The following is a 131,755-nucleotide window of genomic DNA, read 5'->3' as shown; positions in this document are numbered from 1 at the left end:
CGGCTCTTCAAAACATAGCCCCCAACGGTGGAGTCCTTCTCATGGACTCAAAGAGAATAATGCCCCCAACGTTGGAGTCCCTACGGACTCTGAATCAAGCAGTGTCTCAAGCTGGAGCGCCTCGCGCTCTAAACACTCATGCCAGCAATGTTCCAAGTTGGAGCGCCTCGCGCTCTCAAAGAAGAATGTCCCCAAACGCTGGAGAGCTGAGCGAGGCTCTCTGTAAGGCAGGGGCCGCTTGAAGAGTCAGTCGGTCTGGGACCGGCACCCACAGTACCCGTACGGAGTCCCTCAGCCCTTCCTACTTACCGGGCTATCCTCGGGGGGACTCCCGCGTCGTCTCCGCTTCTGGGGCAGTGGCCGTCCGCCCTCCTGCCGGGCAGCAGCGACGCTGCTGCGTAGGGACGTGCTGGATCTTCCTTCCTCCGGGGAAGCGCGGGGTGGCCTCCCGTCCGCTTCCCTTCCTTACGACGGCTCCTTCCTGGAGGCCCTGATCACGTGGGCCACACCCCCTCCCGCTGGACCAATCCCAGCGCGGCAGGGGGATGATGCGGCCGGGACTCCGGGCTGCGGCGGTGATTTGCGATGCCGGCTTCCTCCGAAGCGCGGGGTGGGCTCCCGCCTTTGGATTTCAGTACTAGGTGGCAGAAACGAGTGGGAACGTCCCTGGCGGGGTGGGCACCCGCTAGGGATATTGATTTTCTAATAAAGCGGCGTAGGCTCCCGCTAACACGCTCCGCAATGTCCCTGGCAGGGTGGGCACCTGCCAGTGGACGTCGGAATCGGCAGAGACAGGGCAAATGCCGGGTGGGCACCGGCTTCCAAAAATAAAGCGCTCCGAGCGCTAGAGGCAAATAAAAGCGCTTCCAGGCGCTTTAGGGGCAAAATGAGGCGCTCCCAGCGCTTACAGGCCAGGTCCCTGGGAATAAAGGCGTCCAGGAGGCAGAGGAAAAGCTCTCCTCCAGCAATGCAAAGTCCAGGGAAAGTCTTCAGATGTGGGGGGTCAAGGCTGGACCCAGAGCCAGCTCACTGGGCCTCCAGGCAGGGAGGTAGTCCAAGTGGCGGTCCTCTGGTCCAACAGCAGCAGCAGCCCCCCTCAGGTAAGATCCTGGCAGAGAACAGTTTCTGTGGGGACACAGCCCCATTTTTATACAGTAAAACCCTTTGTTCTGGTTTCAGGGTGAGGGGGAAAACCAGTCGCAGCTGGTTGGGGAGCACCCTTGATGTGCTCAGCCCCTCACTCTATTCACTGGCAGGGCTAGGGTCGTCAGTCGCACCACAGGGGGCGGAGCCAGCATTGTGTGGGGAAAACCCTGCCCTATTCAGGACCCAGGTGTACTCCTCCCACCCATCTAGCTGCTGATCTCCCCATTCACCACTGGGCGACTCCTCCTGACTCTGGGGATTCCCTAGCCCGTCACATGACCTCAGGCAGCCAATCGCCAGACAAGGCACTCATCTCACACTGCACACAGAAATGCCCACTTCTAGAAGTGGCACTTCCACACTAGGTACATGCACGCCGCACACATCATCGCGCAGCATTCAATCACACGAGTCCGCACATACCAAACTCGGGCCTGCACACCCCACGCATCAGGAACTACTAGGGACACATACATTCCCCATGCATTCCTATGGGAGGGCAGGCCTATCTCACCACATGCACTCAGAGCGCGCACGCACTTTACCCTGGGACACAGGGAAAGTGCGCAGAAACCAAAAATCACCACACCAAGTCACCAATAAAAAGCAAAAAAGTTCAGGGGTGAACCTGCCAGAAGGGCCAAGTCCAACAAACACCCACACATAACCAGACAACATCAGTATGTCACATCCCACATTATCATCTGCTTCATGTGAGCCCTGCATCAACATTGGACTCCCTTACTTCACACAACTACACACTACCACATAAATGCCATTGATCAACAGATTGATCAACAGGATGTGGGACAAAAATGTGACATAGCCCCAACAGTAGCCGATTACTAAAGGGAAAGGACACTGTTACAACGTTAGGAACTCTAACTCACACATGACACACTGGGGGCGCACAACATCACACATACACACAAGAAAATAGCATTGCCCTTCACTCATATGCCAACACATGCCTAGCCCACCCACTCTCGCCCACAAACGTGTACAGGTGAATAAAATGGGACATGTCTGTGGGCAGAAGAAGGCATAGATTCCCTTACAGCTACACATCATCGTGTGAACAACAATACACAGGGCACTAGTATAAATTCATACATCACAATGTCCCACATACCCAGCATTACAAGGCAAAAGTAGGATATGTGGGATATGTGCCTGCGCCCACTGCCCATGTCTACCATGACACATGTGAGCACTTCCACTGCCAAACAACACATCTTTGGTGGAGTCTTTGGAATCTGGAACTCCAAACAAACCCGATGCTAAAATTACAGACAACCATCTCACAAGTTTCCCATGGTATAACACTCACATCACTTGTGTATAAATACCGGCCTGGAAAGGGAGGAAAAAGTCAGAGCACAATGGTAGACTCTGCACAACACTCACCTCCTTCTAGCTGCTGTTGGGATCTCAGTAGCTCATCAAGCTCCGGATAGGCCACCACAAGGGCATGAACCATCAGGGGAGTCAAGGGTTTGCACACACCCCTAAGACGTGGGGAGGACCTTCCCAGCTGGTACTCGGTGATGTTTCGGATTCTACGTCTGAAGTCCTCCCACGTCCTGAGACAATGGATGCTGTGCCGCTTATAGACTCCCAGTTCCCACACTTTCCGGGTGATGGCTTTCCACAATGCTTGCTGGGCGTTGATCTACACAGAAAAAACACATCAACCAAGACAATGTTGCTAATTGCTGACAGGAACAATGCTACAATCACACACAACTATTGCTGACACCTATCACAATGATGTGGCATCTCAAGACATTGTACATGAGTAGGCCTTTCATCAGTATCACCACCGTATGAGGCATACAGACTCTAGTACTGATCTGCAGCATCTAAAACTCTTGCCTGTGCACAACCGTCAGGTACACATACTTCCCAAACCATATAGGCCATGGACTCACACATTGCAGTCAGCTTTGTGTAACTGGGGCACACCAATACCATACAAATCACATGATGGGCTAGCCACTTGAGTAGATCTGCACACACCCTGTACCCCTCTGGCACATTCACAACCAGCATTTGCCTCATGCAGCCTGACAGTCAATAAAATGTACATGACCAAAGAAAAGGGCACAAGGTGTGTACCTGAATGTGTCACATTGTCAGTTTAGAAACTGACAAGCAATGGTCATGTGGATAACCTAAAGGTGAAGCAAGAAATATGTTTCAGCATCTAAAATCACGTCAATTCTTGCACAGGACATACCCCCTGCTGCCACTGTCACAGGAAAGACACCTCCGTACAGTACTAAATCCACCTGCAATGCACAAGTCTGAATGAGCTGGAGAACCACACAAGTTGTGGAGGGCACACATGGCCGAGTATAAGTCCTGCCACACATGAACATGAGCAATAGACCAGTACTCACTCTGCCTTAAGATTTGTTAGAACAGACCAGATGACCATTCTGCCCTGATTCACTTCTAACACATATCTCCACAGTATAGGACAAAAGGGAACAGTCCATGTTCAGGGGCTGCCATTATTCTACACAACCATAGTACAACATGTTAACATGGAATGGAGAGAGCCCTGTGGGTAGGGAGTCTGAATGAGGACATGCACACCAAAGTCATCACTCCAGGCTGTTTCAATGGACTCACATGACCAGGCCCTATTGATGGTGTAACCCTGCCTTTGTCATGTGAAAGGATATGCCTAAACTTCCACCCTCCCTTGGCAGCTGCACCCAGTGTTCTCACCAAAAACTGCATGTATCCAATAATAAGTAAGTACGCAGGCTGCTTATAGATACATGTGCCCCCTAATATGTAATTTCAGCCTAGTGATTGCACTGAGGTGACCATTGCCATATATGTTGTCATTGACATGGTGTAACAAGCACTGATCTCAAATGCTTCAGCAGTGCATCTGCACAGGTGCGTGACGTCATCACCACCTTCACATCACAGGACACATACATAAAACAGACAGTGAACAAAAGACCCATTAATGACCTGCAACACGGCCACAAAGGAAAATCCTTCTGTTCAGCAACAATCATACCCAGGCAAGCCCTTGTGCATGCTAACCAGGACTGACCAATTCATAGATAAATGGCACTTACGTTTCTTCCTTGTAACAGTGTAGACCATCTTGCTCTAAATCACATATATATGTCGCATGTATGCACACCATTACACATATCACATGGCGCACTGCACACATGTTCGACGACTCATACCGTAACACAGGAAGGTTTTCATTTCAACACAATTTAATAGCTGAGCTGATGTACAAACCTTCTCCTCTGCTGAGCCATAGAGTTGTTCATACATGGGGAGGACCTCTTCGGCCAGTTTCTCTAGCTTTTCCAGATAGAATGCCAGGGCCCACAACCCTTTCGAACGGGGCATGATGGCTCACAGAGAAGGCAAACAGCAGCAACAGTTGAGGAGGTCTGTATCGCAGCAGGCTTAGTAGGCAAGTGAAGAGGTCAGGGCACTGTCACCTACATATACGCCACATACCCAACCTACGTCATGCACGCACCCCACCATTGGGCCGCGATATTCAATTCCACCAATCCCATTCAAAAGAAGTTCAATTCGCAGTGAAGACTGCTTACCGCGCTGTAAACACCCTTTTGAGTGACTTGAAATAAAATTTAACCCTAAGCGAGAGTACATATGCGCCATCTTGGCGGTCGTTCACGGAGTGAACATCATAAGACCCACTGCAACACACTGCCCTCAGCCATGTCCCTACATGTCCAATGATGTCTTCGAATAAATCCCTGGGTAAAACACCTCCACACACTGATGTTCACTCAATTGCCTCTGATGTCCTCATCAACTCCACCATAAGTAGAAGCACCTTGCTACGGCAGGTATGGTGTGCAAACCTACATACCTGAGACAGGTATGTGTTGCTCTATGAATCGTCAGATCTACAATACATACCACACTGAGATGCACACAAGCGGAGGTCAGTCAAAGTAGACATCCACTGTAATGGTGGCAGCCATGAGCATTCTGGATTTATGTGTTGAACAGAAATGTGCAGGGGTTTCTGTGCACAATACTGTTATATTGCTTGTTCAGAATTGATGTCACAACTTACCCTCGCATCCATTACATGACATATGTAAAGAATATATATGTTGAGCCTTGCTCATTGACTATACTGTATGTCACACCCTCTATTTCAACTCCTGACCTATTACTCATGTAACTCATTTCACAATGCATGACACAAATGACAGTTAAACCTATGACATGATGCCACTCACTGAAACATGTGGTTCATGAACAGCTTTGAGGGCTAGGTACACAGTCAATGCAGCCTTTTGCAATCAGACAGCATGTGCCCTGTAGAAGTGTGTTTCACATACAGAGGGTACACATATGAACATCATCTACACACATGCACAAAAATGAAGTGTGCAACTGTACATAACCACAGCAAACACAGCGGGTAGTGTCTTCATGCAATATGTAGTTTGGTTCATTGAAAGGGTAATACATATATGTGGACACAAGTACATGTGCCCCCTATCACTCACGGCCCTACGTACATCCAGCCAAGTGAAGGGTTAAACGTTTGCAGCAGCACATATCTGCAACATGCCCACTACACAAATTTTGTAGCATGAATTGGTCAACATTGCTAATGAACTGCATTGATTGACACCTTGTGACCTTCGAGTCAATTTCATGTTTAGCGACAGCTACAATTTGGGAACTGTTGTCCTGCTCCAGTGGCATCCAACATCGGGTCACAACATCTTTAAAATGACCACCTCAGCTAAAGCAACATCACTCCAGATATTCTGACAGAACATGTCACCAGATATCCCAAATCAAAAAACATCTATACACTGAATACATCAATGGTGGCAGGAGTCATGTTTTTTAAAAACTGTAATCATTATGATGAAATTCAGTGAACTATGTACAGGTTTAAATGCCTTAGGTCAGTCCATACAGCAACTACTTGCATTGATGAGCAGGTCTGCCTACACATTTGCCTAATGTACACCACAAATAATCACCATTGCAGGAGTGGCAACAGACGGGCAATCCAGGCACCTCAGGGGCCACATTTGGAAGGGTCAGACTAGTGTATGGAAGAGGGGGACTGAGGTGTGGGAGTCAGTGGTTTGGGTTTGGGGGGTGTGACCTTGCCTTGGAAGGGGCCTTCTTTTTCCTGGGGCGGGTTTTCCTGCTCCTCTTTCGGGGAACCGATTTGGTTGGGTAGGGTCTGGTCATGGTGGCAGAATGAATTGGGATGGTAAAGGTGGGCCTGGGTGGGGGCTTAGAAGGGAGGTTACCTACAGGTCAAAGTCTAACAAACATGAGGAATAGGTTTTGGGCAGGGGGTTCAGGAAAGGAAAGCTCGGAATCAGGTTGGGAGGTAGAGGGTGTGTAATGACCTGCAATGTTGTAATGTGATGTGTGTGCAGGTGTGGTGGGTTGACTGACGGTGGGTGTGGATGGCTGGCTGGGTGCAGGTGTGTTGGGTTGACTGATGGTGGGTGGTGAGTCCGGTCTGGGTATAGGGGTGGTGGGTTGACTGACGGGTGGGGTTGGCTGTCTGAGTGCTGGTGTGGTGGGTTGACTGACGGTGGGTGGTGAAGGCTGTCTGGGTGCAGGTGTGTTATGTTGATTGACAGTGGGTTGGTATGGCAGTGGTGTGCCGCATGTGTGTGTCTAGGTGCATGCATGGATGTGTATATGTGCTCAGGACAGGTACAGGCAGATGGATTTGGACTGGGGACGTGGAAGAGGAATGATGTGGGGGAAAGGCTGGGGTGGGTGTAATGCTGCCATTTTTGAGGAGCCCAGAGCCTGAAAAGATCCCTGTAGGGCACACATACCACTATGAATGCAACCCAGGTAGGCAGACATCTGAGCACATTGGCTACCAACACCACAGATGGCATTCAAAAGTGCAGTCTGTCCGACAGAGATCTGTTTTAGAAGGTCAATGGCCTCCTCACCAAGCGCAGCTGGGGGCCCAGGGGCAGAGGTTCCTAGAGGTGAGGAGACAGCTCCCCTCTTAAGGGAGCGGGTCAGGGCAACTGGTTGTGGAGCAGTAGGGAGGGCAGAGATGGAATGCGGGTGGCGAACAAGGATGTTTCTGCACGAGGGTTGGTGGGGTACGCCATCACCCAGGAGGGGCCATTTTAGTCCAACTCGACTGATGTTCATGTGTCGCCTGTGTCCTCTGAGGCACTCTTCTCACCCTCCTGGCCACTGGATCCATGTGTGTTAGAGTCCCCAATGGTCACACTTGGGCCAGCAGCTTCCCCAGGATCCTGGGTCCTGTCTTCTCTGCTTGTCTGGATGGATGCTGAAATGACAAGTAATCTTGGTTATATGCAACCATCATGACACACAGGTGGACAGACATTGAAGACATTGTACATAACTGTTAATATTCATCCCTGAGACTACTTGAACAGAGTAATTGACAAGATCCTTATCTGAAGTACTTGTAGGTAGGCCCCTTGAGTCAGAATCAGATGCACACTATGCCCTATGGACCACATTCTGCCACAATAGGAACATTTCACCTGTAGTCGAACAAATTCTATTCACGTTTGTGACTTTAGCTCAGGAAGTTCACATGCAACCACCATTAAATTCCAAATACACCATCTGACTTCAACTGGCATGGCCACGTTGTATGGCAATTACATATATTACACAAGAGGACGTGCCAATACAATACTGCTGGATTGTGCAGATTGTTCATAAGCATTAATGTGAGCTTGCAACATGCAACACAAAACCAGATGGCTAGTTAAGAGGAATCAGATCATGTGAAAATGTCAAATAATACTGTAGTCTCAAATGTATGCAAACTTCATCAGATATGCATAGGCACATGGCATCTATGTTCTGATGACCAAAGATAGGTCAGCTATCTCACATGTGTCAAACAGCAGTTGGCCCTATGGCTAATGTTGCCCTAATATTTGGGCAAGTCGGACACTTACATCCAAATGCTCTGAGCCAACATGACCCTAGATGGCTATATGCAGCAGTTACTTGTACCTACTACATCCAATTGGATGTGAAATGCACCGTTTCAATAAATAATTATTGGCAGTGCTGAGACTAGGGCAATCACCGCTCCAGGTGTAGGATAAAACACCTCTTGACACGGTGTAACTGACACACATGTATCATGGTCATGTACCCCTCACAAATGTTCCAAGACGTTGTTCACATGTACACACTCATATGATGAGACATGAGGCAGCCAGTAACCAATACTCCGACTTTCACACATGTGTATGTTTCATACATAAGTACTAGGACCTCACCAGCATGGAACTTCACAATGTGGGACAGTACTTCAATTTCAATTTAAAATAATCTTTATTCGGTTATTAAAAAATAGCCATAAAAGATACATGTTATACAATCGGGCCTTCTAAAACACAGTATTCCATACATTAATAAATAATTCATATTAAAACAAGCGGCTTTAAAAGCTAACAATCCATGTCGTCCTTGAGCGGGAGAGCTATACACTTATACTCTACTCCTTTCTTAATTTTAGTTCCTTTGTTACTGCTCATTTTTGATACCGTCGACCCTATTACTCCTCTCCCCTAGTTTTTCTCAGCTTAACTGCCAGACGCAAAAAATGTACCATGCTAAACAGTGTAAAAGGATCAGCAGCAAGCTTAAGAAATAAGAAGGCCACTTTGGCCCGTTCAATATTTGCACGTTTAAGTAATGTTTTTAAAAACAATGAACGTGGATAAGAAAAGTAGGGGCACAATAAAACAAAATGCAGGGTGTCTTGCGGAGATCTAAGATCGCAGCCGCAGCACCCTTTTAAACTTACGTCATGTACAAAACCTGCTGGGACGGCCAAAATATGGTGTAGCAAGTCTAATCTAAATCCAGACATTAAATATCTATCATGTCTACTGTACATGTTGGCCAAATAGAATTCCATGCCCGGCTGAGTTTTGATGAGCTGGTGTGATCTCACTGTACTTTTAGACCCCTCTGTTGCTTCTCTAGTCCTAGCCAAGTACTGCCTACAGGCTTTCTTTATGCTGCCCTTATCTCTATTGGCCAGCGTGCTTGGATCGTTGAAGAACTTTTCGTGACCCAGCCTGGTCAGAGCATCCCTTACATATCTTAGCCATGGTATTCTGGTCCACTTATCCCCTTTCATGCAATCCTGTATAATTTGTCTACTCAGGGTGGCCTCTGGATTAGTCCATATTTTTACCCAACAAGAAATTGGGTTAGAGGCAGCTTGATCAGTAAGATAGTCCATGCCCAATTCCTCGTGGGCAACATACGAAGAGACGCTTATAGGGACCTGCAGAAGCCTTTTTAGAAATTTGTCTTCTTCTTTTTGAATGTTCCCCATATCACGAAAGCCCCATACCTCGCTTCCATAGAGGGTCTTTGAGCAGCAAACTGAACTATATAACTGGGTAATTTTGTGCGGGGACCAGCGACCCAATCTTGTTGCGAAATTCATAATGGATCCCACAGCACTCGGAAATTGACTACATTTCAGGCTAACTAGGGGTTTGAAGTTAAGATCTTGGTCAAAAACAATCCCCAAGTAATTAAAAGTTTTTACTTTTTCCAATGTATGGGTGCTTATTGAGAAGCTATAGTTCTTTGCCGGTTTTTTGCCTACTTCCATAACATACGACTTGGATAAATTAGGCACTAGATCTAGGTCCGCCATGAACCTGACGAACCCATTAATAAGCAACTGCAGGCTCCTTCCTGTGCGGGCCAAAAGTACTACATCATCTGCATATAGGAGGACTGGTATGCTTCTCTTTCCTATACAAGGGCAGTCTGCATCCAGCCCTCCCAGTGCTTTATCTAGCCCATTTACATATAGCGTAAATAAAAAGGGGGCCAGGATGCAGCCTTGCCGCACCCCTCCCCGGCAGTGGAACTCCTCAGTCAGGTCGCCATCATCTGTAAATCTCACCTGTGCCGTAGTTTCGAAATGGAGTGACTGAAGTACTTGTAACAAACCCAGATCTATGCCCATCTCAGCCAACATCTCCCACAGCTTCCTTCTGCTAACGCAGTCAAAAGCTGCTGAGAGGTCCATGAATGCTAAGTACACAGTGCCTTCCCTGGCCAGAGTGTATTTGGCCACTAGGTGGTAGAGGTTAAGGCACTGGTCTGATGTTGAACGCCCACTCCTAAACCCATACTGGAGATCGGTAATGATGTTATATTCTTTAGCCCATTCCAAAAGGCGATTGAGAATGACTCTCCCCATGATTTTCGCCGTGACATCTATGAGGGATATTGGGCGATAACATTGGGGGTCATTTCTATTGCCCTTTTTAAATATTGGAACGATGACTGCCGTGGACCATGATCTCGGCATACCCTCCTGACAGGCAGCATTTAATACCCTAACCAATATTGGTGCCCAAAGTTCCACCTGGCTTTTAAACAGGTCTGGTGGGATCCCATCGGGTCCAGGCGCTTTTCTTAAAGTCAGGCCTTCTATTCCAAGTTTAACTTCTTCCACCGTAAATGGTATACACTCACCCTCGGGTAGTTCCAGAGTTTGGGATTGCAACGTCTCTGGGTTACCCCGATTGTATAATTTAGAGAAGTGTACTACCCACTCTACCGGTAGGATATGGGATACAACCTGAGGCTTATTTGGATCTTGGAAACAAGGGTCATTTATTGTTTTCCAAAAGCTTGTCATGTCACGATGCTCCGCTGCTTCTTTTAGTGACTCCCAAGCTTGAGATTGAAGGCAATGCTTCCTTCTACTAATGGCCTTTTTATATTGATTCCTGCATCCCATGATCGTGCCTCTGTCCCTTGGGACTATTTTAAGCGCCTGCTTCAGGTTCCTGTGTGCCTTCGAGCATTCTTTATCGAACCATCTCGGACAAGGGTCTGTCTGCTTATTCATCTTACGCCTTAAGAGGCTATCAATATGTTGGGCGGTGCCCTCAAATGCTGTAATCAGATCGCTCCCCTCAATATTACTATCTAGGCATTTCCACATATAACTATCATTCTCTACCAGGAGCGCTCTGTGTAATGCCAATCCATCAATCTTACACCATTTAATTCTCCTGCCCTGATCCATTGCCTTGTATTGTCCCCCGGGAAACCTTTTGTCTATTTTGGCACACCGATCTAAGGTCTCTATTGTTAATTCCAGAGGATTATGGTCACTAAAAATGCTAGGGACTATCGCAAAGTGACTGACCCTGCCAGCTAAAGCGTGGCAAACAAAAATATAGTCGATGATGGAATCGCAGCCCCGCCCCTTGAACGATGGCGTCATTGAAACTGATGATCCATCCATGACTAGGTCCATTGTGTGAGTTAATGCAAATTTGCCTAAAATTATGCCTAGTGCCATGCCTTCTCTAGAATGCTCTACATGCCAGCCTTTTGTAGAAGGACAGGCGTCCCATGAACCTCCTTCCCATTTCAAGTATGGGCATGGGTGAGTGTTAAAATCCCCCAGTAAAAGTATCCTGACGCTGGGATCCCCCACATCATTTAGTCCAGAAATTCTCTGATCTAATTCCGCCAAGTTAGACATTGATTGACCTGCATTATAAAAATTTATAAAAATAACCTTAAGGCCCTTTGCAATGTATCTTATGCCCTGGAGGCATTCAGAATCCCACCCTAGGTCTTGCCAGCTCCCTTGCAGCGTCAATGCCGCATACAAAATTAAACCTCCCTTGGCTCGACCCATAGGTGATTTACGTGCCGGGGTAAAAAACAGTTTATAACCCTCCAGGAACAGGCCACTGCAATCCGTTTCCCAAGTTTCCTGTAGGGAAATAATATTATATTCCTTGATAAAACTTTGCCATTCCTGGTTTGCGACTTTAGATGCAAGACCCGCAATATTCCAGGACAGCAACCTAAGCTCAGAGGTTGTACGAGCCCTACCATCTGTGCCGTCTCTGGGCATCCTTTGTGTTGTATTTATCTCCAAACTAATTTCTTGTGGGGCTGTATCTCCCACCACCCTACCCAGTCCAGAAAGTATATCAATGCTAACATCCTGATTATTAGGTCCTATTTTACTTATAGTTCCCTGGTTTCTTACAGCATCATGTGCTCTCTCCACCACTGTATTCCCTACACTCCCCAGTCAATCCTGTTCGTCCAGGGCAGAATAATCAGTGAGGGTGGCAAATCTATTTGGGGCTAAGCATATGATGTCCCATCTACTTTTCATAGGTATTCTTAGCCCTTGCCGGATCTGCCCGGGATCACGGGCACTATCCCTATAGAAATAATGCAAAGGGAGCATCCTTACACACGACCCTCTCTTACTCTCCCCGTACCGATTATCTAGGAGTTCTCTTACTAATCCCAGGAATCTTAAATTTACAATGATACAGTCGCCAGGGAACTTTTTCTCTCCGCCACCAATCCAAGCTATCCTCCTTGCCATGAGGATATGGTCATGTTGGAAACTATTAACTGGTATGTTATTATTGATCCAGTGCGCTGCTTTATTAATCAAGGTGCTAGTCGATTCCTCGGCTCCCTTACTCAGTCCCGGGACTCCTACAAGCACCACTGAGTATGGACTAGAGGCTGGGGGTAGGTCTAATATTGGAAACCCTGGGGTGGCCTGAATGCAATCTGTGCGGTCTATCCCGCTGTGCTTCGTGTGTTCCCTATGTGTCAGGCCAATATCTCTAGTCTCGAGTCGAGTACCTGAGTGATCCCGGGTTTCCCCATTCAAAATCTTGTTCCCCGTGTTACCCATATTGGCTCCATGTGATGATTTACTACACTCCGCTTGTTCGCCTCCTCTTTTATTTGGCTCCTTGTTGTTACAATTCAACACTGTGCTGCCATCCTCCCTCTCCTGCCCGGGGTCTCTAGCATGTTGTGGCTGGATTCGGGACACAAATTTATTTATAGTCCCTTCCATATTCGTTATTTTCGCCATTACTGGCCCTAGCAAACGCTGTATGAGTTGTTCCATTTTATTTTCTAACTCTATTATGATTTGTTGGGTCCCACATGGCCCATTTTCATGGCAGCATCTAGGGCACCCTATTTTCTCTACGTTTTTAGTGCTGCCTTTGGTAGGTTTGGCAGCTCCCTTCCGGCTAGCTATATTGGCGCGCATGCAACATTGTAAGCCACCCGCCGCTGAGGGCCCCGCTCCTATTTTTTGAGTTTTAGTGCGTGTAATTACCTCTTCCCCCACGCTCCGTTCCAGATCAGTCTCACCTTCTACTTGGTGATTAATGGACTCCTCCCTTGTGGCTCCCCCGTTCATTGCTCCCTGTGATGTAATTAGCTGTGAGCCTTCTCTACCCTGTGGGCTAAGTACGGCGCCTTGATTGTCATTCAATGGCCCTATCCTGCCTAGACTTGTTATGTCACCCTGCGTGTTATGGACTGTGGTCAATGGTATATTGGTAGTGTCAGCTTGAATATACTGCTCCACGGTAGACTCATTTGAATCTGCCGGAGCACCAGGCGTTACACAAGATGCTATATTGCCCAACGAGGATCTTTTTGTTGCTAATTGGGGGTCCAGGGACAATCTGCGCTCAGCCAATTGAATTTTGTGTATTAGTACTGATTCTGCTCTAGTTATAAAGGCATCCAGTGTCCCTTTAACTCCTCCCCCTGCCCTCGTTTTAGCAATCTTATTTTTGACCATGATATCACAGTCTTCTGCCTTATATACTTTCTTCAGCCCCCCTGGTTTAGGGTTAAACTATTGATCAGGCAAATATTGTGGCCATAGAACACCGGAACCGTCTACACTGGTGTCAACCGTTAGCGTGTAGTCCGCCCGGGTGCTTAGTAAGCTACAGGCCACCAATTCAATATATATACCAAAGTTTCTCCCCAGAACCAATGTCCACTGTCAGTTAGCAAGATACAAATGTCACAATACACAGGTGGTACAAAATACCACTGAAGCCAGCGCAGCCGCCGGCGCTTACTACGAGATGTATGGGACGTGGCCCAGCCCGGCCTCCATCGGCCCCGGACGGCCACAGACGGTCCCGCCCTTGTCCCGGGCGTAGCCCGGCGCCGCCCGCGCGCGTCCCGCGACACGGAGGGAGCCGCGGGCTTTTAGTGCGCCTCCGGGCGCGTGAGTGGCGTCAAACGGGCGCTAGGGCGCCTGGGAGGTGTAATCTCCCCGCTCTCCGGCCGCAGGGTAAAGTAGCGGCAGCGGGGGAGACCCGGTGTGTAGAGAACCCAGGAGCGGCAACAGCAGGGCAGGTAAGTGAGTGCGCCAGCAAAGACCCAGCAAGCAGAGTTACAGGACTCCAATTCAAAACTTCCCGCTCCCCCGAGGGAGCCGCGGGCTTTTAGTGCGCCTCCGGGCGCGTGAGTGGCGTCAAACGGGCGCTAGGGCGCCTGGGAGGTGTAGTCTCCCCGCTCTCCGGCCGCAGGGTAAAGTAGCGGCAGCGGGGGAGACCCGGTGTGTAGAGAACCCAGGAGCGGCAACAGCAGGGCAGGTAAGTGAGTGCACCAGCAAAGACCCAGCAAGCAGAGTTACAGGACTCCAATTCAAAACTTCCCGCTCCCCCGAGGGAGCCGCGGGCTTTTAGTGCGCCTCCGGGCGCGTGAGTGGCGTCAAACGGGCGCTAGGGCGCCTGGGAGGTGTAGTCTCCCCGCTCTCCGGCCGCAGGGTAAAGTAGCGGCAGCGGGGGAGACCCGGTGTGTAGAGAACCCAGGAGCGGCAACAGCAGGGCAGGTAAGTGAGTGCGCCAGCAAAGACCCAGCAAGCAGAGTTACAGGACTCCAATTCAAAACTTCAGTACTGTCAGTCCTCTGACCATGTGTGTACTCAGCTCTCCATCTGCATCATTTGTCTAGCATGGACTGCAGTGATCATGTGTGTGTGAGCTACACATCCATGTCATTACAACCCTGTCGCTGATGAGGCCTGACATGTATTTTCATCACCCGGGACATTTGTCATTTCGCTATGACTATCATCTCAAATCGTGAGGTTTCCAGATGGGGCACTATATGTAAGCAGGGAACTGGTCGGATACACTTGTGCCAATGCTGGCAGCCAAATGACATGATGCAAAAGCCAAGCAGACCTGACCATGAAGACTGCTCATGCTTCAGCTAGTTGTGATAGACGTTTCCTGTAACACTTAAAAGGTTTTCAGGCATTAAGTGGCATGTGCAGCACATTACTCACCCCCTTCAAGCTGCTGTTGGGCTCTCAACAGCCCATCTAGCTCTGGGTAGGCTGCTGCCAGGATACAGACCATCATGTGAGTCAGGATCCGGCATATGCCCCTACCACATGGGGAGGACTTCCTAAGCTTGAACTGTGCAATGTTGTGGCAACTCCTTCGTTGATCCTCCCACCTCTTACTGCAATGGACGCTGCAGCGGGGATAGAATCCCAAGGACCTCTCATTCTGGGCGATGGTTTTCCAATAGCGACACTTAATGTCGGCGTTGACCTGGATATATACACCAGAGGGACCGAATGAGTGGACAGGCCCCACTGTGGTCACATATGTAACATACATGTTTAGACAGTGAACTGACATGTCCCAGTGGCCCTGGGAATTTGTAAAGATCAGGCGATTTCATTGATGAACATACACATGGACATGGATAACTGTCTAACCTTTGACATAACGAAATGATGAATATCTTGCAGTTTGGCACACGTCAGCCTTCGTAGCGTCCTCTTAATCTAAATTGCCACATGCATGCAGTCGATTATGCATGGGACTGACTTGGGAGATGGTGGAAGTCTGGACTAATGGTGTTTATAGTGTGCAGCCGTTGAACAGTGATACATCATCCAACACAGTCATGTAATTGATGTTGATGACAGGACTTTATGTCTGTGTCTGTGCCTTCCACTAGACATTGATGGATAGTTAGTCTGCCTCGGACATGTACAGTAACAGACACCACTGAGCTGCAAGCATCATTCACATCTTACCTGCTCCTCTGGTGAGCCATATAGCTGACCATACAGGGGAAGGATCTCTCCAACTAGGATTTACGGTTCCTCCGTAGTAAAGGCAGGGGTCCTTACACCTGTTTGGCCTGGTATTGTTGCTCCCAGAGGTGACACCCTGCAGCTGAGGGCAAGGAGGTGTGGATGGCAGCAGTGTCAGTAGGCAAGTGAGTTTGAATTCGGACTGCAGCCTACTTGTACACTGCAGACACAGCCATACACATATATGCGCACAGCCATTGGCCCGCCGGGGTCACATTTCCCAATGTTAGCCTATGGGATAGACCACCATGGAAGCAAGCACCAGACTCGCGGACATCACCTGCTGGGGGTTGACGCCTCTAGTAGATATCATCGCTATGTAAGCCAGCCGGCATCCTAGCAGTCATGTGCACTTCTGTAGGAGCTGCAGATTTTGTGATTTTGGGACTGTGTAACGCTAAATGTACAGCACCATCATATCAACATCATGGTCACATAGACCTACACATTGCACAGGCAGTACATACATGTAATTGCCTCTCCTAGACAATTTCTGTGTCCAGCTGTAGTGTGCACATCTGTCATATATGGTCTGCTGTTCGTACCGGAACTGGAGCTCTGACACAAGTAAGTAACGGCACATTATGGTACAGTGTACGTACTTGAAAATGAAGGTGCACAGAATCCTGTGGTATCCATGGTAAAATGTCAGCTTGACAATCACTGGCTGTTCAGCTAAGTTGAACTGACATGTTGTCACATGTGCTGTCCTTCATGTTGTTTAGAATGTGCTGTCAAAATACATTTCCCATACAGATGACACATATGTTACTCATCTGACTCCTTCCAATTTACATGTGGCTTATGTCTCTCTCCTAGGTACCCTAAGAGGAGAAGACGTGTGCTTTCGCTTTATCGCCCATTCCCAGACCTGCAGACCATGCAGGCCCGACAATGTCATCCAAGGATACTGTTTGGATCTCCAGACAATGTTGGACCTGACTCATCACCTTAAGCCAGACATATAACCTGAACTTGAAAAACCCACCCAATATTACCCCACTTGTGAAGGTGTTGACCGTCACAAGTACTTTCCAATTCACAATTGAAACATCTAGAGGGATGTCACAAGCGAAGTTCTGTATGGTGCTCACAGATGTGCTTTTAGCTTTGCTGAAACACGTTGACACCTACATCCAGTTTCCACAACGTGAGGAATTGGCTACTATGAAGGCAGTTTTTTTTGACCTTGGTCACATCCCACATGTCATTGGATCCATAGATGGCACACATATTGGCTTGGTACCACCGCACACCCATGATCAGGTGTACCAAAACAGGAAGCACTTTCATTCCATTAACATGCAAGTTGTCTGCCAGGTGGATTTGTACATCACCAATGTCTGTGCCAAGTTCCCAGGATCAAGAAGTGTCCTAGCCATCACCTTTTAAATGCTGCTACATTAATTTAACAGACTATGAACCAACAAATCAAATGATATTGACTTGAGGGATTTATTTGCTGCTCATTTCTATGTACTTTACTCCCCATTTGAATCATGGTTCAGAGAAGTTAGATACGTTTTAGTCTAGAACAAATTACACTTATTTATGCCACAGATCAAACAAAAACATACAAACTTTGTGGTGAAGTAGTGTGATGTAAAAAACAATGCATGAACAAGTTATACAAAACAACAAATTATACAAACATTATGTCACCAGTCTTAATTCACAAACAAAGCAGCTGCTTGGATATCCTTTAACATCCACATTGTATAACTAAGTTAAGTAGCTGCTATCACGGGGAACAAAACAATCAAATGACACAACACGGGGACTGTTGTATTTGATTACATTTTTCCACCCAGTGGAAATGCTTTTTGAATTGTCTCACTACTGGGTTTGATTGTTTTGTGACTGACTGAGAGACTAAGATACTGACTGACTGAGAGAGAGAGACTGACTGCCTGACAGAGAGAGAGTGAGAGAGAGAGAGAGAGAGAGAGAGAGACTGACAGAAAGAGAGAGACTGACTGACTGACAGAGAGAGACTGACTGACTGACCGAGAGAGAGACTGACTGACTGAGAGCAACTGACTGACTGACTGACTGAGAGAGAGAGACTGACTGACTGAAAAAGAGACTGACTGAGAGAGAGAGACTGACTGACAGAGAGAGACTGACTGAGAGAGACTAACTTACAGAGAGAGAGACTGACTGACAGAGAGTGACAGACTGGCAGAGAGAGAGAGAGACTGACTGACTTAGAGAGAGAGAGTGACTGACAGAGAGAAAGAGAGAGAGAGAGACTGACTGACTGACAGAGAGAGAGAGAGAGGGAGAGAGAGAGAGAGAGAGAGAGAGAGAGAGAGAGAGATAGAGACTGTCTGACTGAGAGAGACTGCCTGACAGAGAGAGAGAGAGAGAGAGAGAGAGAGAGAGAGAGAGAGAGAGAGAGAGACTGTGATGGAATTGGGGTCAAAGTGTGTATGAAGCTATGCAATGCCTCTTAAGATTGCTATTGTCTGCTAATAAAAATGTATTATCAAAATGTGCTCTTTGTAGTTACATCTGCTTTTGAAATACAGTATTGTCACATTGTCTAATGTTTTGAAACAGGTTTGATTTTTTTTACTCTAGCCCCGCCCTCCCACTGACCCCACCCCCCCACTGACTCCACCCTTACCGTGCAGCCCTCGGCCACAAGCCACACTGTAAATTTGGCCCCGACAGAAAATTTGTACCCATGCACTAGATTGAGTTGACCCTATGGATAAATAGTGTGGTCCTGCCATGTGACTCTGTGTGGGTATTCGTTGTATTGCATGGCAATTGTGGTGTCAACTACAGGAGCCTAGCGGATGTCAATGACATGTTGTGTAGTGGGGCACAGCGTGGATGACTGAAAGATGTCCCTCTCCAAACATGTTTCATGTTTCTGCATGTACTGATGTGTGAAATTACCTGCATATCTGAGTAAAGGATATCTGTTTCAAATATCTGACACCATCTCTGACTGTGCTTTCACTGTGAGACTGAAGTTTAAATGAATCCAGACACCAGTATTTACATCCTGTGATGACATCAGAGTACCCAAACTTCAGACAAATCTTTACTCCAAACAACATAATCCTGCTTCCAGTACCCCTAACTCCTGACCTGGAGATGTTTACATGATACCACAACAAGATGCTCAATTGTAAAAAGAGGACAACAGACATTATCAGGTGACTGCTGTTTATTTTGGGACGTACAGTGCCATAAACAGTGCATTACAGAAACATTCTGTGTGATTGAAAGAAATGTTGTTGGTGAGATATCCAATCATGGTGGTTGAAATCAGTAGAATAAAGTCCATCCTTTTTCAGAAACAAAGTACTACTAACTCCTCACATTGGTGTTTGTACTAGTGGTCAGAAGCAGTCTAAAAAGTGAAGGTGTTTTGCACACACAGGAAGAGATTAGGTGGGACGTGGATCTCTGGCTGGCCTTGAGGTCTTGGCACACTTCCCACCTAGAATCTTACGTGGATGTCCCCTCTTCCTGATCTGGGGAGGGTCAGGAGTGGCTGATCCATGTGTGCCTGCAGGACTATCCTCCTCTGATGGAACCTCACTACCTGTGGCCACTGCTGATGTAGAAGGTTGCGATGTACTTGGACCACAGGAAGTGTCAGATATTGGTGGGAAAGCCCTGCAGAGGGTGGTGTGGATGTCTCGCATGACACCTAAGAGGTATGCCACCTCTGTTTGCAGGCCAGCCACCTCTTGCTGGTTAGCCTCAAGCCTCTGGTCGGTGGACTGGTGCTGCTCCGTCATTTCCCTCATCACGGACACGACCTGGCACAACCCACCATGATAGTCATGGTAGAGTTCCATGACCTGTGTCAATCAGCCTGGGCGTTAGGATCCACAGTGGGCTAAATTTCTTCTCCCACCACTTCTAGCCCCACTGGCCAGGGCCCGTGCAACGGACTGCCTAATGCCACTGAGTCGTGCTTCCACAGTGACTGCGATGGTGGTTGTCACCTGAGGAACCTGTACTTGGGTGCACAGGATAGGACCGCCTGTGCTATGGCCAGTGGTTGTAGGGCGAGATGTACACGTTGAGGTGATGGGTGGTATGGGCCCAGCAAGGTCAACTGAGTCCATCTGCCCAGGCTGCCCAGAAGGGCCAGGTGTGTCTTGGACGCCCACAGCTCTAAGGTCAGGGTCTTCACTGACGGCTTTGCGAGCTTTTTCCTGGGTTGATGGGGGAGTCTGCTCCCTGGCCTGGCTCTGCCGTGCAGTAGGGGTGGGATCATCTGTAAAATGTAGAAAACATGTTAGGAGTCATACCATTGTTATGTCCAATTATTTAAATATCATCAGGTTTGGATTGGCGGTACGATGTTGGAAGAGAATTTGGAGTAAGCAATTTAGCGTAGGTATGGGGGTTTATAAACATGCAATGTTTCTGATTTCAAGAGTTCAATAGCTGGATGTCCCTGTTAATTTGTGTTCAGAATGGGTAGGTCATCTACTACACTGATGGGACATAGACATTGGAGTGATCTCTTGAGTGACTATCCACTTTTGATCTTACTGACATGCATTTCTTTAGGTCAAACAGTTGTTTTGTGTGCATGTCATTGTTGCTGCAGTTATAGAGCTTTCTTTGAGAAGTCACTTGCCATAGGTCCGGAACTGTGTCTATTTTATTGCAAACAGTTGTTATGGGCGGTCAGCAGTCATTACATGACTCTTGCCATCAATGTTGACAATTGATGTGTGCTGTTCACCATCAAGACAATTGTTCAGATGTATAAATGCCTCTTAATGTTTATACGCTACACATTTGAATACTGATATTGTTCAGTGGTCAGATTAGCAACAGGTGTGAGTGCTAGTTTGTAGTGTAGGCCCTTCTTTGTATTTCGAGTGACAAGGCCTCCTGGTAGTCCTTGTGAATTCCATGAAGGGTTTGTGGGAACTGGTTGATTGCTGCACATATTGTGTAGTGTAGGTAAATGGTCCATATGTATGTCCTGAGCTGACATGTCTGTATCCAACCTTCAGACATTTCAGTTTCCAGTAAGGATATCCATGCCTCCAGTGCACCCAATTTGAGACATGGATGTGTTAACATGTATCTATTCTCACATAATCAAATGTATTTATGGGAACATGACACATTGCTTAGCTGACTAGTGTTCATTATTGGCAATCCTGTGCTCAAATGAGTGCCTGATATGAATGTGCATAGTGACAAATGGAAGAGTTCAACAAGAGGAAACACATTATGGTGGATGACATACCTTAAGTACAGTTATTAATTTCGGTTAATTAACTTGTTTCTCAGGTTGTTTTCTGCAGGCCACTTGTGCTGTAGTTCTCCCATCTCATTTAACCTGTAAACAGTGTTTGCCCACATCTTACCCTTCCCATTTTCTATAGCTGTTTTACACAGCACTGTGAAATGACTCACATTTTATATATTGGTATGATATTTTTAATGTCACAAATTATGTATTGTTGTGTGTTTCTATGTGCTTTTATGATTGTCTTATGTAGCAATCGAATAAAGCTTATTGATTGATTGACTCATCTTATAGAGAAGTCACAAGACTTACTGACAGGCTGTTCCCTAAGAGCTGCAGCATGGGCATAGGAGGTCACATATCATACAAAGCCTAAACTGCACTGACTACTTCTGTCATGGAACGTCTCACCTATTGTTAACTATGCAAGAATATTTCGCATAGTTAGGATAGTAAACTTAGTGGGGTTTGTGTAGTGCACTCAATGTTTTCTAATCTGTATGAAACCTTTAATAAATTAAATCATTCAACCTGTGCATGCTACATTGAAAAGCATATTGTCCTTTATGCTTCACAGACTTCCACCTCTTGAAAAACAAGTAACGATACTTAAAACAATGTGCACATTTGCGACTGACAATTGTCACTTCAACTTTTTTTACTGAAATTACTTAATTTCTTCAATTTCACATTTGTTGTAATTGTTTGACATTTCACAATGAATTACGTGTTGTATTGCATGTGACTGTTCCACAATACATCTAATAAAAAAATACCTCAATCAAACAATATTCAAATTAGATATCACAAGTGTCTTCCAGCAACATCTTTCACATTCTTCTTGCCCACCTAATGCATTTCAGGGCGATGTGTCCCTTCGTCAGGGGATAATCTGTTTAAGCGAACAATAACAACATACAGGGCATTAGGTTGGACCGTATTCATCTACCAACATCATGTAGCCAAGAGATATCTGTCATAGTGACCCCATGAGTGCTCATGCTCATTCCCTGAAACAAGTGTGTTGTGATCCATTCTAACTCTGCTTCACCTTGAGTGTTACTACAAAGCGTGGCTCGTGGCCATACACCTATCCAAGCATGCCGGTGGTGCTATCATGCAGTCCACTACCAAAATATCTCCCCCTCTTGAGTCATGTGTTTATTAAAAACTCGCTTACGTGATCACTGCCTTCCTTAATCGTCCAGATTCCACTGGATCACGTTGGAAGTGAGTCGTCTGTTTTAACAAAATGCGATACTTAATGAACCTCCAAAATGCTAATGCACAATCCAACACCCTGCAAGAAGCTACTCAAAACCCAACCTGCTCCCTCCTTGCGTAGACCAACTCCTCCCCGCACTTTAAATAATCCCTGTACTGTTGCTCACTGTGTGTGGAAAAAACACAATGAGACGCCTTCTCCACAACTCGCGAGTCGAGGTATCAAATGACTATTTCCACAAAATGCTAAATTAGCATTTTGTAGAAATAGTCATTTGATACCTCAATAAGTTAGCATATTGTGGAATGTTAACTCAAATCTTTCCTAAAACCCTGCATGAAAAGTTGACCTTGACTTAAAACGTCAGATTGTCATCTCTCCTATTGTTTTGAATGACCCTACTCTTACTTTCCATCCTCTGCATGCCTCCTCATTCTGAGCACAGCCTATTCAGAGTCATGTGCATGCTTGTCTTGTCTATCATTGTATTTCTGCAAATTGACCCACCTCATATCAAAGATCACAGTCTTTGAAAGTCATTCCGTGCAACCTAGCAACGTAATCTCCTCAAAGTCATCTACTAATACCCCTAACCATCTGCATGAACTCAAATACCCCACCCCCACTAACGATCACACCTGTCTTTTACTAATTTAATCTACCACAAAGACACTGGAGTAAATGCACTGAATGATTTTCTTGTAGGCACAAGATGAATCCTAATCACTAACAATAACCACTGGCATACAGGTGATCTTGGGTTCCGGAGCAGCATGCTGCCCAGCTTAAAGTGCTTCAATGCCTCTTTAGGTGTAGTAAGCGCTATATAAATGCAATTACAGTACAACAAATCTCTTGGAGCCACATATTTGTGTCTTGCAGGCATGCAATGTCCAAAGCTATCTCAAGATAATTAACCTATGTACAAGAGAAAGACAGCCATAGGAGATGCTCTTTAGTGACTACCCAGCAATGACAGAGGAGTGATCTACAGGCTTCCAGCGATTACAGGCAGCCATCATAAATACCCTATGTCGTTGCACAGGTGCAACAGGGGTGTGGTGCATGGTGTGCACCAGTTATGTTATGTTATATTCAATTAATTTGTATAGCGCAACGTCTACCCGAGGGAACCAAAATAAATACCCTACAGTGTCCACCCATGAGAAAGGTGAGCAACCTATAGTATGCAGTGGTGACAGCCAGCCGGGGTAGGTGCTCTATGGAGTCAGTCATAGAATAAGCTGGTGGCTCGTGAATTACTGTAGCAAAATATTCACTTTTTCACAACACCTCAAGGGTGTTGGAAACCATTTAGACATGGGAAGGGGTCCCCTGGGGACCCTGCCCTCTTATGAATGTTGAAGCAAATATTTTTTAATGACCCCTGATGCATTGATGTCAATTCTGCAAAATGCTAGGGGTATCCAAAGAGTCATCACATGCATGTGGTCTACCCAGTTATATAACCGTTGACCCTGGTGATATCAAAGGAAGTCACATTAAGTGATCATTGAACCTGTAGGCATTACTAGAAGTGATATCACTGAAGTTGAAAAAAACCCTGCAATAAGTGATAATGGAAAAATATACTAAAGTATCTAAAAGTGCATTTTAGATCCCATCGATATACTGTCTAGACTGCTGTTGTGACATGACATTGATGTGCCCACAAAAAGCCAGCACAACCATCATAGACAAGGAGAGGATACATTATAGTCCAGCTTCAATCATTTAACCTTAAACATAGCTTCAGATACTGTGGCAAAGCATTGAGTGCTCAGACACTACCATCATTTGGTATCCACAACCATCAGATTCCTAGTTACAACTATAACATACTTAGAAAAAAACTCACATATAATGTCAAAAGCCCTGGCAGAATGTCTTACTGCCCAGACAAATCCAATATATGCTCAGAAATAACCTCATATGCACAGTGATGTCTTAGAAGAAAATAATCATTAAAAAAGGACAGCCCTTGGAAGAACACAACTACAGTATCGCAACAAGTCTATACACAGACTCCACAGACCCAGTCCCAGGCAATCATGGCTCATCAAATATGCACATACTCATTTCACACCCAATTGCCAGTTCTTTGCCATTCCTCCGCCAAAACTTCCTGCATGCACTGTAAATGTGGATGCCTATTCTGAGAGGAGAATATTTAGTTTATTAACTGATTTGTGTGGCCAACATAGGTCCAGGAATTTTACATCTCTGCCAGATTTTCAGAATAAACTCAGTCGCATTAAGATACATTTCATGTAAATATATTTTGTGTGGCTGTCATAAAAATCTGGTATGGATCTGGTATGGGTCAAGCATGCCTGGATCTTGGTTGATCACTGTATCCTAATTACACAAACATCCAAACTGTGTATATTGGATTGGAATAGAGTAGGTAATGGGATGGATTTGGCCCAAACGATTGTAAGTATGTTATAAGTTTCAGGATGTTCAAGATGGAACTCAGAGAAATGGCAAAGAGAATGATATGTTTGAGATGGAACCCCTTTGGTTATGACTATGAAATGAAGTAATTTGGTATGCATAGGACCGTATGTTGAGGAGGTTGTTTGTTGTTTCCATCTGTTCCTCTCCTTTTCTCTTTTTATAATTTTTAATCAAATCTAATACATTATTTATCGAAAAATATATTAAATTACCCCTTTATTCCCATTGGGGTGGGGGCACAATTAGATTAATTGTTGTGATTTCTGTGCAAAAGCTATCTACTAATGTTATGTTTATACCTTGTAATATGTGCGTAATTGATGTTGTGTGACAAGTTTTTGGCTGTTTTGATCCAGGCAGATTTGTGTAAGTAAAATTTGACGGTATATTTAATAAAGAATTATAATTTGTCCTAAAGATGGTGGTTTTTATAATCTTATCCACAGAAATGTGGCGATGAGCAAAATACGCATGTTTACTGCCACACTGAATTTTAATAATTTTAATAAACATATATGGATCGACTATACGATGATGTCTGATAGAAAATACATATGATTTAAGAATGTATTTATATTTTAATTTGATGTATTGACTTGGAGTTTGTGTGTTTTGTTCATGTTGTGCATCATGATTTGTATATAATACTTGTCCAAATTTAATATATAATATATTTTGGAATATCCGTTTGTTTTTGCACAGTTTGCACTTCAAGTGATTTTACCCAGGGGAATTTTACAGTTTGTTTGTCCCTGTGACCCTGTCCATTCGGTTCCCAAGGTGCCTCTTTCTCTCATGTTTCGGATCTTGCACGATAAAAGCTCCATAGCACCCTCTGTATATAGACTGGTCAGATGAGGAAATGATAGATGTAACCTTCAAGTTAAAGGCTTCAATCTGAATATGATGGCTCAAAGTGTTGAGTAGCTAATCTGTGTTAGAATAGAAATATTCGTATTTGTGCATTGCCTATGTAAAGTTAGCATTTGCTGCACAATTTTTTGTTCAGGCGCCATTTTGAATCATGATCGAAACTAATCCTTTGCTATTTCCGAGAAAAAGCCTCTGTTATGTTTCGTTTCTACAACGTTAGGTTTTGCTTCACTAATGAATAGATTGTTCATATTAGCGCATACCTTTCTCTCTAGATAGAGGCCCTCTCCCACTTGCCTGGTGACGGGCCTGACTGGAATAACCTTGGACTTTGCAACTTTGTGTAAGATACGAGTGCTGAGACCTTTTATTCTTGTCTTCGATTGCTTAGCAGCACCTGCCAGATAAATTCCACTATGGGCGTGTTTTAGCCCTGTTACGAACGTACATAATGTATCTTTATGCTTGTCGATTTCAGTCCCTCTGCAGCACTCCTTGCGACTGGGCAGACTGGGTTCCGGTCTGAGTGTATATGAATAAACAGTTATTGGTTTGTATTCTCTACTGTCTGACTGACTCTTCATTTGGTATGGAAGGCTGGGAGGTGGTCATTAGTGACCCGGGTGACCCTAATCGGGCCACTTCCTTCAGTTGATTGATCCATTCCCTTTCCACAGACCGAGAGAAGGCTGAGGACATCGTCGGGTCAGACTGACGGCTCAGGGATCTCTGAACGAAGAGTATTATTTGCTCACAGCTGTCCCTTCTGTCCTGCTGGACGGTGCCTCACCCAGTGGTCATCCCGACTGGAGTCCTGAACGGCGAAACCCTTGGATCTGACCGTTTGGTCTGAAGAGTTGGCAGTGGAGAATTGGTCAATTTGTGCTACTCATATCAGGTGAGTTTAATTTGGTTCTTTGTGGATATGGTACCATTATAGTTTGAGTTTGGTACGGTTTAAGGACCGTTTTTGATAAAAGTATTTGCATTTACTTTGCTAGGTAAAAATAACTAACTTGTTTTCCTTTCAATATGCCTAGTCTTGGTAAAAATTTATATTTGTGTTGTTGTTGTTATTGTTCTGCAGATGCTCGATTGGAAGAAGCTCAGCCGGCGCCTCCTGAAGGCAGCCCTAATTTTGATATGTATGTAAAGCATGGTCTTGGCCCTATTATGTTTAGTACATTATGGCACAAATATATGAGGGACAATGCAGAGTTGCAGTGGCTGTTGACTGACACTTTTGATGAACAAAAAATTGGGCTTTTATATGAGCAATTATTTGAGAAAAGAAGTAGACAGTCTATGTTTGATTCTCTCAGAAGTTGGCAGAAGGAGGCTAGACAGAAACGGTTAAAGATGGAGAGAGATGAACAGAAGGGAAAAATGCAAACATTGACATAGAAAGCTGTGGCATATGATAGAGAAAAACAAGAGTCTGGAATTGAGTGTGAAGATAGGAGATTTTGGTTGCATATAGATAAATCTTATTTGACCAAAGAAGAAGAGGATACTTTTGTAGAGGAGTTGTTGGACACTAGACCCCGCCCCCTTTTGCCACGCAGAGGATATACCCCGCCATTTCCTTACAGTCACAGCAGCCTGTTACATCTGTATCCTGTATCCACGGCAGTTGTTTCAGCGGCTATGGCTACGGCACATCCAGCTTCTTCTTTACCCTCACCATCTTTGCAATTGTGACCCTCAGCACATCTACTGTTTCGACTCCTGTATCCTCTGTTCTTTCTCCTCTGGTGCAAGCGCAAGTGACGATTGTACCTGTTACTTCTGTTGTCTCTCCTTCCATGGTTTTCATCCTCCGACATCTTTGAATGTTGAGACGTCAGTACGTGGATTTGAGGCTAGAGATTGGATGAAATTCAAGGAGCTAATAGGCCCGTTAGTGCGATCTGGGGTGGGGGATGAAGAGAAACAAGTAATAGCTGACTAGGTTGCGCGGTGAGCTCGTAATGTGATTTATAGTGTGGAGGATGTTTGGGAAGTCAAGTGAGATTTTGAACCCTTTATACAGCAGCATGCCCTTGAGCATATGTCTGCTACATTGATTAGTCTTTGGCAACTACACATTGGGGACGAAGCGCCTCAGATTTTATTTGATATTAGAGATCGTGTGTATGCTGCTGATTTGGAACCAGGCCAAGTATTTGGGAATGTTACAACTTAAGTTATGTATTATAGGGGTAGGTTACATGAGAGGAGCCCTACTCAGGTATCTCAGTTTCTGATGCTGGAGGTCCATCCTATATATCACCCAGAAATCCCTGCGATAGTGGACCAGCGCGGAAATGTTACTAGACCGGCTGTGGTGGTGCATTTTCAGGAACAATGGGATTATACTTCATGGAAAAGAAGTGAGGTTCTGGCCCATAAGGCTCATTTGCCTGATCCTAGGAAGAACTGTGGTGAGAATCTGATGGGTTTGAATCTGTTGAAAAAGTTGTATGCTACAACAGGTGTCTATATCACGATGGGTCCGGATGCGAGTACTAAACAATGTTTGTCCCAGGAAGCACCCCTTTCGGCTGAATTTGCTGATATCCCACTCACTTTATGGGCCACAGGTGGCATGGACGTGACATGGACGTTGGACTGTTGCATATACAACCAGTTTCTATATAAGTCAAGGAGGATGCTGTTTTGGCTCATATTCCTCAGCATAAGATACCGCAGGCAGGAGAATGGGCTCTTCTTTAGATTATTCAGGATTTGATACAAAAGGGAGTAGTTGAGGAAACATTTGGCAATATTTGCATTAGTCCTAGTCTTCCGATACTTAAAATGGCACCCTCAGGATCCTCTGAGGACACTGATGATGTTTATCGCTTTGTGATTGATCTGCGCTAATTTAACAAAATAGTGGTTCCACAGTTCTCTGTGGTTCCTGATATCACTATGCTCTTGATGATGATTCATTCTACTGCTAAATATTTCTCTGTTATTGACTTGAAAAATGCTTTCTTTAGTATTCCTATCCATCCAGACAGTAGATATTTATTTGGGTCCACACTGGCTGGTAGAAGCTTTAGATTCTGTGGCGCTCCTCAGGGCTATACATAGAGTCCTAGTATCTACAGTCAAGCATTAAGAGGTCAGTTGGATTCCTTGTCGTTTCCCTCAGGTAATGTATTGGTGCAGTATGTTGATGATCTCCTCATAGCTTCTGATACAAAACAGGGTTGTAGAGATAGTACTATTAAATTATTGTTGCATTTGGCCCATCATGGACATAAGGTTTCCCTTTCTAAATTTCAGTATTGTTGACAGGAGGTCACCTACTTAGGTCACCTACTGTCGAAGGAGGGTAGGAGGTTGACCCCTGAGCACATCAGCACCATTGTTAAAATGCCCATTCCACAAACTCATAAAGATGTACGCGCTTTTACAGGTATTACTTCCTACTGTTGCCAGTGGATCCCAAACTACTCGTTACTAATCAAACCTTTGCCTGCATTAACAACGAAAGAAGTGCATGAGCATTTGCCTTGGACGTTCAAATGTCAGCAGGCTTTTGAGCAACTGAAAACTGCGCTTTGTTCGGCTCAAGTGCTTGGTACACCTAACTATGGCAAGCCGTTTGTGCTTTGTGTCCACAAGATGGCTGGTTTGCTCACTTTCCACTCTAACACAAAAATTTGGGGATAAGCAACGGCTGTGTGCCTATTTCTCTGCTGTGCTTGATCCCATCGTGAGGGCCCTCCCAAGTTGTCTAAGGACGGTCGGGGCTGTGGCCACCTTAATCAGACAATCGGCTGGACTCGTGCTTAATACCGACCTCACAATTATGGTACCCCATGCTGTGGATACACTTTTAAATAAGACAAAGACACAGCACCTCACCAGTGCACGTCTTACCGGCTAGGAATTGACACTGTTTGCTAAACACATTACAATTAAAAGATGTGCTACTTTGAATCCACTACATCAATAGAAGAAGGGGGGACCGAGGAGCACATTGCGGTCCAGTGTCCATGCTCCTCTAGTATAATGCTTAAACCAAAAAGAGGACACTGTTCCAAAGTAAGGGTGCCAAAGGTCGCCCACAAGCCTTATAGCAGAAAACAGGAGAAAAGGGCAAGAGAATCCAGCCACGTTACTACCCCTCCCTTCTAAGAATGATGCAGTTGACAAACATGATTGTATCTTCTAGACAGAAGAAGAGGCAAAAGGACGGATAGACTTGACTGATGTTTCCTTATCTGACTCCCAAGGAGAACTATATGTCGATGGCTCTTGCCTTAAGTTACCAGATGGCACTACGACTGCAGCTTACGCTATCACTACGTTGCCCACGGTGGTAGAGTCATCACGGGTCCCCTATCAGTCGGCTCAAGCTGCTGAGCTCGCTGCTCTTAATCGAGCTTGCAAATTGAGCGAGGGACTGGTTGTCAATATCTATACTGACAGCCAGTATGCCTTCGGGTTCGTGCATATCTTTGGGCGACTCTGGGCAGAGAGAGGGTTCCTTACTTCTCATGGCACCAAAATTCAGCGTGGGCACCTCATATTGACGCTTTTGTCCACTTTAACGCTCCCCTACAAAGTGCTCATAATCAAGTGTAGTGCCCACATGAAGGTTACTGATGATGTGGGTAGAGGAAATGCTTTTGCAGATCAGCCAGCTAAGGAAACAGCCCAAGCAAAGATGAAACGCATGTTTGTAGCAGGTCCAGCTAGGTGGGTCCCTGAAGTTGTCATGTTTGAAAATACCCTTGAGAGTGTAAAGGAGGTACAAAGTGAAACCGCCATGGAAGAATTAGCAGAATGGCAGGAAAGTACAGCACAGTTACATAAGGAAGGATGTTGGATTGATAAATCAGAACAACAGAGATGGATGTTACCAGATGCATATGTTCTTCCTGTGGTTACCATGGCACATGGTCCAGCTCATTTTAGTGCAAAAGGCATTTGTAAATTGTTAGACCCTGTATGGCAGAATGACAATATCTCTAAGACAGCTACACATTTGGTGAAATATTGCATGGTCTGCATGATGCATTATCCAGGGAACTGTACCCCCACACCACCCGGTAATTTTGCACCACCCACTTTTCCTTTTGAAGTCCTCCAAATGGACTATATTGAATTAGAGAGGTGCAATAATCTGAAGTATGTTCTGGTGGTTGTATGTTCATTCAGTAAATGGGTTGAGGCTTATCCCACTAAAGATAATACAGCCATTACGACTGCAAAGGTACTCCTGAAGGAGTCTTTTCCTCGTTTTGGCTTGCCCCGAGTGATCTGGAGTGACAACGGAAGTCATTTAATGCAAAAGCGATTCAATTAATTTGTGAGGGTCTCCATGTCAAACAAAAATTTCATGCTGCTAATCATCCACAGTCAGTGGGTTTGGTTGAGAAGTACAATGGTACTCTCAAACTGAAATTGGCAAAAATTCAGGAGACAACAGGGTTAAAGTGGCCAGATGCTTTACCGTTAGCTCTTTTGTCGACAAGAACAACTGCACATTCTAGGACAGGATTGTCACTTTAAGAGGTTGTGTTTGGACGCCCAGCAAATGTCTGGGGCATCCCGCGTCCTCGTCGGTTTTCTGATATTGAGTACCTAATATTGCTTGATTATCTTTCCAAGTTAATAAAAAGTTTGTGTTCTATTCACCAAGAGGTGCAGGACTCCCTACCGCCTATACCAGAGGGGCCCGGCCATGACATTCAGCCTGGAGACTACATCTTGATAAAGAATTTTCAGAGGAAGAAAAGTTTGGAGCCGCATTGGAAGGGACCTGAACATGTTCTATTGGTGATGCGTACTGCTGTGAAGGTTGCTGGCCGTAAGAACTGAGTTCTTGCAACCCACTGTCTGAGTGTTCCTTTACCTCTACCCTATGATCAGTGAGTTAAGGACAGTATTGGGGACTCAGAGTTTGAGCAGGTGCCTCGGTTTGTCCAATGCAGCCATGTCCAGCTAACATGGACGCAGACGGATAAGGAAAATCCCGATGTGTTGAACGAGGCTGTTCGTCTGGAAATACGAGCTATCCAAGAGCCTTTGTTCACAGATCAAACGGTGCCTGGGGCTACCAGGTACAATTTGCGCCCTCGTCTGAGGGAAACTATGTCTAAGTACAAAAGAGATTAGGGGCGCACTGAATTTTTCATCATCATGTAGTTATTGACCCAGCTGTACCCTGTCACTGGCAATCTATTCTCTTTCCCCCCTTTCTCCGCCTGTTGCATGAGTGATGCCCTACCTATATGCCTTGCTACTTATATTCTTCGCATATTACCCAATGCCGTACCTTGTCAACGCCACTCCCCCTTTCTTGGGACATTGCCATAAGCTTGGATATAATTAATGCGCCCTGAACTTTCATTGCCATGTTGTAATCAGTCAAAGTGTACCTAGCCGCTGGCAATTAATTTTCTCCCTCCCCCCCTCCTTTTTAGCTTCTCATCTGTTGCATGAGTATTATTCTCACTGTATGTTTTATTGACCAATGTGCAAAAACAAACAAAAAAGTTAATGAAAATGATTTAAACAAAAAATAAAAAAGAGATTAGGGATGCACTGCGTAAGATAGGTTGTACCGAAGCCTAGTACCAATGGCATTAGTTGAGATTAGTGAGGGATTTCTACGTACTTAATTTTAGTTGTCTGAACATTAGATAGAGAAGACCGAAGTATACCCTGAAGGTATACCATCTTGATCAACGTGGGATACGAGCTTAGGACAGAGCAAGCTCCACCGCCGGTGCTCAAGAGCGCCAACGTATTGATGGACACTAGGAGCCTTTACCAGTGAGGCTCTGACGGACACTGGGAACTTGTATATTTCTTTCACATTTTGCCCCCTTTTCATCATTCGTTATGCATCCCTTTCGGTAGAATGGTTGCTGAGGAAGAGCAGCCAGTGATTCTTGTTGCCCAGCAAAATATGGTGTGGACCAGCAAACAGAAAATAACATGTGTTGGTCTTGTGGTTTTACTGCTAATAATATTGTGTGGCGTGTCATGGGTTTTGGAAAATGATCAGGATGTGCTTTTACTTACCAAGGTTAAAGTTATTTCCCCACCAAGGAAGAAGAGGACACCCCGAATAATGGGTTTCTAGATACACACAAGAGATTCTTTTGCGAAGGTACTGCTTGTTACCCCACTGAGTCCGTTGCTAGTTTATGGACTGCATACCCATTATTTCATGTGAATTATACTTATACTCGTCCACCACAATTTACAGAAGTAAAGGGAGTGTTTGGTTTTGGCTTTGGCTATCCAGGTCCCTGAATATATTATAGAAAGCCACTGGGGATGGGTTATCCAGGGTGTGATAACAACATATATTGCGACAACTTCTACATGGAAGAACAGAATGTCACACTGGTGGGTTGGCATTATAAGGAATTGATAGTAACACATGAGGTTGGTTATTACGCTGCTTGTTGCCCTATCGTGAATAGTATGGACACTTCTTTGTATATCAATTGTTCTGGAATAGTGCTGTACAAAAATATAATGCCCCTGGTGAATGATAAAGATCAGAGTACGTTTGGAATGAAAACCAGATATGCTGCAGTTGATTACGAAGGACTGATTTATGCACACCCGGGGTTTTACTTTTTGTCTAACGGTACTTATTCTAACGTTCATAATGGTACCAATGATGTCGCTCTTGGGATGGTTTGCTTTTAGGTGTACCCTGTAAATACGCTAAGCCTAATGACCGTTGGGTTAAGAGTACTCTGACCAAAGAATTCTGTGAGGGAGTGACCGATATTGAGGTCAATACCTATAGTAATGGGATCACCTTTGGATACATTCTTTCTTCTACTTTTACTTTGGGTGGAACATCTATGGCCCGGGGTGAGAAAGCCAGAGAATATCTTGGGTGCAAGTTACAAATATTATCTAAAAGTACCGTGGCAGCTTTACGCGACATCACCACTCAGTTGGAAAGCATGCGGATATATTCCTAACAGACTAGATACGCAGTTGATTTCATATTAGCCAAGTGTGGTGGTGTATGCACTGTAGTGGGAGAACAGTGTGTAGTCAGGATAAACAATATGGAAAAGAATATTACCAAACACATATTAGACATCCTCGAGAATATTAAGGGAATGGAAAGTGGGAATTGGAGTTGGTCTCTTTTTGGTGGCTGGGGCTGGATTCTTGAAAAAGTGATTTATCTGATTATGATATTGGTGCTTTGCTGTGCTCTTATTCAGTGCCTTCCCTTCTGTTGCTCCTATTGCACCACTATTCTCACCCCTAAAAGGAAATTATCGATTCATGATACCATTGCTGCAATTATGGTACAGAAAGACATAGACAACCTCATGCAGATAGAGGGGGGCATTTTCCAGAATTCTTCCCTCCTTACAGTCTCCTTTCCCAATATTGAGAATATGGAATGCTTATAAGCAGTTTTACTCATGGTCTCCTGTTTTCCTGGTTTTATATTTTCCTTGTTGCTGTTAGAAAATGTTTTAGCTCATGCTAAAAGGAGGGTCTGTTAGAATAGAAATATTCTTATTTGTGCATTGCCTATGTAAATTTAGCATTCGCGGCACCATTTTTGTTCAGGTTCCCTTTTGAATCATGATCAAAACGAATCCTTTGCTATTTCTGAGAAAAGGCCTCTGTTATGTTTCATTTCTGCAATGTTAGGTTTTGCTTCAATATGAATAAATTGTTCCTATTAGCGCATACCTTTCTCTCTAGATAGCGGCCCTCTCCCACTTGTCTGGTGACGGGCCCGCCAGGAATAACCTTGGACTTGGCAACTTTGTGTAAGATACGCGTGCTGAGACTGTTTTTTCTTGTCTTCCATTGCTTAGCAGCACCTGCATGGAAAATTCCACTATGGGCGTGTTTTAGCCCAGTTACGAAATGTACATAATGTATCATTATGCTTGTCGATTTCAGTCCCTCTGTAGCACTCCTAGCGACTGGGCAGATTGGTCTCCGCTCTGAGTGTATACGAATAAACAGTTATTGGCTTGTATTCCCTATTATCTGATCGACTCTTCATTTGGTATGGAAGGCTGTGAGGTGGTCATTAGTGACCTGGGTGACCCTAACTGAGCCACTTCCTTTATCTACATGTAACTTACCATTCCAGGCTCCAAAGTGGGTAAAATCGCTTGATGGGTATATATGTGCTGAACAAATGTGTGTGCGTGTGCCGGTGTAATCACATAGTTATTTTCATTTTTGGTTTGGTATTTGATATACTTAAACCTACCTTTAAAGAGGAGCAGAGTACATTATCAGAGAGTCCTGCCCAGGTCAAAGGTGGGTCTCTCGCAACGCTCCCGCGCTTGCTACCCTTCTCCTGCAATTGTTTGTACTACTGCTACTTTGCACATTGTTCAACTTAATTTTAAAGAAACAGAATCTTTTTAATCAGTTCTTTTTATCTGTGCCATTTACCTGATTGCATCTTGCACTTTGCTCGCTCCTCAGCGCGTCCCTACTTCCGGCCCAAGCACTTCCGGTCGGTTCCCGCTCTAGTGCATTGATTAGACAGCCGCTACACAGCAGGGCTGAGTGGTGGGTGGGCGGAGCCTCAAGGTATTTTTATCGAGCTGGAGCAAGCGCGCTGATCAGAGAGTCCTGCCCAGGTCAAAGGTGGGTCTCTCGCAAAGCTGCAGCGCTTGCTACCCTTCTCCTGCAATTGTTTGTACTACTGCTACTTTGCACATTGTTCAACTTAATTTTGAAGAAACAGAATCTTTTTAATCAGTTCTTTTTATCTGTGCCATTTACCTGATTGCATCTTGCACTTTGCTCGCTCCTCAGCACGTCCCCACTGCCGGCCCAAGCACTTCCGGTCGGTTCCCGGTCTAGTGCATTGATTAGACAGCCGCTGCACAGCAGGGCTGAGTGGTGGGTGGGCGGAGCCTCAGGGTATTTATATCGAGCTGGAGCAAGCGCGCTGATCAGAGAGTCCTGCCCAGGTCAAAGGCGGGTCTCTCATAACACTGCCGCGCTTGCTACCCTTCTCCTGCAATTGTTTGTACTAATGCTATTTTGCACATTGTTCAACTCAATTTTCAAGAAACAGAATCTTTTTTTTTTTTTTTTTTCCAAAAATGTTTATTGAAACAATAGATCAGTTACAAGCATGGGCCTACAACCACCAGGGCCGGCCGCTAGAGTCAGAAAGGATCGTACATTAGTTAAGGCAGTAGGCGACACCTGGGGCCCAGCCCCGTAGATGGCTCAGGATAGCTCGAAAGAAGCAGGAGACATACATTTAACATAAATAACAACAAAAAACAAAAGGCGAGGCATAAGGGCAAAAAGCGTGGGTCAGGCTACATCCGGGGGACTTTACTCCAAACCTTCAATTAGCTATCAACAGGAGGGAGTACTGAAAGATCGGGGGGGGGTAACGGGAAAGGAACATCTATATTCGATTATTACAATCAGTTGCAAGGAACCATCAAGGGTCAGGGGGACAAGGCAATATCGGTGTCCACTAGGGGGGGCGTACAGATACCCCCACGATACACGTTCCATTGCACCCAAATTCTACCCCATGCCCCGGGTTTACCGCGGGCCACATATACAGTCTTCTCCCTGAACATACACCAGTCCATGTTCTCCTTCCATACTGACACGGTGGGTGGCCGCTGGGAGCCCCAAAGCTGCGCTATATCCCTCTTGGCAATCATGTAGCCCAGGGCCGCCCACCGAGTCTGCGCCGCGTTATAATCATTGGGCTCCCACACATTCAAGACACAGCGACGCACCTCCGGCAGCAGCGCCACCCCGGTGACTTGTCCCATGACCCAATGAACCCGACGCCAGTATTCCGCCACCTCCCGGCACTCCCAAAGGATGTGGAGAAAGGTGGCACTGAGCCCACACCCCCGCTTGCAGAGCCCATCTTCCGAGAATCCCATCGAGACCAGACGGGGGCCCGTCACATACACCCGGTGGAGAATCTTTAGCTGGACCAGGCGGAGACGGGCTGGAATGGCAACTTCCTTGGGGGACGATAGTGCGGACTGCCAGTCCTCGTCGTCTAATTCCACCCCGTCCCCCGTCCACATCTCCCGAAGGCGCACCAATAGGTCAGCCCGATTATTAATGAGTTTTTTATAGATTAAGGAGATAGTACTGTCGGGGACATGACCATCAAGTATGCGGTCCTCGAGGGGCGAAGAGGCAGGGATCTTGGTCCCCTCCCCAAAGACAGAGAGCAGGGCGTGCCGAACCTGGGCGTATCGGAAGAACTCCTTTTCCGTGAGTTCGTATTCGCTCTGGAGCGCCGCGAAGGTCTTAACCGCGCCCTTCATCCATAAGTCTCCCACTCTACTGATGCCAATCGTGTCCCAACGGTCAAACCCCTTCGTTGTCCAGAGGCTTCCCAGTCGGTCGGAGGCAAATAAAGGAGTAGCGCATGTTAGTCGCTCACTCCAGCCCATGGCTACATTGGCCGCCTTCCAAATCCGTACCGCGATCTTAGTGGGGCCCGTCAGGGTCCGTCCAGCCGAGCGGGAGTAAAGCGCCCTGTTATAGTTACCGCCGGGAAGCAGGAATTTATCCATCTCATACGCCGGGTTCAAGCCAGGCGCATACGTGGCATGGTTAATGGCTGATAGCTGTGAGGCCCAATAGTACCTGCGAATGTCGGGAAGCGCGATGCCCCCGTCGTACCAGGGGAGAGTAAGTTTGGCCAGGGCGATACGCGCCCGTCCGTCCCACACCAGTCTCCTCTGCAGGCTCTCTACTTCCCGAAAGTAGGCCACTGGAATGATGTCGAAGGAGTTCTGAAGTGCATAGAGGAACCTGGGAAGGGACATCATTTTAAACAATGCGGCCCGACCCAGTGGGGACAGGGGCAGCCTACACCACCGAGCCGTGTCTTCCCTCAAACGCCGAAGTGGAAGCAGGAGATTGTGCTCATAGCGAGCCACCGGGTCCAACGAGATGTGTATCCCCAGGTATTTAAAGCCGGACAGAGATATTTGGATCGGAAGCCGAGGCGGCAGGAGAGGGGGGCCACCGGAGATAGGATACACACAGGATTTAGACCAGTTAATCGTGAGACCCGAATTTCTCCCGTAGGAAGTCAGAACATCGAAGAGAACGTTAAGCGACTGCCGCGGCGAGGTAAGATACAGGAGGATATCGTCAGCATATAACGAGACCCGATCCTCAAAGCCCGGGGCCCACCGGATCCCCCTGATCGAGGGCTCCCAGCGGAGCCAAGCGGCGAGTGGCTCCAGGGCGAGAGCAAAGAGCAGAGGGGACAACGGGCACCCCTGCCTCGTACCCCTACCGAGAGCGAAGGGCCGAGAGACCCGCCCATTAACCACCACCTGAGCCATGGGTCCCGTGTAGAGAAGCTTCACCCAGCCAAGAAATCCCTCCCCAAAGCCGAATTTGGTCAAGACAGCCCAGAGGAATGGCCACTCGATGGTGTCAAAGGCCATCGTGGCATCTAAAGAAACCAGCACGGCCGGTTCGGAGAGGTACTCTGCCCTGGCGAGGGTGCCATGGAGACGCCGCAAGTTGAGGGCGGTGTTGCGATGTGGGATGAAGCCGCATTGATCAGGATGAATCAGATCGCAGATGACGCTCAACAAACGATTGGCAAGGACTTTAGCCAGGATTTTAGGCTCTGCATTTAGCAGTGAGATAGGCCTGTAGGAGGCACAGCGGTCCCGTGGCTTACCTTCCTTGGGGATCACAACTATCGTGGCCAGTCGCTGGTCGACCGGAAGGGAACCGGCCTCAAGGGACTCCTGAAACATACGACGGAGGAAGGGCGCTAGTTTATCCGGGCGCAACTTATATAGTTCGATAGGTAGACCGTTGGGACCCATGGCCTTGCCCGAGCGAAGGGACCGAATCGCAGTCGCGATTTCATCTACCGACAAGGGAGCGTCCAGCTGCTCACGGTCCTCGGCAGAAAGGCCAGGCAAAGCAATGTCCCTCAGTAGAAGGCGAGAATCTTCCTCATCCCTATCAGTCACCGGGGAGTACACGGTCCGGAGGTGGTCGGCAAAACATTCCACAATCTCACCAGGCTCAGTCACACACACTCCATCCGAGACACGCAACTCCGGGACCACACGATTCACTCTCTCCTTCTTGTCCAGCCACGCAATCAGCTTTCCCGCCTTGTCCCCGGCATCATACAACCAACCCTGCTGCTCCCTATACATAGTTTTGGCAGCGTCAGTGACAAGAGATCTGTATTCAAACTGTTTCAGGCTGAGGGCATGGAGCCCGTCCGGAGTGACACCCGCCTCCAAGGCCGACTCCAGCCCCGAGATGTCAGTCTCCAGCTTCACCACCGCCTCACTCCTGAGCTTCTTAGCCACCACTATCTGGGAGAGGGCATGTCCGCGGATTACGGTTTTAAAGGCTTCCCACAGGGACATTGCAGACAACACCGACCCCTCGTTTTCAAGAAAGTATTGGTCCATAGCCTTAACCAGACTCTCGCGAGTCGTAGGGTCTCGCAGGTACCACGGGTTAATGGGAGCGATCCGCCCTGCAGACCGCGACTCGGTGTCAAAGAGAAGCCACAGCGGGGAATGATCGGAGATACCCCTCGCCAGGTGCCTGACCTCTCGAATTCGACCCGTCTGCGCCGCGGGCATAAGGAAATAATCTAACCTAGAAAGACTCCCATGTGCCCCAGAGTGAAAGGTGTATTGACATTGGGCCGGATGCATTAATCGCCAACTATCCACCAGGCCGAAGGTCTCCAACAGACCACCTAGCCAAGCCTGGGCAGCGGGGAGGGCCCTGGGTGGGTGACGATCCAGGTCACCCGAAACCACCGAATTAAAATCCCCGCCCAAAAGCAAAAGGCCATCCGGAAGTTCAAGCAGCATTCGACCCAAGTCCGCGAAGGTGGAGTTCTGGAGGCCCGGGGGGACGTAAATTGAGACCAGGGCAAGGGGATGCCCCTCCCACCTCCCAGTCAGACAAACATAACGCCCTCTGTCATCTGAGACTACCCTCGTGATCTCCAACGGAAGTGAGGATCGCAGGAGAATGCCCACCCCCCTGGAGCCAGTTGTGAAACCAGAGTGAGCCACGAGGCGGTATCCCCCCCTGTTCATTGCATGGCAGACATTACCAACCAGATGCGTCTCCTGGATAAACACCACATCAGGAGTCAGACGACGCAAATACTGCAGAACTACACCCCGTTTGATACGGTCCCCCAACCCATTGACGTTCCATGACATCAGCTTCAACCCGTCCCCCCCCATCCCCTCCAATAGATCAAAGGTCCCCCCGCAAGTAGCACAAGTCCCAAAGGTGGAAGAAAATCAATACCTCGCCCTGCAAACAAAAACCACACTACAAAACAACCCCTCCTTCCCCCCCACCCCCCCCAACACCCAACTCCCCCCACCCTGCACCCCTGCGGGCCAAAAAACCCCCCCAAATTGCAGTGTGCCTGTCGCCCAACTAACCCCAGTCTACAAAAAGACCCCGGAGGAGGAAAGGGACCCGTCCCCGCCCGCCCCCCATACAGGTCCTAGCAAAACACACTGAACCAAAGAAGTACAACCCAGCTGAGCAGTGCAAATTGGCAAAATCAAGGACCAAGAGTCACTCCAAAGGGGACCCGTCACCGTTGGCACCTGCAGAGGGCCCGGGACGGCCACCTCTGTCCGGCAGCGAGTCCAACCAGTCACTCACGGCCACAGGAGAGTCAAAGAAGGCAGTCCGATCCTCATGTTCCACTCGGAGTTTGGCAGGGTAGAGCATAGAGTACTTTAGGCCCAGCTCACGAAGACGACGTTTCACCCCCTGGAATCCCATCCGCTGTTTCTGGACAAGTTGAGTAAAGTCCGGATAAAAGTTAATGGATGAGTTCTCATGTCGAACCGGGCCATGGACCCGTGAGGCCTGCAGAATCGCATCCCGGTCTCTGTAGTAAAACAGTTTGGCCACAATAGGCCTCGGGGGGGCCCCCGGCCGTGGCCGCCCGCCCGGAACTCGATGAGCCCGTTCAACGGCAAAAAATTTACTCAAGCCCGCAGGGGTCAGCTGTTGGAGGATGAGTTCCTCGACCAGGAGGTCAACCGGGCGGTCGTCGGAGGACTCCGGTACGCCGATGACACGGATGTTGTTGCGTCGGGCCCGTCCCTCGAAGTCCTCCAGCCGCCGGGCCATCTGATCATTGACCACCTTGATGTCACCAAGCACGGCCTGCAGGTCAGACACATCCGCACCCAGGGTGGAGGTCCGCGCATCGAGAGTTTGAACCCTCTCGTTTGTTTTGGAGAGGTCCGCCCGTATTAAGGTGACATCAATCGCCACCGTATCGATCTTGCGGGCCAGGGCCTCGTATTGCGTGGCGATGGTCTCCCTGATGCCATCAATGGCGCCCATGATGTCCTGTAGGGAAAGTTCCGAAGAGACAGATGTGCCACCACCGGCGGCGTCTGAGGGGGGACCGGCCGTTCCAGGAGAGCCTCTGCCCTGAGTGTAGCGGTCCATGTTGTTGGTCTGGACCGATCCTCCACAGAGGGAGGCCTTAGTCTTACGCCCCTCGGGGCCCCCCTTGTCCCCCATGCGGCCACGGACTCCGAGGGGGACCGCCGATCAAAAGTAGCTGGGATACCGGCCCTGGAAACCAGCGCCTCACCCGAGGCCACAGTATGGCGGTGCGGGGGGACCCAAGGCGATAGGCACTCTAGTGGCAGGTGGAGACAAAGCTTTGTGCAGAGGTCAAGGAAACACCCCGCCACCTCAATCGCTCCACCGGCCAGCCCCCCGAGGTCTGAAAGTGAAACCGAAAGTGGCCGAGCGGCCCCTGGCACCGCGCCGCAGCCGTTGTTGTTCAACTGCGACACGGCCCCACGGCTCACCTTCGCCCCGGGCACCTCCGTCGGGTGGGTCCCAAAAGTTCAAACAACGATAACTCAGGATTCCCGGGTCCGATTAAATTTCTGAAAAGAGATACGTGCTCAGCCGGTCGTCATCTCCCAGATTCCATAAACCAAATCAGGATATTGTCAGGATAAATTCCGAGGAGCAGCGAGGGTCCGGGGAGCCCTGTGCTCACGCGACCATCTTGGATGCGCGCTAGGCTCCTCCTCAAAAAACAGAATCTTTTTAATCAGTTCTTTATATCTGTGCCATTTACCTGATTGCATCTTGCACTTTGCTCGCTCCTCAACGCGTCCCCACTTCCGGCCCAAGCACTTCCGGTCGGTTCCCGGTCTAGTGCATTGATTAGACAGCCGCTGCACAGCAGGGCTGAGTGGTGTGTGGGCGGAACCTCAGGGTATTTTTATCGAGCTGGAGCAAGTGTGCAGCGGGCGCGCCGCAGGTGCGCCTCAGGCAAGCCCGTCTGCGCCCGTCCACGCCCGCCCGGGTCCAGGGGCCAGGACCCCTGGCCCGGGCCATGTTTACTCTCTGGCAGAACTCCACCACCTAAATCATAACATAGCACCGCCGGACAACTCAATAACAACCATACTCCATTCAGAGGGGCTACTAAGGCCATGTAAATCTGCGCTCAACCACAAGCACGCAGAGCTCTCTCCAAGTCCACTTGGGCACACCAACCCTCCGGGACTCAGTTTTGCAATCTTGAACACCCGGTCCTTGCAAAAACACAACCTAGAGATTTTTTCCCTACTGCAAGACGATACCACAGATATTTTTGGTGTCACCGAGACCTGGCTTGAGGAATCCTCTACCCCAGACCTGGAAGCCACCATCCCCCCTAACTACGCAGCCCTCTATCATAATAGACCAGGTAGCTGCAGAGGGGGTGGGGTCGCCCTCTTTTACAAGCATCCTCTCAAAGCTGAGATGCTCTTTTCAGAAAGCATTGAAGGGGCGGATGTACTTGGGGCAAAATTCTATCTCCTGACCTCTTGCGTTGTCGCCCTGATTGTATACCGCCCCCCGAGAACGACGCCCAGGTTCATCGAATACCTGATGGAACTGACCCAAGATATGCGCTCACGGTATCAACATATTGTAATAATGGGAGACTTCAACTTCCACTGGGAGCAATCTCCCAAAGAGAGCCAAGCTACATTAATGGATGAGGCTCTGACCGCATTGGAATTCCACCAAATTGTGACAGGTCCCACCCATGAGAAAGGCCACACACTTGACTTGGCTTGGACCTCCCAGCCACATACTGACCCTCCGGTCATTAGGCCCTGCTCCTGGTCCGACCACTATATCATTAGTGGCCGTCTACCACCTCTGGAGCATAAAACCCTTCCAACTCCGGAATGGAAAGTCCTTAGGAGCTGGAATAAGATCAGAGCAGAGGACCTGGTCTCGACCCTCAAAAAACCTGCCCCAGAAGTCCCACTCCAGGTGACCCCGACGCACAAAGTACCACCCTGTTACAAAGGCTGAACAGTGCTATTTACACTCTCGCACCTGCACGTAGGGACAAAATAAGGGACAAAGGGAAAGGGGCTCCCTGGTTCAATGATACCCTTCGAAGTTTGAAACAAGAAAGAGCCTGGCGGAAAGTTTACGATCTCGAAGCTCGATTAAAATATCATGCAAAATTCTATGCCTACAAAAAAGCTATTCTAACAAGAAAATCAGATTTCTATGAACTCAAGATCACGTCCGCTAGCAATGTACAAAAAGAGACTTTCAAGATCCTGAAAGAACTTAGACAAGTGAAAGAACAGAAGCCTTCCTTTTGTAGGGAAGACAGCAATTTATTTCAAACCTTCTTCACCTCTAAAGTAGAGGATCTTCTGACTGAAATCCTGCTTACCCCTATGCTCCCCTGTCTTTTAGAACCTACACCCCAGGCCCCCGTCTTTGATAAGCCCCTCACCTCCTTTCCTGTGTTAACGCCTGATTCTCTGGCTCTACTTTTAGGGCGTGTGAAATCAGGTTCACCTGCGGACCCATGCCCCCTAGGATTTTTAGGATGGCCTTTCCTGGGATCGAGGCCGAGATCCTTTCTCTTCTCAACACATCCCTGGAGACAGGACAAGTCCCCAAGTACTTCAAGGAGGCACGGGTGATTCCGCTCTTAAAAAAAGTGGGGGCCGACACTAAGAACCTTAAGAATTTCCGGCCAATCTCCCAACTCCCATTCCTTTCAAAAGTTCTAGAACAGCATGTACTTCTCGCACTGTCACATCACCTGGAAGTCAATTGTCTCTTGCAAACTAACCAGGCAGGCTTCCGGGCTCACCCCAGCACGGAACTGGTTATGCTCTCAGTATTGGATGGATTAAGACTGAGGGCGGATACCAAAAAACCATGTGCCCTGATTCTGCTAGAGCTATCCGCGGCATTTGATACAGTCAGTCATGACGTACTCCTGTCGCGGATATCTGATCTAGGAGTTCAGGGCAAGGCACTGACATGGCTCACGTCCTTTCTGGATGGTCGTTCCCAGAGAATACAACTGACTGACGCAGTATCCAACGTAGGCACACTTCCCTGCGGGGTTCCACAGGCGTCGGCACTGTCACCCCTGCTGTTCAATGCATATCTCCAACCTTTGATAGCCGCACTGAATCAGATGGAGTGCCAGATCTACAACTACGCCGCCGACACCCAAATCATCATTCAGATTGATAATTCTCCAATCGCCCAGGCCAGAGTTCAGAACATCCTCAAATTCACTGTCAACTGGATGACGGCCAACTCTCTAAAGATCAATCCAGATAAAAACAGAGGTGCTGGCCATCACCACTGATGCCAACCCCTGGAGCAATCTCTTCTGGCCTCAAGAACTAGGCAAATACCCAGAGCCGGCACAGGCTGTAAAAAGCCTGGGCCTGAACATCGATGCCATGCTATCCATGACCCAACAGGTATCGGCAATAGTAGGCACTTGCACAGGCTTGCTGAGACAGCTACGCAAATTGCCCCCCCTTCTTACCTTTGACACCCTGAGACTAGCTGTATCAGCCCTAATTATATCGAGACTAGACTATGGCAACTCCCTCTACCTCGGTCTCCCTGGAAAACTTCTGGCAAGGCTGCAGATAGTTATGAATGATGCCGCCAGACTGATCTTTAAGGTACCCAGACAAACGCATGTTACGCCCCTCCTGCGCCAACTGCACTGGCTCCCAATCAGACAGAGGATTAAATTCAAAGGCCTCTGCATTGCACACAAGGCCATCTACGGCCAAGCCCCAAGATACATCAAAGACAGTTTAGCTAAATATAATCCAAGTAGAACGTTACGGTCATCAGAGGCCAGTCCCTTGGTCTGCCCTCGCTTTCGCTTGTCCTCCATTGGAGGAAGGGCGTTCTCCTCCTGCATCCCCCAAATTTGGAACAAGTTGCCTGAGAAGGTACGAAAGGAACATTCCCTACTCCTGTTCAGGAAAAGCTTAAGACAGTTCTCTTCCAGGAGGCTTGGGGCACGCAGTAACTTGCGCCTTCGCCCACCTGGACTAAGGCAGTACTTTCTCACAGCGCTTAGAGACCGCATGGTGATAATGCGCTTCACAAATTCCAATTAACATAACATAACATTATGGAGAACGTTTTCTTATGTCAGTGGGAGCATCTCAAATTTAAGGTGCTGTACATAAAGCAGCATTTTTGCCTAAAATGCTGTTAAGACCCTATTACAAAACAACCGTATGTGATGAGGTAGCGTGACTAGCAACAGTGTGGTAGAGGTGTTATCAGTACATTGCATGCGATATATCACATCCACTGAACCAACCTAAATTTATATACAGCTTGACAATTTTGACACACAATAAAATCACATTCAGTTCTTTGGCATGCTACTAAATTGTACTGTTCTTAATTCACTTATGTTTACCTTCCAAGGTGTGTATAGGGAGACGTAAGAATGGTTAATAGATCCTTACCTTAGATTGTAGCTGTAGCTCATTATAGTGGATGCGATAATATTAAAGGTCATAATTCTCGGCCTTGATATAGTGATATAAAACCATAGCAACATGTTGTTGGCAAATTAATAGACAGCTCACTGTATAGTTTGTATGTTAAACATATTCTTATTACACCATTGTTGCTAGCAGGAAGACAGGTGGCAATGAAATGGATAAACGCTAGACCACCTTTTCACAAAGACTGGATAACGATAAGACTTTGAATTAACGCAATCAAATGGTAGAAAATTAAATAGCATTAACTCACCCTGCAGCTAGACCACAGGACTTCTGGAACTGATGGAGCGGGTGCAAAGATCAAACACGGGATAACGATTACTTGATTCGCGTTCAAGCACTAGTACTATCTTAGGCCCTCCTTGATGTTTAAGGCCTCTAAAGGGGTTGCTATGCCTTTCACTAGGTACATAATTACATTCTGGTGGAATCACTGTAACATTGTCAAATGCACCAGTGGTAAGATCATTTTGTTGGATGTTGACTTGATGGCTATACAAATGGGTTATGTGACACTAGGTGACCCCTATATGTGTAATAATGTTGCACTTTTTATATTGAATGCTATGGAAATTAGGAAAGCCTATTACAATAGATAATGGATTGAGTACTATACATTTTTATTGTCCGTTGATCTACCTGGCCCTTTTAAATGTATTTAAATTACTGACTATGGAATAGAATATCTAGATTATTTGTACACATAATTTTTATGGGACATTTTTGATTGTACCTTTTTACACAATATCGTTGTAATAGAATTGGGGTTGCATATTTTATTGTGTATTATGTACTGAACATTCTGGAGAACGGATGATGGATTTTTTTTTTACCGTGTTCATTTTTATGGGTGTATTTTTTCTTCAACCGCATAAAGTTTATGAACAAACGAACGGATATGTGATGGTTGCTGTATCACTGTCACTGTAATATGTACTGGGAGTATAATAAGCATTGGTAGTAATTTGTATTTCACTGAAAATGAAATAAAGGTTTATAAAATACAATAAACATAAACGTATTTTTATTACATTACACATATTGACAATCTGAGGTACAGAGAGATAAAAAGGAGGACATTTCAATATGGTAAAAATAAAAGCTGCTTTTCAGTTTGGCAAGGAGGGCACCACAGCATGTGGGGAATTAGCATGTTACCAGTTCCACCCCTCCACTCTCCAACAGAAAAACGGGTATTCTCTAATATGCACCACAATAGATTCATAAGAAGAATTAGTAGAAAAATGTGTATACCTTTCTCAAATATTGTCTCCCTAAAGGTGACGTCTGGGAATTATAAAGATGTTGAAGGAAGATTCTAAGCCAACTCCTTACTCCCCCCATTACCCAATGCACGATGAAGTATGTCTGGTATGTCCCACTCCTCCTCCCTCCCAATCCCAAGCAAGCAATGGCAAAGGATTAGATATTTCATGGGTTTTCTGGAAACCAATGTGTACACAACAGATTGGCAGACTGGTTAAGTTGACTCTCCCTATAGTCTGCATTGCATATATATATAAGTTTTAGAGGCTCCTCTCTACTGCATGAAAGTCAAGTCAGAAGATAACTTTTTCTTTTTGTTTTTCGGCACATTCTTATCCATGCCCCTCAAATGACCCAGGATTGATTTCTGACCTATACTATTTCACACTTCTCCTTCTTAGCCCTTTACTTCATCGAGAATAAAGCATCTTTTCTAATGAATGAGGCGTCCTAGTGCCGTTTTTAGAGTATTGCGCATGGGATTCCCAAGAAAATGTGATAAACATCTCATCACTGGTTTAAAATTACAATAGGCTATACAGCATTTCTGATATGATAGATGGGACATTCACCACGTTGAGAACAGAGCATTTGGTTAGACAAAATGTAAATAAGTCCCAAGTCTGCCATTATATCTAAGTTCTTGACTTTTGAAGAAACCATGTCCTGCCTATTTGTGCAAACACAAGGAGATGATGGACGGAGTGCTGAAACTTTTCAGACACTCACCCCCAGTCACAGATCTGGGTTGAATCCATCATCGTTCTTTAACTCACTTCGCCATCCCAGTTCAGACCCAACCATATGCAAATCAGTCTTGACCCTGTGCCTCATGGGAACAGTCCAGCCCGAACTGCCAAGCCAGGTCTTCCCTGAACCGGAAACAAGCCTCCTGGGACTGGTTTCGGGCTAACAGCCCTCATCAGCCAGGCTAGCTTGAATCCAGCGGCAAAGTGAGCAAGGGCGGCATTCGTGCGGCACACCTGATACTTTTCCATGACCTAGAGATTAGATAGACATAAAAACAGAGAGGGTTGACAGCAATGCCTGGTACATTTAGATCTACAATTGTTCACCTTTTACCTCAGTGTGCGTAGCCAGCAACTGCACAAAAGGAATTCTGATCAGATGCAGTGGGCTATACTTCTATGGATATAAGACATGTTAATATGTAGTTAATGCGAATTCTCCAAATACTGTCCTCCCAACTGCAATAACCTTTTTTAATGGAGCGTCTCCATTGAACATATTCTGTCCTGAAATATTTGGTTATCTCACACAAATTCGTCAAGCAATGCTCCAGAAACAACAACAGCTGATGGCAATTTTCTTCCAACGTATTTATCAATTGTCTTGGCCTTTCCTTGTTTAGAGGAATATATGTCGTTACTACGCATTCCGTTGCAACGCATGCCTTTACCACGCATGCGTTACAACGAAATGTTTTTTCCTCACATTGCCCTTACCTCGATCTTGCCTTTACCCCGCTTTTTCGTTTTTGGGGGGGAGACCCCCCCAAGCCCCCTTTCTTCTTTTTTTTTCCTTTTTCTTAGGTCTTCGCCGACACTAACGATGGACTGACGCTTTTTTTTTCGACCAGGAAGACGTTTTTCCGTGATGACGTTGCTTGCGTGCTAAAGACGTCGTTGAAGCAATACGCGTTGTGAAGACGTTTACGAGGTAAGTGTACCGTTGTAAACGTATCGCGTAGAAAATGCTTCGTGGTAAAGGCTGTTTCCCGTTTAGAGTGACAAAACTTACATCGATTAATTGCTAGACACACAGTGGGGGTGTAATGAGCACCGATCTCCAACAACACATTAGCAGATACAAACACCTCGAAATCTCCAAGATTTCAAGGTAATACAAAACTATTGTCTCTTTTTCTCCAGAGTCCACCTTTCATTTTCTATTGTCGAGAGAAAATGTAGAAAGTGCTCTTTCTTCTGCTCCCAGCTCATGGCAGGTTACCGGGAGCCGGAAAGAAGAGCAGACATTTTGACTGTGCACTAGTTCTTTGTCCCTTCTTCACGAACCAAAAGATGGGGTAGTTCAAAGTTTATTCTTCACCTTAAAGCTATTCAACACTTCCAAGGATGTATTACACAAAATAGTTTTTCTCCAATGAATGCATGAGAACATCTGTGAAAGTGGACTGGATTAATCCATTGCAAGGAAGGACAATCAAGAACTGTTCCAGGTTATTTAATAATTTTCACAGTAACTTGGTTATCTTGCTTGGATAATAATAATATTCCCTTGTGCAGTGCTCAAAGATAGGAGTCACTGTGACTTCTGAGACACTCCTATAGGCTAAGCATATTTGTGTGCTACAATTGAACAGGGGTACTTCAATACCTCCCAATTGAATACCTTCATTGTCACAATTCAAGATGGCTAAGAGGCCATATCACATCTTTTCTCTCACATTGTGTCTAGAAAAACGTAATCTTCATGACGCATCAGTGCTTAATTTGTAAAAAGAATTAGTGCCAGGGCCCTCGTCAGGAGCCCAAGGCAGCTCCCACCACGCATTGGCCTTGCCAGCAGTGCCAATGACATACCTACATAAATACTAACCATCAAAGGACTACAAGTCTGTCAACTCAGGCTGTTTGAGGACCCCAAAGCTATAAGAATGGCTTGGGAGGCAGATATTAGTTGTGTTTAATGTACAATGAACTAATAAACTACTGCTGTTCTGCTCACCTTTAAATTACACAAACAACGCCAAAATGTGGCAGCTGAGATAAGTGCCAGTGTTGGCAATTAAGTGCCGGCATTGAGCACCGGAAACCACCGGCTCAAGTTAAGCACAAGGACGCAGTGAGTCTGCATTCCTGCTGTTCCCGGTCTGGCGCCACGAATCAAATCAAATCAGGTGTTTGTTAAGCGCGACTACTCACCCGTAAGGGTCTCAAGGCGCCGGGGGATGTGGGGGGGGGGGGTGTTCGCAGGTTCCAGTCCATCAAGGAGGGGGTCTGTCGAAGAGCCAGGTTTTGAGGTTTCTTGCGAAGATGGGTACAGAGTAGTACATACCGCTTGCACGTAAGACACTGCACATCATGTGAGTTGGGAGAGCATTGAGCATTCACTCTTAGCTAGTCGAGCTTAACTCACCTTCATAGTTTGTTTTATGCTGAGTTTCAAAACTGTTCTGTAGTTCTTAGTAACTTTAGCAAATGGCGTGCTCACAGGCTTCAGCCAACATCTGTAATTTCCTGGAGGGATTTTCCATTGTCCAGATACACCAACCCCAACCACGGATCAAGCTTTCACGTTAAAATTCGGGTTGTAGGAATCATTGCCAAATTTGTAAAGAAGACACTCCCCAATGAGAACAGCAATCTGATTCTGTAGCTGCTGCTACAACTGTCCCCACAATAGTCAATTACAAATATTCTTAAGTGGAACAGAAGGTGGCATCCAGATAAAGTTTAAACCTTACAACAACTTCACTGCACTTCTCTCTCCCGGGTTTGTGGCACGAATCTCAGTGCTGAACGCAAACATTCGTTATTGCTGCATTGTCTTGGGGGTGAAGGTCAAGAGGTGTTAGAACATTTACCTGATTTAAGTGCTTCTGAACAAAGGAACCTTAATGAATATGAAGTATGTATTGAACAATTAGATCGTCATTATCTACCAAGGCTGAGTACGATAATGGAAAGGTATCATTTTGGTCTGAGGGGACAGAAAAAAGAGGAGTCGGTGGAAGAGTATGTTTCGGCTCTGAGGAAGCTTGCATCTTCATGCAAATTTGGTCCTGCTGTGGAGGAGAGGATTAGGGACCAGTTTGTGTTGAGATGTGCGCATGATGATATCAGGAAAGAACTCTGGTTGAAGGATGAGCCTCCGCTCGAAGAAGTCATTACTATTGCCAAGCAAGTTGAGCATATGAGGAAGTGTGTTGATGAGTTGAATGATGAGAAGAGTAAAAGTGAAGAAAAAAACAAAAGTGCTGTCGTTGAAAATAAAGTAGAAGAGGTGGTATGCCAGGTACAAAAGAGGGAGGTTAAAGGAAAAGAGACTAATATATTTATGCCTAGTAATGTAACCAGTTCTCCTGTTGGGGGAAAACCGGTATGTTTTAGATGTGGACGTTTTGGACATTTTGCTAATTCACCTCATTGTCCTGGACTGAGAGCCATTTGCAACGTGTGTGGTCGAAAAGGACATTTCGCTAAATGTTGCAAGGGTAAAGGTAACAAAGATAACAGTATGTCTGCCAAGCTCCATCCTGAGGTAAAAGTGGTCACGTTCCAGGTTGATGCAAGCAAAAGTGATCATCCATCTCATGTGGTGGATATAGAGGGGGTACCTCTTATTTTTAAGTTTGATTCCTGTTCCCACCTGACAATAATTGGAGAGGATGTGTTTATGCAACATTTTGTCAACAAGGTGAAATATTTTAAGAGTGATCTTTCTCCCATGGGCTATGGTGGCTTACCTATAAAAATGTCTGGATATTTTGTCGCCACCATTGAACTCTGTGGGAAAATGATTGTGGGAAAGATATATGTTGCAAAGCAGGGTGATTCCCTTATGGGGTGGCCTCATCAACGATTATTGGGGGTGTGGTTAAACCCCAACGCCTCTCCTCAGGTTCAAGTACAAGCAGTTGGGGACACGTCTCTCAGGTTTATAGAACAGTTTGCTGACATATTTAAGGATACCTTGGGGTGTCTTAAGGGATATAAACATCACATTAAGGTAAGAGTAGGGGCGGTACCTGTTGTGGCTAAAGTAAGGAGAATTCCGTTGAATGAACAAGCTAGCGTTCAGAAAGAGATAGATAAGTTGGTGAAAGCAGGCATAATTGTACCAGTTGAAGCCACAGAATGGTTGGCTCCGATAGTTGTGGCCAAGAAGGCCACTGGCGAAATTCGTCTTTGCATTGACTTGAGGGCATTGAACAAAGAGGTCATAGTAGATAAGTTTCCCTTACCGAACATTGATGAGATGGTGGGTACGTTGGCTGGTGCGAAGTATTTTTCCACCCTTGATTTGGCCTCAGCGTACCATCAGGTGGTGTTAGATGATCCCTCTCAGGATCTGACTGCTTTTGTTACCCCCATGGGTACTTTTAAATTTTGTAGGATGCCGTTCGGGCTGGTGTCGGCGGCTTCAGTGTTTCAACGGATAATGTCGCATATTCTCAGGGGTCTAGTTGGGGTTAAATGTTATCAGGATGACCTTTTGATTTTTGGAAACACTTTACAAGAGCATGATAGTCGGGTTTTTGGTGTTCTGCAACGGTTAAGAGAAGCGGGGCTTACTCTTAGGAAAGATAAGTGTAAATTTGGGTTGCAGGAGGTAAATTATCTTGGACATTGTATAACTGGACATGGGGTTTTTCCCAAGAAGGAATTGGTGGAATCCATCATGAAGGTTTCTGTACCGGTCAACAAGGAAGAATTACTTTCTTTTCTTGGTATGGTAGAATTTTACAGTAAATTTATCCCAGACTATGCAAGCAAAACTCATAGTTTGAGGAAATTGACTGTAAAAAATGCGGTATTTTTGTGGTCAAGTGAGTGTGAGGAGGAGTTCACCTTGATCAAGAAGGAGTTGAGTAAAGCGCCAGCCCTTCATGCGTTTGTGCCTAGTGATCCGACGGTTATCATGACGGATGCTAGTGAAAAAGGGTTGGGGGCGGTGCTGCTTCAGAAGAAAAATGGTGTGGATTGTTTGATTGCCTGTGCTTCGAGGTGCCTAAGAGGGTCCGAAAGGGGTTATTCAGTTATAGAAAAGGAGTCTCTAGCCATATTTTGGGCCTTAAGAAAGTTTAAGAATCTGGTGTGGGGAGTGAAGGTCAGAGTTTTGTCGGACCATAAACCCTTGAAGGAGGTGTTTTCTAAGAAAGGTCTTGACTCCATTTCTTCTAGGATAAGGAAATGGATCATTTCTTTACAAGAATTTAATTTCGAGGTTGACTACATTCCAGGGGTGGTTAATAGATCTGCGGACTGTCTTTCTAGGTTGGTTGATCTCAAAGGGAGCAATGAGGAGGATGGTGAGGATTATAATGAGGTAGTCAATGTGTGTGAAATCACGGAGGGAACAGTTACCCAGGATGATTGGAATGCAGAGATTAATAAAGATGATGAAATTACAGGTGTTATGGTGATGTTGGGGAAAGGTAAACGGTTGGAGAAACCGTGGAGTTTGGTTTCTGATGAGCTTTCTGTGGTGAACGGCATGCTTTCGAGGGGCACGAGGTTGGTTCCGCCGGTGGGCATTAGGGGTAAGTTGCTCAATTTTGCCCATATCGGTCATCTGGGGATTGTTAAGACCAAGGAACTGTTGAGGTTGCAGTTTTGGTGGCCTGGCATGGATATGGAGATAGAGAGGTTGGTTCGAGAGTGTCCTGAATGCTGTGCTAGTGACAAGATATTGAAGACCAAACAAACCCCAATGGTGTGCAGGAGGTTACCTGATCATCCTTGGGATGAAGTTTCGATTGATATTGTTGGTCCTTTGCATGGGGTATGTGATACTCCATATTTGATTGTGCTTCTGGACTTATACTCCAGGTGGATAGAAGTGGGTGCTGTTAGGGATGTGTCTACAGTGTGTGTCATTAGATTCTTGCAAGACATTTTCAAGAGAGAGAGTTTTCCTAACAGCATTCTTTCAGACAACGGACCACAGTTTACCTCTTGTGAATTTAAGGATTTTGTGGTGAGGTGTGGCATTCAGCATAAAAGGTGTGCCATATATCATCCTGAAGCTAATGGTGCGATTGAAAGGGTCAACAAGACTCTTAAAGAGAGCATTCAGCTGGCAAGAGCTAGTGGGTTGAATTGGAAGGAATCACTTCAAGACAGAATTTTGGCTTACCGAGTGTCTCCCCATTCTACTACTGGGAGATCTCCTTTTGAACTATTTAAAGGGAGGATACCTAATACTTTGTTGTGTCCTGGATGGATGAAGTTGAACAAGGGTTTTGTTGATAATCAGGTAGGGATGTGGAGGGATAGAGAGATAGAGAAGCAGTCTTTGAGGAAATTTTATGTTGATGGTAAAAAAGGTGCCCAATTTCAGGTGGTGAAGGTTGGGGATATGGTCAAGATAAGAGCTCCTGTGGGGTGTCAAATGTGGTCAAAGTATACCAATGTAAGACCTGTGATTAAGGTTTTCAACAATGCTGTAAAAACAAGTGATGGGAGGATTTGGAACAAGAGTCGTGTTGTAGTGGTGAATCCTGCTGCTTCAGTTGGTCAAGCAGATGGCAACAGGTTAATCTCTGGTTCTGGGTCCTCTGATCTCTTGTCCTCTACTCCTAATCTGCATGGGGTCCCGAGGGGCATCCGGGAAAGAAGTCAAAGAGTGCGCAGACTTCCTGTTTACATGAAGGACTATGTTAGGTCATAGTGTATGTCACATGTTTATTTCTTCTGTGATGCTTTTCTGTTCATTTTAGTAATATGTTGCTGGGCAGCTTATGTTTTTCTGTCCATATTCGATATGATAATTTTATTATGTATGATTATTTTTTGCAATTCTGTTATTTTTGTTGTTGAGGGGGAAGATGTGTGGCAATGTACAGTGGAGCTATGTGCCCAGTGTTCTAAGAAGGTTAGAATGTGTCATGGGTTCCAATGCGGAATCAGAAGGGCTATGGTGGGGTTCTGTAAGTGGGAGTTGATAGAGAGCTGTTGGTGGATGAGGTGCCAATAAATCCACTTGTCTACTCTTTCGGCCTGGCTGCTACTCATTTATTCCTACAAGGACACTACACTCTCTCTCTGTCTCGCCCTCTCTCTCCCTCTCTCTCTCGTCATACTAGTTATATCACGATGTTCTTGTTACTGCAGTTGAGGAGGCTTGCACGTGCTGATGCCTGTGCTGTTAGTAATTGTGGCATGTATGCTGGCGCGTGGCTATCAATAGTGCCGCAGGAGCTGTGTAATGTGGCCCCCGGGAGTGAGGGATTTACTGCCCTCCAAGTGCAACAGACTTTTCATTTATAAACGGGTGTTGGAGGGCCCATTTCCCTTGCTTGGGTCCGGGCGCATGGCATTCTTTCTACGCCACTGCACGAGTCACGGAAATCAGCATTAATCGAATGTCTGAAGTTACAAAAAAGTTAGTCTTTTTAAAAGCCATTCAACATCTCCGAGGAAGTAAAAGTGCCCAACTGGCTGAAACCGTAAACTGCAAAACTCCCACCAGCTCCCGCCACAAAAAAAAAAACAAGATAGACAAAAAGCAGTATTTCATCACAAACAGGAGAGGCAGATATCTGTATCACTCCAGCACATGACAGTCACACTATCCCGAGTTGAGGCACGAAGGCGGAAGGGAGCAAGCACAATGTCACAGTGTACTTTGTTCTGCCCCTCCAAGGTCATTGCAAAGATTATAAGGAAAATAAGGGCCACTGGAGCCTGTGGGAAAAGATGGGTTAGAGACAAGTATGCTTATAAGAGATTAATGCAGATGTGAAATTTTAGGGATGATTTATATAATATTTAGAATCCGATTTTCCTACCTGTCAAAGGGTGGTTTTGACAGTTCTGTGCAGTGGTGTTCAAGCTGGTGCTGTCAGGCCCCTTGATGGTAGTCCTAAAGTCATGTTTTTACTGCCACAGTAGTGAATGGCAAAACAGGTGCTGCAGTTTACATGTGGCATACCTTTATATGTCAGGTGTGTATTAATTAGTGCACCATATATTATGGCCATATTGGGAAGTTTAATGTGTCAATCTGGTTTAAAGGGAATTTCAACATGTTTCAGGTGTCAGAGCACATACACAGGGCACTAAACAGCAATGTCCCAGTGTTAGAATTGAACATTACCAGCAGGTGAATCCCCAAGAAATGAAAACTAAGGTTGAATACCCAAAAAGGGTTCACTTTGCAACATCTACCATATTTTGACTAATATTACTAGAGTGCTACAAATATAAACCACAATTGTACCCTATATTTACTAGGTGTCCCTTAGGAAGAACCCATGATCACCTCGATGTAAAGTTCTCAAGTAATCCGCCCAGGGTTTGACCAATATTGATGGCAGAACTCCATCTATAATAAAGATTACTACAGGGTTCCATCAATGGTTAAAAAATGTTATTTTCCAACTCTGGTTTTTTGGCAGTTTCTGTGTCAAGATACAATTATACATGTTTACAATTTTGAATAGTTTTTCTTTCTCTATGCCTTGCACAATGCACAATTTACAATTATTTTTTAAACAATCTATTGAGAAGGGCCCACACCCAGTGTATCTTGGCAATTGAATTAGATCACAGTTTGGACATGTCATGGGCTTATATTGGGCTCTAAAATGCACAGTTTGTCTTTACTCTAAATGAGTCACCATTGGGGTGTGCAGAGTCGGGCCATTTAAGGCTCATTTCACTTACCTGCTTCTTCGGCTGGGTGGGTTGGGACTCAGTCCCCCTGCATTCCAGGTGGAGCGGGAGACAGGACAGCCCTCCAGTGGCCATAAAGGCACTTGATTTCACCCGCAGCATGGGAGGGCAGAGTCGGGTCATCCGAGGCCCATTTCATTTACCTGCTTCTTCGGATGGCTGGGGTGGGCATCGGTCCCCCAGCATTCCAGGCAGCGCCGGAGGCAGGAACAGGCCTCCCGTCGCCATAAAGGCACTAGATTTCTACCGCAGGCCGGGACACGCGCGGGCATGCCCAGGTGAAAGGGCAGGTCCATTTGCGCCCATCAGCAGTCACATGAGGCCGGGCTGGGCCACCCCTCTTGGCCCCATACTACGGAGCCTCCTTTTAAGGTAGTGTGCAGCATTTGTACGCTGTTTAGAAGTGAGGCCTTTGCTGAGTTTTTTTACAATTATGGTCAAATGAAAAGCCCCCCCTCAGTCAGGCCTGGGGATGCCACTCTAGATAGCTTTTATTAGGAAAGTAGTTGGGATCATAGATAAAGAGATCGAGTGTGTTGAAAGACGCTTATCGGTCACAGCAACTTTGACCTCTACTCCTGGTACCCCATTAATTCAGGAGTCAGTCATATGGCTTTCCAATGATATTGCATGTTTAATCACTGACCCCCCCCCCCCCCCCAAAGCCTCATCAGATGTTTCTCAGAAGGCGGCTGTCAACAAACAAAGGCAGGATTGCTCTTACCTTTCAGCATCCCCTCCAGAAAGAGCCCCTCGGGCCAAGGGGAAAAGGCATGGGGGAGGGACTCCCTTCAACTGCACCCCAACCTGTTAATGTTATAGAAGATACCATCTGTCCTGCACTTCCACCTACAACCACTAATTTGACTATTATGGAGACTTTGGTTATTTTCCAAGAGAAGCTACTTGATAGTGTTAGGGGACTGATGCGCGACTTGTTACTGCTTATCACTGAGCGGCTGGGGAACACTGTGGGGAACAATGAAAAACAGTTGCTTAACCAAAGGGTCACATGTAATGATGTTGTAGATATTGTAATGGCATTCACCACAGTCCAGATGTGTACTAGACCTCCTCAAGGATACTGGGTTAGGTTCTGGTACAAGTGCATTCATTAGTGCCAATAGTCATAATGGTGTGACTAGGCAGAATACTACGAACAGTACACGACTACCAGGTAAGTCACTGATTGCGGTTAATGGTTATCAACCTCAGAAAGCCCCTTCTTCTAATCAGATGTTGCCACTGACTCAAGCAAGAAATAGCTGTGAGGACTTATGCGACCCAATAACCATTAATTTACCACTAGCATGTTGTCCTTATGTGGCAGTTTTGGTTAATGTCCCTGCTTTTATCATCCAGTACATATGAACCACTGGAATTGTTGAAGAATAAGGTTATTCATTGGTTACATTCAAAACACATATTCTCCGTAAGTAAGGCTGATTAAGTTTTGTTGACTAGGCGAGTGGGATGGATTGGCCCTCTGAGGAAAGTTTGCAAGGGGGACTGCATTATTATTAATTTTAAGCATCCCAGATTTGCAGAAGAGGTTTTATCAAGATCAATGCCAATTGTACCATCAGCTAAGAACATTGCTTTATTACCACTGGGGTTTTTCTATCAGCATGTGAGAGGCACTTTTTTTAGGCAATGACAATTTGATCAACCAACCGATGTCTGCGAGTAACCCCCCGCATACTTCACCTATAGATCTGTCTAACAGATTTCAGGTTTTGGGTTTGCTACAAGATAACAATTGACTTAGTTATACAGGGGATTTTATCTTTTGTCCTAGAGACATATGTGGAGCTAATTTATATGCTACATAAGCTGAACTGCCTAAGTTAATGCAGATTCTGGTGTCCTTCACAAGCCACCCTCTGTGGAACCGCTTTCTGGTATCACCCGACAAGGTCATAATAATGGTACATATCAATTTTTCACCTGGAATGTGTATGGGTTGCAGAATAAGTTATCATCCCCAGATTGGTTGAGTATCACCAGTGGTGGCTTGTGACATTTGAAAGTGGTGGGCGTAAACTTTCTGTCGGAGTACACCGTGGAGAGCGAGCACAGCGAGCGAGCACGAACATCTTAAGGGGCATTCGGGGGTCTTCTCCCCCGAGAAAATTTTGAAAAATGATTGGATAAATGGTGCATTTTCAAGCAAATTTGAGAAGCAAGAAGGTTAATAAAGCAATTGTGAAAGTGCAGTTATTACATTAATAAAGTGATGTCATATAACAACATGTAGATACTGCCACAAAGTTGATTTTATAAAAATAGGTCTAATTAGTGAAAATTATAGCACAATTAATCACATACATTGGCTTGAAGCCATAAAATATTAAGCCAGGTCTATGGGGGACAGAATGTAATATTGCATTAATTCAGGGTCTGCAACATTATCTAGGAGCTATATATTTCCAAAGAGGACAATCATCTGCTTATAAAAATGTTGTGGCAAATACAAAAATGGTTGCAAAGTGGTGGAGCATTGATGCCACAGAAAATGCAGTGCCGGCCTGATACAGTCGGCCTAGTTGCATCTCAAAAGTTGGAAACTTTGTGCTAGTATCTAATGCCCAACATTTTACATGTGCATTAATAACATGGTTTGCTTCTAATAGTATGATGATACACCAGCATACCACAGAACAGCCCATATGACATCACAGACCGAGCGTTTACTGATGCTTATTGTGAGAGAAGACAGCTCACTGTGCCAATCAGCCACTCAAGCTGCCTGCTTTGCAGTTCGTGATGCAATGACAGGTGCAGGTAACCAAATATACAGGTTCCAGTTTCACACATTATTAGCATTCAGTAACTACACGCACTGCTATGAAGCCAGCACCCACACTGCTAAAACTAGAAAAACAAAGATTGCCATTGCACATTCTACAATTGAACATGTGAAGTAAATAACACTGCCGCACCTGAAACCTAATTGTGGAGTTATGCTAAGGACCACTGTTACGCCATAGTATATTTTGAACTGCATGCAAAGGACCATTGTCATTCTAGAAAACATGTTATTCCACAACAAAACCACAATTACCATGCCGGAAGTCGCATTGCCCAGGGAAGGAGCACAGCGCTATCATGCCAGATGAAATAACAAGGAAAGGGTACCGGATAGGTACACAGCTTTTCTTTCTGATTCAAACATCAACATTCCATAGAAGACGTCACACAATTACTCAGGTCTGGCGGCTCCCAGAACATTCTCCGCCCGAGCATGCACACAGCAATGAATACAGGCAGCACCTCAGAAAAATCTTCCCAACTAGGCAGAGGCTTAAAAGCTTAGGAAATATAGAGGCCGCCAAAACTACGAGGCACATTCCGGCTGTACTCTGCTCCTTTTGCCGAGAACTCGCCTTGCACGAACAAGTCTCCCAAGCAAGTATACTACACAACTCCTACTTGCATTTAACAGTAGTCACTCAAATCTGAGCCCAAGAATTTTTGAGGAGTACGGTGAGCATGGCAGACGTGTGTGGTGGACCACATTTGTAAAAAAAAAAAAAAAAAAGTGAAGCTAACATTTGAATATTTGTCCATCATATTCCTCTTCCTTAATTCCGATAGCGCAAGAGTCATACAGTGGCAACATTTTTATTGCATCATATAATTCAGTAAGTAGATTAATTTGTTCCTTAAATTAAATTGAAGCGGAAGTTTAAGTCTTGAAGTACTTGATAAACAACTGGCAACCTTGTTACACTGACATTATGAAAATGTCACACTTAAGCAACCTGAAACCATGGCAGCTATGCCAGTTCAGCTAAAATTATAAAATTGCAGTCAGTGAGAATTCTGGTACCACTAAGACAAATAATCTCAGTATATATTTTAAAATGGGGTATTTAGGCTCACCAGAATTGATCTAGCAGTCATCGTTTCGTTGTTTGGTCTACCAGCTAATGCTGTTACTTGGAAGGCTAAAATCAGAAGAAAATGTGTACTGCCACCGGTCGCGGAAACTGTCTGGAAGCTGAGAGGGAAAGGTTAAGTTACACGCCGACTCAGTTTTCAAATCGTTTTTGAGTTGCAGAAAAAGTACCACGGAAGAACAAGAACAGATGCCCGTACCAGTAGAGAGATGGCTAAAGGCCAGTTTACAACACGTAACCCTCCAATGGTTGGGCCTTTGCATCGACTTACAGAAATTAAACAAGAGCATGAGTGTTTGTCATTACGTACACAAATTTAAATTAATACTCCGCGGTATATTTAAAAAGCGAGTGTTTCTTTATTAAGAATGCAGAGATTTCTCTTTTTGCAAAGCAATAGCGTGAGCTTTGGCAGTTCTCGTTAACCTAAAATGAAAGTTATGCTGCACCAAGCTGGTCGCCACAATTTCACCTATCACTTGTAAATGTACCCGGCTCATTCTTTCAATAATGACAGTGGTTCCACGCTCTCGCGGAAGCGCGAAAACTACTCAGTTCTAAAAAACAAACACATTTCCCAGTTTAGATTTAGGTGCCGATTCCGATCCTGTAAAACCCGGGTACGAACCGTTGGACGGAGCGTTTTCCCCGTCTGACTCGTACCCGGGAAAAAAACCTGACAAACCCGCTAGTACGATTCGTACAGAAACACCATTTCCGTACGAATCATAAAAAACACCGACCGGCAAAAAAATACATACAAATCGGATCCGGGACACCGCAGACGTGACGTCTGGACGGAGTCAGGCAGCGTTTCACGAACCAGCAAGTACGATCCGTGCCCACGTCACTCCGCACGGATTATATTTTACGGCTGCCAAAAACTGCCGGTAAATCAGGACGACGCGCAGAAGGAGCACCTGTACGTGACGGACAGCCATGGACCCCAAGCTACGTGTCATCCCGGCCCTCATAGCAGTCCACCTGGTGTACAGGAACCGACGCAGACGCCGCAGAAGGTCAGAACAACACTCAGGGGCAAAGGGGGGGGCAGGGGCAGGAAACATAACCCCCACCCAAGTTAAAAATCATACATGCCCTGTACATACCTGACCCCCAGGGCATGGTCACTTCGGGGGCAGGGGCGTCTCCACCAAGGCCTGCGTCCGCCACAACGGAATTCAACATGGACGCGAACCGGCAACACAACAATTGTGGTACGCACCGTACCCACGCCTTAAGAGTGTGGGTACGGGTCGTACCACGCCCACCCCTACATCACCCCAACAATGGCTGTACGGCCCGTACCCATGCCTATGGGACGTGGGTACGGGCCGTACCGCCATTGTTGGGGTGACGTACCCACGTCCCAAAGGCATGGGTACGGGTCGTACCACGCCCACCCCTACGTCACCCCAACAATGGCAGTACGGCCCGTACCCACGCCCCATAGGCATGTGTACGGGCCGTACCGCCATTGTTGGGGTGACGTAGGGGTGGGCGTGGTACGACCCGTACCCATGCCTTTGGGACATGGGTACGAGCCGTACCGCCATTGTTGGGGTGACGTAGGTGTGGGCGTGGTACGACCCGTACCCATGACTTTGGGACGTGGGTACAGGCCGTACCGCCATTGTTGGGGTGACGTAGGGGTGGACGTGGTACGACCCGTACCCACGCTCTCAAGGCGTGTGTACGGGGCGTACCCCTACGGCACCCCAACAATGGCGGTACGGCCCGTACCCACGTCCCAAAGGCATGGGTACGGGTCGTACCACGCCCACCCCTACGTCACCCCAACAATGGCGGTACGGCCCGTACCCACGTCCCAAAGGAATGGGTACGGGTCGTACCACGCCCACCCCTACGTCACCCAACAATGGCGGTATGGCCCGTACCCACGTCCCAAAGGCATGGGTACGGGTCGTACCACGCCCATCCCTACGTCACCCCAACAATGGCGGTACGGCCCGTACCCATGCCTATGGGACGTGGGTATGGGCCGTACCGCCATTGTTGGGGTGACATAGGGGTACGGCCCGTACCCACGCCTCAAGAGCGTGGGTACGGGTCGTACCACGCTAGTGGACAGACACATAGGGGTAGTGGCCATCAGCCCCAGCAGTGCCCAGACATAGGAGGGGTGGGTGCAACGTCCTCCCAGCAGTGCCCAGACATAGGAGGGGTGGGTGCAGAGTCCTCCCAGCAGTGCCCAGACATAGGAGGGGTGGGTGCAGAGTCCTCCCAGCAGTGCCCACACACAGGAGGGGTGGGTGCAGAGTCCTCCCAGCAGTGCCCACACACAGGAGGGGTGGGTGCAGAGTCCTCCCAGCAGTGCCCAGACATAGGAGGGGTGGGTGCAGAGTCCTCCCAGCAGTGCCCAGACATAGGAGGGGTGGGTGCAGAGTCCTCCCAGCAGTGCCCACACACAGGAGGGGTGGGTGCAGAGTCCTTCCAGCAGTGCCCACACACAGGAGGGGTGGGTGCAGAGTCCTCCCAGCAGTGCCCAGACATAGGAGGGGTGGGTGCCTATCACTCCCAGCAGTGCCCAGACATGGGAGGGGTGGGTGCCTATCACTCCCAGCAGTGCCCAGACACAGGAGGGGTGGGTGCAGAGTCCTCCCAGCAGTGCCCAGACACAGGAGGGGTGGGTGCCTATCACTTCCAGCAGTGCCCAAACATAGGAGGGGTGTGTGCAGAGTCCTCCCAGCAGTGCCCAGACATAGGAGGGGTGGGTGCCTATCACTCCCAGCAGTGCCCAGACACAGGAGGGGTGGGTGCAGAGTCCTCCCAGCAGTGCCCTGACACAGGAGGGGTGGGTGCCTATCACTCCCAGCAGTGCCCATACACAGGAGGGGTGGGTGCAGAGTCCTCCCAGCAGTGCCCAGACACAGGAGGGGTGGGTGCCTATCACTCCCAGCAGTGCCCAGACACAGGAGGGGTGGGTGCAGAGTCCTCCCAGCAGTGCCCAGACACAGGAGAGGTGGGTGCCTATCACTCCCAGCAGTGCCCAGACATTGGAGGGGTGGGTGCCTATCACTTCCAGCAGTGCCCACACACAGGAGGGGTGGGTGCAGAGTCCTCCCAGCAGTGCCCACACACAGGAGGGGTGGGTGCAGAGTCCTCCCAGCAGTGCCCAGACATAGGAGGGGTGGGTGCAGAGTCCTCCCAGCAGTGCCCAGACATAGGAGGGGTGGGTGCCTATCACTCCCAGCAGTGCCCAGACATGGGAGGGGTGGGTGCCTATCACTCCCAGCAGTGCCCAGACACAGGAGGGGTGGGTGCAGAGTCCTCCCAGCAGTGCCCAGACACAGGAGGGGTGGGTGCCTATCACTCCCAGCAGTGCCCAGACATAGGAGGGGTGGATGCCTATCACTCCCAGCAGTGCCCAGACACAGGAGGGGTGGATGCAGAGTCCTCACAGCAGTGCCCAGACACAGGAGGGGTGGGTGCCTATCACTCCCAGCAGTGCCCAGACACAGGAGGGGTGGGTGCAGAGTCCTCCCAGCAGTGCCCAGACACAGGAGGGGTGGGTGCCTATCACTCCCAGCAGTGCCCAGACATAGGAGGGGTGGGTGCAGAGTCCTCCCAGCAGTGCCCAGACATAGGAGGGGTAGGTGCAGAGTCCTCCCAGCAGTGCCCACACACAGGAGGGGTGGGTGCAGAGTCCTCCCAGCAGTGCCCAGACACAGGAGGGGTGGGTGCAGAGTCCTCCCAGCAGTGTCCAGACATAGGAGGGGTGGGTGCCTATCACTCCCAGCAGTGCCCAGACAAAAGAGGGGTGGGTGTAGAGTCCTCCCAGCAGTGCCCAGACACAGGAGGGGTGGGTGCAGAGTCCTTCCAGCAGTGCCCACACACAGGAGGGGTGGGTGCAGAGTCCTCCCAGCAGTGCCCAGACATAGGAGGGGTGGGTGCCTATCACTCCCAGCAGTGCCCAGACATGGGAGGGGTGGGTGCCTATCACTCCCAGCAGTGCCCAGACACAGGAGGGGTGGGTGCAGAGTCCTCCCAGCAGTGCCCAGACACAGGAGGGGTGGGTGCCTATCACTTCCAGCAGTGCCCAGACATAGGAGGGATGTGTGCAGAGTCCTCCCAGCAGTGCCCAGACATAGGAGGGGTGGGTGCCTATCACTCCCAGCAGTGCCCAGACACAGGAGGGGTGGGTGCAGAGTCCTCCCAGCAGTGCCCAGACACAGGAGGGGTGGGTGCCTATCACTCCCAGCAGTGCCCATACACAGGAGGGGTGGGTGCAGAGTCCTCCCAGCAGTGCCCAGACACAGGAGGGGTGGGTGCCTATCACTCCCAGCAGTGCCCAGACACAGGAGGGGTGGGTGCAGAGTCCTCCCAGCAGTGCCCAGACACAGGAGAGGTGGGTGCCTATCACTCCCAGCAGTGCCCAGACATAGGAGGGGTGGGTGCTTATCACTCCCAGCAGTGCCCACACACAGGAGGGGTGGGTGCAGAGTCCTCCCAGCAGTGCCCAGACATAGGAGGGGTGGGTGCAGAGTCCTCCCAGCAGTGCCCAGACATAGGAGGGGTGGGTGCCTATCACTCCCAGCAGTGCCCAGACATGGGAGGGGTGGGTGCCTATCACTCCCAGCAGTGCCCAGACACAGGAGGGGTGGGTGCAGAGTCCTCCCAGCAGTGCCCAGACACAGGAGGGGTGGGTTCCTATCACTCCCAGCAGTGCCCAGACATAGGAGGGGTGGGTGCCTATCACTCCCAGCAGTGCCCAGACACAGGAGGGGTGGATGCAGAGTCCTCCCAGCAGTGCCCAGACACAGGAGGGGTGGGTGCCTATCACTCCCAGCAGTGCCCAAACACAGGAGGGGTGGGTGCAGAGTCCTCCCAGCAGTGCCCAGACATAGGAGGGGTGGGTGCAGAGTCCTCCCAGCAGTGCCCAGACATAGGAGGGGTAGGTGCAGAGTCCTCCCAGCAGTGCCCACACACAGGAGGGGTGGGTGCAGAGTCCTCCCAGCAGTGCCCAGACACAGGAGGGGTGGGTGCAGAGTCCTCCCAGCAGTGCCCAGACATAGGAGGGGTGGGTGTCTATCACTCCCAGCAGTGCCCAGACAAAAGAGGGGTGGGTGTAGAGTCCTCCCAGCAGTGCCCAGACACAGGAGGGGTGGGTGCCTAGCACTCCCAGCAGTGCCCAGACACAGGAGGGGTGGGTGCAGAGTCCTCCCAGCAGTGCCCAGACATAGGAGGGGTGGGTGCCTATCACTCCCAGCAGTGCCCAGACAGAGGAGGGGTGGGTGCAGAGTCCTCCCAGCAGTGTCCAGACACAGGAGGGGTGGGTGCAGAGTCCTCCCAACAGTGGACAGAGACATGGTGGTGTGTACACCATCCTACAATTAGCAAAACTCCATGGGTGCATGAAGGCATACACAAAGTGCGACTATATTGAGAGTGGCATGCCAACACATCACTGACAGCAGTGTCCTACTCCCATGAGGGTGGATGTCCATCCCCCACTGCATGACACACCACATGTGGGTGTGATGACAAATGACACATGCTTACCCATCCCTGGTGCTGGCAGCACAATACACACACTGAGAGCATGCAACAAGACTGTATATTCATGTGCCACCCTACTAAACTAAAAGACCCAAAGGGAACACACACTGTCACGCACATTCCAGGACTGATAGGAATGTACAGGTGCTGGGGCAGCAACAAGTTGTTGCCTCCCATGGAAGGAAAAGGGTGGAGTACCCACAGATACAATGCCCACAATTGTCAGACAGGTGCCCAAAGACCCTGCAGAACACGTAACACATGTGTGCGAGGCTGGGAGTACACACATGCATAGTGCGTAAAAGGGAACATGTCCACATGAAGTCATGTCAATATACTCCATACACAAGTACAGTGACCACCAAGGATGCCACACATGATGCAGGTGGAGACATTACTGAGCATGCATGCCCAAAGTTGAAGGGATCCGTCACACACCCAGGAAATGTAGACAGAGCTCAGCGCAACAATTGGGAAACACCCTGCAGGGAAGATGTCAGGTTCCACAGAGGAAGGAACACACCTTGGGACAATGTCACCATACAGTAAGAGCTTACATGACCAAAGATTATTTGCAGATACCTTGTGATGGCACACAGATACCAGGGTCCACCCCATGAGCAGCACACTACAACATTTCCCAGACACCTAACACATTATCACCACCCCAAATCATGGAGCAGCACCACCAACAGCAAGACCAGAAAAGCATTTGTGTGCAAATGAAAACCAAAATGCTTTATTCAGCATAAAAAATTATAGCAAAAGAAATGTCCACTATATACAGGGCCCATAGGCCAGGCCATGTGCGAAGTCCTGGTGGGGGACACTTTGGGACGCGTCTCCACTAGCTTGCCTGCACAGTTCACTCTTCCATATCATCCACAGAAGGGGGGGCATCATGTGGGGGGGAAGGACCAGGCACCGCAGGGACAGGAGGGGCAAGGGTAGGTGTTGTGGGTGCAGGGTTGGACGACTCCACCACAGAGGGTGGGGCAGCGCCAAAGGTGGTGGTTAGGATGGTGCTGCACACGGTCGCAAGGTCTGCCTGCGTCTCCCCTGCACCCGAAGGAACCACAGGCCCCAAGGAGGGGGGGGGGTTGGAGGGATGGGTTGCAGCGCTACTGGGGGAGGGTTTGGACAGGGGGGGACTCAACTCCCCTGCCTGGGGACTTTCTCGACCGCTTGCGGGGTGGTGTCACACTGGGGCTGAGGGACAGACTGGCCATGAAGGACTCTTTGCCCGACTGTTGGGCAGGGGGGCCAAGGGGAGTGGTTTTGGAGGAAGTGGGTCATGAGCACTGCGGACTCCCACTGTGGCTGCGTGGCTGCTATTTGCCCCCCGACCCAGTGGGTGTGCCTACTTCCCCCTGTGTGTGCGTGACTGGAGGAGTGCGCTTGGCCTTCCCTGGTGGTGTGCTGCCTGTGTCTGGTGGGGTGCGTGCATGGAGACGTATGGGTGTGCGTGGGACAGGCATGGGAGTGGGAAGTGTGGATGCTGCAGGGGTAGGGGGGACGGAGCGCTGCTGGAGATCCACTGCTGCAGTCAGTGACGAGTCTATGGACCTCAGCAACATCCGTTGGTCAGACATAGCTGCTGACATGCCCTCCATGTACGACACCATCTGTGTCAGCAGTCTGGTGTGGCCATGGAGGACATTAAGCAGTGATGTCTGACCAACGTGCAACTGCCGCAGAATGTCCACAGACTCGGCATTGACGGCAGCAGGGGAGACAGGGGCAGGGGGTGCGGTGCCTGGCACGAAGGAGACATGTTGTCGCCTAGCACGGAGGGAAGGGACCCGAGCAAGTGGGAGGCTGGTGATGGGAATGGAGGGGGCGGCGAGAGATGGAGTGCTGCTTTCAGCTCTGAGAGCAGCCTCTGCCCCCTCTGGGAGCTCAGCCTCGGACCCGTCAGCGTCATAGTCGGTGGTGGGACTGGACAGGTCCTCCGCCTCACTCCCCTCGGCCTCCGTGCCACTCGCTGCACCAGACTCCCCAGCACTGGTGGAACCGGTGCTCGATCCCTCCTCAAGGTCCGTGCCAGTGTCTCCCTCGGTTTCCCCCGACGATGCTGTGGGCAAGGTGAAGAGACAGGAAAAATCAGACACCTGTATACATATGACACATGATTCAAAACTACATAGGTCTCATTGCATAGCATGAAAAAAAACATGAGTAACATCGACAATACTACGCACATATGTAGGCCCTGCACCACACAGTTGGTTGACCCACCATGCCACTGGGAAACAATGGAGAGCATGACACAACAGCAAATAACTTGATATCAAATTAGACAGAGGAGCCAGTCTCTGGGGACAGTCGAGCACAGCATCTGGACCACACACCGTTGCCAAAAAAGGGATGAGCAGGAACCATGTCTCCTAACTTTTGGCACATGCTGCTTAGCAAATACATTAAACCATGCACAACATGACTGGGTCACTGCATGTTGAGTGTATGTTCAGACAAGCATCACACACAGGCCAGACCTGGCAAGGAGACATAAGGTTTGGACATGTAGGCCTTTCCCGCTCAAACCCCCCCCACCTGAGACAATGTGATTGAGACAGAGGAAGTACTTACACCTCCTACTCGGGGATTACAAACATGCCCTTCAATAAATCCTGAGTGTACACAAAGTACTCCTCGTGAGCCTGTCCACACATATAATTGACAAACAACCATCATCAGATAGTTGTACCAAGACACACAGGCACTGGCCACTGTGAGTATGCACAAGCCAAATTGGGTCACCCTGTACAGTGGACACATGTAGCACACTTTACGGAAAGACAAATTAGGCCAGGGTACAATGCCACAGAGCCCAACCTATGCTGAAGACACTGAGAATGTCCACATTGTTGGATGACACACATGATACCTAGGAAAAGGTGCCCCAGGGGACTGTAGTGGCCACACTCCTCCATGGTCCTGTATGGATATGACAGCAACAGAAGCGACCGTCCCTGCACTTTGCACATCTCCCACTCATGCACATCATGTCTGAGGGCACAACATTGGTCATGCATGCTGTAAGGCAGTACACTTGTAAGACGCACTCCTATGTCGGGACTCAGCATCAGTGGCAACTAACATGGACCCCACAAAGACTGAACTGGCCAGGGCACAGGCAAGGTCCCAACACATGTCACACACCACCCCCACACATGATGCTGCAAGCATTGGGCACTTGGATTAACTGGCAGCCTAGATAACCTTGTGCAAGAGTGACTACACACAGACCAGGGTACACATGTCAAGGAGTGGAAGGGAGGAAGAACAGCACAGGTTGACTTGGGGGAACAGGATATGCACTGCACATATAAACCCTGGCTGTGTATCCATGTGACTGGGCACTTCCAACAGCTGGTGACACACAACAAACACACATGTACCTAGCCCCTTCCTGCTGCTGCTTCTCCCGTAAGCGCCTATCCATCTCTGGGAAGACCACTTCCAGGACACGCTTCATTATGTGGGTGAGGCGGCGGCACCCATGGTTCTTATGACCTTCTGGTGAGTCTCCCAGCAGGACCCGGGCGATCCTCCTGGTCCAGCACCGGATATCCTGCCAGCGTTTCCTCACCTGGGCCAGGCGCCGCTTTCGTCCCTCCACCGACCTCACGGCCCTGACGGCCTCCTTCCAGATCTCCCCCTTGGCATAGGCGCCTACCTGTGAGGATGACAAAGTGAGACAACATCAATACACCTGCTACATATCACAGAGACGCACATTTGAACAATTTGGCTGGTGTGAACAGGGCATAGTATGCAGCCAACTCATTGCACCTTTGTCATAGGGACATTATCCTCTCGGGAAGGCCAAATGCACTACGTGGCATTGAAAGTACACAGGTGGAATGAGGGGTGCCACACAATCAATGATCCTTGCTCACACTGTGCATCACAAGCTACACCAGGATTATGTGCAGCACCTCAAAGCAGTCACATGCCCCAGGCCGCTGACGCAACCTCAGCAGAGTACACAGACACACACAGGCACAGGACAATCACCTGCCATTGGCAACTGCGGGTACAAACCTCACTCTGCACATGTGCCACTTGACTGGGGGGTGTCACAGGTGTTGGGCTAGCCCAGCACATCAGACACACAGCACTGCTCCCTGCTCACATCAGATGGGTAGGGTATATGTATCCCTCATGCATCTGGGCTGCAACACTCCACATAGACACTCACCCACATGACAGGGGACTTACACACACACCAATGTCCAGGGGACGAACACATCATTTGGACACTCTCACCACACGTACACTCAACTCACACACATCTGTGGGTACAGTCACCTGCCACACTGGGGGGAACACAGAATCACATCAGGACTGGAGAAACAACATTCCCAAGAGGATTAGCCATGCTGAATGTGGCATGCACCATGCAGTGATTGTCACAGTAAGCACTATGCAAGTGAGGAGTGCAGACATGCACTACAGCATGCTCTGCATGGGAGACATGAGCCATCCCCCCCCCTGGGGCCCACTCTAAAGAACATTGCATGTCTGTCACACCTGGACACAATGCCAGACGTGACAGTCACAAAAAAGGGGCACAGTCTAAGCTATTGGAGTCAGCACTCACCGGCTCCCCTGGTCTCCCATACAGGCTGGGGTACTGTGGGAGGATGACATCCATCAATGCCACATTCTCCTCCAGGGTGAATGGCTGGGCCTTCTCCACAGACTTGGACATGGTGCCAGAGGAATCACATATATTAATGCTTGACAAGGGGAAACCCGTAAGGTAGGAAGGACCCAGGGTACTTACTAATTTGAAAAACAAGAGGTCCTTCAAAAACAATGCAGCATGCGATAAATATAGACCAGAATCGGCTCTATATCACTTGTACAATGCCCAGCCGGACATTGAAGTTTTAATGATCAATAGAATTAATTTCTGACATACAATAGAATGTAGAGTGGGACACAGTCCTGTGTCCTTACCAACTGAACAAAAAGTACAGACAGTCAAACACAAGAAACATACATCAGGCTGAAGAATGAAGCTTATAGCCAGTACGAAATACAAGGGCAAGCTTTCTTAAAGGTACAATGTCATGCACAATTTTTAACAAATGCGTTTAAAATGCATGTTTGTACATGGGGTCGACGACGTTTCGATCTATTCAACCAATACATAGATCATCATCAGGACTAGAGAGAATAAAAGCCTGAATTTACAATTCCTGTAAGAATGGAAATGGGAGAAAATAAGAGAGAAGGGAGAGGTACATTAAAACCTAACAATACTGAGAAGAAACAATGGTGCCAGTTACCATGCACGGCATGCCATACGTGAGAAACACACCAGACGGCTGGTTGTAGAAGCGAAGGAATTTGTATTTGTGAGAATGACCGGTGAATTAACCCGAATGATCGAGGCAAACACGCACGCTCAGACTGTGAGTTGAAAAAGTACGCGTGAGCATGTGCAAGGGACTAACAATGGTCCGTAGTGGAACGTGTGGTGAACCGCCAGGTAGTATCGTTGTTCGGTGAACTAGTGCATGATCGAGCTAGCGAACAGTCAAGAAGACGTGAGGACTAAAGGTGAGCCGGTAACGTCGTGACTAGGAACGCAAGGAAGGCGGGAAACTAACCCATTTTGGAGACGAATCACTCCTTGAGTAATTGCACACAGTTCCAGGTAAGGAAGTGGTTGCGCGGATCAACCGACCAGGACAATACCATGGAGGTTCAGCTGAAAACTAAGGACGGGAAAAATTACAACCGGAACAACCCAGGAAGGGAAGGGCGGAATGAGGGAAAGGGGACTCACCAAATATTCGCTGCAGCTTGTTGAGGGAATTAAGGGAACGACCAACTACCCAGCAAGGCGGCCTGAGAATCCAAAGTCCGCCTGTGGAAAACCATAGCGTGGGAGTTAGGGGTGAAGGGAGCAGGGTCGTGGAGAGAGAACACATACGCGCCGCTAAAGCACTTACCAGCATCAAGGGGAACTGCACGATCGCTAGTTGGTAGTGACTGGCTCGGCTGGTTGGTATAAGAAAGCCCCAGGAGACACGTGACACCCGGACCAAAGTCATGTGACAGGAAGTACCGGCTGTGCTGGGACGTGATTACGTGAGTGAATGGACGGCGGACATGTTGGGTCAGTGTTAAGTGATTAAGGTGAATGGAAAAACAGAACGAGGTTGAGTTAAAACAATACGAGGTTGAGTTAAAACAATACCGTAATTTCTACAATTGTTACAGGCAAGGAACAAGTCACAGAATTTTCTGAAAAATTACAGAAGGGTCTAAATGAGAGAAAGCCAATCCTCATTCCTGTTTAGACCATTGCGAATTGTGTCAAGTTGAATAATAAGTTTCAACTCTTCTTTATTCAGGATTTGTGCCAGATCGCCACCTCTTGGTGGCAGCTTGATGATTCGTAGAACAGTCCATTTAATCTCATTGTCCTGGTGATTAGCCTGTTTGAAATGTTCGACCAGTGGTGCGTTGGGGACATTACAGCGAATCCTGCTGCGGTGTTGACCGATCCTTGTTTTAATCTTCTGGGTAGTCTGCCCAATATAGTTTTTCTTGCATGGGCACTGAATCAAATAAATCACATTACATATGTTGCAATTTGAAAAACCATTAGAATTAATGACAATGTCACCAAACGAAAAAGTTTTGCCTTCTAACGTCAGATCACATAAATTACAGTTGCCATATTTCGCGTGCCCCACCAGTGGCGTGAGACCCCAATATGAATTAAGAGTTGTGGGAGATGTTTTTTTGGGGATTGCAGCGCGCACTAGGTGGTCTTTTAAATTGCGGTTTTTGCGGAAGGCAAATAATGGTCTTTCCAGATTGAGGCTGCCCGCATTCAATAAGGGCCAGTGTTTCAGGACAGATTTACGCACCTGGTTGGAGATGACAGAGAAGGTGGTGACACATACAATTCTTTTGGTTTCTTTTTTGGGGTTGGGTGTGAGCAGTGTTTCCCTAGGGCAATACCAGGCCCGTTTCTGGGCGTTGCGAACAAGTCGCTTGGGGTAACCTCGAGCTTTAAGCTTTTCAGACAGCACTGAGGCCTCGGTAAAGTAGTTTTCTTTTGAAAAACAGTTGCGCCGAATGCGCAAAAATTGAGAGTATGGTAAAGAGTCCCTCAAGGCCCTAGGGTGATTACTCTCATATCTAAGCAATGTGTTCCGTTCGGTGGGCTTCCTGTAGAGTGTGGTGAGGAGCTCACCGTCAGAGTGGTATATGGTCAAATCAAGGAAGGGAATGGATGAGGAGTCGCTGGAGAGTGTGAACTGGAGACCTAAGCAGTTGTTGTTGAGCCAGTGCTGGAAATTGGTCAGTGAGTCAGTACTATTGTGCCAGATTAGAAAAACATCGTCAATATATCAACGCCATACTTTGACGCCAGATATAAAGGGGTTAGTGGGTGACAGAATGGTGGTAGTTTCAAGAAAATCCATGCACAAAATGGCCAAGTTCGGGGCAAAAATAGCGCCCATCGACGTGCCTTTAACCTGCTGGAAAAATATGTCATCAAAGCAGAAGAAATTCCTAGTGAGGCAAATTTCAAGTAATTTCAGGATAAATAACGTGGGGACTACATGTGGTCTCGGTCTAGAGTCAAGAGTTTGCTGGATAACTCTGAGGGCAAAGGGCTGAGGAATATTGGTATAAAGTGATTCCACGTCAAGGGTACAGAGGAGGTGCTCAGAAGGATCAAATGGAAGGTGTTCGATCAAATTGATCATGTCCATGCTATCTCGAATGTAGCATTGAGTCTGGGGTACGAAGTCTTTTATAAAATAGTTGACATACTGGCCTAGCGGTTCTAAAATAGAGCCGCAACCCGAGACTATAGGGCGGCCAGGGGGAGAGGTAAGGTGTTTGTGTATTTTTGGAAGAGTGTAAATTACCGGTGTTCTGGGTGATTTGGCATTGAGAAATTGGAATTCTTTAGAGCTAAGAAAACCTTCATCTCTTCCTTCAGTGGTAATTTGAAGTATAAGAGCCTGTAATTCAATTGTGGGGTCTCTAGGCAGTCTACAGTAGTGTTCAGTGTTGTGTAGTTGGCGGAATACCTCTGCTTTGTAATCAGTCAGTTCTTGTAAAACAATGCCACCACCCTTATCTGCGGATTTAATGATAAGGGAGTTGTTACTTTTTAAGGATTCAATAGCTTTCTTTTCCTGAAGGGTTATGTTGAATGGAATAAACTTTTTTGTGTCTTTCAAAACGTTGAGGTCTTTGAGTACCATTTTTTCAAAGGTGACGATTTCCACCGGTACCATGTTTGACGTTGGAAAAAAGGTTGAAGGGGGGCGGAATGGTGTAAATGCAGTCGGTTGAGGTGTGGCATTATTCAAAAAATAGGCATACAGACGAAGGCGTCTGAAAAATCTAAGTAGCTCAGCATGAAGGTCAAGATAGTTGGGATGCGTGGTGGGGACCAAAGAGAGCCCTTTACTAAGCAGAGATAATTCAGTGTCGAGTAGGTTGTGTGATGACAGATTAAAAATGGGAATAGTTGCCAATTTTGGGGTGGCGGTCGTAGCGGAGTTTACCATTGGTAAAACTTCTGTCTGGTCTGACGTTCGCCGGGTTGGTTGTACCATCTCTGTGCCCGTTTGACTCGCCCCCGTCTCGATGGTTCTGTCTGGCCTCTGCCTAAAAAATTCTGGTTCCGGGAGGAAGTGCTGGGGCCCTCACCTGGGTCAGAGTTATCGGAGGATTCTGCTGAGTTGTCTGAGAAGCCAACAAGGGTATTCCGTTTGTTAAAACGTCCCCAAGGTCTGTTGTTCTGCGGATTTGAGTAGGACCTGTTGGTGTAAAAGTCTTTTTGAGGGTAGGGGTATGTACGTTCAACTGAGTATGCTTTGATATCCTTCTTGACTTTGAGAGACTTCTTGTTTTGTTCAATTCTCTGGAATTCATCAACGGATTTTTGGACAGATTCAATCAATTTCTTGGCCTCAGTAACTGAACTAGAGTCTTTTATCTGTTTCTCAATCTCAGTCAATTCCTCATTGAGTGTCGTTAGTGTTTCAGTTGCAATATCGATACCCAAGACTAACCAATGTCTAGAACACGTTGTGCCAATATAACTGAAGTTGTTAATGTATTTAGGGTTATCCGTGAATATACCAGGAATATTTCTCACTTGGAGCCCCACAGGAATGATATCGGCTTTAAGGTATTCAGTTAGCATACGAACCATAAGTTGGAGACGGATCTGCTTTTTCTTACATTTTTCTAGTTGTTCTGACAGGGAAATATTTGGGCTAGCAGTGTTGTCAGTGGCATCAGTAAATAGGGAGGGACCTTCGCAGATCTTCTTTATATATTCATCTGAGTATAGAGGTGCATGGTCTGACATATTAAGTGTAAAGTCAAGGTTAAGTTAGAAAGGAATTAAAGGAGAACAGGGACAGGCCACTCAATTTGAGGGAATTAGGGAGAGCATCCCTTACAATCCAGCGATTGTGCTAACTATATTAATGCTTGACAAGGGGAAACCCGTAAGGTAGGAAGGACCCAGGGTACTTACTAATTTGAAAAACAAGAGGTCCTTCAAAAACAATGCAGCATGCGATAAATATAGACCAGACTCGGCTCTATATCACTTGTACAATGCCCAGCCGGACATTGAAGTTTTAATGATCAATAGAATTAATTTCTGACATCCAATAGAATGTAGAGTGGGACACAGTCCTGTGTCCTTACCAACTGAACAAAAAGTACAGACAGTCAAACACAAGAAACATACATCAGGCTGAAGAATGAAGCTTATAGCCAGTACGAAATACAAGGGCTAGCTTTCTTAAAGGTACAATGTCATGCACAATTTTTAACAAATGCGTTTAAAATGCATGTTTGTACATGGGGTCGACGACGTTTCGATCTATTCAACCAATAAATAGATCATCATCAGGACTAGAGAGAATAAAAGCCTGAATTTACAATTCATGTAAGAATGGAAATGGGAGAAAATAAGAGAGAAGGGAGAGGTACATTAAAACCTAACAATACTGAGAAGAAACAATGGTGCCAGTTACCATGCACGGCATGCCATACGTGAGAAACACACCAGACGGCTGGTTGTAGAAGCGAAGGAATTTGTATTTGTGAGAATGACCGGTGAATTAACCCGAATGATCGAGGCAAACACGCACGCTCAGACTGTGAGTTGAAAAAGTACGCGTGAGCATGTGCAAGGGACTAACAATGGTCCGTAGTGGAACGTGTGGTGAACCGCCAGGTAGTATCGTTGTTCGGTGAACTAGTGCATGATCGAGCTAGCGAACAGTCAAGAAGACGTGAGGACTAAAGGTGAGCCGGTAACGTCGTGACTAGGAACGCAAGGAAGGCGGGAAACTAACCCATTTCGGAGACGAATCACTCCTTGAGTAATTGCACACAGTTCCAGGTAAGGAAGTGGTTGCGCGGATCAACCGACCAGGACAATACCATGGAGGTTCAGCTGAAAACTAAGGACGGGAAAAATTACAACCGGAACAACCCAGGAAGGGAAGGGCGGAATGATGGAAAGGGGACTCACCAAATATTCGCTGCAGCTTGTTGAGGGAATTAAGGGAACGACCAACTACCCAGCAAGGCGGCCTGAGAATACAAAGTCCGCCTGTGGAAAACCATAGCGCGGGAGTTAGGGGTGAAGGGAGCAGGGTCGTGGAGAGAGAACACATACGCGCCGCTAAAGCACTTACCAGCATCAAGGGGAACTGCACGATCGCTAGTTGGTAGTGACTGGCTCGGCTGGTTGGTATAAGAAAGCCCCAGGAGATACATGACACCCGGACCAAAGTCATGTGACAGGAAGTACCGGCTGTGCTGGGACGTGATTACGTGAGTGAATGGACGGCGGACATGTTGGGTCAGTGTTAAGTGATTAAGGTGAATGGAAAAACAGAACGAGGTTGAGTTAAAACAATACGAGGTTGAGTTAAAACAATACCTTAATTTCTACAATTGTTACAGGCAAGGAATCACAAGCAGCAGCAGTGGTGTGGAATGAAAGGTTGTGCAGGCAAGTGCTCTCTCATGGGACCTGGCTGCCTTATATTGGCCTTGCTGGCCTGTTTCATATACAGGAGTACAGAGTGATTGGTCAGTCTCATTTGCATCCTACGTTTCCTCCAATCCCTTTAAACCTTCCCCAGTGAGGGCCTTTGCATGATTCAAAAATTGAGCATGATGTCAAGTCAACAACCACTTGGCAACATTGTATATTGTCTCCAACCGACTTTTGCTGCCCACCTGATGAATAATTTGAACTGGAAACTCGGTCTCCATGACAACTGGCATGCATTTAGGCCCTTATACTTGTCCCTCATGTGTCCCCTATGTAATTTCACTATACACACACAGGTACGGTGCGTTCCACGCCCCTAGGGCACCACTACTCCAGTGATACGGTCCGTACACGTGTGTGTAGGGTCCGTATCACTATGGTAGTGTTGCCGTAGGCGTACGCCATAGGGATACGGTCCGTACACGCGTGTGTAGGGTCCGTATCACAATGGTAGTGTTGCCGTAGGCGTATGCCATAGAGATACGGTCCGTACACGCGTGTGTAGGGTCCGTATCACTATGGTAGTGTCGCCGTAGGCGTACGCCATAGGGATACGGTCCGTACACGCGTGTGTAGGGTCCGTATCACTATGGTAGTGTTGCCGTAGGCGTACGCCATAGGGATACGGTACGTACACGCGTGTGTAGGGTCCGTGTCACTATGGTAGTGTTGCTGTAGGCGTACGCCATAGGGATACGGTCCGTACACGCGTGTGTAGGGTCCGTATCACTATGGTAGTGTTGCCGTAGGCGTACGCCATAGGGATACGGTCCGTACACGCGTGTGTAGGGTCCGTATCACTATGGTAGTATTGCCGTAGGCGTACGCCATAGGGATACGGTCCGTACACGCGTGTGTAGGGGCCGTATCACTATGGCGTACGCGTACGGCTACACTACCATGGTGATACGGACCCTACACATGCGTGTACGGACCATATCACCATGGCGTACGGCTACGGCTACACTACCATAGTGATACGGACCCTACACACGTGTACGGACCGTATCACCATGGTGTACGTGTACGGCTACACTACCATAGTGATACGGACCCTACACACGCGTGTACGGACCGTATCACCATGGCGTACGCCTACAGCTGCACTACCATGGTGATACGGACCCTACACACGCGTGTACGGACCGTATCCCTACGGCGTATGCATACGGCTACACTACCATAGTGATACGGACCCTACACACGCGTGTACGGACCGTATCCCTAGGGCGTACGCGTACGGCTACACTACCATAGTGATACGGACCCTACACACGCGTGTACGGACCGTATCACCATGGTGTACGCATACGGCTACACTACCATAGTGATACGGACCCTACACATGCGTGTATGGACCGTATCACCATGGCGTACGCCTACGGCTACACTATCATAGTGATACGGACCTTACACACGCCCTCAGAGCGTGTGTACGGTGCGTTTCACACCTTACACTGGTGACAGGCGGCACACAGAAAGGAATTGAGCTGTCATACTTGGCCAAGGCTGGACATCAAGTCATTGTCAGTGCAGTCCTACATGTCTCGGGCCTAGGTGTGTCAGGCTGTGATGTGGCACATATCTCCTCATGTTTGAACCCAATAGATGTGTGATGAGCTGTGTACACATGTCATGTGTGATGGTGCACTATGTGCCACACATCCCCTTCACACCATTGACATGTGTGCATGTAGTACAGACTTGTTGAGCAATGCGTCACTGGCATGGCACAGTCGCCAACACCCGCAACTTTCCCCTGATGCCAGGTACACGGATAATGACACCTGACATGTGACTACCGGCGTTGCACGATGTGAGTATGTCATGTGTGTGTCATGTGTTCCCATAAGCTTCCTGTTGGTGTGCCGTCAAATGCATCTGCAGTTGCTGCATCCTACATGTGCCTGTGTGTAGATGGGCATGGCACACTATTGTGCACACCAGGACACATGTGGAATCAGACGTAACATGTGTATGTATGCATCGAACATGGACTTGCGAGACAAGGACATATCTGCATAGTATCAATGTATGTGTGATCAGTCTTGACATGTACCCCTTCATGGCAAGGTGTGTGGTCTGTCCTTTTATCAGGGACATGTGACCTGTGCCTCTAGTGTTCCGCAACCTGTCTGTATGATAAACATCCTTCTTCTGCACATATGTGGATGTCTGTCACTCCTGTAATGCGTCTGCCTGTTCACTTACACTGGCCCACAGCTAGTTTCATGCCATGTCATGTTGAGCTTGAGAATCCACGTTTGTAGCTGGCTCTTGGTAGGAGTGTCACCTGCCTGGCATACGTGTCCAGGATATATTGCACAGACCTGACTCTGTATGTAGCATATGTGTATTGGCTGTTTAACATGTGCTCAGTACATTGACATCGTTGTTGTACTGTACTCACTCTTCGTTGTCCCTTCCAAATTACTGCAGGGCTCCGCCTCTCCCCCGACCAATGCCAGACTTGGCTGCCCTGAGGGAACGTGACTGTATACGCCGCTACCGCTTCTCCCAACGGTTGATTGCGAACTTGACCGCAAGGCTGGCACCACACCTCCAACCGCTACACAGGTATCCTACTGCACTGACACCCATGATGAAGGTGATGGCAGCCCTACATTTCTTTGCCACGGGTACGTTTCAATATATCATAGCTCATGTTGGTGGCATGTCCCAGACCATGTTCAGCCGGGTCCTGCATGATTTTTTAGAGGCCATGTTGGTTCACCTGGATGAGTTTATTCATTTCCCAACTCCTGAGCAGTTGACAGGTGTCACGGGTGACTTCTATGCCCTGGGAGGGATGCCCCATGTCATTGGGTCTATTGATGGGACACATGTGGCTTTGGTACCACCACAGGCACAGGAGGTAGCCTTTCGTAATCGCAAACATTACCACTCCATTAATGCCCTTGTGGTGTGTTTTGCTAACATGTGATTTCCCATGTCTGTGCTCGTTTTCCAGGATCAGCACACGATGCCTACATCATGAGGCGTAGCAGGGTGCCTGAAATGATGCTGCAGCTGCGCAATGAACGAGCATGTCTTGTTGGTGGGTATACTCTGTTAGTCCTGTATTTAGCGTCATCTTTCTGTCTTACTGCTTCTCCTGACCCACTTCTGTCCATGATGTTTCCATGTAGGGGACTCTGGCTATCCCAACATGCCATGGCTGATCACGCCTCTCCGCAACCCCAGAACGGCTGCTGATCACCGGTACAACAACGCCCATGGGCAGACCAGGCGAGTGATAGAGAGGACCTTTGGCCTCCTGAAGAGCCGATTCCGGTGCCTCCACAAGACCGGCGGCGCACTCCCATATGCACCGGTGAAGGTCTGCAAAATCTTCATTGTGTGCTGCATGCTGCACAACATGGCAGTGGAGAAAGCTGTGCCACTCATCCTGAATCCGGATCAGCAGGAACATCCACCCGTGGAGGATGAGGGGCTTGGTGACGAGGCAAGTGATGTTGAGGAGGAGGAGGAAGAGGACATCCGGAGTCGGCTCATACACAACTTCTTTGCTTAGTGGTGAGTTGCAGTGTCTGAGTGTGCACGCATTGAGCCTTGTGTGGCATGTGTTGCAATGTGTGGGTCCATCTGCATGTATGACAAGTGAATCAGAGGTGTGTTTGGATGTATCACTCGAGTGATGGTGTAATAAAAGAATGTCTTTCCTGAGACACTATTTTCACCTAGTATGTTGACAACCTTATACGTGTCGAGTACATGCCCATGCATGCAGATGTGCTTCTTTTGGCTCACTTCTTGTGTGTCTCTCATCCCCAGGTATTTGCGCATGCTGTCTGCTGGTGGCATTGTTGTGCTCCTGCTATTCCTCATGAATACAGCAACGTGTGCTGAATCAGCGTAACATGCACGGACATGTCGAAAATTCACCTAGGGGTAAGGGATGCAGCACGGCTTTTTGGGTGTGCTATTTGTTTTGAATGTGTGTGCACTGCTCCTGTTCATGTTTGGTTACTTTGCATACATGTAGAATCACCATGGGGCACATGACATGGAGCTGGATTCACCTGAATTGATAGTCACACTTGGTGATAGTCATCTGTAATGTGATTGTGGATTGTGATTAAGGCATCAATGTGTGTAACACTGCCCTCGGAAACATACAGGATGCACCCGGTTGACATAGTGTGGGACATCCCCATTAGAGGCTCAATGGTGAATAGCAGCCTCTCCGTGAGCAGCACGGGGTGTTTGCCTCAAACCCCTCACTTGTGTGCCAGTTCTATGGATTTCCTGCATCTGTGGTGCAAAGGGGGGTGCCAGTGTAGGTCCCACATGTTCATCCACATGACTTGTGCATCTGTTAATATAGATGCATTTGCCTTCCGGCAAACATGACTAATAAAGGTGTCCCTCAGCCTCCAAGGTGCCTCATCTCTGTCAATGCAGGTCTCTTGCCACAGTGCATGCGGCATGTCTGGCATAGTTATCACAGATTGTGCATATGTGTAGAGTAGCAAGATGCAAGCTGTTTGTCAGGGATTATGATATGTATTGTGCATGATGTACATGGCTGTGTAGGTATTTTGGCATCTCAGTCCCCACAACGGCCACTTTGCTGCATGTGCATCCATTGTCTGTGTGTGTGCCATGTTGAACCAGACACTCCTTCCTTATCGTACACCTTTTGCAGTAGTCCTTTCTGACATGCTTGTGTTTGTGTGCAACTTGTGGCATGGTTTTCAGGACAGACCCTGCAGACCCTGCAGCAAGGGCACACAGAGTTTCTATATTTGGCCTCACACACACGCCTCTAAGACGCACCCCCCTTCCTCCCTCCACCCATTCATTTTGGTGTAATCTGCTTGTGTGTGACACAGTTGCGGTGGCAAAGGCTGGACCGTCTGCACATGCTACGTGCACATTGCACGTGCCTCATGTCCTTGCATGTGCCACATCACGCTACACCATGATGTTGAGGCCCCCCACCAAGCAATGTCCATCCAATACATCTGTTGCATGCACTCAGGCATGCACTCATCGCCCACACAATACCTTTGCATAATGAGTGTGCAACTCCAACTGCCTACACAGTGCTGGCACACCTTCCAGGCCCTGTCACACCAACCAGGTCATGTCCCTCCTACTCCCCACCGGCTCTGTACCCCAACAAGGCCATGGGAGTGGTACTCCAGGCCTCTGCATGTAGTATGGTGTCGTTGTTGGACACATGGCACAGGTATCATGTCTCATCGTGTCAGTCTACAATGTGTCCAGGATCCCCCTCTACACCATGACATGCGCACTGCATCTCATCATCATCTGGTGTCCCATTGAAAGCCAGGTGCTCCTCACCCTCCCCAAAGACGCAGTCCTTGCCAGTTCTCATATTGAATAATGCATGGTATCCATTGGCAGATGGCTGAACGTCGGCCACCTGATGCTGGACTTGTACACGACTGAGGTGTTCATCTGCGGATTGTCCCCTTACAGCTGGGTCAACTGCTTGTGTCCCACCCCAAGGGCCCTGCACAGGCACACAGTGTCCACGCACACGAGCTGGTGTGCATCATGGATTGCTTGCTCACATGTGCTATGCTGATCACCAGCATCTGTACCTCAGGCTTCAGCACACTCTGCATTATGCACAAGATCCACAGTTCGATCCACCTCAAGGCAAGACAGACCATCCCCCAGGTCAACTACAACATCCGTGTCTAATCCTAACCTGCACTCTACGGAGAAGTACGTTACAACTCCCATGAGACTTGTCCACATCCAGGGTGCATCTGCACAGCTCTGCTTCAACATCCGGCGACCCAGCCACATCACCGTCCAACAGAGATAGCTGCAATGGATCACTGTCAGCTGCAGGATGACCTTCACAATCCACGCCCACACTCAGGATGCAGCCCACGACCACGACCCCAACACAACCTTGTGGCACTGTCATCCAAGACCCCATTGTGCCATCTCCATGCATCCGACCTTGGCCTGGCCACCATTCTCCACATCCACCTGACTCCAACATGCAGGACATAGTTCTCCCACCTGGCTACACATACCTGGGACTCCCACCCCAGGACACTCCACATGATCCCTGACCTCTGCGCATGACTGAGTATGGTGCTCCATGTCTGTATTGGATGATACATTGTGACCCATGTGTGTCCTGTGCCAGACTCAGACCCCAGGGTATGCATGGTTGGAGTTACTTCAAAACTCAGGCATGGTTTGACTTTCCAACACACACATGTTATGGAATAATGCAAAATGACGGCATCATCTCGTGATTTCTATGATTTTTATTAGTGGTGGGGTACGTGTTTGGGGGGATGTAAAGTGGTGCTCGCCGGGTGTCTGTAATCCAAAGTTCACAGGGGGAGTTGGGATCCTTGCCATTGGAAGTCATCAGAGTCCATGCCACAGTCTTTGTCAACATTGGTCAGACAGTGACCAGCAAGTCCATGGGACAGAGAATGTCATTGGATGAGGTGCTGCTGTTGCGCCAGAGGGCCAGGTGCCAGGCCAGGTGACCTGGGAGATGGTGATGTTCCGCTGACTCTCACGGTGCTTTGCGTGGACGACCCACCTTCCTCCGGGGACCCTCAGAAGCAGGCCGTGACGATGTCTGTGATGTTCCGTCGGACGAATCCTCCTCCTCCTGATCCCTCCCTGTGGCTGGTGGTGATCTTCGCCTGGTGGCACAGGGAGGGTTGCCCATGTTTTCGACAATCCGAAGGAGTACACGAGTCATGTCCGTTTGCACCGCCACGAGCTCAGCCAGTCTTGCCTCCATCCTTCCTTGGTGTTGCTGTTGACTGGCATATTGCCCGGGCTGCAGGTTCTTAATCTCATTGAGGGTCTCCACGGACTGGCTGATGCCCCTGGTGTCACGCCGGTATGTGTTTCCGGATGTTGCGGACGTGTGACATAACCGGTTCCTCAGCTGTCTGGTCAGGTTCACGCCTCCGCCGTCCTCCACTCCCACCTCCCCTGCCCACTTGAGCCTGGCCTGCTGTTGTGGGCACATCGGGTCTCCGGGACCCCTGAGGGATGGCATTTGCGGGGTCGCCTGCCTCCTCCTGGGTGCCCGGAGTACCTTGTCCCTCCTGGTCAGACTGGCTGCGTTGTTGTGTGCGAGCAGGGCTCCTGTGTGTATCCTGGGATGTGGCAGGAATGGGGGTGGTGGTTGGCACAGTTGTACCTGACGCAGGTGCTGTAGGTGCTTGGGCACCAGAGGGGCCAGGTTGGTCGGGGTCATCCACAGTGTGGTGAGAGACGTCGCTGCCGGTGGGATCATCGTCACGCCGAGCCTGGTCCTGTGATTATTCCCCCTCAGTGTTGGGGGGAGATCGACGACGTTGCCCTGTGTGTGAGAGAGAGACAATGTTAATGGTGTTTCATGCGACATCCATGTTTCATACATACTCAAGTTGGCACAGTTCCTCTGGGTAGTTGGATATGTCTAGCATTCCTCTCACAGTGCACTTGTGGATGGGTATGTTGCGGGGGACAGATTGGTATGTACTCCTGGTTATTTGGCCTATCTAATGAGTGTTGGGATGCTTATTTGGCTATGGATTGGTCTTGTTGTGTCACATATCCATTGTGGGAGTGCCAATTTGCGTTGGCTGCCCGGGGGGTGTGTGCTTGTGTAAGGGGGGGTGGTGTGTGACCAGGCATGCTGTTGGGTGTGGTGTGATTTGTCATTGGGTCTACCAGGTGATGTGTCTATCCCCTCATGGTGCATGCTGGCATGACAGTGAATGTGAGATCCTGTGGTAGGTAGGTGGCATGTGGAGTTGGTGTTTGAGTGTACAGTGGTCACAGGATTGCCTTGTGCTGTCTACAGCGGGGCCAAGTGCCATCTACCTTGTCTGTACTTGGCAAGTCCCTGTGCATTGTGCATGGTGCATGGGTATGTCAGCCAGTCTTGCCTCCATCCTTCCTTGGTGTTGCTGTTGACTGGCATATTGCCCGGGCTGCAGGTTCTTAATCTCATTCAGGGTCTCCACGGCCTGGCTGATGCCCCTGGTGTCACGCCGGTATGTGTCCAGGATGTTGCGGACGTGTGACATAACCGGTTCCTCAGCTGTCTGGTCAGGTTCGCGCCTCCGCCGTCCTCCACTCCCACCTCCCCTGCCCACTTGAGCCTGGCCTGCTGTTGTGGGCACATCGGGTCTCTGGGACCCCTGAGGGATGGCATTTGCGGGGGTCACCTGCCTCCTCCTGGGTGCCCGGAGTACCTTGTCCCTCCTGGTCAGACTGGCTGCGTTGTTGTGTGCGAGCAGGGCTCCTGTGTGTATCCTGGGATGTGGCAGGAATGGGGGTGGTGGTTGGCACAGTTGTACCTGACGCAGGTGCTGTAGGTGCTTGGGCACCAGAGGGGCCAGGTTGGTCGGGGTCATCCACGGTGTGGTGAGAGACGTCGCTGCCGGTGGGATCATCGTCACGCCGAGCCTGGTCCTGTGATTATTCCCCCCCAGTGTTGGGGGGAGATCGACGACGTTGCCCTGTGTGTGAGAGAGAGACAATGTTAATGGTGTTTCATGCGACATCCATGTTTCATACATACTCAAGTTGGCACAGTTCCTCTGGGTAGTTGGATATGTCTAGCATTCCTCTCACAGTGCACTTGTGGATGGGTATGTTGCGGGGGACAGATTGGTATGTACTCCTGGTTATTTGGCCTATCTAATGAGTGTTGGGATGCTTATTTGGCTATGGATTGGTCTTGTTGTGTCACATATCCATTGTGGGAGTGCCAATTTGCGTTGGCTGCCCGGGGGGTGTGTGCTTGTGTAACGGGGGGTGGTGTGTGACCGGGCATGCTGTTGGGTGTGGTGTGATTTGTCATTGGGTCTACCTGGTGATGTGTCTATCCCCTCATGGTGCATGCTGGCATGACAGTGAATGTGAGTTCCTGTGGTAGGTAGGTGGCATGTGGAGTTGGTGTTTGAGTGTACAGTGGTCACAGGATTGCCTTGTGCTGTCTACAGCGGGGCCAAGTGCCATCTACCTTGTCTGTACTTGGCAAGTCCCTGTGCATTGTGCATGGTGCATGGGTATGTCCCTTGGCCACAGCTTTCAACACATTTCCTATGTGTGACACACTCTTTGTTGTTGCATCATTTTTTAACGCAGTGAGCAGTGTAGCGAGCGTGCGTAGCGAGCGATGCAGAACCGGCTTACGTGTTGCACTGTACGTGGGCAAATGGTGCTTTTTCATATCTATTGGAGAATGCAGGTAGGTAACTTATGCATTTGTGACTGGGTTCTAACAAACACAGTGAGTGGGTATACTGGGTGTAAGGTTAGGTTTGTGCCTGCAGCAAGGATCTACTTGTGCACAGTTTGACACATGGCCCAGTGATTTCCTAATGAAAACGGGGTGTTTCACGCACTGCCAGACCTTGTCAACATGCACACAGTCCACCTGCTGACGAGCGGACATGCCCACACCACCCAAGGGTGATTTTATCTCCCTCTGTCTCCCTCTCTCCCTCCCTCTGTCACCCTCCTCCCTCTGTCTGTCTCCCTCTGTCGGCCTCTGTCGCCCTCTGTCTCCCTCCCTCTCTCTCCCTCTCCCTCCGTCTGTCTGTCACCCTCTGTCACCTCAGCCCAGCTTCCTGGGCACACACACTTTGCAGGTCTTTCAAAGGCCATTGGCTTGTTCATGTGGCTTTGTTTAGAATCTCCCGGCCCCCATTGGGCAGAGTGTCTCTGAGTCTGCGCTGCTGCGGCGGTGTGTGCTGACACTCTTTCACAGTGATGCCTCTTCATTAGCTGCTGTTATGTGCGAATCGGGCCTTCATACCCATGTCATCCTGCGACGCGGGCACCATTTGCAGGCGACACAGTACAGTGTCGGGACTCACTGTTTGTATAGCTCTGCCCTAGGCCATATGGGCTGAGGGCATTGGTGTCTGCTTCTGAGTTGCACAATGTTTTTTGGGAGGCCCACCCTCCCGGCATCACGGACATCCTGTCTTGTGTTGGTGTTTTGTGTGGCCTGTGACTTGGCATGGCCTTGCTTGGTGCATGGGGCATGTAGCCGCTAGTGGCATGTGCATGTTTTTGGAGTGTGGTTGTGTCCGGTGATGGCTTTGTGGTAGTTGCGTGCATTATTGGGAGTTGGGTTGTTGATGCGGTTCCCCCCATGTGAGGTGAGTTGTTTGTGTACTCACCAGGCTCGGCGACTCCTTCTACTCCGTGTACTCCCACCGGCGGCAGCGTGCGCATCACCTTCTCCTCCCAGGGATGGTAGTATACCGCTCTGCGGGGCGGGCCACCTCCAGTGATGTTCCCCTGGTTGTATTCGTCAGACATTTTGCGGCGGACCGTCCTCCGCAGATCGTACCACCTGGCTTGGCATTCATGCCTGGTCCTTCTGATGGACGCCACAGCATTCACCCTGTCGACGATCCTCTGCCACATGGCTGATTTTTCTGCTATGCTGGTCTGTCTGACCAATGTTCCAAAGAGCTGTGGCTCGACTCTGATGATTTCGTTGACAAGGATCTCCAGCTCCGCTGTTGTGAACTTTGGATTCTTGTCTGTGGGCATGGTGTGGGGTGTGGGTGGGGATGTTTGTGGGTGTGTGTATGTGGTTGTGAAGGTGTGTGTGTGAATGTGATGAGGGGGTGTTTGTGAAGGTGGTTGTGTGAAGGTGTGCAAGTGTAAGGTGTAGTCAAGGTTCAAGTATGGTGCTCTGGGTTGTCTGTGGGGTCTGGCAGCAGTGGGTCTGTTGCAAAGGCTCATGGTTTGTGTGTGTGGGCCCTTTTTATTTGTCCATTTGTGGGTGTGGCTGTGTTTGAACTTTGGGTGGGTGTGTTATAAGGAGTGGTTTTGTTTTGGGCCTCTGTTTACCGGTTTGGCTGTTGCAGGTCAGTGTATTGGATGTATTTGGGCTTGTTGGGCGTGTTTTGTGGTGTTGTGCGATTCGAATTGACTCTCCTTGTGGTGTTTTGCAGTATCCTGGTTCTGTACGTGTTTTTTTGCGTCTGTATGGTGCGTACATCGGCCATGTTGTTGTACAGTGCTCACATTTGCTATGGCTTGGTATGACTCGTACATGCGCAATGCTGGGTGAGGGCGCTGGTGTAGGGGCCTGGGGTAGGGTGCGTACAGGCACGGGCAGGGTGTAGGGGCCTGGGGGTACATGCCGTACATACGGGAACCGAGGGTACGGCGCGTACATACGGGGGGGCTGGGGGTATGGCTCGCACATACAGGGTGCTGGGGGTATGGTGTGTACCCCCACCCCCGTATGGATGGTGCGTACCCCCACCTCCGTATGGACGGTGCGTACCCCCAGCCCCCGTATGTAAGCACCGTCCCCCAGCACATACCCCCAGCACCCCGTATGTATGTGCAGTACCCCCAGCCCCCCCGTATGTCGCGCCGTACCCCCAGCCCCCCGTATGTACGTGCCGTACCCCCAGCCCCCGTATGTATGCGCCGTACCCCCAGCCCCCCCTATGGATGGTGCGTACCCCCACACCGTAGCTATGGAGCATACCCCCTCCCCCGTAGGTATGGTGCAGACCCCCACACCCCGTAGGTATGGGGCGTACCCCAGCCCCCCGTATGTACACGCCGTACCCCCAGCCCCCGTAGGTATGGAGCGCACCCCCAGCCCCCTCCGTATGTACGCGCCATACCCCCAGCCCCCGTATGGACAGTGCGTACCCCCACTCCGTAGGTATGGAGCGTACCCCCACCCCCGTAGGTACGGTGCAGACCCCCACCCCCCGTAGGTATGGAGCATACCCCCAGCCCCCCGTATGTACGTGCCGTACCCCCAGCCCCCGTATGGACGGTGCGTACCCCCACCCCGTAGGTATGGAGCATACCCCCAGCCCCCCGTATGTACGCGCCGTACCCCCAGCCCCCGTATGGACGGTGCGTACCCCCACCCCGTAGGTATGGAGCATACCCCCACCCCCGTAGGTACGGTGCGGACCCCCAGCGCTATGCGCTGGGGGTCCGCACAGTACATACGGGGGTGGGGGTACGCTCCGTACCTACGGGGTGGGGTGGGGGTACGCTCCGTACCTACGGGGTGGGGTGGGGGTACGCTCCGTACCTACGCGGTGGGGGTACGCTCCGTGCCTACGGGGGTGGGGTGGGGGTATGGCACGTTCATGGGAGGGGCTGGGGGTACGGCGCGTACTTGGGGGGGTGAGCTGGGGGGGTGTTCGGCACGTATGCGGGCACATGTTTGGACGTCTCCATGGTTGCTATGGGAGTTCGCTCCGTACGGTGTTTTTTCCATACGGTTGTGCATTCGGACGGACGGGACGGATCGTACTTGCGCGCTCGGACTTCAGTTTCCCAATTCGTACGTAAAACTGTCCGGGGACGTGTCGGACACTTTTTCCGACCCGAGGACGTGTCGGGGAATTTTCCCAATGCGATTCGTATGGATTTTTTAACATACGAATCGTACTTGCCAATTTGTATGGATACGATTCGTACGGGGAATTTTTTTAACGGATCGGAATCGACCCCTTAATGTTTCAATGAGGTCTGCTTGGGTACATTTGCAATTATAACATTTGCAGAGTGAGAAACTGTTTTGTGCTAATCCGTTCACACATGCATCAACAGCAAGCGTTTTAAGTGTGTTCCTCCGAAAACACCACATGTTTTACAGCCGGGCAGTTGCGGCTCGCATGCATCGCAATACGGGGGGTAGTAGCGCGGGGGTGGGGGCAGGGGAATATCCAAATTAAATATAAAACTTACCTCACAGCTGGTCCGCGCCTCCTCTGCTCCCCTTGGCGCCTTCATGAACGGTACTGGAGTGGACTGGCAACCCCTCTCAGCCAATCCTGGCGCTGCACATCAACATCTATAGATTTGAAGCCTTATATATAAGTAAAGCACAAACTAATCACTTACCTTTTATATTCCTACCCATCTGGTGGCTTAAAAAATAAACCACTGACCACCCATTGACTTGAAATTCACCCGTAGCAATGTTCTTCCTTTGTATGAAGTTAGCCTCTATTTAGATTAGGCATTAACCCAGGGCTGTCTTTAGGCATTTAGGGTGGTGCAACAGGTGCATCCGTACCTGTCACTGAGCTCGTGGGGGATCGGGGGGGGGGGATGTTTAGAAATAACTTATGGATTTAAAAGCAGCTGCCGCAGAGTTTCTTGTGTGTCAAGCAGTTTTCAGGCAGTAATAAAAATGTCAAGATAACGCTGGTAAATAATGTTCCTGCTACAGAGACAGCATGTGGTCTAGTTGGAGGTTTGACTCACCATACACTAGTGCAGAGAGTTAGTTTCCCAGCTGCACAGACTGTGTACCTCACAGATTACAAAACGGTATTTTATATGGATGGCAAAGTGAGTTACTGCTTTTGTTACAGAGATCCTTTCGGTGCATGCAGTTCATAATTTACAATCCTATTATAGCAGTGACCTAAGAACTGTCATCTAAGAGCCACATGCCCTATGCATGGTATAGGTTGGAATGTTATTTTTTTCCTCATTCTTTCATTATCCTGAAGTTACTAAAACAGATTTGTTTGGGTAGCGATACATTATTTTTAGCAAAGCCAACTCCAACCACTTCTCCAGAACAAACACCCTTAAAATATATTGCCTAATACTGTGGGTGACATTTGATTCCTACACCTTGTGATTCACATTGCCTTATGTAACATTTCCTATAGACTGATTTACACACGTATTAATCATTGTCTCTGTATAATGTGGGTGTGATATAAAGTGCTCTGACACCCTACACTGGTGCGAGTAGCACTATAAAACAAAGTAAATGCGTGTGAGAGAGGGGCTTTGGTGAGATGAGGGAGCTTAGTGCCAAAAAGGATTGCCGCATCTGCATTAGCCACAGGAAGGAAGCTTTGCAATGCGGGCCGAGGATGGAATCTGCTTATGTGGTGTGTTCAGAAATGTAATATTATCAGACATAAATATACTTTTTAGACCCTTTGAAACAGAAAACAATGTGGAACTCATCTGGTTGTTTAAGAATTTCGATATACTGCCACTAAAGGAAATAGTTTAAATTATGTAAACAGTCCCTGACCTCTTTTTTTTTTTAGTTCAATAAAATTTTATTAGTCAGTGGAAAAGAATAAACCATTACATAACATCAGTTTGGAAGGGGAAAGGAGGGGGAAAGTGGGGAGGAAGGGGGGAGGGGGGAATAACAGAATGTGGCACGTAGAGGAAAATATGCAATAAAACAATAATCATGGGCAATGAGTATCTGAACAGTTAATCATGGGCATTGAAAAAGAAGAGAAACAGAGAAAAAAGAACAATGCAATTAAGAAAAAACTTGGATGTGGAAAGGGTATCAAGGGGGTTTGGAAACCTCTTGTTGGGCAGGCGTTGGGCGAGACGAATGAGCAGTACATTTATCTAGGTACAACGTAATGGGGAGCCACATTTCTGCTCGTTTAGTAGCTAATTGAACAGGAAAAACAAAAGCATTATCGAGTCTGTGGTTATGACAGACATTATACCACCATCCTTTGAGAGAAACATTAGATGCAGTTTTCCAATTTACAGTAATCTGCTGAAAGGCTACAGCTAATAACAGATCTACAATGCGAACACACATATCCACATTATCCCAACTCGGGGACAGGCTACCCAAGAAAAGATGAGTAAGGGAAAAAGGAATACAAGTATGAAAAATAACATTGACTTGAGCCCATACCTGTAACCAAAAGTCATGCACATACTTACAGAGAAATATCATGTGAAATAAGGTAGCATTAGGGGAGCCACACGACCAGCAAATGTCTGGGGTATTGGGAAAGCGTTTGTGCAGTGTAGAAGGAGTGTGAAGTAATCTGTTGTATATAAAGAATAAAGATTGTGTCAGGGAGGCTGCTCTGGAAGTTTTACGGAGTTTTGTCCATATTTTATCCCAGAGAGATATCGGCCATTCTGTTCCAAGGTCGGTCTCCCATTGGATCTCAACCTTAGATTTAGGTCTAAGTGATGGATGTGAGTGAAGATGTTTATAGATAAGGGATGCTTTGGGGCTTGTACGTAGAAGAGAGTGGAGTTGGAGCGTTGGGAGTTGTTGAACAGGGGAGGGAGAAGAAGAACCCGAGAGCCTCTCATAAACCTCTAAAACGGTACTTTTAAGTAATAAGTATTTAGGGGCAAAAGATAAAGGTAGACCAAAGGAAGAACTAAGATCAGAGAAAGAGAGAAAGATGGAATCAGAAAAGAGTTGCGAAATCCATATCAAACCTCGGGACCTCCATGTTTTCCAATAGAAGGGCTTATTACCGATTAGAAGATATTTATTATGCCAAATGGTGGAAAAGAGGAAATCGGTAACAGTCATGGGAGGGCCAGGGGCCTCAGATAACAAGAGCTTAAGGGTATATTTGTGGATAGGAGTAGGAATCGAAGAAGGTTTACGAGAAAAAGCAAGATATTCTGTAAAAGAGAATGGAGAAAGGAGAGTGCGCTCAACCTTGAGCCACAAAGGGCAGGGAACAATGATATCATGTAGCCAGAGGGAAGCTTGACGTAGCAAAAAGGCCTTCTGATATGCAGGAAAGTCAGGGAAGTTGACACCACCCTCAGAGGCGGGGCGTATAAGTCTAGCGAGAGACATTCTAGGTTTTTTAGAACTCCACAAAAATGAAGATAACGTTAAGTTGATCTTCTTAAAGAATTTCATTGGAATAGATACTGGGATATTGGATAAGGTGTAGAGAATAATGGGGGAAATCATCATTTTAATAGTATCAAGGCGACCCCACCAGGAGAGATATAGGGGATGCCACTTTGTAGTAAGGTCCGTGATTTTTTGTGTACATTTGGAAAAACAAAGAGAGATAGTGTCAGGAATAGAGGGGGTGAGATATAGCCCCAGATATTTAATGTGAGTGGGGCACCAAGTAAATTGAGAGTCTCAAAATTCTTGTTTGAAAGTGAATTTGGTCAGGGGTAGGATCTCACATTTATCATGATTAAGTCTATACCCAGAGAGGGAGGAATAATTCCGAACTTCAGCCAGAAAAGCAGGGACAGATTCCGCGGGATTGGAGAGAAAAAGTAAGATATCATCTGCATAAGCAGCAAGTTTAAGATGAAGGTCCGCAAACTGAAAGCCATGGATAGCAGGATTTTGACGTATTCTAGATAAAAAGGGTTCCAGAGCGAGGTTAAAAAGAAAAGGGGAGTGGGGGCAACCCTGACGAACGCCCCTACCCAGATTGAAATAAGAAGAAATTTGACCATTGGCAATTACTGCGGCTCTGGGGTGCGAGTATAACAGGGAAATTAAAGAAATAAATTTGGGGCCAAAGCCAAACCAAGTAAGAGTGTGAAAAAGATATCGCCACTCAACTCGATCAAACGCTTTTTCGGCGTCAAGGGCAATCGCTGCAAGTGAATGTTGACAGCGGGAAGACTTTGATAGAATATTAAATAGAAGTCTGGTGTTATCCGTAATATGTCGGCCCTTAACAAACCCGGATTGCTCTTCCCCAAGAAGATCCGGGAGTAGGTGATCCAATCGGACCGCCAGTACTTTAGCAAAAAGTTTATAGTCAATATTGACTAAAGATATGGGCCTATAATTTTTGCAATGTTGTACATCCTTCCCAGGTTTAGGTATTAAACATATGTGAGCATCCGAGAATGTCCCTGAGGAAGTACCTTGGGCAATAAAAGTACGGAGAAGAGAGTGTAGGCGTGGGATCAACAGCTTAGAAAAATGAAGATAGAATTCAACGTTAAAACCGTCGGGGCCAGGGGCCTTATTAAGCTTAAGGTGTTGCAAAGCAGTGAGTAGTTCCTTTTGTGTGATGTCAGATTCTAAGGAGGAAAGGTCAAGAGGAAAAGTGGGTGGTGCATGAATGGTGGAGAAAAAATGGGCAAGAGAGTTGGGGGAGGGCTGAGTTTCAGATGTGTATAATGTTTCATAAAAATGGGAGAAGGCAGCCAAAATATCAACATCTTTATGCTTCAGAGTGTCATTAGAGTCATAAACAGATTCAATATTGAACTTATCATGCTTAATCTTTAAATAGTTAGCTAGGAGCTTCCCTGCTTTATTCCTACCCCCATAAAATTTAGCAGTAGATTTTAACAAGTATAGGGAGGCGTCCTCCGTAGCTTTCTCATTAAATTTCAATTTTGCAGCAACAAGGGCTGTCAAGCTATCCTCAGAGTGGGAGGTAAAGTATGCGTGTTCCAACTTCTTAATATCTAAAAGGAGCTGTTTGGTGGATCTTCTGGCAGCCCCGCGCTTACTCGCAACGTATCTGATGATAAAGTCACGTGCAGCCGCTTTAAAAGCGTCCCAGATAGTATGATCCGGAATATCAGTATGGTCATTAATCAGAAAAAATTCATCAAAAAAGGAAGTGAAAGTAGACGTAAACTTGGGATCAGTTAGGAGCGAGTTATTAAATCTCCATCTTCTGGGACCACTAACCTTAGGGAACACATCAACGCTTGTAAGGACGGGGGCGTGATCCGAAAGTAATATCGGGCCAATCTCAGAATGTAATAGTGATTGAGCAAGGTTGTGGGAGACAAAAACATAGTCAAGTCTTGACTGGGAGCGATGACATGGAGAGTAAAAAGTGTACTCCCGTAATTTGGGGTTGCAAAGGCGCCAGGAATCCACCAATTTATGCTGTGAGATAGCATGACTAAATAGCTTGTGGGGTTTGTTGGGAATATAGGGGGCCATAGATTTCCTATCAATAAAGGGATCTAGAGGTTGATTACAATCCCCCGCCAAAATAAAGTTGTGGTCCATAAATTTAGTTAGTAATGGAGAAAAATCAGCCCAAAAGGAGGGCTCACCCGTAGTTGGGCCATAAACATTAAGAAGGGAAATTGGAACACCTCTGAGTGATAGCTTGGCAAAAACCCAACGACCGGAAACGTCCGATTCTTGAGTAAGAACCTGAAATGACAGAGACTTGCGACAAAGGATTACCACACCATTCCGTTTGCCATCACCCTGTGAGTAAAAGAGTTCGCCCACCCATCCACGTTTGAGCTTAACTGATTCTACATCGTTTAAGTGCGTTTCTTGAAGGAATGCAATATCAACATTCAATTTGGCTAGGTGTGACAAAATTCTTTGACGCTTAATTGGGGAGTTAATACCCTTCACATTCCATGACAAAATATTCAAGGACATAACGATAACCTATCTACAAAAATGTGAAAAAAACATATCAAAGAATGGAAAGCCCATGTACCTTGGAAAAGACATGAAAAAAGAAGAAGAAAGCGAGAACCAGTGTAAACATGCTGGAAAAGAGGAGAAGAAGAGGATAAATGAAAAACTAAAGAGTAAGTGCACCAGGAGGAGCAAGGAATATAACTCTTATATAAGCAGGAGATTTCAGTCGAAGATAATATGCTAAAATATAAACATGTGAACAAGAATACATACAAGAGAAGAGGGAGGAGGAAAGGGTAAGGAAAGAAACCATCAAATGCACAGGGAAAACAGATAGGGGAACGGAGAAAGATCATACCTACAAAGGAGGGGTACGAGGAAGGGTGGAGGAGGGAAGGAGCCACATGGGTGAGGCAGCACATCCAGGAGCAGCGAGGCAAGGACCAAGAGACATCATCAAACACGGGGAAAACTTCCTGTAAGACGAAAAAAGAGAACGAGAGTTGAAACAAATCAGGACATCATGCGAGAAGCGTGACTAACAAGAAAACATGGGACAACCATCATGCATAAACGGTAACAAATCAGCAAAATAAGCTATTGGAAGATCAGACAGAGTCGAGTGAACTGCAACTAAGAGAAAATCTCTGAGCAAGTACAGGAAAAAAAAAAATACAACAACCACATGAGAATTATGAAAACATTAGTCATCCATGAGCAGAGGTTGACGGTCCGGAGGCGTCCATGGCAGTTGACTTGTGCGCATTGATAAAACTTTGTAGGCGCACTGGGTCTTCATAGGTTGTAGTCTTGTTATTATAGGTAACTTTAAATAGACATGGGTGATACAGGCCATATCGCGCACCCATCGCCCTCAGATCTGCTCTTAGGCTCAGAAAGACCTTACGGCGGGTGGCTGTGGCTTTAGCATAATCCTGTGCAAAGAACAAGGGCGTGCCAGACCAAGCTAGATTCGGAGCAGATTTAGCCGCCGTTAGAACCATCAAAAGGTCAGTGTATTCCAAGAAATAGATGATGACCCCTCTAGGTCTCTGTGAGGAGGAAGCAGAAGAAGGTGGTCGACCCAGTCTGTGAGCACGTTGGATGTTAAGGGACTTGTCCAGTGACAAATGCAAAAGCTTAGGAAGGAACGACTTGAAGAAGGCGATTGGATCAGATCCCTCAAGTCCCTCAGCCAGTCCGTAAATACGGAGGTTATTGCGTCTATTTCTATTCTCCAACTGCTCCACTTGTTGTTGAAGGTCTGAGACTTGAGATTTTAGGTTGGAGACCACAGAGGACGTCTCTTGAAATGACTGAACAGATTTTTCCATCGAAGTTACCCTCGTTTCCATCTGCGACCAATTATCTGTAAGGACCTGGAGTTTCATATTGGTCTCTTCCATGAAAGGACGCAAGGACCTTATCTCTTCTAACAACAACTCCATTGATACTGGACTGGAGAGTTTTGGAGGTGAGAGAGAATTTGACTTAAGTCTTTTTGTGGTAGATTTAGAATTATCCAGCGTACTTTTGGAAGGATCCATTGGTGTGTCTGAACCAGACGAGTTAAGAGAGTCTTCCAGTTGCGAGAAAGCAGAGAAAACCTTAGAGTTCTTCACTAGCTGGGGTTTAGTCGAACGAGGCAAGTGCGACATTGATTTAAGTTTACCCATGTAGTAAAGGCGCGGAATGACTGATACAGCAGATGTCACAGGAACAAAAACGGGGTAAATTGAATGTTTTATGAGGAGGATATGGCCAATTTCACAGCGCTTAAGCTAAAAAACAGTTGTTAAAGCATACATGGACAGGCAAAGAAGGTCGTTAATGAGGAGATTACGGTAGCATGTATACGGCATATATTGCAGAGATTTGGCAGCAGCTCACCGCAACATATGAAGCGATTTTAATCCACACAGCAAGAGGTGACAGGAAGCGCCTCGCGACATGCCTCTCAGGAATCCACATTAAATAGCAATATCAATGATAGAAAGCAACTAGGCATGTCATAGAGACACCCCACCACTCGTAGACAGATTCAGGGCACATCGTGGATAAAAGAAATTATGCCTTGAGGAACGACTTAGTGGTAAACATGTGGAGCAAGGGCACCGCATGAAGGGACATTATGTTTGCGTAGCACATAGGGTGAGTGGTACCATACTGCAGACTTGGTGCAGGGGAGCAGAGCAAATAAATGAGTTATAAGCCCATTAGAAATGTATAGTTAGCGCTGGGCTGACTGAAGAAAAACCGCCACAAAACGCGCATCATTTGGCGGATCCAAGATGGCGGCCGCCGACGTGAGAAACTCGTCAGAACTTACGAGTTCAGTTGCTGTGTCACGGAGGCATAAAAATTGTTCCACTGCTGCCAGGTGAAGTCAGGACATGTTCCGACACCTTCCCATTCGAGCGTCTTCAGGAGACGAGAGCAGGAACCGGCTCGTCCCTCAGCGCCGCCCCGGAGCTCTACTCGGACGCCGCCGCCACCATCAGGCGCCAAGCCACGCCCCCCCAGTCCCTGACCTCTTAGCACTATCATTCTGTGCCTAGAGGCGAGGCAACGAGATCTTTTTCTGTGGCTAGAGATACCATGGCTGGATTGGTGATGAGGAGCAACTGCCTTTGATGGAAGACACTTCATGATCATCCCAATCTTCAGGGCCACCACCACAGCAAGGTGAAGATAAAGTGAATATGAAGGACAATTCAGAAGAAATAAACTACAAAAGAGTCTCATTATGGAATTTTTTCAGCCACTTCCTACAAAGAAGTTAATTGCTCGCAAGGTGACTTGCAAACTTTACAAGCACGATTCTGAGTCAGACAATTTAGATATGTAATACTTAGGCAAGTCAAAAAATGATAGGCCACCTACAGGGCAAGCACAAAGAGCACCCATGGAGTAAAATAAATTTAAAAAAGCCAGTACAAGCCAGATCCACTAGGAAGATGAAAGTGCACAAACAATTCCTCCATAGATAGTTAAAAAGCAAAAGCTGGAAAAGAAGGAATGCATGAAAAGAATGTCCCTCCACTGTGTGGTTGCACACCCACATTTGGAGGGGCAGCAACTGGTTTATAACGCAACAAAAATGTTCATTCTTAATCTGGCCTTTTTCAAAAATGTTTCATTGCATTAATAATTTGAGTCATTTTTGGCCGGAAGAAAACGACAATAAAAAAGTACAAATACAAAAAAACACTCCCTCGACAATACCTTTTGCACAAAAACGCGTTCTTCAAGAAATCGCGTATTTCACTAAAAATATATTTATATTTGCTCTTATTTAGGCCTGACACTATCGAGACTGCTGAACAGAGAGAGGGTGGGAAACTGTGGGATATAAAAGCATGGGAGCTGAATGTAATGTATCATCAAAAATCCCAGAAAAAAACGTTATGATGGCAAGTAATGCTTTTTCTTGTTCATAGGACATTAATGTTGTTGTGATGGTAGGTAATTGTTTCTTGTACCTGCTCGCTCGTTCTGTTCAGGACACCATACGCTCTTTCGATCACTTCTATTATGATGTAATCAGCTGGCATTCCAGAATGTCAGCTGATCTGTGAGCAGCTCTCAAATGGTGCGATATTGTCCGGAGCAGACGCATTGCGGTTAGTGCGCTCTCCTCCCCACATGTGACTTAAATAGAGGACAAAACCTCCTGGCTGCAGTTGAAGTCATCTTCACAGAACTGGCGACAATCTCCAGCACATCTACGAACCTTCACGCGTATTCCTGAAATTCTTCTGAGACACTGCCTCGTGACTACTAGCAAGTACTGATAACCTTTTTGTTTATGGGGGAGAGTGTTTCGTGACTGAGGAGTTGTTAAGAACGAAGACTCAATGTAGTTTGAATAAGTTCTTTACTCAAGAAACCAGCACAGGCTCCTACAGATGCCGGAGCTGCAACGACGCGTCAGTTTGGTGATCAGCTGTCAACTGTCACGAAGTGACAGTTCACAGCCGATGACTTCACCGGCGGTACGGTGTCCGCGCAGGGACACAGGAACTCGTAATAAGAACGGTGTCCTGGAGTGGACACATACAAACATAACACATCTTCCTCCTTTGCAGAAGGAAAACAAAGTTAACAATTTGAAGTCAAACTAGAAGGGCAACCATGGTAAAGTGGTATCAATCACAAACATAGTCTTTTAGTTTACCCGGTGAACCCAATAATCTGCCAGCGCGGCTCATACCAAAGGGTGGTGAATTATCACCAGGCGGCGTTGGTGGTAACCTGCGCCTTGTTCTAGTGGTGTCAGGCTGATACGTTTTTTCAGTAGTAGGCGTGATGGTGGAACTTGACTTGCCATCCATGGTTGCTGACAAAGCTGTAGGAAACTCGCAGTCGGACTCGCAGTCTGAGGAGTAGAAGGTAGACTGTTTACTTTTTGTTGGTGGAAGAGAATTCGCCGAGGTAATTGTCTGTTCTGGGTCATCTATTACCTTTGAAGGGTGTTTATAAACTGACAGAGCGGAGAAGTGCCATACTCTACCATCACTCAAGCGTGCTGAATTGCAAAACACCTCTTGCACTGACAAAGGCGTAGTATATCTGTTCTGTGTTTTTCCTACATGCCCACTTTTCCTGACTTTGACCAAATCCCCCACCTTGAGTTCAACATATTTACATCCATGTTTTTTATCGTAGTTCTCTTTCGCCTTATGTTGGGATTGTTCCAGTCTCTCCCTGACTTGTCTGGTTGACCAATGTGCTCTCTTTGCAGCCTTCAACCAGCCAACATTGTCTCTTGAGAGGGGTTTTCTACCCCGCATCAATTCAAATGGACTATGTCCAGTTGTTTCACAGGGTGTGATTCTGTACGCCCACACTGTTTTAAAAATTTCTTGTCTCCAGTTTAGGTTACTGTTGATTGCAAGTTTGATGGTACCCTTTAAAACCCTGTTAAACCTTTCTACTGCTCCGTTCCCTGCAGGATGATATACTGACGTGGTCTTATGTACGATATTATGTCTGAGAATGTAATTCTTGAATACTTCTGATGTGAATTGCACACCGTTGTCGCTTACAATCTGCTTGGGTAGTCCCTCACGTGCAAATGTTTCGTCCATGAATTTCACTATGCATTGAGCATCAGGTTTGTTAACGATTTTGACTTCAGGCCATTTTGTGAAGTGGTCTTTAATCACTATTAAATACCAATGTTCAAGTTCCTCAGACACAGGTCCCATAATGTCAATACCAATTCTCTGCCAGGGCATTAATGGGCTTGGAATGGGTTTCAAAGGAGGCTTAAACGCTACTTGAGTTTTATCAGCATCCATGCATAACTTGCACTCTCTTACCGTTCTCTCGACATCAATACTGACGCCAGGCCACCAATACATATTTTTAATCCGACTTTTTGACTTTGCAATTCCGAGGTGTCCTTCATGGCATATTTTTAGTATTTTGTTTCGAATTGACTTGGGTGGCACGAACCTTCCACTTCTTAGCAGGAACCCATGTTCTAAAGATAACTCATCCCTGACTTCCCAGAAGTGTTTAAGAGGTTCAGATAGTTTGTTTTTAGTAGACCAACCCTTGTTGATTTTTTCAATGACTTTGCTGATTATTTCATCCTTTTCCTGTGCGTTAAACCATTCATCTTTATCTATTCCGCCAGCGTGCTCTAGGACATTCGCTATGTACAGTTCATCTCTCTCATTGTGAGTTTCATCATTACTGTTGAGGGGCATTCTGCTAAGATAGTCTGCAACTACATTTTTCACACCAGGAACATATTGTACCTTGTACACAAAGTCAAATAAACGAACTGACAGTCTTGCCAACCTGGGTGAAGCGGTGTAAAGTCCCTTTGTAGTAAGTACTCTTGTTAAAGGTTTATGATCTGTGCACAGGTGTACCATTTTTCCCCAAATGTATTGTCTGAAGTGCTCCAGTGCCCACACACAGGCAAGTGCTTCTCGTTCAATTACGGAGAACTTTTCCTCCGCTTGAGTAAGTGAGTGTGAGGCAAACGCCACAATGTACTCGACACCCTTGGAGTCTCTCTGGGTGAGAACAGCCCCCAAACCCCTATTGCTTGCGTCTGTTGTTACATAGTTCTGTAATGTAGGGTCAAGACCTTGCAGGGGTAAAGCTGAGCACATATCTGTTTTCAACTTTTGAATAGCTTCCTCACAGTCTTTATTCCATTCGAACTTGTTCATTTTCTTTAACTGTTGCCTAAGGGCATATGTCTTTAGTGCGAAATTCTTGATGAACTTGGAATAGAATTCTACGAGTCCCAAGAATGACCTTAACTCATCCTTGTTAGCTGGAACAGGAGAGTCCTTTATTGCTTGCAAAAGTTCTTTTTTTGGACTGATTCCCTTGCCAGTTATACGATGGCCCAAGTAGTTCACGGAATCGCTCGCGAACTTACATTTGGAATGCTCTGCAGTTAGTCCTTTACTATTCAGTATCTCAAGAACTTGTTCAACTCTACTATCATGTTCTTCTTTGGTTTTGCCCATTATCAAAATATCGTCTTGGAATAGTAGTATCCCAGTTACTCCTTCAAAAATATTGTTCATAAGTCTCTGAAACATTGCTGCCGCTGAGGCTAAACCAAAAGGCACTGTGGTAAATCTAAAGCACCCATAGGGCGTGATAAAAGTTGTAAGTGATCTGCTATCACGATGTAAGGATACCTGGTGGTATGCCGATTTGAGATCAATAGTAGAGAACCATTTGACCCCCTTTGTTGTGGCCAACATTTCATTGATTTTGGGTAGGGGGTACTGTTCTACAACAATGTTTTGGTTTAAATCCCGTAGATCTACACAGAGCCTCAACTTGCCATTGGCTCGCTTGGCGATAACAAGGGGTGCGACCCACTCAGATGCATCAACTTTCTCAATTATTCCTTCTTGTAAAAGCTGATTTATCTGGGCCCTCACTTCCTCCTTGATTGCAAATGGAACGTTTCTTGCCTTATGTACTACGGGTGTAGTTATAGGCTTAAGTTTGATCATGTGCCGATACCCTCTAAGCTCACCCACAGTTCCACTAAATACCTTGGGATATTTTTTTAGTAGTGATTCTGCGTAGTCTTTGTTATCAAATAGACTTAGCACTGGTTCCATTTTACTTGGATCTAGGATGATGCCTAGATTCCCCTGGTCCATCCATCCCAGTACTGATGGTCCTACCTTGGAAACATAAAGTTTGCCGTTAGCTTCACGTCCCTTGTAAATAAAACTCAATCTTTTGTATCCGCGAACATCGATAGGTTCTCCTGTGAATGATTTGATCTTTATATCAGGTTTTTCTAATGTACTTCCAAGTGTTTTTTCAAATTTATCTTTCCATACATTTTCATTGACTATAGTGTATGGTGATCCCGAATCAGCAACAATGTCAATGTTCACTCCACCTATAGTCATACTACATAAGGGTTTCTTAGTTTTATTACTGACTTCATGGCACTTATCTTATACACATCTTCATCCTGGTCATCATCTATATTCAGAACAAACATATTGATATCTTCAGTATCCAGCTCATTGTCATTTATATCTTCCTCAAAGTCAACCATTTTAACCTTTCGCGGTTTTCTTCTATTGCATGCCTTGACATAATGCCCCTTTAATCCACAATGTGTGCACTTCACTTCCCTCGCTGGACATTTGGGATCATTAGCTAGGTGTGATGCACTCAAACACCGGTAACAATGGCCCCAGTTTTTTGATTCATTTTGCTTATATTGAGGTTTGTAACTCCTTAAATTAGCATTCTGCTTGTTAAAGTTCTTTTTTTCCGTTACCTTGCTTACAGTGTCCCTTTCTTTCTTCTCTTTTGTCTCCGAAAGGACTGCTTTGGCACAACGTCCCGTCAGTTCTGCCTTTCTGGCAATGTCTATAACGTTCTGTAAGGGATATTCGCCCTTTGCCCATAAATTATCCTGAATGTTCGAATAGGAGCCCTGCATCACTATCTGATCGCGTATGAATTTATCATGAAGAGCTTCAAAGCGACAATTAATTGCCAGATTTTTAAGAGCAGATGCGTAATCATCAATGGATTCACTTTCACCTTGTTTCCTATGGAAGAATTTGTAACGGTCAACTCCTACGCATACAGTCGGTTTATAATACGTGTTCAGGTCATCTATAGCATTGGTGAACATGTCACCTTCATTTTCTGCTCTTATTTTCTTATTGATCGCATTGTAAACTTTTATACCCCCAGCTCCTAAACAATGCATGAGCATTTTATACTTTCTTTCAGCCTTAACCTCATCATCCTCCTCTAATGTGGATATATAATTAAGAAAATATTCTCTCCATTCCTCCCACTTGAGTGCTGGCTCTCCACCTGCACGTAAGAATGTTTCTGGAGGCGATACATTCCATACACACCCCGAAGCCATGTTGTGCAAGAGTGCCTCAAATAATGTTGAAGATGAATGTACAACAACAGAGGTTTAGGAATGTTCCAAATGATACGGATGTGATGATGTGCAAAAATGCCCCAAAAATTGATGATGGAGAATTTTACCACAACAGAGGTTTATGAATATTCAATGTAATGCAGTATGTGCTGTTAAAGTTTGCTGCTAAGTGGACAGCTGTTTATGTCTATTAATTTTTTTTTTTTTTTTTTTAACGTTCCATTAACATTTCCAATGCACAGTCATATTATCACATTGACTACTCACAAGTTGCTGCTAAAGTTTTGAAACGTGAGTTTTATGTATTCAAATGGATACCGTTCTATTCAACGTGCTTACTGTATTATATTCTTTGAAGCGCTGGGTTTATTTCGAAAAGCCGGATATTCGTTAGAGGATGCGTAAGTTGAGTTTTGCACGCCGCTTGAAGAGTCCGACTTAATTTGCCGGGTGCGCGTCAAAGTTTTTCATTAGACGACTGAAATTGACGCCTCACGTTGCGTAGTAATTAAACTGTGTCCTGAGGTTTGAAAAAAAAAAAAACTCACAAAATGGAGGCACGTCGCTACGTCAGAGCGTGATGACGTGTGCGTCAGCTGAATCAGTTGGAGGATTCCGAAGCGATGACAGTTGAAATTTGACAGTTGGAATCCGACAACTGTTGCAACGCTCTCATTTACCTCAGGCTTACTTAGTCCATCAATTTCTTCGCAGTAGGCAATCACTGTGACAGGAAAGGTAGACGAAAACAGTCGAAGACTTGTTTAACTTGAAAAAGTCTTTACCTTGGCACACTGTGAATAACGACGGTCCAAACAAAACAGCCAGATGGTTTGCTGTGATTTCGCCGTCCTCTATTCTACATAAACTGTGCGCACCGCATACAATAGTTTTTTAAAGACTGTTCAGCCTTACTGCTTGAATTTCGAGGCTTCTTCAAAATTTCAATTTTCACCAGAATGACTTGCTTAATTTATCCGTTAGAGTAATTCTCAGTGGGTTCCGTGCTGGTACTCGTCGCCACGTTGTTAAGAACGAAGACTCAATGTAGTTTGAATAAGTTCTTTACTCAAGAAACCAGCACAGGCTCCTACAGATGCCGGAGCTGCAACGGCGCGTCAGTTTGGTGATCAGCTGTGAACTGTCACGAAGTGACAGTTCACAGCTGATGACTTCACCGGCGGTACGGTGTCCGCGCAGGGACACAGGAACTCGTAATAAGAACGGTGTCCTGGAGTGGACACATACAAACATAACAGGAGTGTTTTTGTCGTAGATTGTGGTACATTTTTCTGGGCTGAAGTTGTGCAGTGGTTGGCAGTGGAACTTTACAGTGTTCGACGGCTGCTCCAACAATTCGACTGATGTCCCTGGATTGCACACTATCGGCACATGCGTGCGTTCTAGCACAATGTGCTGCTATCTTGAAGGAAGAAATTGCGCCTCTTTCAAGTGTATTTCCAACCCACATGTGTCTACGCACGGAAGCCTGCGTATGTGCCGCCATCTTTGGAGAAGAATTGGACGCAATATTTGTGTAGTCGGCATTATTCGTCTGAGCTTTGCACGTATTGCGGCACCAAATTATTTCCTCGTATCTGCTGGTCTCAGGGAAAACCTTCTGAGACAGTGAACTGTCCCGTACATCGTCAGAACTGTTTGAGACTTACTGGTCAATGTAAGTATTATTGAGCGCTACCTGACTTGTGTCAGCGTTAGACGACCTATCAGCTGTTCCCTCCACAACCAACTTCATCTTGCGCATTGCTCTGCTCAGGAAGGAACTTTGGGGCATATGTACAAGGAGTTAACGCTGCCGTAGCATCAATGTTTTACGTTATGGCGGCTATTTTTTTCGCCTTCTTTACAAGTTACCTCTAACCTTAGTGAGCGGCGGTTTTCTGGCCAAAACATGAATTTTTAAGCTCTCCACTTCTGTTAGTGGGAGTTAATGAAAATGAGATGCAATATAGACTTTACTGTGCAAAATATCACCGCTAAACCCACTTCGCGATATTTACAAGGAATTCCTTGTATCGTGCAAAACCTAAAAAAGTTGGAGGCAGTTTTTTAAGACCAGAAAATAGCTGGTCTTAAAAATGGTGCAAACACTTGGGACCTCATTTCAGAAGGTTTTGGTGCTGGACAGTGCAGCAAGGAATGTTGCTGCCCTGCCATGCGACACAACTACAGGGCAGGAATGCACACCATCAATAAGATAGGGTGCATTCCTGGGCCTCATTCATGATAAGTGTTATATCACTGCTACAAAACAGTGTTGCATCACTTTTCACTACGCCCTTCTTGCTACAGCATTGATTCACTGTACAGAGCTCCATGTCGCAATTAATGACAGATACGTATCTGTCAGCACTAAAGTCACACATTGCTGCACAAGCATGACACAACTCCAGCAATGAATGGGGCCAGCCTATCCCTGTGGCACTGTCACCCTTACGCCTGCCATTAGGCAGGCATAAGGTACTGACGCAGTAACATACTACAATTGTTGCAGTGAATTCTGATGGATTTCACTGCGCCACTCCTATGATGCTTTGTTGCGTGGGAATGCCCACCATCCATACATCATACCTGATGCAGATATAATGTGGCACAGGGCTTCACAAGGTCACGCATATGCCTAGATGCGTCACTTTGCAAATACGGCGCAAGAATCACGCTGCAAGTATGTCAAGGAAATGACGCACTGGTGGGTTGAAACTGTCAGAAGGGGCTCATGAAGAAGCCCCCCTGTCTTTTTCCCCTACCTGGCGCACAATGGCTGCCATGCACCAACGCAAGCACCCTTGCGCCATGGTGCAAGGGTCCCTGTGTTGCAGAGATGATTCATGTTCTGGCTCCATCACTTCTCGAGACATCTGCAGGTGCGTCTGGATTAGTGGAGGGCGGGGGTGAACCAGTTGGCCTTCTTGGAGTGTTGTTAGGCTGCAATGCTCTGCTCAGGAAGGAACTTTGGGGCATATGTACAAGGAGTTAACGCTGCCGTAGCATCAATGTTTTACGTTATGGCGGCTATTTTTTTTGCCTTCTTTACAAGTTACCTCTAACCTTAGTGAGCGGCCGTTTTCTGGCCAAAACATGAATTTTAAAGCTCTCCACTTCTGTTAGCGGGAGTTAATGAAAATTAGATGCAATATAAACTTTACTGTGCAAAATACCACCGCTAAACCCACTTCGCGATATTTACAAGGAATTCCTTGTATGGTGCAAAACCTAAAAAAGTTGGAGGCAGTTTTTTAAGACCAGAAAATAGCTGGTCTTAAAAATGGTGCAAACACTTGGGACCTCATTTCAGAAGGTTTTGGTGCTGGACAGTGCGGCAAGGAATGTTGCTGCCCTGCCATGCGACACATCTACAGGGCAGGAATGCACACCATCAATAAGATAGGGTGCATTCCTGGGCCTCATTCATGATAAGTGTTATATCACTGCTGGGGGGGCAGAGCTTGCCGGGGATCATGGCGGACGCGTGAGCGAGGGGCTACCTGCACTATCCCTCTAACGATCCTTGCAAGTATCCTTAACAGCTGAGCTACCGGGCAAACTGACGAGGGGATCTCCTCTCGCACCCGACTGCCCCAACTGGGAGCTCCGGCTGTGATTGGCGGCGCCGAGAGGCGGCGGAACCGTGGACGGCGCTTTGACTGGCGTGCTGGGCCGCCATCCCCGCCCTGTCCTGAGGACCTCGCCGGCGAGCGTCGCTTGACGTGCGGTTGCCTGCGAAGGGGCGGACCCGGTCAGCGGAGATCATCGACCGTGGGGCGAGGAGCAGGCGGAACTGAGGTGCGGACACCCCCGGAGGGGGCTCGGGAGGTGCGTGCAATCACAGGAGGTGGGGGCTGGGCGGCACAGGGGTTTCCCCCCCCCCTCCCCGGCTGAGTCGCGCCCTTGACTGCCCGGCGGCGGAGATCCACCACGAGCGGACCCCCTGCGCTCCTGAGCCCATCAGCGATCCCTGCCTGGCGGTGTACCACGCGGGGGGGAGCCCTCACTCGGCAGCCACACGAGGGAAGGGTGCACCTCTCGGAAGGCTGAAATCGTGCGGCGGAGCGGCTGCTGGACGACGGTGGATGGAGCGGCCCCCCCCCCCCGCTGCATCCGCGACTCGGCGAGGGCCGCGTCCTCTTCCTTTGGACCCCGCTGCGGGCCCATCCAGATCCTCGGGGGGAGCGCCTCGGCTGGCACACCTTCCCGCGCTACATCCGCTACGGAGCTAGGCCGGCTCCGACATCGTGACTGTGCGAGCGCGGCTCCGGCCACCAGGAGGCAGGGCAGTGGACTGCGGTGGACACCTGGAGGGTTGGCCCCGGCGCTCTGGCTGTGGCCTAGCGGTGAGTTCCGGGAGTCCCGGTGGTGCGCTGGCACGGTCCGGGGTGCGCTAACGCCACCTGTCCTGCGTGTGGAGGCCTCGTTGTCGGCCGTGACCTGTTGTTTCCCCCGAGGCGCCAGCCCGGAGCCGGACAGCGGCAAAAGACGTGGAGATATGAGGAGCGCCCTGCGGTGGCGGTGATTGCGACCCTTCGGGGGTGAAGGCAGGGCGGTGCCGCTGCGGGTCGACCCGAAATAGGTCCTGAGCGGAGAACTGGGACCGGACACGTGAAGTGGACCCGGGGGTCCTGGTCCCCCTGCAGCCCGGTCACATTGGACAGCCCAGCGGATTGCACATCGGTGGGGAGCGGCGGTACCCCCCCGGCCGGCCCTGTTGGGGGTTGCCTGTCGAGAGGGCCCCCGGACGGACACCGGGGCCTGCCCTGGAGTGGCGGGACGGTCGGGGACGCGGACCCTTGGAAGCGACATGGGCAAAGGCGACAAGACCCAGCCTAAACTGTCGTTTGACCCCCGCAAGACTAAGGGGCCCGATGTCGCGGCTCCGGCAGTGGCGGCCGGCGCAGCTACCCCGGAGAGCACTATGTGCGCGGACCTTAAAGAAATGCTGGCGACCATGGAAAGGGGGCTGCAGGGAAGCCTGGCAGCGATAGGCACCAAGATTGATGCGCTTTCATATCGCATGGACCGCATGCCGGAGCGGGTGGACAAGAACGCGGAGCGGCTTGATGAGTCCGAGAAAAGAATAACGCAGGTGGAGGAGGCGCAGACGGAGTGGGACTCAGACCGCAAGCAATTCAGTAAGCTGCAGGTCATCCAGGACAAGTCGGAGGACTTAGAGGCCCGTTCGAGGAGGTCGAATATCCGCATAACGGGTGTGGCTGAGTCGACGCACACGGGGCGGATGGAACCCTTTGTGGAAAAACTGCTTCACACCCTGCTGGGTGAGGACGTGTTCTCCCCCATGTTCGTCGTCGAGAGGGCCCATCGTTCGCTGGGCCCCCGTCCCAGGCCCGGCGCCCCTGCGCGACCCATTATAGCAAAGCTGCTGAACTATAGAGACAGAGACACTGCCCTCCGGATAGCTAGAGAAAAAGGGAAGCTGCAATTTGAAGGAATGGATATCTGTATTTACCCGGACTTCACGGCAAAGGTCCAAGAGGAACGGAGGAAGTTCGCACCCTATAAGAAACAGCTACGCGATCTGGGTTTGGACTATGCTATGCTGTACCCGGCGAGGCTTCGGATCAACAGGCAGGGCCATTCACACTTCTTCACGGACCCGAGAGAACTGCAACGCACCCTGAAGGAGTGGACTAGGGGTCAGCGGAGCGGCCCGCGGGACCGCACGGACCAAAGCGCTGATGCCAACGGTCTGGAGGGGCAGGATTAGACGACAGGCGGCGGCCTTCTTCTGCGGGCTGTCGCACGGCCTGAACCTGCGGACTCTGCGCAGGGGCGCCCGCTGCCCTGAGAGTGGCTTGGCTCCTGGACCTGTGTTGTGGTGGAGGAGGAGGCGACTGCTCCTGGGGACGGCGCGGCTGACGCTGGGTGAGATCTTTCTGATTTGTGGAGGGCGCCCTAATGTTACAACATTGGACTTGGGGGGGCTCGGGGAGGGGGGTTAACTTGCACTTGCTGGCTACTGACGGTGCCGCCCTCAGGGTCTTAATCATTGAGGGGATCCCACTAGGGTGATCTCTTACCTTAGCTGTGAGGGTCAGTTTTCTGAACCTACCGGATACTGAACTGGATGTTTATACCAGGGCTCCCTTGGACAGACTGGCCTGTCTCCTTAGATGGAGCACCATGCCCCTGCGGGGGGACGGTGGAGGACTCCCCTAGACCTATTGGACGAGGGACGATGCCAGCTCTAGCTGTACTGATGTGTGAGGGTAATGGTGCGGGGGCACGCCTATACAGTGGTCCGCCAAACGGTCAGGGTGGTTGATGCCCGGTGGCCTCTGCCCCAGCGCTGTTTAGCTCAGGTGGCCCCCTTGGGGGCAGGTTCGGTGAAGGTATTATTTGCTTGTTGTGATCATGGGAGGGGGGGTGGGATAGGGTCCTGTCTGGCCAGGTTGGGGGCGGTTGGCTGTGGGAGGGGGGTTGGGCAGTTAGGGGGTTGTTTAGGGGTCGGGGAGTGGGAAACGCACGGTTCGCGGAGCGATACGTCTCTTGCTTTGTTCTTGCATGTCCGAGGTCTGCTGTTTGGCGCTGTCTGGTGGGGGGGGGTCCCACGCTAGGTCACTGCCTGCGGAAGCTACGAAGTGTGACTGCAGAGATGCCTGAGCATAGAGAGATGAATGACGACAGCGGCGAGGTGACCCTTAGAGCGCTGACGTGGAATGTTAGAGGATTGAATGATTTCCGCAAATTGAGGAAGGTGTTGAACTACCTCCATAGGCACCACATTGACTTGGTGCTCATACAGGAGTCCCACCTCCCACTTACCAGTAAACTGTTGTCATCCAAGGGGCTGTCGGGTAACAGTTGGGCGGCGGGCTTTACCTCGCACTCTAGAGGGGTGATCACATGGGTAAACCCACAATCAAAATTGACGCTAAAGAAGCTGGCCGCTGACCCGGACGGGCGCTATTTGATTGCCCGGTGCGCCGGGAAAGGTCATGACCTCATTGTTATCAATGTTTATGGTCCCAATTACGATACCCCAGAGTTCTCTGCCGCGCTTGCCGCACAGTGCAGGCAATACGCGCACGCTCGCATGGTGTGGGGCGGTGACCTTAATTTCACGTTCAACCCAGACTTGGACCGCTCCTCTGGGCGGGTCCGCCGTCCGGCGGCGGCCGCCTTGTATATGCAGGCGGAATTGACTAGACTAGACATGGTTGATGTCTGGAGGCACAGGAGCCCTGGGAGGGCGGGATATACGCATTACTCTGCATACCACAATGTGCACACCAGGATCGACTATTGGCTGGCATCCCGGACGCTTTTGGCGGTTGTCAGGGGGTGCGAGGTCCTACCACGTACTCTGTCGGACCACTCCCCCCTCCTCATGGTGCTGGCCTCCCCAGTCAAACGACTACCGCCGTTCACGTGGAGGATGCCGCCCTACTCTCTGTTGGACGAGGTGTTCCGGGGGGAATTAGCGGACGACATAGACGCTTTCTTCGCGGCCAGCCTGGGGTCTGTTCAGAGTTTTCAAACGGTATGGGACTCGTTTAAGGCCTTTATTCGCGGCGTGGCTATGGCAAAGCACTCCGGTGTCCTTAAATCCATCCGGCGGCACCTGGGGGCACTGGAGACGCAATTAGCACAGTTGGAGGAGCGGCATGGGAGGTCTATGGACCCCGAGGTGGCGGCCCAGATTCAGACGCTGGTATCAGAATACAATAGCAAAGCGGACAGGGAAGTGCAGCACATGGGCAAGTACGCCACGGCTCGTACCTACGGACAGAGCGAACGCCCGGGCTCCCTACTAGCGGGGATACTCCGCAACACTAGGCGGCCCCTGGTCATTGATGAACTTGTGACTGGTTCCGGGAGGGTGATTACAGACGAGACCAGGATTGTAGAAGAATTCAGGGGCTATTATGCTGGCCTTTATACATCTCAGTCCTCCCAAATGGAAGAGGAAATAGACGACTACCTCAGCTACATAAAAATGCCTTTCTTGTCTAACTCACAGAGGGAATTTCTGGCACTGCCTGTACAGAAGGATGAGATCTTGGAGGCTCTGGGGAGCATGAGGGCGGGTTCTGCCCCAGGTTCGGATGGGCTGATGGTGGCCTTTTACAAGGCCTTTCAGGATAAACTCCTCCCGCATCTCATGGCCCTCTTCGATGATATATGCCGGGAGGGCAGCATGCCCGACACGATGCGAGAGGCGCTGTTAGTAACCATTCTAAAGCCCGGGAGACCCTCAAACCTGTGCGGTTCATACAGGCCGCTTTCCCTGATCAACGTAGACGCCAAGCTGTACGCAAAGGTCCTTGCTACTCGCCTGGCGTTGCTGGTGCCGGAGCTCGTGGCCCCGGAACAGGCGGGTTTCATCCCATCCACGAACCTTACATACAACATTCGTACGGTCCTTGGGGCCATGCAGCACGCGCGCCCGGGGGGTAAGGCCCTAGCTATCTTCCTCGACATGGAGAAGGCGTTCGACTCCGTGGAATGGCCCTTCATGGTGAGAGTCTTGAGGAAACTCGGGCTGGGAGAGCCCTTCCTGCAGATGGTGGGCGCACTGTATTTCCGACCTACTGCCAGGTTGCGTATAGGTGATAGAGTCACGGAAGCCTTTGAGATCTCCAGGGGGACCCGGCAGGGATGCCCCCTTTCCCCCCTCTTATATGCACTGGTGGCAGAACCGCTGGTGTGCGCAATGAGGGAGTATCACAAATTCGAGGGTATTAACTTCCCCTCCTATAGGATCTGCATTTCCACCTACGCAGATGATACTCTGCTATACGTCCGCAACCCGGAGGAGAATCTCACTTCAGTCTTGAGAGAGGTGGTCCGGTTTGGGGCCCTGTCGGGCCTCAAGGTGAACTGGACCAAGTCGCTGGCATTTCCGCTGACTCCGGTCACGGAGCCGTTCCCTATGGAATACCCCCTACAGTGGACGACAGACTCAATCCGATACTTGGGGATCCGGCTCCACAAGGATCCAGAGGTCCTGCTCCGGGAAAACTACGGGGTGGCCTACTCCAACCTTGTCGATGATGTGGAGGTGTGGATTAAACTCCCCCTGTCGTTGATGGGCAGAGTGGCCATCATGAAAATGGTGGTCCTGCCGAGATTTTTGTTCCTCTTCCAAAACATCCCTATAGTGCTCTCTAGGGCCTTCTTTGCGCAATTGACTCAGACCCTAGTTCTGTTGGCCTGGGGTGGTAAGCAGCCTCGAGTGCAGTGGAAGGTGCTGACGCTCCCTTATGAGATGGGCGGGCTTGGGGCCCCTGACCTGGAAAGGTATTACAGGGTAGCGCAGGCGGCCCACCTGCACACGTGGGTCCACGCCAACTCGGACATACCTCATGTGCTGCTGGAGCGGCTGTTCGCGGATCCGCTCCCACTCCCGGCGACTGTGTTCCAGCCAGTGGACCGCCGGGTGGGAACGTTGGATTCTCTTAAGGCCACGAACCATGCGTGGCACGCGTTGCGGAGGGCGCAGGATCGTGACCTGCTGTATTCCCCACTGATGCGAGTGGAGTGGGCGATCTGGCTCCCCCCGCTGCGAGAAACAAGGGTGAGGCAGGCGTTGGGCGCCTTGGGAGTCGTTAAGATGGCGGACCTGTTTAAGGACGGGGTGGTTAAGACATGGGAGCAGCTCGCCTCGACCCGACCTGGAGCTACTCTGCTCCAGCACTTTCAATTTCACAGGGTCCGTAGCGCACTGTCGGCCCTGTTGGGGCCGGGAATGGAAGAACCCCCGGACATCCCGGAACTTACCTATGTTATCAAAACGGAGGCGCCGGCCAAACTGGTAACGACCCTCAAAAAACTCGGGGATCAGCACCGGGCGCCCCAGTTTTCAGCAGCTCGGAGCGGCTGGCAGGCCGACCTCCAAATGGAAATAACGGACGAGATGTGGAAATATTGCTGCTCTAGCACCAAGAAGGTCTCCTTGAACGGTAGGCATAGACTGATACATTTTAAGTACCTACAGCGGGTCTATTACACCCCTGAGAGACTGCACAGGTATGGGCTTCGCCCAACAGCAGAGTGCGAGCGCTGCCATTTCCCAGTAGCGGATTTCATACACATGGCCTGGCACTGCCCGGGTATAGCCCGGTTCTGGATGGGGGTGTTTCGGGAACTGAGCCAGATACTGGAAACTGACATACAGCCAAACCCAGCGCTGGCGTTGCTGGGCTATTCCAGGCCTCTCCCGCTGGCGCTGAGACGCCTGACGGACATGGCGCTGTTAGTGGCTCGGCGCGTTGTAGCGGCCTGTTGGATGAGGGGGCCGCTTCCCACCAAGAAACGATGGGCTAGGGACATGCTGTACTGCAGCACACAGGCGGAGACATATAGTGAATTGTTACCCCCGAAAAGCCGCCCCAAGAACTTCTGGGGGCTGTATAGAACATACCTGAACGCTGGGGCTGCCGAATCGGCGAGCCAGGGGGAGACGCAGTGCGATGTACCCAATGCACACAGTGGGACGGAAGGGGGGGCAGTACAGGGTCACGACCCTGTGGACGCATGACTGGACGAGACATTGGCGTGATAGTCTGGAGATGTGCCTGTGCGTAGAGGGTGTGGCTGGGAACTGACCGGAGGTGCTGGGTATGCCCTATAAGTGGTCGGGCGGAAGGCAGCAGAGTATTGCAGGTTTGTCAGTGATCTGAGTGTCGAGGGCCGCAACGGTTGCTCACTGCTAGCTGCAGGGACTGTGGATAAGGTTGCAAGTGGATGTGAGAGGGATGAGACGACGTGCGTGTGGTGGGCGGGCTGGGTGGGGGGGGTGGGGTTGCGTTGGGATATCGTTACGGATACTCAGGGACTGGACCGGGATCGTAGGGGATGGTGGGCACTGGTAGGATTGCCTTACCGACAGGTCGGGCTGCGGTGTGGTCTGGGGTCAGGTGCAGGCACTGTTTTTCAGAAGTAAAAGTGATGGGTTTACCACAAGTGAAGGTTCTCCTGAAACGCCGCCGGTCCTCCGGGATGTCGGCTGAATGGCTGTGTAAGTGATAACTGCACCCCCCCCCCTGAGGTTCCGTATGAGACGGGACGGCACTTTTTGAGTGATGACGAATATGGATGAGTTTGGTATCCCCGAACCGCAAATGACGAGTATAGTGGGTGTACGTAGTTTCGCTATGCAGCCACGTATGGTTCGTCTCATTTTTGGGTTTGTTCATCCGAACTCTCGGGTTCCATTTTAGATACAGCATCCATTTTGTTTCTTGCCCTCAGGTAGCCAGCGAACGGGCTTTTTGTCCGCTTCGTGACCCTGGGACTTTCAAGCTTGCACGAAGGACACGTGTTTCTTTGAGGTGACTTTTACGATGAGGGAAATGACACGAGTAAGGCAGATGGCCCCGCTCAAGGCTCATCTTGCCGCTCCGGTCTATTGTTTCAGCCACGCATACATTAGACACGAGGTCTTTGACCCTTCTATCGAGTTTCCTTTATTGCCCCTGACACTCTTTTCTAACCTGTTGTGTATTCTTGTCCTTTCCTTGCATCTGTTTTTCGTCCTTCCTCTTAATGTGTTTATGGTTAGGATGGAATGTGTTTATTGCGGAGGGAATATGTTTTTACAGTTGAGAACCGGCAAGACTGTTGTAATTATGTTCCGGCCTCCTGAAACATGAACACGACCCTTTTGAAGTTTATTGTGGGAACTGAGTTGTAACCTTTGTTCGCCATACTGTGCTATGGCAAAAACTTGTATAAAAGGAGCGATCCACTTCTACGAATTTGAAGCAGTCTCCGAGAACCTACACGTTGTGTACTTCTTGTGACCTCTGTATCCCTGCAGTAAATAAACGCTGATCTCTGACGTCGCTGGAAGTGTCCCGTGTCTCTGTGTTTGGTACGCCAGAACAGGTAACCCACGAAGGTTTCAGGTGTTGTTCCCTGGCACCGCTGGGTCTTAAGAATAACCCAGTCCTTCAGTTGGCGCCCAACGTGGGGCGACATCAACGGTACCGGTCCAAAGCCCGACGATCGTGAGGAACTTCGTGTGAAATCGCCGAGGGAAGGTGCACCCCGCTTCATCGATCCAGTTGTCGAAATAAGTGGCCCGACGCCTCTTCCCGCGAAGATCCCCGCCTCCTGACGGCTGCGACGGACCGATGCCCTGACTGTCGACCTGTTTTGGCGCCTGGCGTAGTCCTTTGTACGGCGAGATGATAGACGGGCCTTCCTGGTGACGCCATTGTTCTCTCAGTTAAGTATTTGTGGGTCGCTCCCAGTGTTGCTTTGTTGTTTGCATGGTTCCATAGCATTCGTGGTTCTTAGTTGTTGGGTTTTATTTGACGATTGCAATTGCCAAAAACCGAGGGTCTTGCAATTTTTTTGCGAGGACATCGTAACTCGATAGCCCTTGAAGTTTGTATACTCGGTTAGTGTGCACGATGCCTGGCCGTAGTACTTTGTTTGGGTTTCTCAAATGTTGCAGCATGGATTCCCGGCTGGAGGATTCATGTCCGATACCTCCGGTTGGAACTCCAATTTACGAGCTCTATAGTCGTCATGGCGTGGGTCCTATTGTATATAATGAATATTGGGTCCGCTACACTAAAAATGATGGCGTCCTTAGTTGGCCATCTCATGGTAGTTTCGAGACTACCGTTTTAGATAATTTGGAAGCTAAATTATTTAAGAAGAAAGCTAGGCCGGCCATGTTTGATTCCTTCCGGTTATGGCGGAAAGAGGCCAAGCAGAAAGAAATCAAACAGAATAAGAAAAATAAAAGAGAAGGTGTTATCACGGTGATGCGCAATGCAGAACAATATCAGTTAGACAAAGATGAGAAAGAGCAGGAAGTTAGTGCTCGGCTTCACCATATGGCAGTGGATAAATGTTATCCGGTGCAACCTTCTAATATTGACAAGACAGGTGAAGAAGCGGTGGAGGATTCGCTCTTGTCTTATCTGATGAAATCACCACCTCCCTATGCTCCCGATGTTATGGGTCCCGTTCGTCCACCTCTTCCTCAACCCGCTGTTTTGGCGGCTGCTGGTCAGCCCGCCGTTCCTCCCGTACTCCCGAATCCCCTTGGGCCACAGATCGTACGTCCTCTTGTCCCGGCTTCTCTCCCTACTGCGCCTTTCCAAGTCCCTCCTCAGCCTGTCATTCCTGTTGTTCCTGCTGCTGCGTCTACTTCCACTGTTTCCACCCCTATTGTTGCTACGCCTGCATCTTCTTCCTCTTCTCCTTCTGTTCGTAGTCGTCTCATGACTGCTGTTGCTTCTCTTTATTCTCCGCTTTTTGGGCCGATACTTGGCTCGACTCTTTCAGATGTCGCTCAAAGACGCAGCCAGCTTCCTGATGGTAGAGAACGTGAATCGTTGGTGAAAACGGCACGTAGATGGATTCGTAACCCTGTTAAATACACCCCACGTGTAGTGTTTGAAACGTTTTCTCAGTTTAATGTGCCCACGCAACGATTTGTGTTCGAAGAATTGTGTAAGTCATTGAAAGAGGAGTGGGATGATGATATAGCTGATGATATACCACCTGAGGTTTCCGAGCTACAGCTTCGGTTTGCCACGGGTGTAATCGTGGGTGACAAAGTTCGAGAGGCCCTAGAACGCTTGTTATCCTTTCGATGTACGGTGCAACCTCGTGCGTTGTTTAAGGACGCGACTGCGGAATGGATGGCACAACCTGGTCAATATCCCATGCGGGAAGTTCCCCCGGTATGGATGCCAGGTGATCCGGCTGCTAACCCTCCTGTCCCAGGCCATTTCCAGAGAGTGTGGATACACCTCCCTTGGAAACGATCGGAAGTTTTACAAGTGAAGCAATCCTTGCCTGATCCCCGTAAGAATCCTGCGGGTTATTACAAGGAGCTGTCCCAATTGGTGGATGCTACTGTCATGAACCTAGCCGATATTGACATGTTGTTTGGCAATGTGGTGCCTCAGCCGATTTGGGCGAAAATTCGTCACGAGAATCACGTAGCCGAGCTAGGCGGTGACTGGGCTGCCCTTACAGCGGCAGATGCCCGGCAGGTCGGTGGGGCTAAACCTGAACAGATTATTGTGGCTTTGCCTCAGAGGATAATTACCCTCATGAAAACACTTATGCCAGCGATGCGCGTCAATTGGGACAAATTATCAGCGTGCAAACAAAAGAGGGATGAAAGTGTTTCTGATTTCTTTACGAGATTTGAGGAAGCGTTTGTTGATCATAGCGGTCAGGACATGGGTTCTGAGGGTGGTCAGCGGCTGTTCGTTGATAAGTTTGTATCGAACTTGTTGCCCGACCTTAGCAACAAGTTGAAGAATTCTGAGAGTTCGTGGGCTGTTTCTACCACTGCCCAAATATTGGCTACGGCCCAATATTACGAAAATAGAGAAAAGGAGGAAAGTGAGCGCGCAGATAAGAAAACGAAGGATCTTAAAACTAAGGTCTTATTGCAGCAAGCCTATCCTCCGCGTTCGAATTTCAGTGATACACAGCAGCTAAACAGATCGCAACCACAGTTCTCCAGATCGCAGACGCGAAATGTTTCGCCTGCACCTCGCTTTGTGCTGGGATATAATCAATGCGCATATTGTCGTGGGGAGCGCCATCTGAAGTTCGATTGTCCGGTTCTCCGTGATAGGACCAATGGTGTGTCGGCTCGAGGAGGACGTAGTGGTCCTCAACAGGCTTCCCGTGGTAGAGGTCGCGGAGTTACCCAGAATCAGGCCGACCGCTTTGCCACGTCTTCGGACTCGCACAATTGTTTCGATCGGCGCGAACCATCGTCCGGTCGGTCTGCACAGTATCATGTGGATGATTGCTATGTTGAGTGTGATGTTGATGCGGATGGTATCTACTAGGACAGCCATGGACAAAGGAAGGGAGAAGTATCAGTTCCGGTTGATCAGAGAGGGCCTTATGTTGCAGTAGCCACTTTGGGCGTCGTTGAGCCTTTTCTGTTGGACACTGGTGCAGCAAAAAGTTCCATCATGCATTCGAAACTCCCTGGCGCGCCTTTGTCTGGCTTAACGAATGTTTCCGTTGGATTCTCTGGCGCCCCCGTTAGCAATCCAGTTTCTAGCCCTCTGCCCCTTACAATTGGGTCTCATGAGCTGGAAGCTCCTTTGATTTTGACTACTGGTTGTGGTGAGAATCTTTTGGGCTTAGATTTGTTGAAAAGGTTACATGCGACTTTGTACTGTTCTCCTACGGGTGTGGAGCTTACGTTGGGTAAAAGCGTGATTTCCCCTATGTATTTATCGATCGACAAGCTCCCGGCGGCATTGAGATCTCTTCCGGACTCCTTGTGGGCGACAGGTCCCAATGACGTGGGCCTGTTGGATATACCACCTTATGTTGTCCAACTGAAAGTTGGTGCGCGTTTGCCACGTATACCTCAGTATCGTATTTCCCTTGATGGTGAAAGGGCATTGTTAGTGATCATTTACGATCTGATCGGTAAAGATGTTATTGAGGAGACACGGGGTAATGTGTGCAATAGTCCCGTGTTGCCTATTCTGAAACGAACGGATCCCTCCAAACCTCCTGTGTACCGTCTAGTTATCGACTTACGGGAGGTGAATAAAGTCGTTGTTCCGCAGTTTCCTGTGGTGCCAGACATTACAGCTTTACTGACTCTGATTCCAGCCACTGCATCATGGTTCTCGGTGATCGATCTGAAGAATGCGTTCTTTAGCATTCCGATTGCTGAGGAAAGCAGAGATTTGTTCGGTTTCTCATTAGGTGGTCGCAGCTTCAGATTCAAGCGCGCACCACAGGGCTACTGTGAGAGTCCATCAATTTACAGCCAAGCTCTTAAGAGTCAACTTGATGCGTTTGTGTTACCGGCTGGTGCAGCCTTGATTCAGTACGTTGACGATCTATTGGTCGCTGCTGACACTGAACAGCTCTGTAGAGCCGCTACAGTGTCTCTGTTACAGCATCTCTGTGCATTACATCATAAAGTGTCACCTTCCAAACTGCAATATTGTTGTCAAGAAGTTACCTATCTCGGTCACTTATTGTCAAAGGCGGGAAGAAGGTTGACCCCTGAACGAATTGCAGCAATTGCTCGAATGACTGTGCCAACAACTCAGAGAGATGTGCGTGCCTTTCTAGGTATCACGTCATACTGCAGACAGTGGATTCCGAACTTTTCACTGTTAGCGAAGCCATTGGTAGCTCTCACGTGCAAGGACGTTTTGACTCCTTTGCCTTGGACGGAGGAATGTCAGAAAAGTTTTTCTGAACTACGTGATGCGTTGTGTTCGGCTCCTGTGTTAGGTACTCCTGATTACAGCAAGCCATTCACATTATACGTCCATGAGAGGGACGGTTGTGCGTTGAGTGTTTTAACGCAACAATTTGGTGATAAGCAGCGTCCCTGTGCATATTTTTCCTCGACCTTAGACCCGGTAGCTAGAGCGTTGCCGAGTTGCTTGAGGGCGACAGCGGCAGCTGCGGCGTCTATTCGACAATCCGCAGGTTTGGTCATGGATAATATGCTCATAGTAATGGTTCCGCATGCAGTTGATACGCTCTTGAATCGGACAAAGACTCAACATCTGACGAGTGCAAGGTTGTCTGGGTACGAGCTGACCCTTTTGGCAAGTCATATACAGATCAAACGTTGTAATGTACTGAATCCGGCGACATTGTTGCCGATTAATATGGAATCAGATGATGTGCTGCCACATGATTGTTATTTACGGACTGAGGAAGAAACAAAAGGTCGTGTGGACCTGAAAAACACTCCCTTGGCAGATCCCGATGGTACTTTGTATGTGGATGGTTCTTGCTTCAAATTGCCGAATGGCGATGTGACGACTGCGTATGTCAGGTTCTACAGAGCTCCTCGGAATCCGGGTGGCGAAGAATAGAGTTCCACCTCCAGATCGCCTCGAGCGCCAACCAGTAGGTTACAGAGCCCAGAGGGGATCAGGCGAGGGACAGGGAAAGGGGAAGGGTCAGCAGGGAATAGGTCCTGAAACGAGAAAACAATATAACAACCAAACAATATGTAAACCAACAGTCTACTCTCCGTTTGTCTCGCTAATGCCAGTGCTACCAACCATGTACTTCACAGCTCTCTCTCTGTGAGCATCGACATAAAATAAGCACCAAAATACAAGTAAATCATACAGTCTACTCTCTGTGAGTCTCGCTGAATCGCAATGAACTCTGCTGCCTGAACTCGAACCCCTACATAAGGTCTCTCTCCTCTTCCCTCGATGGGGTATGTCCTGGGTGCCTTCCCGGGGTGAATCGGCTTCCGCGGTGAAAACACCGTCGCCTGGGATTCCTACGTTGTAGCGCTCCTTCCCCGGGGATATCAACGCGCTAATGCTCACTCCTAAAGTGCCTGTTTCCCTGTCTTAGTTCAGGCCAAGTCTCGAGCTAGTTTCCTAATCCTGCTATCATTCGCACACCTGTGCGTGTTAATCAAACGTGGTTGCCTAATTCCACACCGCCCTGCTGGGATAGATTACCATACGCAGCAGTGATTTTCCTATGGGTTCTAGGAACAAGACGAGTCAATGAGATCCGCCCTGAGGGCCGTCCGCGGTATCTCCGCCGAGATACGGGTCTCTCACCTTCCTCCCTTCTTCCCGCTGTAGGCCTGTAAATACTCTCCCCGCCTGGTCGCCAAGCTCCGAGGGACGGGGAAGAGTACTCCGCTGTTCCTCCTTCGGATGCGCCGTTCCGTACCTGCTTCGCCGTGGACGCCGAGCTCCAACCAACGAACAGGGTGATTACTGGAATTCAAAATAACGCACGCCTCCGTACGTGCGTGCCGGCCTTATGTAGCCGCCCACTTCCTGGTTCTAGGGTGGTTGGGACTTGTAGTCCCGAGACGCTAGGTAGGCGCCTCGGAACCTGAAACCTCACAGTAGGTCCTCCCCCAAGCGCCTCCTAGAGCCAGGTTTCTCCGGATGTCTGCCGTAAAACCTCCGAACCGCTGCAGGGGCGTGCACCGCGTCAGCAGGTTCCCAGGAATCTTCCTCCTCGGAGTACCCTTTCCAGGAAACTAAAAACCACACCCGACCTTTCCTGTACTTGGCGTCTCTGATGCAGGCCACTTCGTACTCCAGACCCCCATCCACCCACACCGGGGGGGGCGGTCTTCTGGCGGTCGTCAAGGCTGGTTTCAGTAAACTGCAATGGAATACCGGGTAAATTCGTAGAGATCCCGGCAACTTAAGCCTGTAGGCCACCGGATTAATCTTTTTCACCACCCGGTAAGGGCCTATGAACCTCGGGTGGAACACACTCCGCAGTTTAAACCGTATATAACGGGTTGAAAGCCACACATGGTCGCCCACTTGATACTCCGGACCCGCTCTCCTCTTCCGGTCTTCCCATGTTTTGTACTGCAGTTTCGCTTTCTTCAACGCCCCCTGCGTGTGCTTGTGAATCCTGCGTAATGCTTGTAGCCTGGAATGAACCGCCGGTTGATCCCTCAGATTCTCCGGCCAGGACACAGGTAGGATTTTAGCCTCATAACCGAAATTGGCCTGAAATGGGGACCTTTTTATCGAACTATGCCATGCTCCATTATAAGCTAGTTCGGCCATCCACAGCTTGGATACCCACGAATCCTGGGCGTGAGCCACGTAGCATCGTAAATACTGCTTTAGTGTTTGGTTCAGACGTTCCGTCTGCCCGTCCGACTGAGGGTGAAAGCTAGTAGACGTAGCTGATTCGATCATCAGGGCCTTACACCACGTCTTCCAAAAACTGGCCACGAATTGGGGGCCCCTGTCTGACACAATCACACCTGGTAACCCATGAAGGCGGACCACCTGGGACAATAACAGTTGCGCCGTTTGAGCCGCCGTGGGTAGGTTGTGGCAGGGGATGAAATGCCCCATCTTTGTCAAGCTGTCTATTACCACTAAGATGGCTGAATGCCCGTCATCCTCCGGTAGTCCAGTGACGAAGTCAACGCTGATTGCTTGCCATGGTTGGTGAGGAGTGGGTAACGGGAGTAATAGTCCTTTTCTCTTCCCTCTTTCACTCTTATTCCTGGCGCACACTTCACATGCAGCCACCCACAGCCGGAGGTCCTTTTGCATGTTGTTCCACCAGAAATGTCTGGCGACTGTCACCCTTGTCTTTTGCAACCCGGGGTGACCTGCCAGTGGGGAATCATGGCACCATTGAAAGGCCTGGCGTCTTAATATCTTCGTCGGGAGGAACAACTGTTGCCCTTGAAAAGGAAGCCCGTCCTTGAGGCGTCGGTTCGGTGCTCCTAGCCTCCAAGCCTCCCACCTTTCCACTGATCTACTGGCTCTTAGGTTCGTCAAAAAGTCCTCTGCCCTCACCACACAGATGACCTTGTCCGGGTGGATGATTGGCATAGGCGCTGGGGTGATGCATCCATCCGTTAGGTTCTGGCGGGATAAGGCGTCTGCCTTCCGATTTTCGGTGCCTGGGCGATAGGTGATGATAAAATCGTACTCGGCAAAAAAGAGGGTCCATCTCATTTGCCTTGGTGTTAAGTGGCGTGCTGTTTTCAAATACAGTAGATTCCGATGATCGGAGTAGACCACTACCTGATGTTGCGCCCCCCACAGGTAATGGCGCCATTCTTGAAACGCCCGTTTTATTGCCAAAAGTTCCTTTTCGGCGATCGTATAGTTGCGTTCTGCTTTGTCCAGCTTCTTCGACAGGTACGCCACCGGATGTAGCCGGCCTGTCTCCCGGTCCCTTTGGGACAGAACCGCCCCTAGTGCTTCCTCCGATGCATCCGCCTCAACGACGAACTGTCCATCCGCTTGTGGGTGTCGAAGGATGGGAGCTGTCATGAAGCTGGTCTTTAGTGCCTCAAACGCCTCCGTTGCCTCCGTCGTCCACCGGAAAGGTACTCCTTTCCTTAACAGTCGAGTAATGGGTACCGCTGTTAGGGAAAATTCATGTATGAATCTGCGATAATAGTTCGCAAATCCGAGAAAACACTGGACTTCCCGCACTGAACGGGGAATAGGCCAGTCTCGTATGGCTTGTACCTTCCTCTCCGACATGCTCAGCCCTTCTGGTGTTAGGATGACGCCCAAAAACTCCACTGTGGTGACACCGAACTCGCATTTACTGAGTTTGCAGTATAAGCCATTGGTCCTTAGCTTTTCCAAGACCATTTTAACATGTGTGGTATGGTCCCGCTTGTCTGCAGAGTATATCAAAATGTCGTCGATATAGACCACTACTATGATATCCATGTACTCCCTCAGTACCTCGTTTAAGAAATACTGAAATGCCGCCGGGGCATTACACAGCCCAAACGGCATAACCAGATATTCGTACAAACCAAACCTGGTTTTAAAAGCGGTCTTCCACTCGTCCCCCTGCCGAACTCTTACCAAATGGTAGGCCCCTCGGAGATCCAAACGTGTGTACACCACTGCACCTCTTACTTGGTCTAGCAGGACACTGATCAGTGGCAACGGGTATCTGTTTCTTACGGTGTTTTTGTTTAGGTTTCGATAATCGCAACAGGCTCTCAATTCCCCGTTAGCTTTCGCTATGAAAAAGAGCGGCGAGGCAGCAGGGGAACGAGAAGGCCTGATGAACCCCAAGGACAAATACTTGTCCAGATACTCTCTTAAGTGGCGGGTTTCGGGATCGGACAAGGCATACACCCTACAAGACGGGACCACCGCTTCGTCTATCAGATCTATCCTGCAGTCAAAGGGTCTATGCGGTGGCAACTGTTCCGCCTCCCTTTTATTAAACACTTCAGCATACTCTTCATACGCCGCAGGCAACTCTACATCCTTTTCAGCCGCTGTAGCCAAGCGAAAAGGACCCGCTAGCGCCAGGGCCTGAGAATGTGGCTCCTTTAAACAACTGTCGATACACTTGTGTGAGTCAAAGCGTACGGTTCGTTCCCTCCAGTTAACGGAGGGGTTGTGGCTAACAAACCAAGGCATCCCCAATATTACTTCGTATTGTGGCGCGGCTATGATGTTGAATTCTATGAATTCCTGATGTTGTTGATCTCCTTCATTCATGGTCATTTTTAAATCCCCGGTATGCATTGTGATGTTACCCGACTTGAGAGGTTCGCCATCTACAGCTAGAACCTCCTCCGGGGATTCCCTAGGTACCGCCTTAATGGATAGCAGATCAACCAGTCCTTTATCTATGAAGTTCCCTGTGGCCCCCGAGTCTAACATGACTAGTACCTGGTGCTCCTGTCCCCCTACCTCCAGTCCTGCGGTCAACACTATGTGTGCTTCCGTGGCAGTGGACTTGGTATTGGCTAAGGACGGAATCCTCCATACTGTGGTCTCTGGTGGAGAAGAGGAAACCCGCTCTGGGGTGCTGTCTGCTGTTAGCTGCGAGGACACTGCCGCTTTCTTCCCTCGAAACGGTATCCCCGTATTTTTTGGTTTAGTAGGGCATTCTCGAACAAAATGCCCTCTTTTACCGCAGTACATGCAGAGCCCTAATGCTCTCCTGCTTTCTCTTTCCGCCTTGGTCAGTGCCGGTCTCAAGGCCCCCACCTCCATAGGTTCCGTATTAGGGGACACGGGGTTCATCTCTCTCCGTGGGGTTTTATTAACCATCCCACTCCCCTTGTACCTGTCACCCCCTCGTTCCGTCAATCGGCCATCTAGTCTTAAAACCAAATTCATCAAGGCCAGGCAGGTTACGGGTTGGGGGTCTATCTGTGCCACTATGTCCTTTAACTCCTCGCTCAGCCCTTGATAAAATAATGACATGCGTTTTTCTTCCGGCCACGCAGCCTCGGCCACCAATCTATTAAAGGTAGTAAGATAGGATACCAAATCGGTCTTCCCCTGTCTTAACGTCAACAGCTCTTTGTCAGCGCTGAACGTCGTCGTGCGTCTATCGAACACCCCTTCGAACGCCAACCTAAAGGCGTCCCAGTCGGAGAGGACTGCGTCATTATTCCTGACTAAGGGAACCGCCCATGATGCGGCGTCCCCTATTAGATAAGAGATGGCGAACGCCACCCTAGAATGGTTGGTGGGAAAAGACGAGGGTCTGCAAGAGAAATGCAATAACACCTGTGTGAGGAAGATCTGTACCTTTTGTGGGTCACCCGCATACCGTTCTGGACTGGCCAAAGGAATGGGAGGGGGTACGGACACGTGTATCTGTTGCCCAACAGGCGCGGCTACGTCAAACGGATTGCGCGACAGCCTGTCTACCTTGTCCCGTAAGGCCGTTGCCTCTACCCGTGAAGCCACCAGTTCTTGCTGAACCAATGTCAATGCCTGCAACACATCTTCTAATGAGGTCATACTCTATTCTGCCTCCCCCCCCGGACCGGGAGGAGCACCGAACTTGGGTGCGTTATTCTGTCAGGTTCTACAGAGCTCCTCGGAATCCGGGTGGCGAAGAATAGAGTTCCACCTCCAGATCGCCTCGAGCTCCAACCAGTAGGTTACAGAGCCCAGAGGGGATCAGGCGAGGGACAGGGAAAGGGGAAGGGTCAGCAGGGAATAGGTCCTGAAACGAGAAAACAATATAACAACCAAACAATATGTAAACCAACAGTCTACTCTCCGTTTGTCTCGCTAATGCCAGTGCTACCAACCATGTACTTCACAGCTCTCTCTCTGTGAGCATCGACATAAAATAAGCACCAAAATACAAGTAAATCATACAGTCTACTCTCTGTGAGTCTCGCTGAATCGCAATGAACTCTGCTGCCTGAACTCGAACCCCTACATAAGGTCTCTCTCCTCTTCCCTCGATGGGGTATGTCCTGGGTGCCTTCCCGGGGTGAATCGGCTTCCGCGGTGAAAACACCGTCGCCTGGGATTCCTACGTTGTAGCGCTCCTTCCCCGGGGATATCAACGCGCTAATGCTCACTCCTAAAGTGCCTGTTTCCCTGTCTTAGTTCAGGCCAAGTCTCGAGCTAGTTTCCTAATCCTGCTATCATTCGCACACCTGTGCGTGTTAATCAAACGTGGTTGCCTAATTCCACACCGCCCTGCTGGGATAGATTACCATACGCAGCAGTGATTTTCCTATGGGTTCTAGGAACAAGACGAGTCAATGAGATCCGCCCTGAGGGCCGTCCGCGGTATCTCCGCCGAGATACGGGTCTCTCACCTTCCTCCCTTCTTCCCGCTGTAGGCCTGTAAATACTCTCCCCGCCTGGTCGCCAAGCTCCGAGGGACGGGGAAGAGTACTCCGCTGTTCCTCCTTCGGATGCGCCGTTCCGTACCTGCTTCGCCGTGGACGCCGAGCTCCAACCAACGAACAGGGTGATTACTGGAATTCAAAATAACGCACGCCTCCGTACGTGCGTGCCGGCCTTATGTAGCCGCCCACTTCCTGGTTCTAGGGTGGTTGGGACTTGTAGTCCCGAGACGCTAGGTAGGCGCCTCGGAACCTGAAACCTCACAGCGTATGCTTTGGTGACGTTGAGCACGGTTGTGGAAACTGCGAGATTGAACCAGAATTCCGCGCAAGCGGCAGAGTTAATTGCATTGACAAGAGCGTGTGTTCTGTCGAAGGGAAAGCGAGTGAATGTGTTTACTGACAGTCAGTATGCATTTGGTGTTGCGCATAACTTTGGAAGATTGTGGAGAGAAAGAGGATTTATGACATCGCATGGTACGAAGATCCAACACGGGCATCTCGTGAATGATCTTTTGGATGCACTTACGTTGCCTAAACAAGTGGCGATTGTTAAATGCAGTGCACATCGAAAAGTGACGGATGATGTTGGTCGTGGTAATGCATTTGCGGATGAAATCGCTAAGGAAACGGCTAAGAATATTGCGACTCGAATGTATGTTACGAGTTCAGTAAGGTGGCCGACGGAGACTGGTATGTGTGAAAATACCGTTGAGAGTGTGAAAGCAATTCAGAACGAAGCTACTGAAGCTGAAAAGACCAAGTGGAAAGAAAGTACAGGGAAATTGGATATGCATGGATGTTGGGTTGACCTGACGGAATGTCAGAGGTGGATGTTACCAGATGCGTACGTATTAGCTGTCGTGACGATGGCTCATGGGTTGTCACATATTAGTGCGAAAGGAATATGTAAGTTCTTGTCCCCTGTATGGAGGAATGAGGGTATTGCTAAGTGTGCCGAAAGAGTGGTTAAGAATTGTATGGTGTGTTTGATGCATAATCCCGGAAAAGGCACCCCCACTCCTCCTGGTCATTTTGCCCCTCCTGCTTGTCCCTTTGAGGTTATCCAGCTGGACTTTATCCATATGGAGAGATGCAATAACCTGAAGTATGTTTTGGTTGTGGTTTGCGCGTTCTCCAGATGGATTGAGGCCTATCCTCTTAAGGATAACACTGCCCTGTCCACAGCAAAAATCCTGCTGAAGGAATACTTTCCTCGGTACGGAATGCCCCGGATTGTATGGTCGGATAATGGGAGTGAGTTTGTGGGAAGTGTAATGCAGAGTGTGTGTAAGGGCCTGGGAATTCGACAGAAATTCCACAGTGCTAATCATCCTCAGGCAGCGGGTTTGGTTGAAGGGTACAATGGTACCCTGAAGCTGAAACTCGCTAAGGTTCAAGCTACGACTGGTCTGTCATGGCCTGATGCCTTGCCTCTGGCTCTCCTATCGACCAGAGCAACCGTACACTCTCGAGTAGGGCTTAGCCCATATGAGATTGTGTTCGGTCGCCCTGCGAATATTTGGGGAGTCCCGAGGCCTAGGGCTTTCGATAGTCTTGAGTATCCAATGTTAATTGATTACTTGCATGATTTGACCACTAAACTACGGTTAATCCATCAACAGGTCCTTGAAGCTCTACCGGCGCAGACAGAGGGTCCTGGACACCAGCTCCGGCCAGGAGACTGGGTGGTTACCCGAAATTTTGGTCGAAAGCGTAACTTGGAGCCAAGATTCGTCGGACCCTATCAAGTCTTATTGACGACGAGGACAGCAGTTCGACTGGAGGGTCGGAAAAACTGGGTGCATGCCAGCCACACAAAGAAGGTACCGATCCCCTTACCAACTGACGGTTGGGTGAGGACTGGGATTTCGGCCTCAGAAACTGAGACTCCTTTGCACTTTGTGCCATTTAGTGACGCTCAACTTGTGGAGGAGGATTCGTCACTGCCAGATCCACATGTGGAGTCATCAGTAGTAGGGAACCCAAGGTCTGACTCGTTGTCCACTTCATCGAACACTGTTGCGTCAGCTGAACAACTGTTTGTAGAGCAAACTCGACCTGGAAGAAGTCGATACTTTCTTCGTTCAAGGACTAATAAAAAGTAACAGTACAGTGGTTTTTGACGCTACGAATATTATGAACGATTACATTCTTTCTTTTTGAGTTGTTTGTGCTTTTCCACTGCTAAGAGACTTGTAATAAATTTGAACGTTTCGTGGAAACCTCGCCATCCGGGTCACCGTAGGGCCGTGCGGGTACTCCTTTCTGTTTAGCAGGTTTCTGACGCTAGGTTGGTTACTTTTGTCGATCTCTGGGAACTCCTGGGGATTGATAATCGCTACTCAGAACGAAGTGCGTCAAGTACGTCACGGACGGTTTGTAGAGGATGGCATTCTCTAAGCTGTTGGAAGAAGAAAGGGTGTTGGCACAGAGATCAGAATTATGGAGGGTTGTACGAACAAAATGTTTTTTGTTTCAGGTGTTTCTACTGTTTCTGGCCTTGTCTATGTTATTGGTGGGTGGAGTGTATTTCGGAGTGCCGTTGTTCTTGCCTTCTGTTTCACCTACCTTTTCTCCTAACCTAAGTTCCCTCACCACTGTCTCCCCACATTCCTTTCATCCTTTGCCTCAACATGAGCAGGTTAGGTGTGCGGAATTCATGAATAATTCCTTTGTTCAACTTCTACATCAGCATCAGTTGGTAGTGAATACTACCAATTGTTGGGTATGTGGGTTAATGCCACACACCATGGATAGAGGTATTCCGTATTTGGTCCTTCCATACAGCTCCCAGGGTTCAGCTCGAGCATTCCAAACTATGTTCCGTAGTGCACTAGATTCCTACCCCAGTCGAGAGCCACGGTCTGTCAATTTTGGTCCTGGGCCGTACCACAAGCCTTTGGCGATAGCCATAGCAGATCTGGATAGAGATATTTTTGATGCATCACTCATTCCAGATGAAGAAGTGCAGGCCTATAAGGATCTGAGTGAGACTGAGTATAGTGCGTCAGTGGGTGATAGACAGCTTAAGAGCTCGACCCCAATATGGATTGTACCGCACCTTGGTAATTTCTGCTTGAAAGGTTTGGGTCGAAATCCAAGAGCACAACTTGGGAACAGTGCTTGCACTGATACGTATGTCCTACCGATGCTCTCCTCCCCTGTTTTTCTGACGGCTAAGGGCACCTATTTTGTATGTTATGAACGCGCGTATACATGGTTACCCCGCGACTTTTCGGGTACCTGTTATATTGCGAATCTTTTACCTCCGACTTTCACAGTTGCTTCGGACTATCACAAAACTAGAGTCGTGAGAGGCGTTATTAGCAAAGAGGACACTGCTGGTCAAGAAGCAGGAGACTTCTTTAAGGGTTTCTTGCCGTTTTGGGGACCTATGGTTAATAGTAGGAACCTAAGACAGTTGACCCGTGTGGTAGAGTCGACTGCTAATATTACTGCAAACGCCCTTGGTAATCTAACAGCTGAACTACAGGCGGATAGACTCATGACGTTGCAGAACCGTATGGTTCTAGACGTTGTTCTTGCAGATAGAGGGGGTGTGTGTAAAATTATCCACTCGAGTTGTTGCATTTTTATTCCTGACAATGCTCCAACTGTTTACCAAGCCATCTCGAAGTTGCACAAGATTTCCGAGTCCATACACGTGGACGAAGGTAATTGGACGCTCCTGGGTTGGTTTTGGGGCCTGATGTCAACCTGGGGTTGGAAGATTCTAATGATCGTAGGGGCTGTTGTAACGATTCTGTTCACGTGTTGTCTTTGTGTACAGTGTGGTCCTGCCTTATGTGGCTTATGTGCTGCGACGTGTATAAGGCGGCCATCTGTTACCAAGGAGACGTTGATGAATAGGATGATGTTCCAGCAGCAACTGAACGATCTGATGAATATTGATATAGATTCCGATCTTGACTAGTGCTTGCCTACATGAGGGCAAAAGGAGCGTCTGAGGTTCCGTATGAGACGGGACGGCACTTTTTGAGTGATGACGAATATGGATGAGTTTGGTATCCCCGAACCGCAAATGACGAGTATAGTGGGTGTACGTAGTTTCGCTATGCAGCCACGTATGGTTCGTCTCATTTTTGGGTTTGTTCATCCGAACTCTCGGGTTCCATTTTAGATACAGCATCCATTTTGTTTCTTGCCCTCAGGTAGCCAGCGAACGGGCTTTTTGTCCGCTTCGTGACCCTGGGACTTTCAAGCTTGCACGAAGGACACGTGTTTCTTTGAGGTGACTTTTACGATGAGGGAAATGACACGAGTAAGGCAGATGGCCCCGCTCAAGGCTCATCTTGCCGCTCCGGTCTATTGTTTCAGCCACGCATACATTAGACACGAGGTCTTTGACCCTTCTATCGAGTTTCCTTTATTGCCCCTGACACTCTTTTCTAACCTGTTGTGTATTCTTGTCCTTTCCTTGCATCTGTTTTTCGTCCTTCCTCTTAATGTGTTTATGGTTAGGATGGAATGTGTTTATTGCGGAGGGAATATGTTTTTACAGTTGAGAACCGGCAAGACTGTTGTAATTATGTTCCGGCTTCCTGAAACATGAACACGACCCTTTTGAAGTTTATTGTGGGAACTGAGTTGTAACCTTTGTTCGCCATACTGTGCTATGGCAAAAACTTGTATAAAAGGAGCGATCCACTTCTACGAATTTGAAGCAGTCTCCGAGAACCTACACGTTGTGTACTTCTTGTGACCTCTGTATCCCTGCAGTAAATAAACGCTGATCTCTGACGTCGCTGGAAGTGTCCCGTGTCTCTGTGTTTGGTACGCCAGAACAGGTAACCCACGAAGGTTTCAGGTGTTGTTCCCTGGCACCGCTGGGTCTTAAGAATAACCCAGTCCTTCACCCCCCCCCGCTGATCAGTGGGGCCAACTTATGGCTTCGCGACTTCACGGTGTATTGACCTGTCCGTTTTCCATTTATCAATAAAGGTTTTTGAAAATTAAAAAAAAAAAGTGTTATATCACTGCTACAAAACAGTGTTGCATCACTTTTCACTACGCCCTTCTTGCTACAGCATTGATTCACTGTACAGAGCTCCATGTCGCAATTAATGACAGATACGTATCTGTCAGCACTAAAGTCACACATTGCTGCACAAGCATAACACAACTCCAGCAATGCATGGGGCCAGCCTATTCCTGTGGCACTGT

General features: G+C 48.4%; 1 protein-coding gene across 2 annotated transcripts; it reads right to left on the bottom strand.

Moving 5' to 3' along the window:
* Positions 1-19,313: 19,313 nt before the first annotated feature.
* On the bottom strand, positions 19,314-99,039 carry LOC146867866 (uncharacterized). 2 transcript variants are annotated; one of them, XM_085615119.1, is made up of 3 exons: positions 98,564-99,039; positions 95,440-95,557; positions 19,314-20,393 (listed from the first exon to the last, which is right to left on the bottom strand). In XM_085615119.1, exons 1-3 carry the CDS (start codon positions 98,633-98,635, stop codon positions 19,993-19,995), a joined length of 591 nt encoding a protein of 196 aa, XP_085471245.1. In that variant the 5' UTR covers positions 98,636-99,039; the 3' UTR covers positions 19,314-19,992. The 2 variants fall into 2 exon arrangements, 1 of the variants encoding a protein (XP_085471245.1); XR_014966155.1 differs by lacking the exons at positions 95,440-95,557; positions 98,564-99,039 and adding an exon at positions 56,432-56,558 and having other exon boundaries at positions 20,263-20,393.
* Between the last annotated feature and the right edge of the window lie 32,716 nt (positions 99,040-131,755).

This window comes from Triturus cristatus, chromosome 1_2 (assembly GCF_964204655.1).
Source record: "Triturus cristatus chromosome 1_2, aTriCri1.1, whole genome shotgun sequence".
Taxonomy (NCBI): domain Eukaryota; kingdom Metazoa; phylum Chordata; class Amphibia; order Caudata; family Salamandridae; genus Triturus; species Triturus cristatus.
Note: the sequence above shows the minus strand (reverse complement) of the source record. Positions and strands in the feature narration are given on the sequence as shown.

What these genes read in the sequence shown, in the direction of transcription:
- LOC146867866 (XM_085615119.1), bottom strand. Translation starts at nt 98,635, where the DNA reads ATGCCAGCTGATTACATCATAATAGAAGTGATCGAAAGAGCGTATGGT. An exon ending in TGAACAGAACGAGCGAGCAG is followed by an intron (nt 95,558 to 98,563) that starts GTACAAGAAACA and finishes TTCGTCTTACAG; the next exon opens with GAAGTTTTCCCCGTGTTTGA. An exon ending in CTCGTACCCCTCCTTTGTAG is followed by an intron (nt 20,394 to 95,439) that starts GTATGATCTTTC and finishes TACATTTTACAG; the next exon opens with ATGATCCCACCCCTACTGCA.